Source organism: Taudactylus pleione, unplaced genomic scaffold (assembly GCF_031769625.1).
Source record: "Taudactylus pleione unplaced genomic scaffold, aTauple2 ptg000229l, whole genome shotgun sequence".
Lineage (NCBI taxonomy): Eukaryota > Metazoa > Chordata > Amphibia > Anura > Myobatrachidae > Taudactylus > Taudactylus pleione.
Window position 1 is genome coordinate 4,398,455 of NW_028284631.1, and position 144,179 is coordinate 4,542,633.

The following is a 144,179-nucleotide window of genomic DNA, read 5'->3' on the forward strand; positions in this document are numbered from 1 at the left end:
TCTGGTCTAAAGCATGGATATCCTTAAAACCTGGACTGTAATGGCAGAGTTTTGGAACCTATGCATTATAAGATTCTGTCCAATCTGGCTGGTTGTAAAGAAAATCTGGTAATATATGGGAGCAAATGACAATCTACAGTTTGCTCCTAAATGCTGGAAAGCAGACTAAAACTGTTGTCCAAGTATAAGCAGGAAATATGTACTCAGTGCTCACCTGGGGTGTTAGACCAAAGAATTGTGTAGGTGTTGGCCAGTACGGATAATTAATGAGTGGTAATTGTAAATAATATTTACTGCTCTGTCACAGGGCCGTAGGTAGGGTGGTGCGGTCGGTGCCACCGCACAGAGCAGAACAGCGCTGCGGGCGGAACCCCGGCCGCCCACCACCTCATCTATCTATTAGAGATAGAAGCCGCTGCTGCGTGGCCGCGGCGCCCAGCACTGCTTGTATACAGAGAGCCGCGCCTCCCCGCTCCTTTTGACAAGCGTGACTCAATCTGAGTCCCTGAACCTATTGGGACAGGAGAGACATCATTACGTGACGTCTCCCCGCCCAAGACTCACAGAGTTCGCAGAGGAGCTGCCGGCTGCTGTGCGCCGTGAGGGTCAGGCTGGCAGGGAGCGTGCGGTGCTGTGTGGGGAGTCGGACACTGGATGACAGGACTTGCCAGGGGAGGTCTGGTGCAGTGTTTTAGAGACGGGCGGGCGGTATCCAACAGCAGTGGTCAGAAGCCTGTCCCGCCCATTGTCACTCCTAGTCACTGTCTGTGAGTGACAGTGAAGGTTGGGTTCTGCTGATTATGTATTCAGATTAAAAAAAAAAAAAAAAAAAAATTACTTACATACATTTACATAGATAGATGTCTGTCTCTGTGTCTGTCTGTCTGTCTCTATATCTCTGTCTGTATATTTTTAATTAGTATTTGATAAGATTTCTATACATAGATTAACAGAACAATAATAAATAGATATCACATTATATGGAGCTGCAGCTGTCACCAATCTAATTAAGCTCAAATACGAGTACTATAAAAATCATACCCAGTTCATCCATAATATCGCTATGATTTTTATAGTGCCCGTAATAGAGCTTGATTAATCTGCTGACAACTGCAGCTCCATATTATGTGAGATGTATTTATTATTGTTGAACTGTTAATCTAGGTGTAGAATGCACGAGAGAGAGAGATCGAGAGAGAGATCGAGAGAGAGAGATCGAGAGAGAGAGAGAGAGAGAGAGAGAGAGAGACTTTTGAGGGATATAATTAACAAAAAGTCAAGAGCCCGGGCTGCTTTCTCGCACAAGGCACCAAAATGTCTAGCTACAGCTCTGCTCTGGCAGACACAATGCTCCAGTCTGTGTCGTCATTCGAGCTACTGCACCTTAGTTGCTTATAAGGAGACTTAATACTTAAACACTACGGATCCATCTAACTTCCCCAGCAAACATTCCCACTCCTTGGGATTTTACATAGTGATAGTTCATAGACTGGAGCATGGTGTCTGCCAGAGCACTAAATATTATTACATACAATTACCACTCATTTGTCATTATTAATTATCAGTACTGGCCAAAACCTACACACAATTCTTTGGTCAAATACCCCAGGTGAGCACTGAGTACATATTCCCTGCTTATACTTGTATATTTTGAAGACAGGACATATCCAGTACTTAGCTGCTCCCATACTTGGGATACCCCCTTTTGAGCGCTGATCACAATCGTCATTTATCTAAAACAGTTGTTCAGATAAACTTTTTGAAGAGATTCAATCGATTTGTCTGAACAACCCTTTTTGTCTGCTTTCCAGTGTTTAGGAACAAGTGGCTGATTGTCATTTGCTCCAATATATTACCAGATTTTTGTTCCTACCAGTCAGATTGGACAGATAATCTTCAGATCATCTAGCTATAGCATAGGTGTATTAATTGAATAAAATATACAGGTGGTGCTAATTATTCCTGAGGTTACCTTGAAAACACGCACTGTTCCGAGTTTGAGTAACACTGCCCTACAGGAATCACATTTTGACATTAGCAAATATGCTAGTTAAACACTGACAATGTTTACAGGTGATACAGTACAGTACTGGCCAGTAATACAATCTGGGTTCTCCATAAACTACTTAGTAAGAGTTAGAGCCCAAAGTATTCGCAAGGATCTATTGCTGGTCTCAGAATAGCCCCTGCAGGTCACACATTAGTACCTGTATGATCTCATGGAAGAGGTTAGCATCACAAGTAAAAAATCTTGGAAGATCACATCTCTGAACAGACTGTAAGGACATCATTTTATACTGTTTGATTAGAGCATACAATTAGGTAAATCTAAATGTGATCTTCCAGGTAATGAAGCTACCTTTTCACAGTTCACGCTCAGAATCTAAAAAGTATATCATGCCAAGATTGTTCCATCTAATTAAACGGTTTAAAAATCTGATCATTAATTAATAAACATTAAATTTGTGATCTGTTTTAGAAGCAAGTCATTGCGGTTATATACTAAAATTGAGATCAAACAATGGCAAATGGCATAAGATATTACAAAACAAAACCATAACTACTGTAAGAAATATTTGATTGTCAGAGATTATATAAATGCAGGATTGGCACAAGTTGCAAGTCGATACACTTGTCCTTCACTGGTAGCTATGGCAAAATGGTTTCAGCACAAATTAAACCACTGTACAGCGGTCAGCTTTACCACCGTCACAGTCTACTACAATGCAATCCCCCCATTTCAGCAACAGGGGATTCAGTATAACAGGCTATCATATTTAGCAATACATTCACCCTCTTACCATTAGGTTCTGTAATAACAGGGTGTTTAAGAACAAATAAGTGCAATTTCAGCTATAACAAGACAGCAGATTATTTTACATTGAATGACGTATCCCATTGACTAAAATCCAAAGGCACAGCTATGTATGAAATAATTATTCAAAAGCTTGTTATTGCCCCCACCCAATGAATTGAGTGCAAACAATCTGCCCATGTAATAAAGTGAAACCACAAGGTGAACTGAAAATAAACCCTTATAATAAAAATTAGATTGCTTATAAGCCACAGATAAAAAACAAATGTCCTAGATACAAAGGCAGCAGAGATATAAACTCAAATATGCTGGTCTGATCTCTGCAATTTACCGGTATCAATCCAGAAATTCACAGTTATAAGCTTTACAAACCATATTATTGTCCCTCTAGTACATTAAGACCACTAGCCAGGGAAGACCACCCAGATCTGCACATCTAACTGTTTGGATGTTGATAAAATGGGAAATACGGCCCCATCAGAATGAGTACATTTACTTCCATACCCACAATTAATGTTTTGTTTTCTGGTTGGATACTTCCATAACATTTTATTACAAATCTCAAACTATATATTATTACCCCTCAATATAACTTTGAAAAGACTGCCATTACTTCCATCATCAATGAAAGGTGCTATGAAACACCAATAGTATAGGTAGAGGCCATTCTCAAGTAACAGCCATAAATATAGAATAACTAGTTCTGTCCCTTGTTATCAGCTATAATTACTGGTAGGTGCTATGGTGTGTGATTAATTTGTGACTCTCACAATCCCGAGCATTGGAAAGCAATAACCGCTCTAGAGTAGTAGGCTGGATGTTATAATGTTGACGTCTTCATCTGTTATTAACAATGAATAAAAAAATCCCAATGAAATTTAGGTCCAGTCTTAATCCCTGTCTTCTCTGCATGTCATCAAGTCATGTGCATGCGTCACAGATCGGGAGAGAAAGTATGGGCTGCTTTTCCTTCATCTGCATATTAAATAGATCTCCTGGAGCCATCATAATCACTCTGTCCGACTCCCAATTTCCCCATTCCATTCACTGCTGTAACTGACGGGAAACGGTCTCAATCCTTCATCTGCCAACAGTCCAAGCAAAGAAAGAGGTTAATTTTGTCAGACCCTCCTGCACATCTAAATAGGTCTTATATGTTTAAAGAAAGCTAGATATACAAAGAGGCATGCCTTGTTTATTGAGTGCATACAGATTAGCATCTGGCTAAGTACAAAGAAATAAGTGGACACCCCCTTTTGAATTGTGCCCCACTACAGCTGTCATGGGACAAATATGTGTCTTCATCTCAGGAAAGATATAAATTGCGTTCCAAAACCATCTCTAGTCTTCCGCCGCACAAACTGTATAATCCTTTACACACTACTCAGTAATCATCCACTGCTCCTCATTATGCTGTGCATTATTTGTCTCACAGAACCCTACAGCTAATGGGGGATAAAGCAGTGGATCCTTCCTAGTATGAGCTGGTTCTCACCTTTCTGGCAGCTGGCAGGTGGGTACACCTCCTCCCATGTATAATCTGCAAGGTTTACAGGCTGTGTCACCCATAGGTCTCGGAGGAGCTCATCCAGAGTCATGCGCACATCTGGATCACGTTGGAGAAGACCAGAAATGAGAACCTGTAATTCTAGAATGCAAAAACGTCATAAATCTACAGAAAAATACACCATCTTAAAATGAAAACATACAAGAGCTTAAAACAGTTAAAATGAAGAAGCTCTATAACATGATCTGCATTAGTTGTCACTTTACTGTCTATACGGTACACACTAATAGGTTACGCAAAGAACACAGGAGCCCGTTCAATCCTAAATAAAGACAACACCTATGGGCAATTATACTAAATTTCATGAGGTTAGAACGGTAACTACTCGTTGAATGTATTAAAAGGAGAAATAATATGAGATATGGTAAGAACTTACCCTTGTTATCTCTATTTCTACGAAGTCCATAGGGTTCCACAGGATACCTTGGGGGTATAGGTGTGACGTCAGTCGCAGGGCACCAAAGAGTTAAGCTTTCAGCCTCCCAGGATGCACTAGGTCCCCCTCCTATACCCCGCCCCCGGGCCAAGGCACCTCAGTTAGTTACCAAGCCATAGGCCGGAGGAGGAGAAGGAAGAGAGAGAACAAAGATCTGGACACATACAAGAATCACATTCTCACCAGAGGGAGACGGAAAACCGGTGACCAGAGCAAAGCCCATCTGCAGCACAGGTGCGACAGGGCGGGAGTCCTGTGGAACCCTATGGACTTCGTAGAAATAGAGATAACAAGGGTAAGTTCTTACCATATCTCATTTTCTACTTCAGGGTCCATAGGGTATCCACAGGATACCTTGGGGATGTCCCAAAGCAGTATCCTTTAAGGGTGGGGACGCTCCTGTGCAGAAAGGAGAATCCGCCGCCCGAAGGAAGCATCCTGAGAGGCGAAGGTGTCAAACCTGTAATACCTCACGAAGGTATGGACAGAAGACCACGTAGCAGCCTTGCAGATCTGAACTGCCGAGGCACCACGTCGAGCTGCCCACGAAGGACCCACAGACCTAGTGGAATGAGCCTTCAGAGAAGGAGGGACCGGTAGGCCTTCATGAAGATAAGCTTCAGAAATAGCCATACGGATCCAGGCTGCCAAAGTTTGCTTTGAAGCAGGCCAACCCTTTTTACGGAAGCCATAGAGGACAAACAAAGCGTCCGACTTCCTAAACGAAGAAGTGCGGTCAACATAAGTCCTTAAGGCCCGCACAACATCCAAAGAGGCCTCACCCACGGAAAGACCCGGTGAGTTAAAGGTCGGAACAACTATTTCCTCGTTAACATGAAACTGGGAAACAACTTTGGGAAGAAACTCGGGCCGAGTGCGGAGCACTGCCCTGTTCCCATAAAAAACCAAGAAAGGGGGTCTACAAGAAAGAGCCCCTAACTCAGAAACACGTCTGGCCGAAGCAATGGCCAGAAGGAAAACAGTCTTAGCTGTTAGCCATTTAAGATCCACTGAGCCCAGTGGTTCAAACGGCGGTCCTTGGAGAGCCCTCAGGACCACAGCCAAATCCCAAGGCGCCACAGGTGGAACAAAGGGCGGCTGAATGCGGAGAACACCCTGCATAAAGGTGCGCACATCCGGGATTGTAGCAATCCTACGGTGAAACCAGACAGATAGGGCCGAAACCTGTACCTTCAAAGAAGCAAGGCGAAGCCCATGATCTAGTCCCGCTTGCAGGAAGGCGAGAATCCGAGACAGACGAAACTCCCGCGGTGCATAACCTCTCGGTCGACACCACTGGAAGAACGTATGCCACACGCGATGGTATATCCTCGCGGAAGACGGTTTCCGAGCTCGTAACATGGTACGCACCACAGAGCTGGAAAACCCCCGGGACCTCAGCATGGTCGTCTCAACAGCCACGCCGTCAAAGACAGCCAAGTCAGGTCCGGGTGAAGGCAAGGACCCTGAGACAGAAGGTCCGGTCGTAGCGGCAACCGCAGAGGACTGTCCACGGACAGACCCTGAAGGTCTGAGAACCAGTGCCGTCTGGGCCACGCGGGAGCTATCAACAGGAGCGTCCCTCCTTCCTGTTTGAATTTCCGGATTACCCGTGGAAGAAGGGAGACCGGAGGGAACAGGTATGCGAACCGGAACGTCCACCGGACGGACAGAGCATCCACCAGAGACGCCCCTTCGTCTCTTGTGCGAGACCCGTACACCGGCAACTTGTTGTTGTGCCGGGACGCCATGAGGTCGATTTCTGGAAGACCCCACCTGTCCACCAGTAGTTGAAAAACATCCGGGTGCAGGGACCATTCCCCCGGATGAACGTCCTGGCGACTTAGAAAGTCCGCCTCCCAATTTAGCACTCCCGGGATGAAGACCGCTGATATGGCCGGAAGATTGCGCTCCGCCCAAAAAAGGATCCGAGAGACCTCTACGAGAGCCGCCCGACTGCGAGTTCCTCCTTGCCTGTTTATGTAGGCCACGGTGGTAGCGTTGTCCGACTGGACCTGCACCGGGCGACCCTGGAGAAACCGCTGTGCCTGCTGGAGAGCATTGAAGACCGCACGGAGTTCCAAGATATTTATTGGAAGCTCCGCTTCGGTCGGCGTCCACCTGCCCTGGAACAAGTGTGGACCCGAAACTGCTCCCCAGCCCCGAAGACTGGCGTCCATTGTCAACAGGACCCAATTTGGAACCCAGAACGGACGTCCCTTGTTGAGGTGGGTCGTCTGTAACCACCACGCAAGGGACAGGCGAACCTCCTGGGTGAACACAATCGTCCGGGACTTCAGAGACTGAGTCAGCCCGTTCCACTTGGACAGGATCAGGTGCTGCAGAGGTCTGGAGTGAAACTGGGCGTATTCCACCATGTCGAACACCGACACCATGGAGCCCAGTAACCTCATCGCCGAGTGTAAGGACACCCGGCGGCTGTGCAGGCAACTGCGCACCCTTGACTGTAAAGCAGAGATCTTGTCCTCCGTCACGAAGATCCTTTGCTGTCCCGAGTCCAATAAGGCTCCAAGATGCAGAATCCTCCGAGACGGGATTAGAGTGGACTTCTGCCAGTTGATTAGCCAGCCGTGCCGTTGCAGCAGTGCAATGGTCAGGTCCAAGTGGCGTAACAGGAGCTCTGGAGATCCTGCCACCAATAACAGGTCGTCCAAATACGGCAACATGCGGACTCCCTGCAGCCGCAGAAAAGCCGCCATGACCGCCATCACCTTGGTGAAAACACGTGGTGCTGTTGCCAGGCCAAAAGGTAACGCCCGAAACTGGAAGTGGTCGCTGCGGATTGCAAACCTGAGGAACTGTTGATGGCGCAAAAGAATAGGGACATGCAGGTAAGCGTCCTGTATGTCCAATGACACCAAGTAGTCCCCAGGTTCCAGCGCCAGAATGATGGACCGTAGGGTCTCCATCCAAAACTTCGGGACCCGCAAAGACTTGTTGAGTGCTTTGAGGTTGAGAATCGAACGATATGACCTATTGGGTTTCTGTACCAAAAATAGATTTGAATAGAAACCCTGGCCCCTCTGGGAGAATGGAACAGCCACTATAACTCCAGCCTGGAGCATAGTGTGCAATACCTTCCGCAGCTCCGTAGCCTTGTTCCGGTCTGATGGGAGACCCGTGGTGAAGAAGCGAGCCGGGGGTCTGTGCCGGAAGGAGAGGGCGTATCCGTGGGAAACCACCTCCAGAACCCAAGTGTCTGTCGTAGTGGTCGACCAACACTGGGCGAACTGTAGCAGGCGGCCTCCCACCCTGGGATCCCCCAAAGGGAGGCCCGGACCGTCAGGCCGCAGGCTTGTCATCTGGCTTGGGGGCCGGACGTCTGGTACTCCATGCCTGCTTCCGGGGCTTGACCGATTTCTTAGGGCCAGCCTGTCGAGGAAACGACTGTGGTTTGGGCCTGTCCTGGGCCCTAGATGACCAAAAGGACGATGGTCCCGAACCAGAAGGAGCAGCGGCCGACGGGAGACAAGCAGATTTGGCTGCCGCCAGCGTGGCCACAATCTTATCCAGATCCGGACCGAAGAGAACTTCTCCGGTAAACGGCAACGCTTCCAGACCTTTCTTGGAATCTGCGTCCGCCTTCCAGGATCGCAGCCACAAGGTGCGACGAGCAGCTACCGCTGCTGAAGAAATTCTAGACACCAGAGTACTAATGTCTAGAGCCGCCTCGTTGATGTAGGTGGCCGAATCACGGAGATTGCCAATCAACTCCGCCTGTTCGGCCGGACAGTCGGATTCAAAAGAAGCCTCTAATGAATCCGCCCAGCGCTCCATCGCTCTGGCAACCCAGCAAATGGCCATAGCCGGCCGTGCTGCCCCCCCTGCAAGGGAATAAGCGGACTTCAGGCAGATTTCTACCTTGCGGTCCGTAGCATCCTTAAGGGAGGACATGGATGGCATCGGCAATGTGGCACTACGGACAAGACGGGTCACGTGAGAATCCACCTGTGGAGGGGATTCCCACTTAGCAAAATAATTATCTGCGAACGGATAAGCCACCGCCAGGCGTCTCTGCGGCTGGTATCTTTTGCCAGGTTGTTTCCACGCCTCCTCTAAATGGTCCACCAACTGACCCGAAAGAGGAAAGACTGTGGCATCGCCCTTCACATCTTTGAAAAAGGCATACTTAGATTTAGCCGCTGGGGGAACTTCGTCCTCAATCACCAAGGCTGTGCGGACCGCCCGAATAAGTCCAGGAATATATACTTTGGACTTAGCATCAGCGTCCTTAGTATGGAGAGGTTCCTGATCGTAAGGATCCAGAATCTCCCCATCATCAGACGTCCCTTCGTCATCCTCATAAGGAGCGGACAGAGACGCCACCGGCCTTTTATGAGGCCGCATCACAGACTCCCCTTGCAACACATCCGACAAGTGCTGTACAGAACTCGTCAGGGAGTTAACCCACGCTGGCTCCTGAGAACCCGGGAGCGGGGAAATAGGGAGACTGTGGGGTACCACCAATTGTCGTGGGAACCCCTGCATGGGTGACGACACCACAGACTGCTGGGACAAACCCATCGGAGTAAACGCGGGCTGCGGAGCTAACTGGCCCACTAAAGCTGTTAACGCCTGAGCGAAACAAGCCCAGGGCGGCTCCTGTACCGGTGCTGTAACCGTAATAGGCCGCGCCATGGACAAACACTGCCGGCAAAGGCCCTCCGCGCTACCCTCCCCCTCCGCTAACGGTACTTTGCATGTGGTACACTGTAGCCGGAGGGGAAAATCACTTTCAGACATGATGGCACCACGTATGTGACCTCTCTCACCAATTAAGTATTAAATAGGCGAGAGACCACCCTGCAGCACCGCACCGCAAGGGCTTTAGCAGAAGAACAGGGACAGTAATAAAGCTGACAGTTTAGAGAAGAAAAGTTACAGGCAGCGCTAGCACAGTCACATACAATGCAGAGAAATAACAATTCCTGCACTAACAGCGCTGATCACTCAACTACACAGACACAGGGCCTGGTAGGACACAGCGCTGCATACACAGACCTGAGCCACAGCGGAGGAGAGGTATGCGGGGGGACCCAGACCACGATGCTTCCGTCCAGCGCTTCCAGCAGCGTTCACCATGCGTTCTGGAGAAGATGGCCGCCGAGGAGCAGAGAGGAGGCTGGCCTGGGGGAGGAGCGCTGCCACAGGACCAGTCGGCAGCATGCAGAGAGGGCTGTGTGCAGCGGGGGAGGCGCCGGCTGTGAGACAGGGAAGGCGCGCTCCCCTGGCATGCATTTAACCCCTGGGACGCCGCAGCGCTACCGCTCTGCTGCGGTCCGCTGTCCCAGGGGGTAGTGGAAGCGCAGGTTGGTCGCCTGGCTCCACGCTGCAGCCAGTCCCCAGGGAGCCCCCTGCCTGGGGACTTAGGACCATGTGATCAGCGGGGACCCACCGCGGGACCCCGCTGCTTACCTCTGTCCCCCTTGAATCCGGCCATGGTCCGGAGCATCTGGGGTCACCGCTAGCTGTGACCCCAGACGCCCACCAGCATCCCCGGATCAGTACCGGCGTTCTGGTACCGGCGGGGTGTAGGGAAGACAGCATGGACGTCAGGACTGACTGTCCATGCTGTTCATCCAGATGTGCAGCCACAGCTGCATGAAGAAAAAGCTTCAGGGGCTCTTCTAGCCCCCACTCCAACAGGTGCACCCGACTCCGGCCGGGCACCAAACTAAACTGAGGTGCCTTGGCCCGGGGGCGGGGTATAGGAGGGGGACCTAGTGCATCCTGGGAGGCTGAAAGCTTAACTCTTTGGTGCCCTGCGACTGACGTCACACCTATACCCCCAAGGTATCCTGTGGATACCCTATGGACCCTGAAGTAGAAATACTGTAGTGTTATATTACACCATAATAAATCATTCATAAGATTTGTTTTATTGCCGATCTACATATAGGAGTCAGTATATTCAACTTCTACAAGCAATTACCTCTTTTCTACAACAAATGCGAAGAACTAGAAGATTCTCACCTTGGGATACAGAAAAGGGAGGATTCAATTCTGCCTCCAGGATCTCTTCCACCTCACAGAAGGGGTTCTCGCCAAATATCAGTGTGTACAGGGTCACCCCTAGAGACCACATTTCCAGCTCTGGACCTGGGTAACTGCAATCACAATTCACATAAAAGACATTTTATCCATGTATAATAGGGAATACATATATTATAAAAAAAATACTTTTAAAAGAATGCAAGTATGCTGGCATCAGGTCACATTACAGAAAAAAAATGAAAGCAGTTGTCTGACATGCACTGTGCACCTGGAAGTGTCACCAGGAGAGGCACTGACTCTTCTAGGCTGTCTCTAAGATCGGCCAAAGAGGAAGCAAAAACCACGGGGATTACAGAAAATGAACAAACTCACGGGTTTCCGAGTAGCACCTCTGGTGCACAGTATTCTGTGGTGCCACAAAATGTCAAGAACAGTTTTCCAGGATGTAAATGGGCCGCAGAACCAAAGTCAACCAGCTTTATTGTGAAGTCAGGAGCGATTATTATGTTTTCATCCTTAATGTCACGATGTAGAATATAGTGACTGTGTAGGTATCCCACTGCGGACACCAACTGGAATTATAGAATTAAATAAATAACAAAAACCCACACATACAAGTTTTCTACAAACCAAAATGTTAGTCTTGTCCAAATTAAAATCAAAGCAGTGTATATTACAATAGGGATCCTTATGCAGTAAAGGGGTGCAGAGGGCAATGGTTGATGTAGACCAACAATGGACCACTTTCATTATTTAATGCTTTTGCAAAATTATTTTTGTCTTTAAATAAGAAAATACAACAATTAGTATAATTTATGAAAATGTTTAACCAAACGGAATTTGCTGCGCTATATAAGAAACTGTTAATAAATAATAATAAAATAATAGATTTTAGGTAAGGATGCAGCCAAAAGCACTTATAAGCCCAACCTAAAAACATAGTATTGCCAAATTAATCTACAAAAACCCAAAAGGTAATTGATCTCACCTGTCGAAAGATATAACTGGCAAGTGGTTCATCCAAATTGGGCTGATTATCAATAAAGTCAAAAAGGTCAAGAGCATCGCCGTGGAGCTCCATCACTAGTTGGAAGAATGTGGAATTCTCAAAGACCCCCAGGACCTAGAATGTATGGTAGGAGTAATATGTGAAAGTAGAACAACAGATACATTAAATGAGGAAGTTATGTTCCCCAGATTGCCTCTTATGGAGTTCCAAAATAATCTGTGCTTCCATTTTAAGGACCACCACAACTAAGGAGAAGCAACTCAGACAGTGCAATGACACTTTTGTTCCCATGTTGACCACAGAAACAGCGCCCCACACCTTGCTGTGTTGGTTTGAAGCCCCCATGCTGGTGCTAAACAAGGAAGCAGCTTGGAGCAATGGTTGGGTTGTTTTCCCTCAAGTGGTGTGGTCCTGGCATGGATGCCCCACAGTTCTGCTAGTATGAGGGAGGGGCAAGGTCAACTATAAATACAATTTGGGGGAAATTATACTTTTATAACACATATAATCCGTGCTTCTAAATGAGTATTATGTGAATTAAAAAGATGCCTAAACCTGAACAGCAAAATAAACTTACCTTAGTAATATTGGGGTGCTGTAACCTGGACAAAATAGCAATTTCCTGAGTGACTCTCCCAAGTTCAGTGTCCTGCACCCAACAGTCATCTAGCACTCGATCCTTACGGATAAATTTCACTACAACCTATTGCGGGCAGAAAGGACCAAGCAAAAAAGAAAGACAGACACATCTGTCATGCATGACTGAAGTCCACTGACGGCAAAGTGACACTACAAGTACATTCATTCCCTCCTCTACAACCTTTACTTGTATACACTTAGGGGGAGATGTACTAAGCCTTGGAGATTGATAACTGTCAATATAGAGGCTGTGGGGTCTATTTACTAAGCCTTGGATGGAGATAAAGTACCAGCCAACCAGCTCCTGTCATTTTTTCAAACGCAGCCAAGGACATGACAGGAGCTGATTGGCTGGTACATCTAAACATCGGATGTTTATGTAAAGAGAGCATTTCATGGATTACACACATTAAAAAATAAATTTCTACTTCAGGGTCCATAGGGTATCCACAGGATACCTTGGGGTATAGGTGTGACGTCAGTCGCAGGGCACCAAAGAGTTAAGCTTTCAGCCTCCCAGGATGCACTAGGTCCCCCTCCTATACCCCGCCCCCGGGCCAAGGCACCTCAGTTTTAGTTTGGTGCCCGGCCGGAGTCGGGTGCACCTGTTGGAGTGGGGGCTAGAAGAGCCCCTGAAGCTTATTCTTCATGCAGCTGTGGCTGCACAACTGGATGAACAGCATGGACAGTCAGTCCTGACGTCCATGCTGTCTTCCCTACACCCCGCCGGTACCAGAACGCCGGTACTGATCCGGGGATGCTGGTGGGCGTCTGGGTTCACAGCTAGCGGTGACCCCAGATGCTCCGGACCATGGCCGGATTCAAGGGGGACAGAGGTAAGCAGCGGGGTCCCGCGGTGGGTCCCCGCTGATCACATGGTCCTAAGTCCCCAGGCAGGGGGCTCCCTGGGGACTGGCTGCAGCGTGGAGCCAGGCGACCAACCTGCGCTTCCACTACCCCCTGGGACAGCGGACCGCAGCAGAGCGGTAGCGCTGCGGCGTCCCAGGGGTTAAATGCATGCCAGGGGAGCGCGCCTTCCCTGTCTCACAGCCGGCGCCTCCCCCGCTGCACACAGCCCTCTCTGCATGCTGCCGACTGGTCCTGTGGCAGCGCTCCTCCCCCAGGCCAGCCTCCTCTCTGCTCCTCGGCGGCCATCTTCTCCAGAACGCATGGTGAACGCTGCTGGAAGCGCTGGACGGAAGCATCGTGGTCTGGGTCCCCCCGCATACCTCTCCTCCGCTGTGGCTCAGGTCTGTGTATGCAGCGCTGTGTCCTACCAGGCCCTGTGTCTGTGTAGTTGAGTGATCAGCGCTGTTAGTGCAGGAATTGTTATTTCTCTGCATTGTATGTGACTGTGCTAGCGCTGCTGCCTGTAATCTTTTCTTCTCTAAACTGTCAGCTTTATTACTGTCCCTGTTCTTTCTGCTAAAGCCCTTGCGGTGCTGCAGGGTGGTCTCTCGCCTATTTAATACTTAATTGGTGAGAGAGGTCACATACGTGGTGCCATCATGTCTGAAAGTGATTTTCCCCTCCGGCTACAGTGTACCACGTGCAAAGTACCGTTAGCGGAGGGGGAGGGTAGCGCGGAGGGCCTTTGCCGGCAGTGTTTGTCCATGGCGCGGCCTATTACGGTTACAGCACCGGTACAGGAGCCGCCCTGGGCTTGTTTCGCTCAGGCGTTAACAGCTTTAGTGGGCCAGTTAGCTCCGCAGCCCGCGTTTACTCCGATGGGTTTGTCCCAGCAGTCTGTGGTGTCGTCACCCATGCAGGGGTTCCCACGACAATTGGTGGTACCCCACAGTCTCCCTATTTCCCCGCTCCCGGGTTCTCAGGAGCCAGCGTGGGTTAACTCCCTGACGAGTTCTGTACAGCACTTGTCGGATGTGTTGCAAGGGGAGTCTGTGATGCGGTCTCATAAAAGGCCGGTGGCGTCTCTGTCCGCTCCTTATGAGGATGACGAAGGGACGTCTGATGATGGGGAGATTCTAGATCCTTACGATCAGGAACCTCTCCATACTAAGGACGCTGATGCTAAGTCCAAAGTATATATTCCTGGACTTATTCGGGCGGTCCGCACAGCCTTGGTGATTGAGGACGAAGTTCCCCCAGCGGCTAAATCTAAGTATGCCTTTTTCAAAGATGTGAAGGGCGATGCCACAGTCTTTCCTCTTTCGGGTCAGTTGGTGGACCATTTAGAGGAGGCGTGGAAACAACCTGGCAAAAGATACCAGCCGCAGAGACGCCTGGCGGTGGCTTATCCGTTCGCGGATAATTATTTTGCTAAGTGGGAATCCCCTCCACAGGTGGATTCTCACGTGACCCGTCTTGTCCGTAGTGCCACATTGCCGATGCCATCCATGTCCTCCCTTAAGGATGCTACGGACCGCAAGGTAGAAATCTGCCTGAAGTCCGCTTATTCCCTTGCAGGGGGGGCAGCACGGCCGGCTATGGCCATTTGCTGGGTTGCCAGAGCGATGGAGCGCTGGGCGGATTCATTAGAGGCTTCTTTTGAATCCGACTGTCCGGCCGATCAGGCGGAGTTGATTGGCAATCTCCGTGATTCGGCCACCTACATCAACGAGGCGGCTCTAGACATTAGTACTCTGGTGTCTAGAATTTCTTCAGCAGCGGTAGCTGCTCGTCGCACCTTGTGGCTGCGATCCTGGAAGGCGGACGCAGATTCCAAGAAAGGTCTGGAAGCGTTGCCGTTTACCGGAGAAGTTCTCTTCGGTCCGGATCTGGATAAGATTGTGGCCACGCTGGCGGCAGCCAAATCTGCCTGTCTCCCGTCGGCCGCTGCTCCTTCTGGTTCGGGACCATCGTCCTTTCGGTCATCTAGGGCCCAGGGCAGGCCCAAACCACAGTCGTTTCCTCGACAGGCTGGCCCTAAGAAATCGGTCAAGCCCCGGAAGCAGGCATGGAGTACCAGACGTCCGGCCCCCAAGCCAGATGACAAGCCTGCGGCCTGACGGTCCGGGCCTCCCTTTGGGGGATCCCAGGGTGGGAGGCCGCCTGCTACAGTTCGCCCAGTGTTGGTCGACCACTACGACAGACACTTGGGTTCTGGAGGTGGTTTCCCACGGATACGCCCTCTCCTTCCGGCACAGACCCCCGGCTCGCTTCTTCACCACGGGTCTCCCATCAGACCGGAACAAGGCTACGGAGCTGCGGAAGGTATTGCACACTATGCTCCAGGCTGGAGTTATAGTGGCGGTTCCATTCTCCCAGAGGGGCCAGGGTTTCTATTCAAATCTATTTTTGGTACAGAAACCCAATGGGTCATATCGTCCGATTCTCAACCTCAAAGCACTCAACAAGTCTTTGCGGGTCCCGAAGTTTCGGATGGAGACCCTACGGTCCATCATTCTGGCGCTGGAACCTGGGGACTACTTGGTGTCATTGGACATACAGGACGCTTACCTGCATGTCCCTATTCTTTGGCGCCATCAACAGTTCCTCAGGTTTGCAATCAGCAGCGACCACTTCCAGTTTCGGGCGTTACCTTTTGGCCTGGCAACAGCACCACGTGTTTTCACCAAGGTGATGGCGGTCATGGCGGCTTTTCTGCGGCTGCAGGGAGTCCGCATGTTGCCGTATTTGGACGACCTGTTATTGGTGGCAGGATCTCCAGAGCTCCTGTTACGCCACTTGGACCTGACCATTGCACTGCTGCAACGGCACGGCTGGCTAATCAACTGGCAGAAGTCCACTCTAATCCCGTCTCGGAGGATTCTGCATCTTGGAGCCTTATTGGACTCGGGACAGCAAAGGATCTTCGTGACGGAGGACAAGATCTCTGCTTTACAGTCAAGGGTGCGCAGTTGTCTGCACAGCCACCGGGTGTCCTTACACTCGGCGATGAGGTTACTGGGCTCCATGGTGTCGGTGTTCGACATGGTGGAATACGCCCAGTTTCACTCCAGACCTCTGCAGCACCTGATCCTGTCCAAGTGGAACGGGCTGACTCAGTCTCTGAAGTCCCAGACGATTGTGCTCACCCAGGAGGTTCGCCTGTCCCTTACGTGGTGGTTACAGACGACCCACCTCAACAAGGGACGTCCGTTCTGGGTTCCAAATTGGGTCCTGTTGACAACGGACGCCAGTCTTCGGGGCTGGGGAGCAGTTTCGGGTCCACACTTGTTCCAGGGCAGGTGGACGCCGACAGAAGCGGAGCTTCCAATAAATATCTTGGAACTCCGTGCGGTCTTCAATGCTCTCCAGCAGGCACAGCGGTTTCTCCAGGGTCGCCCGGTGCAGGTCCAGTCGGACAACGCTACCACCGTGGCCTACATAAACAGGCAAGGAGGAACTCGCAGTCGGGCGGCTCTCGTAGAGGTCTCTCGGATCCTGGTTTGGGCGGAGCGCAATCTTCCGGCCATATCAGCGGTCTTCATCCCGGGAGTGCTCAATTGGGAGGCGGACTTTCTAAGTCGCCAGGACGTTCATCCGGGGGAATGGTCCCTGCACCCGGACGTTTTTCAACTACTGGTGGACAGGTGGGGTCTTCCAGAAATCGACCTCATGGCGTCCCGGCACAACAACAAGTTGCCGGTGTACGGGTCTCGCACAAGAGACGAAGGGGCGTCTCTGGTGGATGCTCTGTCCGTCCGGTGGACGTTCCGGTTCGCATACCTGTTCCCTCCGGTCTCCCTTCTTCCACGGGTAATCCGGAAATTCAAACAGGAAGGAGGGACGCTCCTGTTGATAGCTCCCGCGTGGCCCAGACGGCACTGGTTCTCAGACCTTCAGGGTCTGTCCGTGGACATTCCTCTGCGGTTGCCGCTACGACCGGACCTTCTGTCTCAGGGTCCTTGCCTTCACCCGGACCTGACTCGGCTGTCTTTGACGGCGTGGCTGTTGAGACGGCCATGCTGATGTCCCGGGGGTTTTCCTGCTCTGTGGTGCGTACCATGTTGCGAGCTCGGAAACCGTCTTCCGCGAGGATATACCATCGCGTGTGGCATACGTTCTTCCAGTGGTGTCGACCGAGAGGTTATGCACCGCGGGAGTTTCGTCTGTCTCGGATTCTCGCCTTCCTGCAAGCGGGACTAGATCATGGGCTTCGCCTTGCTTCTTTGAAGGTACAGGTTTCGGCCCTATCTGTCTGGTTTCACCGTAGGATTGCTACAATCCCGGATGTGCGCACCTTTATGCAGGGTGTTCTCCGCATTCAGCCGCCCTTTGTTCCACCTGTGGCGCCTTGGGATTTGGCTGTGGTCCTGAGGGCTCTCCAAGGACCGCCGTTTGAACCACTGGGCTCAGTGGATCTTAAATGGCTAACAGCTAAGACTGTTTTCCTTCTGGCCATTGCTTCGGCCAGACGTGTTTCTGAGTTAGGGGCTCTTTCTTGTAGACCCCCTTTCTTGGTTTTTTATGGGAACAGGGCAGTGCTCCGCACTCGGCCCGAGTTTCTTCCCAAAGTTGTTTCCCAGTTTCATATTAACGAGGAAATAGTTGTTCCGGCCTTTAACTCACCGGGTCTTTCCGTGGGTGAGGCCTCTTTGGATGTTGTGCGGGCCTTAAGGACTTATGTTGACCGCACTTCTTCGTTTAGGAAGTCGGACGCTTTGTTTGTCCTCTTTGGCTTCCGTAAAAAGGGTTGGCCTGCTTCAAAGCAAACTTTGGCAGCCTGGATCCGTATGGCTATTTCTGAAGCTTATCTTCATGAAGGCCTACCGGTCCCTCCTTCTCTGAAGGCTCATTCCGCTAGGTCTGTGGGTCCTTCGTGGGCAGCTCGACGTGGTGCCTCGGCAGTTCAGATCTGCAAGGCTGCTACGTGGTCTTCTGTCCATACCTTCGTGAGGTATTACAGGTTTGACACCTTCGCCTCTCAGGATGCTTCCTTCGGGCGGCGGATTCTCCTTTCTGCACAGGAGCGTCCCCACCCTTAAAGGATACTGCTTTGGGACATCCCCAAGGTATCCTGTGGATACCCTATGGACCCTGAAGTAGAAAATATGAGATATGGTAAGAACTTACCCTTGTTATCTCTATTTCTACGAAGTCCATAGGGTTCCACAGGACTCCCGCCCTGTCGCACCTGTGCTGCAGATGGGCTTTGCTCTGGTCACCGGTTTTCCGTCTCCCTCTGGTGAGAATGTGATTCTTGTATGTGTCCAGATCTTTGTTCTCTCTCTTCCTTCTCCTCCTCCGGCCTATGGCTTGGTAACTAACTGAGGTGCCTTGGCCCGGGGGCGGGGTATAGGAGGGGGACCTAGTGCATCCTGGGAGGCTGAAAGCTTAACTCTTTTGTGCCCTGCGACTGACGTCACACCTATACCCCAAGGTATCCTGTGGAACCCTATGGACTTCGTAGAAATAGAGATAACAAGGGTAAGTTCTTACCATATCTCATATTATATACTTGTTGAATCATCAAAAACACTGTTACCATGGAGAACAATCTGATTCGAGACAAATCAAAGAATAGAAAAATCGGTGTATAAACACTCACCTCCTTCGCGTCTTCCCTGTCTTTTGCAGACCACACAAAGCCAAAGGCTCCTTTTCCAAGAGGAAAGAGGGTCTCATATTGTTGGTCATACGGGCCGTCACAGGCGCCCAACGCCTGGAGATCCTGTATCTCCGTGCACTGGCCGGCTTCAGCATTGCTGCGGATCAGCTGCAGGAAGCGTGCAAGAAAGATGTAGTGAAGACACCATTTAGAAAATTACAAAAATAAACCTGTTTATAATAGAGATATATTATTTATATTATTTGCAGTAATAGAAAAGAAAAGAACTTGGCAATGCGTAATGACAAAGGTACAGCAATTAGAATCGGATTTGTAGTTATAAACATAACATACATAACAAACATAACATACATAACATACATAACAAACATAACATACATAACATACATAACAAACATAGGGGTCTATGTACTAAACCGTGGCTAGATAAAAGGTCTACACTTACTATGCAGCGCTTTTCATAGAACAATCCCATGAGCAAAGCCTTAGAGACAGAAACACACCTAGTGACTGAGCTTAGCTCAGATCCCTGTGATATATATGAGTGGGGCAACCCTTATTAGATAAGAGAGAAACATACTATCTGATATTCTAGAAATTTGGATACGTATAATACTGGATACATGCAAATTCTTCACCGGTTCCTAATCTTAAACACAGTGTACATACGCCATTATACCCTTACCACTAAGTGTGAGCTGAACAGTAGTTGTAATACATAGGGCAATACTGCCCAAGGTAGATGTTGTTTGGTGTTTGGTAGTGATTGCACTCCATTTTCAATTCGAGGCGAAAAATCTGTTATCGGCGATAATTTAGCGCCGATGACGTCATTTTCGCCTGTTTCACTTATCCCCATATTCAATTTCAAAGACTTTTCACAGGTGCGAAAAGTCTTTGTTAAAAAACGGGGATAAGTTTTCACCATGTAATACATGGTGGAAAAAAAAAGTGCAGAATTGGGGTTTAGGGGTGCAGACAAAAAAAAAAAAAAAAGAGCCTGCACCCCTGGGAGTGCCCCCTAAAAGTATTCTGGTAAATACATTTTTTTAAAAAGTCCTCAGGACACCCCAAAAAATGTACTTTAATTTTGGGGGCAAAAAAAAATAAAATTGGGGAACAAAGTTTTAAACTAGCGAAATTGTTTCCCAGGTATGTGGCAGGTGTTTTCTTGTATGCGGCTGGTAGCGGCAGGTGCATTTTTGAAGAATTTTAAAAAATGACTTTAGGGACCTAATATGCTTGCACCCATTTTCATGTACCCCAAATTTGATGGGCATAGTTATTTACAAAAAAAAAAAAAGCTAAGAACTATTCTTCACAGGCGCAGTTATGCACCTGCTGCGGCTATTTAAAATCCCCAAATACCTTCAGCAGGCCAAATCAGGGGTACCCATAATGGAATCGGTATGATTTACCGCCAGACCCCTGGCCGGCGGTTGGAATGCTGACAGCGTCATCCCGGCAGAGGAGGAAATCCCGGTTGTCGAAGGTAAGTATTCACTAACCTATTTGTAACCCCCTAACCCTCCCTTAGGGGTGCCTAACCGTAACCACCCCAAGTGCCTAATCGTAATCCCCCTTTTAAATGCCTAAACCTAAGTCCCCCGGGGGGGGTGCCTAACCCCAAGTCCCCCCCAAGGGTGCTCAACCCTAACATACCCTCCCCCTAACATCCCGGGAGGGGGGGGTGCCTAACCCTAAGTCCCCCTCGGGAGCCCTAAATCTAACCCTCCCCCCCCGCGGCTGTCCACGCTCAGCAGTACATCAATCGTGATGACGGTCTCCCGGCGTTGGTAAAATGACAGGCGTCTAGATTTAAATGCCTGTTATTTAACCCTCGCCGGGATAAAGCAGTCGGGAAGCCGGTTGTCGGGATTAGGTCCGTCGGCTTCCCGACTGCATACCCCCATGTCAGACTATCTTTAGGGGTTGCCTGGATGATTTCCCCAAAATTGACAGAACTTTTCCATTCTTACCTTTCTGCCCGGTCCCATTTTCGCCGGTTCTAAATTGAATACGGGGATAAGCGGGCACGCGCCCGATACTTTATCCCTGCAGAAACCTCCGATGATGGTGAAAAGTCCAAGCTCGGACTTCTCGCCTCTAATTGAATATGGCCCTAAATATTTCATAGCTCATAGAAGCATGATTACTGGACTGTTAAACATAATTATTTAATATTTATATTTTCGCCTACAAGTATTTTCCTTTCCTTATTGTTTTTTTAAAGATGTAAGATAGTTATATTTTAAATATTATAATCATATCATATACATATAAAAGATTTCATATTAAGAGTGCCCCAAAAAATATTTTTTTTCTCTTTTTGTCTGTGCAAAATATTTTTTGTTAAGCATCTTGTCTGCTATAGTATTTCATTTGAGCAGACAGATTATATGAAATGAACAATCATAGTAATAATTATATATTATACAAAACACACACATACTGTAAATATATACCCATTGAAAGTCTCATTTGCAGGTGTTCATAAAACTGCCGGCAGCTAGGATATTTTTCTGTAATTTGATGAAAAGTACCTCACCGTTTCATATGTTGCATTTTTTAAATGCACACATACACTTTGTAGATACATCCAAAAATAAAAAAAAGTTATGGTAAAACCTACCTCGGTTAACTTTCTTTCTTTGAAGTCCATAGGGTCCACAGGGAGACATTGGGGTGTAGGTGGGACCTGGAGGACCGGACACCAACAGCAAAGCTTTTCAATCCCAGGTTACTCCGATCCTTCCCCCTATACCCTGCCCACAGCCTGAGGGCACTTCAGTTTTGTTAACAAGCCAGAGGCAGGAGCAGGATAGGAGAGAAGGAAGACTGGTACACTGAGGAATCGCACTCTTACACAGAGAAGGAAACAAGTGAACAGGAGAAGAAAACCCATAGAAGCTAGGAGCGTCAGGGCGGGTGCGAATTTTACTATAACTCTCCTTTTCTTCTTCAGGGTCCATAGGGCTCCACAGGGAGACATTGGGGATGCCCCAAAGCAGTTGTTCAAGGGTGGGAACGCTCCGATAGAACTTTACGCCCGAAGGAAGCATCCTGAGAGGCAAATGTATCAAAGAAATAAAACTTAAGAAAGGTGTGGACCGAAGACCAGGTGGCCGCCTTGCATAGCTGTTCAGCTGAGGAGCCGCACCAGGCTGCCCACAAGGGGCCCACAGAGAGAGTAGAATGAACAGAGACTAGTCGGCACAGGAAAGCACGTCTGCGTGTAAGCCTGTGAGCTAGTCATGCGAATCCATCTGGCCATCCCTTCTTGTGGAATCCATATAGGACAAAGAGGGAGTCAGATTTCCGGATGGAAGCAGTATGGCCCACGTAGATCTTTAGAGCACGAACCACATTCAAAGAAGCATCACCTGCCGAGAGGTCTAGTGAAGTAAAGGCCGGAAACCACAATTTCCTCATTCAAGTGGAAGCGAGAAACCACCTTGGGAATAAAGACTGGGCGTGTTCGAAGAACAGCCCTGTCCTGATGAAATATCAAGGAGGGGATGACATGAAAACGCCCCTAAATCGGATACCCTACGGGCAGATGCTATAGCCAGAAGAAACAAAGTCTTCGCAGTGAGCCACTTGACATCCACTGATTCCAGAGTTTTCGAATGCAGGTTCCTGAAGTGCTTGGAGCACCACTGACAAATCCCATGGAGCCACAGGAGGGACAAAGGGAGGTTGTATTTGTAGAACACCCTGCATGAAGGTGTGAACATCCCTTATAGGAGCAATTCTGCGCTGAAACCAGATAGACAAAGCAGAGGACCTGAACTTTCAGAGATGCTAGGTGGAGGTCTAGATCCAATCCAGCTTAAAGAAAGGCAAGAATTCTAGGACCTTAAAGTCATAGTTTCTTGGAGCAGACTATTGGAAATATGTATGCCATATTCTGTAGTAAATCCTGGCTGAGGCTGGTTTACGTGCTTTTAGCATTTTCTGGACCACAGAGCTGGAAAAACCCTTAGCCGTTAGGAGGGATGTCTCAAGAGCCAAGCTGTTAAAGACAGACAGGCTAAGTCCGGATGTAAACATGGACCCTGAGACAAGTTGAAGAGGAACGTGTATGGAGAGCCTTTGAAGATCGGAGTACCAGTGACATCTGTGCCAGACCGGAGCTATTAACATGATTGTACCTCCCTCATGTCTAAACTTTCGAAGTACTCAAGGAAGCAGAGATATTGGAGGGAAGAGATATGCTAAATGGAGGTTCCATTTCACCGACAATGCGTCTATGAAGGCCGTGTCAGGGTCCTTTGTTCTGGCTCTATAAATTGGAAGTTTGTTGTTATGTCTGGAGGCCATGAGATCCACTAGAAGCTAAAAGACTTCTGGATGTAGAGACCATTCTCCTGCATGCATGTCGTGACGGCTGTGGAAATCCACCTCCCAATTGAGAATCCCCGAGATGAACACTGCGAAGATGGCTGGGAGATTGCGTTCGTTCCAGGTTAGAATGTGGGACACTTCTGTCATTGCTGACCGACTTAGAGTGCCCCTTGGTGATTGAGGTAGGCCACAGGCTGTGTGGCGTTGTCGGACTGTACTTGTACTGGCCTGTTTTCCAGAATATTCCGAGCCAGAGTGAGAGCTCTGTAGATGGCTCGAAGTTCCAGGATGTTGATTGGCAACACTGCCTCAACTGGTGACCCTGGAAGGAGTGCTGGCCGGATACTGCGCCCCACCCTCTGAGGCTTACGTCAGTGGTGAGGAGAGCCCAGTTGTGGAAAATAGGGACAGGTATAAACTAACAGTATCGAAAATCGAGATTAGTGCTAGCAGAAGTCACATACAAACGCAGAAAAAACATAGTGCTAAAGTCAACTACACAGATCACAGTGGCTGGTAGGATATAGCGCTGTGGGAGAGGTATACAGGGAGACTGGACCATGCGTTTCCCAGAGACCTGCTTGCCTAAAATGGCTGCAACGCATCTATGAGGGGGCGGGGGGTGAGGGAGGAGCAGATCAGAAAATACCAAGACTGCAGTGGAATGGCGCCGAGCTGGGGGAGGGGCTGCAGGGAGAACGCCTTATCCCCTGGATGACGATAACTACCGGGTCCCTTAGCCTTTATAATATGCCTCTGCACCAGTATCGTTATGCCCCGATAGTCTAGTGGAGTAGTGGGCGAGCCAGTGTCCACATCAGCGCCTCCGGACCGTCTCCTGAGACCGGAGGCAAGACTGTACTATGACGTGGGTCCACGCGGACGGGGGTCCAGGGAGCCTGCTAGCTAGTCCTACTCGGAGCTCCGCCAGGAGTACCTAGCACAGGCTTGGTGTCACGGCGCCGGAGAGGGGTGATGGGGCGGCAGCACAGACGTCCGGAGGACAATCTGGTGCTGCTCGGCCATTTGGTAAAAAAGAAAAAGTAAATGAAATCATAAAATTAAAGCTTGTTGTAATGGTGGTCCAGCTGCTGCCGGACACTAACGAAACTGAAGTGCCCTCAAGCTGTGGGCGGGGTATAGGGAAGGGGGGGGGGGGGGGGGGGGAGGACTGGAGCATCCTGGGATTGAAAAGCTTTGCTATTGGTGTCTGGTCCTACACCCCAATGTCTCCCTGTGGAGCCCTATGGACCCTGAAGAAGAAATAGGAATAAGATAGTCAACACAAAATGTAACAAGGTGGAACAGCGGAACACAGAAGTATTTGCAGAGTGGAGAGCTTTTTATTGATAGCTTCAGCACAAACCTCTCCCAGACTGCGCTCGGATTGCTCGAGGAGTGACTGGGATGAACTCGCCAAACTGGAGAGTAGAAGACGGGTTCTGGCAATTGCTTCTCTCTGTCCCTGCATCAAATCTTTAGATATCCAAACATTGAATAAAGGAACGCCAGCGGGGTGTACTGCATGCACTTCAAACTGAATATCTGCCTCCAAAAAAAAAAAAAAAAAGTCAGCAAAATAACATTTTAAAGAAGTACCAAAAAAATGTTTTCTATTTAAAACAGAAGAATCAACATTTAAAAATACAAAACAAAAAATATATTTTCCTCCGTGTTTGTTTCTAATACTTTTAGACAGGTCAATATAAAATATGTATGTGTGTGGCCAGGATCCACTTTCTACTATCCTCTTGGAGCCATACTCAGCTTGGAGGGGGCACCAAACATTAGGGACCCAAGTCCCAACAGTAATGTGGGTTGCTATTCTACATGTTAAGTCTTACAGACCAGAGTTTTTGGAGCCAGGGGAGAGATTGGACTGATCCCTTCTCCTGGCAGTGCAAGGGGAGGGGTACCTCTCCAACCACCAAGTGCAATGTTATAAGTAAGAGGATGGTCCAGGCTGATTCACATGCAAGAGAACCTAAAATGGGTAAAGTGACAGTCAGATCACTACTGGGTAATGAAAGTAATAATGACGATTATAGGATGATGCAATATTCTCTTACACAGTCTGGAGCCATCCCGATGATAGCAGCTTCCAGTGAAAATCCCTTCTCGAATTTCACAGTTGATAGAAGGTGGTGCTAGGTCAAGGGCATGACCATGGTTTTCAGGCAGGACTAAAGAATGGGAAGATCCATCTTTAACAGGGGTGGATGTAACCTGGGAAAACTCCCCTTTTAAAAGTTGCTCTCCTTCATCCTGGCTTGAAGACATTTCTGGTGATCTGTTTGACGAATCACAGCCTAGTCCATCACCAGCTTGCTCCGGGTGTGGATCGGTGGAACAACATGCGTGCAATGGGATCAAACTTGTGTTACTAGAAAAAGGGTGCTTGGTTTCAGTGTTAATGAAAGTCACTTCATCAGAATTCCTGGTGCTTTGCTGAGGACATAGTACTGAAGGTGACAAGATATGTGGTGGGGGGGTTGTGTTTAAAGGGAATTTTCCTGGTGAAATAGATTCTGGTATACACATAACAGGGCTGCTGTGGAATAGTGGGGGAGGGCTTGAGATTACGGGTGAGTTATAATTACAGGGTGCAGTTTGCTCTGTATTAGTGCAGTTAGAAGATTGAGTAGCACCTGCTGTTAATATCGGAGTAACCTGGTGAGTGTGTGCATTAACAGCAGAATCAGTGCATATGGAAAGGCTTAGTGTGGTGCATACTGGAGAATTAGGTAGTGGTGCCACCTGAACTGTAACTGGTGAAGTATGGTCACTAGAAAAAGGAGGTTGAATTGTGTTCAGCTGTAAGGTACAGTGAAGAGACAGAGAGTAGTCATCATGCCCCGAGCCCGGGCAAGCACCAGGAGAATGGGAGGATTTCTTTACATAGGTTTTCTGTTGGCTATTGTTTCCAGTTAAGTTCATGCTTTTTAGGCAGTGGGTGAGAGGTGACAAGTCCAGCTCCATGCCCATCTCAGGCAGAAGATCATGTAGTGCACATTTTCCCGCTGCTTGGCCTCCCTCCCATGGCTCATCTTGTGTAGGGGTTCCAGGAGATCGGCAGAAGGCTGGCATGATCAAATTACAATGGTCTGCAAGGGCTGAGGAGGTCGCTTTATGCTGGCCATTACCTTCCCTGAGCATAGAGAGAGATGGAGTGTATTACATTACTTTGCTATACCACCCAAGAATGTCACAATCACAGAACTGGTTTTTAGTATTAATACACACTTAAAGAAGTCAGGAAACTTTTATTGAAGGCAAAAACATGCTAGGAACTCATGGATATAACATGCCAATATAAGGAAACTCTCACTGCATTATAATGAATGACACCCCTAGGTTGTTGTCAGACACTTCAACTATTACAATACTGTGGAAGAGCTGTCGTGAAGCTCCTCTGTACATTACACAGAAAACAGAAGTGGAGCAGTCATGGCAGACAACAGGGCTTATGGCTGCTGGTATTTCTATGCATATGCCAGAATAGTTTTGAAAAAGACATTAATCATTTAAAAACAGGTTTAGGTAATCCTGCACGCCTCAATCACATTGTAGGGGAGATGTACTATAGCTCTAGAAAGTGATAAATTGGAGAGTGATAAACTACCAGCCACTCAGCTGCTAACTGTTATCTTACAGGCTGTGTTTGAAAAATGACAGGAGCTGACTGGTTGGTAGTTTATCACTTTCCAATTTATCACTTTTGAGAGCTTAGTACATCTACTATTTTACTGCCAATTTTTCTCCACTAGTAGTGGTGATAAGTGTTAGGGTTGTGGGCAGAGGAAGGATTACATTGTAGTGTTACTGCTCTACAGAAACCAGACTGAAGTCCTTAACCCTAAAAGGGAGCGTACTACACAGAGTACACACAAACATTTACCTAAACCATTTATTCCCCCTATCCGCTAAAATGGTGGCGATCCCTCTCTTTAAGAGTGATCAATGGTGGCTGAGATACAAATTTGTGAGCTGCAACATGAAAAGTGCTTTCAGAACGTTAATTAGCAGACGTTACCTAAACATTTCTGTTATATTCTCTAGAACACTGATTTTCATCCTTTTTCAACTGGAGGCACACTACACAAGATTTTAAAATTGCCTAGGCACACTGTCCGGCGTGCGTGACCAATGAAAAAACATACACATTGGCTCCCACATAAAATAACACACACACATTGGTCTCCACAGGAATAAAACACACTACATTGGCCTCCTCAGGACAAAAACACCTTACAGTACAAGTGTGCTGAGCTGACCACCGCGGCACACTTGACAACCGCTCGCGGCAAACTGGTGTGCCACGGCACAGTAGTTGAAAAACGCTGCTCTAGAACATAAAGATAGTTAATATTAAATGCATATTATACAAATGGGTTTGTTGTCACCTACACATGCTATTGATTTACTGCATTTAAGTTCTATTATGTTTTCTTACATTTATTTCCATGTTAAAAGTTTAAAAATGACAGTAAGCACAAGAGGATACCTTGTGTGTTGAGGAGACGACGGACTCAGTACAATACAACAAGCATGATGGGGATATCCACCCCCAGAAGCCAGGGGATCCTCAGATTTACATTTCTGTACCCCCTTCTCCACATCTGGCAATAGGAGACACAACATAGTAAATATTATGTAATAACAGGAGGCAAATAGCATACATATGCTGTGACAGCATCCAGCCTTGTTAGGTCTACTATAAGTTAGACAGAGGAAAGTAAATAACTTATTGGCGGCCATAGGTTACACTATTTCCTAAGCCATGTTACTCTGCACGTCTTAACATCCTTCACTGGCTACAGTAAAGACAGAAGTATGAACGAGAGATCACGCACATCTGCATTAACCCGTCCCTTGCAGCATTAGGCTATATGTAACACAGGACTCTGCCGAGGAGGGAGACACCGCTGGATCTCGCTGGGCCGGTAAGTAAGGCTAAATGCTGGCTGTATAATAGTAATTGTAACCTTAAGATGCCACTAAACGCAATATACAGCCGTCAACTATTTTTAATAAATGGAGCCCAGGGCCTGTGTGGGTAGTTCTCTTACCAATGGCCCCATTGCAGAGAATGTCACATGACTTGCTCAGTACTTTCCTCTCCTCGGGTGGCACCAGCAGGGATGCTTCTTCCTCTGCCCTTCGCATGTAATGGTGAAATCCAGGAATCAGAAATGTAATGTTCTGTGAGAGAGCACACAGTTAGACTAACAGTGGTCAGGTGCCTCCCAGGTGACTTTACCGCAATGTAAATAGACCTTTTATATGTTACAAAAGTTTATTTAAAACAAACACAAAACATAAAAAAAGGATCTAAACTTATTACTAATTCAGTGTGCAAAATAAAACAATGTTTTCAAAATTGGTTTACAAAAGACAAGTGTAAAGACTGTGCTTCACTAATTAGTTAAGGTGCATATACACACAACGATTTTTTGAATGATTATCGTTAAACGATATCATTTAACGATAATAGTTTGTAAAAATCGTTCACTTTCTGAGTCAAACGATGAACGATTATTGTTCATGCACGTTCACGTTTGTAGTTCAGTCAGACTTGTCAACTTAACGATTTTTATTAAGTTAATATGCAAAAATCGTTTGTAGTTCATAAAAATCGTTCATTACATTTAAATGAACATAGTAAATGAACAACTTTAGTAAACGATTTTAGTTCATTTTTTCAAGGTAGAAAATAGTTTACTAAAATCGTTCATTAACTCAATCGTTGTGTGTGTGTTTATGCAGCTTTAGTATTTAAGTTCTTGAGAATTCAGGGATTCATATACTATAGGCCTAATAGGGCAAAGGGCCTTGAGAAATACTTTTTAAAGGACATGAATATATGAATATCATTACCTACGAAAACCAGTTGGTATCGAGCAGAACAAAATATTCCTTTAGGAAATGACACAAGTGGCAGAGAGCAAATTGTAAATATTATTAAATTACTAGTGGGAGGTGTGGTGTGATACTTCCAGTGGAAAACCATGGCTGATTTAGAGATTGGCACTCCCAAGGTCTAAATTAAGGGCATCCTGGCGGTCTGACTTGTGTTGACGAGTGGCTGTAACTGTGCAAGTGTTGAGCATGACCAGAAACAGTCAGTAGCCAGGACTGAGTGTCAGGAATTGTTATGTAGAGCGAAGGCATTTTGCAACTTTATCTGGTTGCTACGTGTGCTACTGTAAAACAAACCCAGGCAGGCCAAAGCCAAGGCAGAGGGAGCCCCAAAAGCTTCTAAAGACAACGGCATAGCTAAAAAATAAATAACAAAAACCCTATGTATACATCTCTAGATCACTCTCACACACAAACGTATGTGATCCCCTACCTTCCCCAACAGCTGTGACCTCTCATATCCAAAGAGAGAACGTGAGAAAGTTCCATTTAGCTCCTGAATGGATCCATCTGGAAGAAGAGTGATCAATCCGCTGATAGAGGACAGGACACTGAGGCTGGCATAGTATTCTTCCACCGCAGACACCCCCTCACCAAAGTCCTCTATCAAACTCAAGCAGAGAGGGAAAGTAGCCCCGTCACGTGTCACACCCACAACCATCTGCTGTTGGATGTTCTGAAACAAGACCAACAGTTAAACACTATATTATATGAGAAGACAATGTTATCTGATGTATGTATCATTGGGAGTTGATGCTGTAAACATCATTGTGGAGGAGTTGCCTTTTGTACTGTTGCAGCTCGGTTAATAACACTCAGCCTCATTGAGCATTCAGATTGTGTATTTTCTATTGGTCTATTACATTTTGCTTTTGTCACCTTCTAGTATTATTCACTAATATACGGCAGCCCTCAATGACTTTGCTTTGAAATTTTAATGTTCAAATCTGTATCTTTGCAAAAATAGGGACTAGTGTTTAACACACACACACACACACACACACACACACACACACACACACACACACATTTGTAAGTGATTTTATTTGTTACAATTCCATTATAATTCAGGGATAAATCCATGTTGATTCTACAATATAAGAAAATAAAAAAATAATGTGGTGGTTGGATTCTTTTTCTTTTTAACATGGAAAATTACTCAGAAAGATTGGGGGTCACCCGATTTATACCTCAGTGGATTGGAAAGTATATTGTCTTCACTTCCCATAATAATTAAAGTCTCTCTCAAAGCATAAAGCTCTGCAAGAACTAACACAGAAAATATCGGTTAACTTGAATTCATGAACTGATTAGGGCAAATTCAGTGCTATGGCTGTGATGTACTGTTCAGAATCACGGCCACTAGCCTCATTACCAGTACTATAGAGGTGCCCAGGAAAACGTGCCATGGTTAGGGCACCATGTATGGCAGACACACAGCCAAACACCGTGGTGATGTTCAGTGGCACAAGGTGTTGAGGTGAAATGTCAACATTAGTCTTTGGGATAATACTGGTTATTAAAACTATCTGGGACCATGTGAATGTTCGCTTTTGAGAAAGCTTTTTACTGAATATCAAGGTGTATGGTCTCCGATTTTTAAAAAATATAAATTCACACAATGTCAAAGAAGTTTCCTATGATGTCCGCTGTATTTGAATATTTCACCATAACTCAAGCCTGAGAACATTGTGTGAGGCAACAATCCAGATGAAGACAAATGCTGTGATGCCAAATCCAAGTAGCGACTAATATGCTGCTAGGAGAGCTTCCAATGGAAAAAGAGATTTACAGCACTTTCATCCATCAAAGTTTTATTGTTCAGAAATCTGAATCAAATACATTTATGTTCTATCAATATAAGTAGTCTGATGGGCTACCTGGTGCTGAAGAAAAACCTTGTGCTACCATTTTACTACAGTAAATTTGTTACTATAAAACAACTTTTGCCATAAAAGTTGTACAGTAGAACAATAGGAGTTAGAACCAGAGTAGGTTTCGTGTGCCGACACCACGGCCTGGTACAGACTATAGGCCAAAATCAAGGGTTGTATTTACCAAATTTGTACCCACTTAGTCATTTATCTGGACCTCATGACCTTGATTACGCCCCACAATGGTGTCATACCCTACCATAAACTATATCACACAACAATCGTGTCACTAAGCCAAGCATCCATGCTTTTACATAATCAGAGGATTACATAGACCTAAATATATCCATCCATCCATCCATCTCAATTACTGCACTACCACCTACAGCACTTTGTGGGAGTGGTACAGTGGCATCTGCTACTATACCTGTGACATTTCTTTTCTGTGGTGGGGAATATGAACTCCTGGCATCAAGACTGTTACGTGCTGCCCTAAAAGCTCTTCAGGATCCATATACCCATATAGCTGTGCACAGGTCGGATCACAGGACACGATCTTGCCCTAAAAGACAAATTGTGACATTTAATGAAAGATTGTTATAGAGCTGGACAAACCTTCCAAAGTCATATGTAAAGTTGCAACTACACCAAGCAAATTAGCAATTACAAAACTTGTGCCAGAATGCAAAAATGGGACTTTTTCAAAGTTAAATCCTATTTTCCATGTTCACTGGAATACACCAATTATTATGGGAGGTATAAAGCTGGCCACACACTAGACCAACTTTCATCCAACCAGCCAACTAGTTGATTGGTTGGAATGAAAATCTGGTAATGTATGGGAGTAAATGATGGTCAGCAATTTGCTCCTAAATGCCAGAAAACAGATGAAAATGGTCGTCAGACAAGTTTGTTAAATGTTTGATCTAAACAATTTGTTCAAACAAACAGTTTTTGTCCATTTTCCGGCGTTTGGGAGCAAATTGCTGATTGCAATTGATTTTCATCCCTTACCAGGTTTTCATTCCAACCAATCAACTAGCTGGATGTAAGTTGGTCTAGTGTGTGGCCAGCCTAAGGGTTTTTGGGTACTTTAAATTCTAACTCTAGAATCTCAAGCTCCTCCCTCTATACCCCAAGGACTGCTGGGTAGTTCTATGTTTTCCCTACAAAGTTTCAAAAACCAGAACCATGCATACGAACAAGAGAAAAATAATGGGTTTATGTATCAAGCAGTGAAAAGTGTGAAGAAGTGGACTAGTGGAAAAGTTGCCCATAGCAACCAATCAGCTTTGAGGAATACAGCATATAAAATCATTGGCAGATGCTGACTGGTTACTATGGGCAACGGCTTGAAAAATCAACCCTAATGTTCTAAAAAGAGAACCACAATCCTAACCAGGAAAACAGAGAAAGAAACAAAATAAAAAGGTGTAATGAGAGGGCGTCCAGTGTCACCCAATGGACAGATATAAAAGGATTTAATGTAAGCGCATAAATCCCAATTTGTCAAATATCCAACTAGTAGACATTAGAATTATGGCAATGTCCCAACGGCCACTATGGCTAAATGGCCACTATCCACCTGCGGCACACTTGAACAATAAGGCTAGGAGCCACTGAAAGCTAGCATTGCAGATGTGTCATTTCCTTGCTTAGATTACCTGCAGCCTAGCAGCTACCAGCATTATTTCAGCACTCAGGAGCTAAGCCTTTGCTAGGCCTCACATTGCTGCATAAGATCTAGCAGACCAAAACCAACTGCTCCATTCCCAGCCCTCCGCTTAATACAAGAGGTGCTCAGATGTAGATTTACTAAAGTTTCTGAAATAGAAAAGTGGTGGTGTTTCCCATAGCAACACAGAGAAATTATAGCTAAAAACTGGATTGGTTGCTATGGGAGCAACTCCACTTTTCATTTTTAGAACCATGAGACAAAAAAACAGTAGGGGCTAGATTTATTAAATGCCACAGTATCTTAGAGCTGACCATCCCCATTACATTTTTTGATGCACGCAGTACTTTATTAAAATAATAGTAAAATCACTTTAAAACAGAAGTTCACACCCCTTGTTGCACCATTAATATCTCATTACAAATGCAGTAAAAGGGTATGTTTTACTGTGACTTACACTACGCGCTATAATCCCTCTCCAGATCCATGCGGAGCAGTAAAAGTATGCTTAATAACTTTATGGAATAAGCCTCAGTTGATTTGCTGTCCCAAAACGATCTTCTAATTAAATGAAAAAGTTTATAATACTTCATTCATTTGAGGATATCTTATTAGCAGAACCATTATACCTCGCATGAATGGGACTGAAGGGTTTCTATAAATGGAGGCTTGGGATATTTTATGGATAGTCCCTGAGCATTATATGGAAATCTAGTAAGGTAATTCCTTTTATGGCAGGACTAAGGACCTGATTCAGACCTGCTCGCTAGCAAGCGATCGCTCATTGCTGGCGATGTTCGCTAATGTGCGCATGCGTATACTTCGCAGTGTGTGTGTGCAAACTAGTACGAGCGATCAGGATGCGCTCGCTCGCCCTGCAAAGACAGCCTAGTGGAATGAGTGACAGGAGAGGCCGTTTGTGGGTGGTTACAGGGGCAGGGCAGTAGTAACGGGGGAGTGGAGTTGCGGACGCAGGCGTGCCTGAGTATTTGAACGCCGTTTCAGAGGTGTGCATAATTAACAGGCAGCGTCATAGTACACGTCACCTGGTTGAACTTTACACTGAAGTGCTCGCAGTGCTTGCGGTAGGGTACAGTCAACTCCAAGCGCTGCGGTCAGATCCGATAAAAATCCGATGTACCGATGGTTGTATATACTTCCTGGAGATGACGTTCGCTAGTGGACGGCTAAAGACAGGCTGGTGGGCATCTGTAAAACACAAAGTGATCGCTCGCCAAGACATAGGGGGCGTGCTTATGCCTTGGTGTGCGAGCGCCTGCCTTGACGTCACTTAGATGAATTTCCATACGCTGGGAGTGAGTGGGTCTGAATCTTGCCCTAAGTGTTCCGATCAAGCTTTCATTATGGTAAGGGTTTGCAGAGATACATTTTGGTTGATTATACACTAGTTATTATTTGTGATACTAAACTGACCCTTACGTCCAAACCACTATAATAATCCTGCTAGGCTGTTTCAGCAGGGCGCTGCACCCTGTCCGATTTGGAGTAACTAAAATGCGCCCTGTCCTTTTGGCAGCATCCCACTGAAACAGGGCCAGGGGTGGGGGGGTGAGTTGCTGTTCTGGTGACTCAATCACCGGCAAGTGAATAGATTAATACAATCTATTCACACTGCAGGGAGACCTTGGGGGCAGCCCAGCATCTGAGAGCTGGACACGCCCCCATCTCAAGGACATGCCCCCTTATCTAGTAACCACACCCCTTTTTTAGGGGTTTGCATGCAGTGCCCTACTTTGATAAGCACCCTGCACCCTCCACATCCTAGAAGTAACGCTACACTATACTGCTAATGTGCAACCTAGAATCTCAGAGAGAAGGGAAGTCACAGAAAGGAAAATGGAATTTCCCACAAGCTAGAGCTTTGCTCAAGTGCTTCAGAACAAAACTGAAGAGTAGAAGTAGTTGACATCCCAATGGGAGAACGTCTCCAACCTTTACATGTAGAACCCGCACCCATGAGCACAACTCCTGGAGCACAGTAAAACACCATGTAATAAATGAAGGAGCAGTTAGGAAGGCCAGCATCTCCCAAGTATGCAGCCAAACCTGTACCTGTCCGAAAATTCAGAACCAAACAGAAGGGATTGCTCTGTATGGGCAATTCCAGCTAACAAGTCACGTCCAAGGTACAGGCAGGCGTTAACAGTAATCTATTACCAAATCAGCAATGAATATCCTCAGGCGCTTATCATTAAATTGTAGAACAATGTATCCCAAACTAATCTCTGTGCCAGACAGAGCATATGTAGTATATAAATGTCCTCAAAAAGTGACAGTTGCTGCACACCTATGGAGAGATTTTCCAATCCTCTCACAGCATACATAAAAAAGTGCAAAAAAAAAAGAAAAAAGGGGGGTGTGGTCTGGCAGCAGACTGGAGAGAACGTGGCTTGCTGGAGCTCCGTTTTGGGCGACACTATACAGGTTGAATCTCCCATATCCAAAATGCTTGGGACAAGGGGTATTTTGGATATTGGAATATTCCGTATTTTGGAATATTTGCATAAAATAATGAAATATCTTGGGAATGGGACCCAAATCTAAACACAGAATGCATTTATGTTTTATATACACCTTATACACATAGCCTAAATGTCATTTTATACTATATTTTTAATAATTTTGTGCATCAGAAAAAGTTGGTGTACATACATGAAATTCATTTATGTTTCATACACACCTTATACACAGAGCCTGAAGGTTATTTTATACTATATTTTGAATAATATGTGCTTTAAACAGTTTGTGTACATTGAACCATTAGAAAGAAATGGTTTCACTTTCTCAGTCATGCTAAAAATATTCCGCATTTCGGAATATTTGGATATGGGAGACTCAACCTGTATATACCTTTTTAAGGTTACAGAGGAGCTCTCCTTTGCTCCCCCACCTTCTGTGTGCCAGTCCACGGCAGGGTGTCAGGTCTGCGGAGTCGGGAGGGGTGTTTCCTACATTCTTGCAGGTTGCAGCTTACTACACCCACAGAAGCCAGGGCCTTGATTTTGACCACGATCCTTCTGGATCACTACATCGCGGCTGGGGTTCGGAGCCGCCTTTCCTCCCCCTCCACTGCCTACCTGTTGCCCGCTGACCTGGTCTGCCTCCCTGGTGACTGTGGGGCCTGTGAAAAGTGCCGCTCGCTGAACTTGGTGACCATCTGGGGAGTCTCTTCTCGCGACAGGCGTCCGGCGGTGCTGTGCCTGCGGATCCCTCCTCCTGCTGGAACACTGCATTACAGACGTGCGGCTTTTCCTTATACTGACCTCCTCGTGCCTCTCCTGATGCCTCTGTCTGGGATCAGGAGAGGCTGTGTATATTCCCCAGTGTACCGGTGGGGAGTTCCTGGAGCCTGATAGTGTTCCTTTATAATATAAACCAGGGGTGGGTAACCTTCTTTCTGCCAAGGGCCATTATATATAAATAAAACTCATTAGCGGTCCTGGTGCAGGCCACGCCCCCTCCACATGATATCACACGGGGGAAGGGCCACCATCGCCAGTGATTACAGCAATGCCCAGAACACCCCTGGATGCTCCGGGGAGCTGTTAGGGCAGCAATGTTAGCATCTGAAGCGCCCTAATGATGCTCCAGGCGGCACTACTGCATAGATTCTGGCTACAGTGTGCCGTTCTAGGCACCCTGTTAGCCAGATGAGGTTAGCATAAAAAAGCTCAGAGGGCCAGACCAAATTATTCTGAGGGCCTTATACGGCCCCCGGCAGGTGGTTCCCCATCCCTGATATAAACGGACAATGCTGACCATGCTTACTCCCCTCATACAAACCAATTAAATCATACTGCTAGGTTGATATTCTAATATATGCCCCAATTGTTTCCAATACAGTCCAATCACAGTGACCAGTCCACTTATTATAATTTTTTATCTATACATTAATATTTCCTCTGTGTGGGGGCTTAGGATTCACAAACCCTGCAGGCTCGTTTCTAGGGTTATAGCCCCCACTTGTGATCAGCCTTGGCAATTACAACTACTCCGAATTTAGCTCTGTTCGAGTAGTATACTCATACAGTATGTAACTGCATCTCCACTTGCGGATTACTGTAGCCATGGTCTCTTGAGCGGGTGGGATATTAGAGATTGCCCCAAGATGCTGTTTACACCTATGCTCTAACATCATCTGGGATTAAGGCTGCCTAGGCCAATTTTTCTGGGTAATGTGACCGGTGGAGGTGCATGTATTCCTGACTATTTCAACAGTCTACATTTCAAAACGATTGCTCAATTTTCTCTCCACGTTGTTGGCCTTTGTATTGTCACTGTTTTCCATAGGCAAAAACAAGACAGGCTCCTCAAAGGTGGACACTCCCAAACCACAGAGATCCTCTCTTCACACTGATTTGCATAATTTTCTGCATTCTCCTGTGGCATCCTCAGCTGCTATGGAGGCCATGTCTCAACCTTCCTCGCCAGATATGCCTCCTTCGTAGGGTCCTTCCCACACAAAAGAACTCTGCAAGCTCTGTTTTCCCAGAGACCCCCAACCTCTCCGCCATAATGCAACTCCTTAAATCCTTACCAACCAAACAAGAACTTCCATCTAAAAAGGGATTTTGAGTTGCTTGAAGTTAAACTCCAAGAAACAGTTTGCAAAGAACTGGTGGTTCTCCAAGCAGATATCTCTCAATTTACAACTAGGTTGGTGACTCTGGAAGAGGGCAGGGAAGTCCAAATTTACGGGATACTGTCCATGCTCAAGCCAAAGGTTTACTCCTCCTGCAACACAGAGTACCCGATCTAGATAACAGAGTATGTCACAACAACCTTTGGGTTCGGGGTATCCCTGAAGAAATTCCAACGCAGGGATTAAATAGACGTCTTGACCAAGAATTTCAATTAAATACTGGGCAACGATCCTAATGCGCTCATTTTTGATAGGGCGCCTAGAGCCTTAAAGCCATGTGGTGCTTACAATGACAAACCAAGGGATGTTTTCTGTCGGCTACACTACTATACCCAGAAAGAGGAGATCCTGAGGAAAATGCGTAATGTGGAAGGAGTGGCCTTAAATGGATCTTTCTTGGCACACTCTCCAACAACGGCGTCTACTACGGCCGCTCACTGAAGCCTTGCGTTCAAATAGAAAATATAAATGGCTTTTCCCTTTTGGTCTTCAATCATCGCATAACGGCAAGTCTGCTGTGTTCCGGGACACATCGGATCTTGAAACCTTCTGCTCTAGACTCAACAGCTCCTGTGCTGCCTGATTGGGCCAAAACCTTCCTCGTCCCTCAGCCCCCGAAGGACTCTTCTTGGGATGGGGATTTCCAACAGGTGAAGAGTTCCAGACAACACAGGCATCAGCACTCAGTATCTATACTCAGATGCTGACCCCATGCTTTCTGATATATATTTTTCTTGCATGTATGGTCCATGAATAGTTTAGTCACTTACAGGCCATCCATATATTGTTTTCCTTACATTGTGTGTACTTGCTATTTTGTCAGCCCTTCTAAGAAAGGTTCTAGACTAATTTTCATTGAAATGTCCTGTTGAATATTTTACATCGATAATTTGATAACTACTGTTCTATCTATCATCAGACTGTTTCGGTGATGCAATATTTTGCACTGCTACTTAATTTTTGTGATGAGCAATGTTTTCTAATGATTGCATGTTGCTGTCACTGGTACGGTTTTCCCCAGTGCCCCTATACCACCGATGTTTTTCCTAATACTGGGAAGACTTTCTTTCCATTCTTATTAGGAATGGTATTCAATTTGTCGATTCTCTACTAATTTTATTTGCTAATTTTTGTATTGTATGTTGTATTTTCCTTTTTTTTTTAAATGTATTTATTTTTTTCCCCTCGATCTTTCTCTCGGTTATTGTTTTTTCCCTTCCCATCCCTCCACCGGGACAGAATAGAATAAATCTGACCAAATTTTCAGCGTTATTGTTTCTGTTTTTTTTTACTGTTGAGATTTTTGTGAAAACTCTCCTCTCTGTCTGCCCTGATAACTCTTAAACTTAAATCTAGTTTCCATAAACACTAAGGGATTGAATATTCCTGAGAAGAGGTCCAGACTTCTTAGAGAGCTCCGGGCGGATAGAGCGCATTTGGCCTCTATTCAGGAGACTGACTTTAAAGAAGGTAAGGCTCCAATGCTTTACGGTCGAGAGTATCCCCACTCCTATTTTAGTAATAATAGCTTGGGTAAGACGTTAGGGGTGGCAATTCTTTTTGCTCGTCATCCTCCACTCTTTGACATTGACTACATGTTCTTAACGAAGGGAGGGGTCTACTGATTAACTGCAAGATTCGCACTCAGGCTTTTACATTTGTAAATATCTATGCTCCGAACATGCATCACCTGCCTTTTTGGAACGGTTGTTTGATCTGGTACATACTCTTAAAACGGGGAAGACCTTAATTGGACACTCCACCCTTTAATAGATTCGTCCTCTAACTCCTCCAACCGTCCTGACTCACAGCGCCGTAAGGTACAACGTCTACTCCATGAACACCAATTAGTTGACACGTGGAGGTTACGTCATCCAGCAGACCATGACTACATATTTTATTCCCACCCGCATAATATCTATTCTCGAATAGATTATTTGTTTCTAGAGCACAAAATTTGCATATACTCCGTGATGCAAGGACTGGTTCCCTAACATGGTCAGTTTCCCTCACAGTTTCGATTTGCCACTTTCCCCCTCTGTCTGTTCATTGATACTGAATGAGCTTCTTCTACAAGACTCCTATTGTAGGGACCAGCTGAAGCATTGTATTGAGGACTATATATCTACTAATTATAGCCCAGATATCTCCAAAATCTCCCTTTGAGAGGCGCATGTTTAATTAGAGGTTAACTTATTCAGCTTGGTTCATTACATGAAAAAGCAGAGGGAGGCCCAGAAAGTAAATTTGCTAAAACAGAGCAGAGAGCTGGAGATGGCCCATAAGTTCTCCTTATCTGGGGATGCCCTGGCGCAGCTTTCAGATAAACGTAAAGTTGGATTACCGTAAATGTAGAAGCAGTTTTTTTAAATGGGAAATAAAACTAGTAGAATGTTGGCCAGGGCCCTACGGGCGCAGAGAGTCTCCATGCATATCCAGTCTATAGTAGATACCTCGGGTGGAGATTGCCGGCTTACATCAGATTGCAGAAGCGTTCCACTCATTGTTCTGGGCTTTATAATTTGGCTGTAGATTCCTCACAGACCGTTAGTAGGGAGAGGGCTGAAAGATACAGGCCTATCTTTCCAACACTGACTTCCCCACCCTATCTGTAGATGATGCTAATGCTCTAGATAGCCCTTTTACATTAGGAGAACTTAGTGAGGCAATAGAGTCATCCCCATCTGGGAAAGATCCTGGCCCGGATTGGTTCCAGATATAATATTTTAAAACGTTCTGTGATATCCTAATGCCTATGATGTTCCAAGCATTTAACACGATTTCTGAGGAACATAATTTTTCGACGCAATCCTTAGAAGCGCATATCACTGTTATTCCCAAAGAGGGGAAGGATGCTTCCCGTTGCCCTAGTTATAGGCCTATTTCACTCGTAAATGTGGATTTGAAAGCTATGCAAAGCTTATCGCGAACAGATCAAAATTGTTCTTGCCCTCAGTGATTCATACGGATCAGGCGGTCTTGGGTCAAGAGGCCTGAGACAACACAACTAAAATGGGTCATTCCGTCTCAAATCAACACACCGATTTTACCTCACCAGCTCAGATTTTGTTCAAATTTGGTATATGGAGAGTAAATATGTAGTCTAAGAAAAATACAACATTTTATTTAAATATCTCATGCCGTTTCCAAAATATGTAAAGTTTTCAAAAAATCTGTCAAAAACACACAACCAGCATATTTTCAAATCCCCATAGCAGTTCTCATAATTAATCAAACTGAAATTTTTGATCATGATTATCTCAAAAAGTGCGTCTATAAAGTTAAAAAAAAATTCTGGAAATAGTCTATACTAATGTTAAATGTTTGTCAAAATGTAAAAGTGGGAGGATAATGGGTTCATAGTTAAAAATAATTTTAAAACAAGATAGTTTATGCAAACAAATCTGGGTGTATTACAAGTAGTTCAGCTAATTGGTAATAATAGATTTGATGGCTTCATTAGTTTAATTAAATAAATCAAGTAGAAAATAAATACTTGACATTGTATTAGTCAGTCAATGTCAGCTTAAGATAGTTTGACAATGTTTCAGTGGTTTTTAAAGTGTCATCAGGAGACATGACAAATTCTTCCAGTTGGAGTTATAGGGGCGACTTTGCATAAGACATCTATTATCCATAGTACATCAGGCTTCCTTGGATAGAAGAATGATAGTGAAGGTCCATCTGGATGAAGGAAGGTCACTTTTAATTCATCTTCATTCTTGGCCATCACATAAGCAAGCCACCATTTCTTGTTATGGATGGTACCAATCTCGTTGATACCGCTGTCCGTCAGTCTTCTCCAAAATGTACCATGGGGTATCGGCGAGTTGTTGGAGATGTGGCAAAGACTAGGGGTAATCCCCTTCTTATTTGGTGGTCATGTCCAGTTCTGAGGCCTTTCTGGGATGGGGTGGTCTTTGTTGCACGGGAAATTGTGGGCTTGGATGTCCCAGGTGGGCCAGAATTCTGGCTCCTGAATCTCATTTCCATACCTTTATCTGCATATAAAAAAAAATCCCTTTTGAAATATCTTAATAGTGTTGCCAAGGCTGTTATACATGTGCGATGGAAGTCCACCTCAGCCCCAACTCTGGTTTCATAGGGTCGAATTATATCGTTGCATTGATGATATTATACTGTCTCCTGCTGACCAGTCCAAGTATTACCTGAAGGTATGGTTTTATTAGCTGAAATTTTGCGAATCTGCATGATATAAATTATAAATCCCTGATGGATGTCTCATAACTTTGATTTCCACATGACCCGGTTAACATTTGTTTTTTTTTGGGGGGGGGGGCTTTCGGTCCTCAGGTTCCCGATGGATACTCTCTCTCTTCCCTCCACCCGTGTCTTGTTCTCAGTCTTTTTCTCACTTTTTTTTTTCTTTTTATCTTGTTACTTTGTTTTTGTGCAAATTAGCAACAATATTTAAAGCTTACTAATAACAAGGGTTTTTAGTAGATAAGCAAACAATAAAAACAAAAAATAAATTGCAGCATAATCACTGAAGGTACTGGTGCATAGAGAGTAAATACTGGTAGGCAGTTTGTAACCTGTATTGAGCAGAAACGTCTCTCACCATTAAGTGATATCACTCTCGGGGTGCAATATATGGAAGCAGAGGGGGAACGGATAGTGGATGTTTTTCACAGTATCCAAAAAGTGCAGCCGTACAATAGTTCAATATGATACTGTCGCTATAGTAAGGGTGGGACACTGATCGTGCGACTTTTGGCAGGTGGAGATTTGTCCACTCCATAGTACACACACTGCCCACTAATCATTAAATGCAGACATCTAATTTAAACTGTGTAATTTAAGAAAAAAAAATATGAATGAACCAAAACACTAAAATAGACAGCACAAGTCCCCAATCTAATATTAATGCAGTAATCACAATGCGATATCAAGACCTCCCGCAGAAGACTCAAGGCCATGTCAGGGAGTACAAGAAAGAATGTCAACTCAAACCCCAAAAAGGGGAGAAAAAGCTTCCCAATCTAAAGTTCAGACATGACAAACCAGATCGTTCCTTTCTCCAGGTCTAGGGAATCCTAAGCACCCAAACAACAGTCCTAAGCAACAGAACAACAGTCCTGTCAGGTTGGAAAAATAATTACTGTCTTTGGCAGCATCCAAATGGATGAAGATATGGCCCAACAGGTGGGCCAAGGACAGAGTTTGTGCCAAAGAGACCAGAATGGTAACCCTCAGGTAATAGAACAGGGGTAGGTGCAGTATTCCTGTACCCTCCAGCCACTGCTCATCCCAACGTAAATAGAAACAACACACCTTTAATGTTTTGAACCGCTTCCTTACTTCTTATAAATAATAGGAAGTGAACAATATAGGTGATAGGGTAGCGCTATGTGTTTAACGTGAACGTATAATAGTATGTCGCAAAATGGTTGAAAAAATTATTGAAAGAATGCATATATGTGGTATATCTCATGCGTGTAAAAAGATGTGAGAGAAATTGGGTAATCAGTGAAATGGCAGTCATCAACAAATACAAGACGGAAAAAAAAAAAAAAAAAAAAAAAATATATTTATAAAACAAGTTAAAAAACCAGTAAATTGATTCCTAGGAAATGTGCCATAGGCATATAATGTTATAGCTCTTTTTGAGGGGTTGAGAGATTCCTGCTGCTGTATAGTACAATGCCTCAGGAGACTATCCCTACCTTACCCTAATAGATGCCTTCTCACCTCCGTTAGTAGTATAGCTGGTACTTCTGCAACTGCTTTGGGTTCTCTCCCTGGCGATTGTGTCTTAAATAGACAAACTGCTGTGCAGTGTGCGCTCCGTCTTCGGCGCGATGAATGAGGTGGCATACAAAGATTGTTTGCACTGCTTAGGCGATCTATTTAGCACTTAGCACTGTGTTTTTCAGACCTGGCGGTGGCTTGGTGCTTGTGAACAGATGCAGGCTCCAACTAGTTTTGTCCCTGTATGAACTTTTTCAAAGTGCCTGTTAGAAATGCTACCCAGCACTTCGATGGTAGTCTGAGGAAAGAGAAGGCTGAGGAGTGCAGCCAGAAAAGGGGGGGGCCGCCACAGCTGTAGCGATATAGAGCCCAGCACCCAGGTACTGTCTCTTCCATCCTCAAAGTATGGTAGCAGTTAAGGAACAACACAGGGGCCCCAGAGCGACCGTAGTTGCCTGTGGACCTTGTACATTTAAAAAACAACCTTAGCCACTCAGCGCTACCGTAGTAGGCTGTGGCATCTGTATAGATATATAGCCACAGCAACTGGGTAGCAGCGCTGCCAGTCATGGAAGGGCGGCAGTTTAAAGGGGGAACATGATTTAAATTGGCCTCTTGACCCTCTTCGTGACACTTCCAATAAAACAACTCATAGGCCAGGGAAGGAGTTTAGGCGGATGAGACGCGCCCTTCACGACCATCAGCTAGCTGATTCCTGGCGGATAGCTCATCCAGCTGTATCTGACTTCACCTTCTTCTCTCGCCCCCACCACACCTACTCGAGAATCGATTATCTTTTCTTGAGCCACAGACATTTACATCTCATTTCAAACACCTCAATAGGATCTATCACGTGGTCTGACCATGCTCCAGTTTTCCTTACCCTTTCCCTTCCACAACACTCGCTCAATCCTTGGTCTTGGCATTTTAACGATATCCTTCTACAAGATGCCTATTGCAAATCCCAAATTGAGTCCTCCATAGACTCTTATATTGAACAAAATGACCAAGGGGATATTTCCAAGGTAACGGTGTGGGAGGCACACAAATGTGTTCTCCGGGGCACTTGCATTCAAATAGGCTATTTAAAAAAACAGAAAACGAAGCAAAGGGATGCCCTTTTGGCTGAGATCAAATCCTTGGAAACTTCCCACAAAGCTTCCTTATCCCCACACTAATATTCTAAATTGGAAGAAGCTAGAGCTGCACTTCATAAACTTTCCATGGATAAAATTAAACTGTCCTACCGTAAATGCCGTAGTCGTTTCTATCAATGGGGAAATAGACCGGGTAAGATGTTGGCTAGGGCGTTGCGTGAACAGAGTGCTATCACATTTATTCAAGCTATAAAAGACGAACATGGCCAGACCCATAATGAAACGAAACGAACGCTGAGTCCTTCCGGTCTTACTATGATAAACTCTATAACCTTAAGAATCTGGGTCAGGACTCGGACATTATCACCAATCGAGAGGCGATTTCATCTTATTTAAGTCGCTTAACTATCCTCAGCTCTCTCCAGAAGAGGTTGATTCTCTTGAAACACCTTTCTCCATTGAAGAGGTGGATCGGGCAATCTCCTCCTCTCCAGCTGGTAAAAGTCCTGGTCCAGATGGATTTTCTACAGCCTATTATAAGGGTTTCAAAGATAGACTGGCACCCCTTATGACTCGTGCCTTTAATTCAATCTCAGATAGTATGAGTTTTTCCAATCACTGGAGGCACACATTACTGTCTTACCTAAGGAGGGTAAAGACCCTACCTTATGCCCTAGTTATAGGCCTATTTCACTCCTAAACATTGACTTGAAGATTTTTGCCAGGTTCCTAGCCGACCGGTTGAAAACATTCCTACCTAAATTGATCCACGATGACCAGGTTGGTTTTGTCTTGGGTCGCGAGGCCAGAGACAATACCACAAAAGTTATTAATTTAATACACCAAGCCTCTCTCTCTTCTTCCCAGACTATTATTTTATCAACTGACGCAGAGAAGGCTTTCGACAGGGTCGACTGGGAGTTTATGTCAGGTCTTTTACGTCATTTGGGATTAGGGCCTTCATGTCTGCAGAGAATTTTGGCATTATATGATGTCCCCACAGCTAGAATTAGGATAAACGGATCCCTCCCTGACTCATTCTCTATTTCAAATTGGACGAGGCAGGGGTGCCCACTCTCTCCTCTTTTATTTGTGCTATGTATGCAAGTTCTGGCTAGGGCTATACGTAGTAATGTGAACATTTCTGGTATTCATATAGTCAATCAGGAATATAAGCTAGCACTCTTTGCAGATGACCTTCTTGCAGTGCTCTCTAACCCAGCTACTTCTCTCCCGAACCTTGTTTTAGAATTTAAAAAATTTGGCATGTTTTCAAATTTTAAAATTAATTATTCCAAGTCCGTGGCTATGAGTCTGACTGCTCCTCCATCTCTGGTAAATTCTTTGAAACAATCCTTCCCCTTTGTTTGGCATCCTACTAGACTTAAATATCTCTGAGTCTTCCTGACTAAAGACTTATCCCAACTGTTGGGATCGGCAGGATTAACGTGATCAAAATTAATTCCTTGCCCAAAATTTTGTATTTAATTCCAAACCCTTCCAATTCATATACCTCCAGCATGGTTTAAGGAGATGGAGCGCATTATTCGTAGATTTGTCTGGAACACTTCTACACCACGCTTTAAACATGCTATCCTTTATCGCCGCAAACAAGATGGAGGTCTGCAACTTCCCCACATTACTAGCTATTATCATGCCATAATACTTAATCGCGTTCTTGAGTGGACCCGGGCGAGTGGTTTCAAACAGTGGATAATGTTGGAGGAAAGCAGTCTGGCTCAACCCATAGAAATAGCTCCATGGCTTCCCAAAATACCAACTGTTAGACACCCCTCTATATCACCTGCACTACGCGCTTGGCAGAAATTGCGACGCCTCCCCTATATTTCATCTATTGTTTCCCCTCTTACTTCCTTTCTTGGGAATTTGGACTTTTCCCCTGGGCTCTCCACACTGTCCTTCAAAAATTGGAGGAGCGGTGGCCACTTTCGATTGGGTCAGATGGTTTGTTCGTCAGGGGTGCGTTCGTTCACAGAACTCCAGGAATCCGAATTTTGGAAATACCTCCAGATACGGCATTTTATCACTACCTCTTGCAAACTTCCTGACCTCACCAGGACATTTACCTTGTTTGAATCCTTATGTTCTTCCTCTCAGACTCCATCCCATACTATTTCTACATTATACTCACTAATTACTAGAAAATTATATGAACTGCCTCCTACATTTACTGCAGTGTGAGAGAAAGAACTTCAAGATAAAGTTCAGGATATTGATTGGGAGATTGTTTTTAATAACACCTTTGCCAGTTCTTCTTGTATAGCTACTCTTGAAACTCTCTACAAAGTCTTATCACGTTGGTATAGATATCCAGTACTTTTAAATAAAATGTTTCCGCAGGTCCCAAAGGTTTGTTGGAGATGTAACTCTGCACCAGGCAGCCTTCTTCACATATGGTGGGATTGTCCTTCCCTGGTTACTTTTTGGTCAAATGTATTTGAATGTTCCAAGATAATCCTTGGGGGGAGAGGTCCCTAGAGATCCTGGTTTTTGGCTCTTAAACATGACCTCTTCTTCAATGGCTTCATACAAGAATTCCTTACTGCGACACTTGAACAATGCAGCTAAAGCGGTAATCCCTGTTTTATGGAAGTCCACCTCCCCTCCCTCCATTAAAGATTGGTTTAAGAGGATCGACTATTATATGGATATGGAGGAAATCATATCCTTTTCTAAAGGTAGTCCTACCGACTTTACTGTTATGTGGTCCCCTTGGCTGTTGTTCAAGGGCTCTACACAATACGCCATGTTTAATGGCTCCAATTCTGTACCCGTATCTGTCTCCTCTTGATTCTAATATCTATTTGAGACTATGATAATTTGCCCCATAGATCACCCCCTTATCTATCTCCTGCTTAGTTTCCTCCGATTTACCTTCCCCCGAACCTTCCCCTATAATTTTTATTTACTGTTTATTTAATTTTATTATTGTATATTTTTTGTGTGATTTATCTATATTACATTAGAATCTCGATTGTATTATTCAAAATGGAATCACCAAGTGTTAACTGTCTATATCTATAACTTTTTTCCATTTTATTCCATCTAAAATGTTTGATTCTTTTTACATAAAAACAGTTTGTGTAAAGGGGGAACATGCCCTTCCGAAGCAAAGAGCGGGCTGCAGCAGGGAGACAGACGCCGGCAAAGTCATAGTGCCCGCTCCTGTACAAAGCCTGATCCCAGATGGGGATTCAAGTACCTGTAGTCAAAAAAAACAAATTACAAATAAAATAAAACATGCCCTATTAAAATCCTTGTGGCTCTCAGGTCAAGCACTAAATAAAAATGGACTTGCTGGAGGAGGTGGGAGGGTGGTGGGGAAGCTTCAGCTCCGATAGAATAACTATTTAGTGCCTACTCCTCAGCCTCCCCTCTAAACCCACAGTCAGCAGTGTCCTCCAGATAGGATGAAAAGAAAAGCGACCCTGCAAGACAACTAAATCTGTGGGAACTAACAAATCTGAAAACCTACCCAAACACCATGTACCTCACTGCTGACAGGGTCCAGAAGGCGACTGGAGACACTGCTAAAATAGTTGCAGCTTCTGGTGCACAGCGTATAAAAGCCCGCAAGGAAGGATTTGCAAGGGTTGGAAGAAATCACTCCTGAATATAGCCCTCCCACAGTCCAACTCAAGCTGCCCATACACAGTGAGATACAGCAGCCAATCCGACGGGTTGCTACGATATTGCTGCTATATCGTACTGTGTGTGGGTAGGATATCGGTCAATGCGCTCTCCCGGGATCGTACATCACACCTCCACATCTTTACTGCATGTTCACTTGATCTGGGGATGCGATGTACGATCCCATGCAGCGCTATGCGTATGGGGTGCCGGCATATCGGGCGGTTGGACACCCGATCACACCGTATGTGGGGACCACCCGATGTGTTGGCCGCCAGATTGGACGCCGCAGCGCAAGATGCCTATCGCACAGTGCATGGGAAGCTAGTCCCTAGCCTACAGTAAGATCCACCTGACCGGGGCTTAAACCACTAATGGATAAAGACCCCTGGCTGTTGAGTGCAACGGCGGTTTTGCATAGAATGACCTCACCGAGAATACTGTAAAAGCTTTACCTATTCATTTTTTTTATTTAACCGGTACATGGTGATGCAACTGCAGTGACCATTCCCCCAGACAAATTCACTTGTAGTGAACGGGGGCTTGGTCTTAGAGGTATCGCTTTGGCCACCTTCATCCTCAGTTCCTTGGTTGCCATGTACAAATCTTCTGCCTGCTACCGCAAAAAAAAAACCCACACAAAAAACCACCACAAAAACCTGTGCTGCTCGACAGTGATTATAAATTCAATCCTAACCCAAAGTCTCCCGGGGGTGGTGCCTAACCCTAACCTCACCCCGGGGGTACCTAACATCCCCCCCCCCTTCACCTAGCCTAACTGTAACCCTCCCGAGGGGGGGGGGGGCATAAACCTAAGTCCCCCTCGGGAGCAACTAACCTAACCCTCCCTGCAGCTGTCTGCACCTGGCACACCTTCGATCGGCATGCCGGATGTCGGGCTCCAGGCGTAGGTCTAATGACAGGCGTCAAGATTTCAACGGCTGTCATTAGTACCTTGCTGGGATTAGACAGTCGGGAAGCCGGAGGACAGGATTTTGTCTGTAGGCTTCCCGACTGCTTCCCCTTACAAATCCACTGCCATGTCGGAGCACTAAACTAAGGCTCCTGCAAGAGAGAGTTATTATTATTATTATTATGGAGGAGATATAGACTTGTCCCCGAAGAAAAAAAAAATGATGGGACAACGGCTCTGCAGCAACAGGGCCGGCCTAAACATTCCTTACACTGCTCTTTCCCGCAGGATGCGACATAAAGCAGGATTAAGCAAGTGAAACTAGGAGGTTTGTCTTTTACATAGATTATGTGGCTGATTTTGTGTTACATGTAACCTAGTCACTGCAGACGGAATGTAACAAATGGTTCATGTGCAGGGCAGCAAGGATTGGGCGCTGGGAAGATGCAAATCAGCAAAGGAAGGTATGAGGAAGGCCGGAGGCAACACAAAATATGACGTATGAGCAGACCTGTTGGCTAGGAAGGGCAGAGTTCTAAAAATGACCATGGTATACTCACATCTAGTAATTGCAACTAAATAGATTAAAAGTGTATCACAGGCAATTGCATACCATGACTTAAAACCACTGAAGGAGAGTAGCGAGATAGTACATTACTGTCCTGGTAATTCAGAAATACTCACATCCTGCTGGAATGATAAAACAGTGGTAATTGTTTGTAGAGTCTCCAGTAGTAGCAGACATTGGTCTTGTACTCGCCGTATCCACAAACATAACACAATCACATCTCCCCCATTCCGCACTGCTTCAACCTGAGGGCAAAACCACAATTATTGTAGTCTTTTATACCTTACACATTAAGTAAGAAAGCACAGTTCTAGATGCTTCAACAATTGTAGAAATATGCCACAAAGAAAATAACCCAAACCCCTTTACTTATGATAATACTAGATCTAGGATAAATGAGGTTAAACTGATTGGTAAACAGAGAAGTTACACTAAATGGAGGGAGTGGTCCTAAAGTGGTAGTGGGAGTCTACAGATGTGTCCTCATACATCTAGCCTGAATACGCCACGTGGCACGAGATGCCTGGCACGAGCGAGCAGCCAGGTCCTTGTACAACTCTGCTAACGCCCGGCACAGCGCTCGCGACCGGGTCTGAATCAGGCCCAGAGGTCTATTAAAGATCCTATGGATAAAAAGACGGATAAATATTTTAAAAAGGTTAATTACTGTTTCGACGGAAACATATGTAAATGGCTTCAGTCTCCAGACCGGTCATCATTTGGACAGGATATCTGTATGCTCAAACTAAAGAGAAAAAAAATGTAGACCAAAGATATTAAAACATATGGAGGTTCTATAACAGTGGATTTCCTTTGCCAAGCCTCAATGGATCATCATCTACAGGGCTGGCTAGCAGAACCATATGGATAGATCAGAAGTCTAACTAAACTTCTCTTTAAAAGAGGTCTATTTGGAAAAATAAAAGGAAAGGATGAATCAAAGAGACTGAAAATAGATCACATCCGTTACCTATTGCCGCTTCTTCTTCAAGGCAACAGTTCAAGGAAGCCAGAATGTCAGGAAGTTCCCGGGTAATTTCTGCAGGCAAACTTTTAGTTCCTTTCATGAAAAAGGAGCAAGACAACCAAGGAATCCACAATGACTATAGACAAACACCTTCCAACAAGCATGGTGGTTTTTCAGGATTTCCAGGTATGTGGAGCCTTGGATGCTTTCTACACAGGACCTTTTGATTCCAGGACATTGTGGGAAAAAAAGAAAATAATAATGGATACAAAATAAAATTCCAAATAATGCTAAACAAAGCTTTGTTTGTAAAGCCATGAACCGCATGTAGCATACAGACACGGTTAGAGAAATAAGGGATTTCCAGAGAACTTGCTTCTGAAGGTGGATACACAGACGATATTTCTATTGTCAAAATCGGCTCATGTGTACCCACTATATTGCCCATTGTGCGGTCCCAATTGGTCGTCAGGTCAGCCCTACATGCAGCTCAATCTGACAATGCAACAGACGACCCTCTGCAGTGGGAAGCGTCTGGTTTCCGACATATAGGGCGGTCAGGCATCGGATTGTCTAATGTATACCGGCCGCCCAATATGGCGGCCCGTTGCCCGTCCATCGCATCGCTGGGTACACACATTGTTTAGTGTGTACCCAGCTTAAGAGGAGGTTAGGCTCCTATTCCAAACTCTTACTGGTGGCGATCCACACATTGTTACATCTCAGAAGACTTTGAAAGGAGCTTGTAAAGATAAATAGTTTTTATATGGAGACTTTAAATTCCATTCTCAGGGCTATAGAAAAATGTCTTCATTAGTAACTCCATCACACCACCATCACTTCATCAGGTTCTGCAGTCTGTGACACAATTTACAGTTTACATGACTGGAAGTAATCAAATCATGGGATTGCAATCCTGGATCATCCTCTATGACAAGTACAACACACTAGAAAGTCTGGACTGGAGGCAGGATCACATTAGTAGAATTGGAATACGCCTCTCTTATGGTGCCCATACATCTGTAACAGATGGCCGCAATTTCCTGATCCCCCGACACCTGGATTGGGGAATTACAACATGTTGAATGTCCCAGATTTGCCGATCCCAACCAAAATATGATTGGGATAGGAGTCCGGGAATTTTAACCTGCAGAATTGCCCCGATTACCCGACAGATCGTCATCAATGGCCACAATTTTTAACACTGTTCATAGTCAGAGGATCGGGAAATTGCTGCTCTGATGTATGGCCAGCATAAATCATAACAGTCTTAACATAATAACATAATAGTTAAATAGTCTGAACCGGTTCAACCTCCAATGTGTATAGAGTGGAAAGCAAAAGAGACTGCCTGCAAACATCAGGGAGGAAAGCGCAATGAGGAGAGTAGTACAGCAGCTCACACCTCAACTACAGCAAAATCATTTCAAGATCTATTCAGACAGCCAGAAGTGGTGGCCTCCATAACAGACAAGGAATATAAAAATTACCAACACTCGTGTTATTGGCAGAGAGCAATCCAAGATCCCTTACTATGCTTCATGGGAAAGTACAAATTCGCTGGTTACCTCAGTCAATATCAGATCATCTTAGGAGAATGGGAGCTGAACGAGAAAGTGTTTCACTCAATAATCCAGATGTTTGCAATGACTCAGGTAGTTCTGATGGCCACAAGTCTACAATCCTAACTGGCAAAAATCTATACAACAAAGAAAGAGTGTGAACGTGCTAACAAACATATAATCTGAACCGCAGTTGTTATTCCAGCATTAACGAATAAAAAAAAAAAAAAATTATATATATATATATATATATATATATATATATACACACACACACACACACACTTATTAAAAAGACACATAGCAGCACATAAAAAACCCTATTTCAATCGTCTCTTAATAGCATATGCCGTGTATATATTCTTATACAATAAAGTACAATGGATACATTTGTGTTAAACAGATACATGATCAACATAAAAATAGCAACTTAAAAATAATAATGTATCATATTGCATATGCCTTGCTGAACAGCTAAAATGCTGTCAGTTCTCAACAGAAAAAAAGAAGATGGCTTGAATGAAAAGAATTTGTATACTGATCAATGCTTCAATCCGTTATATCGACATAAATTTGTAAAAAAGCATCACATTAGGAAGTGAAATTGTCCCATTCATAAAAGCAACACACTGACTCGTTTTAATATACCCTCTTTGCTGGCCGTCTACAGCCCGGCAAATAGCAGCCGTAGGTTGACAGGTAGCCACAATGTAAGGATCTGGGGTGGCCGGTAACTTGTACTCACAGTCTCTTTTACAAATTACTTGATTGTATAAGAATATATACCGGTATAGGCTATTAAGAGACAATTGAAATAGTTTTCTTATGTGCTGGTAAGTGTGTCTTTTTTTAGATATATATTTTATAAATATACTAGCATTAATGCATATTATTTATCAACTGCGGTTCAGATTATATGTTCATTAGCGCATTCACACTCTTTGATATATAGGATTTTTTGAAAATTGTCCTTTTTAGTGAAGTGCAGCACGTGGAACTTTTTTCCTTATCGACTAATTGATTCACGAGCGCTGAGGTCATTCACGACTTTTGGCAAAAATCTATGCAGAGTACAGAAACTCAAAGACAGAAGCAATAGATGCCCCAACCAGACACATGAAGATTCATCTGGGATATGGGTTCCCTCCTGTCCCACTAATTGCAAGAATCCTGAAGGTGGCAAAAGAGGAGAAGGCAGCAGTGATAGCAGTGCTTTCATTATGGCTTTGCAGGTCATGGTGCGCAGTAGAAAAAGGAACGGTTAGACTGGGTTGCATAAAAATCTGATTTTTTTTTTTTTTAAAACAATCAAAAAGATCGGAATTTTATTTAAATCAATTTTTTGGGATTTAAATAGGATTTTATAAAATTTTTTTTTTTTTTTAAAGTAAACGGTTTAATTACAGATGTTTACACATTGTTTTAGTAATACATGAACAATTTTTGAAATGAGAACTGTAACAAAATGAACACAGTAATAGAATAAATACACACTAAAACAGTTGCATCAAGAAGTACAATTAGGCTCTGATTTTCACTCAGCTGTTTGAGTCTGAGCCAAACATGTACATGTCTTTGTCCACGTCCTCACGTTTGTCCTCACCAGAAAAGGCTCTGTAGAATGCAACCAGCTTAGCAGCTTTTTCATTTCCCAATCTGTTGCGTGTTTTGGATTGTACAAATCTGTACGTTGAAAAAATCCTTTCAATGCCTGCACTTGATGAAGTCTGCCATAGTATTCCAGCATACGTCACTTGGTAGTATAAGCCTTTTCCCAACTGCTTTTTTGTATTTAGCTGCTGAAAAATGGACATTTCTGAAGTGCAAAAAAAAAAAAAAAAAGAAGGGGACTGTACCCCACCTAAGGAGTCCGTATGATTTACCGCCGGACACATGGCCGGCGGTTCAAATCCTGACGTCAGCCTGGCAGGGGTGAAAATCCTGATCGTCGAAAGGTAAGTATTCACTAACCTAATTCTACCTCCTAACTCTAACCCTCCCTTAGGGGTGCCTAACACTAACCTCCCTCCCAAGTGCATAACCTCCCTCCCAAGTGCCTAACCCTAACCCCCCCTTCCCCTAGCCTAAACCTAACTTCCCGGATGGGGGAAGGGGGTGCCTAACCATAAGCCCCCCCCCGGGAGCCCCTAACCCTCCCCCCGCGCGGCTGTCCACGCCCGGCTTATCTTCGATTGGTAGGCTGGGTGTCGGGCTCCCAGAGTAGGTCTAATGACAGGCGTTGGGATTTTGACGCCTGTCATCAGTGCCTTGCCGGGATTAGACAGTCAGGAAGCCGGCAGTCGGGATTACGTCCGTCGGCTTCCCCCACCTACACGTCTATCTCTTTCGAAGCAAAAGTTGTCGTTTTTAACGTTTTGATTTAAATCATAATTTAATCATTGATTTAGACTGTTTGATTAAATCATTTGATTTCACAACCCTGCTGTTAATAGATCAATCGTGGCCTCTACATTTACAGCAGGACCTTTTACATCAGGGCCCAGTCTTGCACCCAAAGCCAGTGAAGCTCTCTTTGAAGGTGTGGAGATTCAGTACTCATTATTGTAGAATAAAGACACTTCAAATAAGTTTATTGAAGTATTCATTCTTCAAAAGGTATGCTATAAAAGTATGGAAAACATATTGGTACAAATCCAAACTGATAAATGTACCATATGCCAGCAAACCTCAAATACTGGACTGTCTTCAAGTAGATTTAGACAGATATTGTCGTTAGTACTGTACATTGAATGTACAAGTTCTGGCACAGAGTACTATTAGATACAATAGTATTTACAGAATAATTAATCTAGAGTAAAAACAATTTGCCCTTGCATAAAATCTGTTGTGGCACTGTGGGATCTCTGTGTTATGTTGGAGGTGCTAACACTGGAACCACATGAATCTTTAGATAGAAGAATCACACAAGTGGCGCATAGTAAGTAATATTTTTGGTAGAAATATCATCTGCCCTCAGAGTGGGACATTGGCAAGCTTTATGGTACCAGGAACCATTTCTGATCATCTTCTCAGATAAAGTGCTGCTGCAAACAAATCCTGCATTCTTGCCTAGTTTTCTATAAATTTTACGTCAATCGAGAAATTATACTTCTGACTTTTTGTCCACAACAAATTAATAAGAAAAATTACATATAATGCATTTGGTTAGAGCAAGTGCAATACATCTTATTAGAACAAAGAAAGCCAGATCATTCCTTGTTCTTCCTGAATGTCCGTGTCATGGGCAAGCTCCTTCCAAAACCACGCTTGCAGAATGGAGCAGAGACAGAACCTCACAGGCATATAAGAGAAAAGGACATGAGGTGCCAGAAATCCTGACAATAGCAGTGTGTAATCCCTGGGCTCACAGGGATCAGACGGTCTGTCAGGTTTACAATTTACACTGAAAATATTCACAGCTTCAGCAAGGTAAGGAATCCAAAGTATAACCTGCTGAAATTGGTTCAGCAAGAAATAAAATAACATCTGTAATATTAATTTAGAAGAGGCCACATCCAAACTTTCACAGCAAAATAAATAAATGGACTTCCTTCTTAAATTATCGTAATCACAATTCACCCAGCTCAAACAGGCCAATATATAGGTAACATGAATGTCATTTAATTTTTATTATAAAAACTATTTTGTCATACAATAAAAATATTTTCAAGTGGAATTGAGTGTAAAACATGTGATCTGTCTCAGCATGCAGCTCAGTAATGCCCTCTGTAAGACTGGTTCCACAAAAACCATGGCACACTCATTGCATGGTCCAGCTTCAGCTAGGAGTCTCACTCACCACTTCTCCAGGTACCCGAGAAATCCCATCAGCCTTTGCAAGCTCCTCTTCTAGAGCCTCAGAGATTCTGTGGCTGGAAGCAGGGATCAGTATGGACAGACTCATGCCAATCAACTCAAGACTACTGTACCCAAACAATCTGCAGGCTTTATCATTGGCCATCAAAATCTGAAATGAAATAAAAAAAAATCATATATATTATACGCACACACACGTATCTATATACAATATACAAGCAAAAGTACATTGCAACATAGCAAATATATAAATGATTTTGTTTATAGACCATTGTAATGTAGGTTTCAATTTATCAGGTGTGTGTCTGTATTATTGTGTTTTTGTGATGTGTGGCCAGGGCCACACTAACCAGAAAAGAGGGCTGACCCAGAGTCAAAATAAAGTGGATTGCCATTCTCTGCGTTAGCCATGTTAACAAAATATGTCTGACCATCATAAGAAAATTAAAGAGTTATGGTAGACTTACCATTGATAACTCTTTGAGGTCCATAATGATACCATGAAGGAGATATTGTGGTTGGAGTGATCCAGGCACCTAACAATTAAAGCTTTCAGCTCCCAGGTTGCCTCTGGTCCTCCACAACATATACCCCGCCCCTGGTCACAGGCATTTAGGTTTTGTAAACAAGCCAAAGGAAGGAGAAGGAAAGAGGAGAAGGAATAACAATCGTACACCAGAAAACACTCTCATACAAGATGAGGGAATCAGTGACTGAAAGAAAAATTATCCAATGCAACCAGGTGCGGCAGGGTGTGTGCCCTGTGGACCTTGAAGAAAAAGTTATCAATAAGTCTGCCATAACTCTAATTTTCTTCTTCAGGTTCCATAGGGATCCACAGGGATACCATGGGGATGTCCTAAAGCAGTTCCCCTAAGGGTGGGGACGCTCCTGAGCAGAAAGGAGCACTTGTCACCCAAAGGAACCATCCTGTGAGAGGCAAAAATATCAAAGGCATAGAACCTGAGAAATAAGTGTGAACAGAAGACCACATGGCTGCTTTGCACAATTGCTCCACGACTAAACGCCCAAGATGGCCCTACAGACCGAGTAGAATGTGCTATCACCATTTTTGGAACAGAGAGATCACCCTGTGTCTATACCTGAGAGATAGTCATACGTAACCATCTAGCCAGAGTCTTGGTTTGTTATATGGTTTTCACAAACATGGATGGCCAGCTAACACAAAAAGAGCATCTGATTTTCTAAAAGTTTGTACGCTCCACATAGATATGGAGAGCACGAACTACATCCAGGGAGGCTTCCCCTACAGAAAAATCTTAAGCCTGAAAATCTGGAACCACAATTTCTTAATTCATATGAAAACGGGACACTACCTTAGGAAGGTAACCCTCCCTTGTACAAAGAACAGCTCTATCCTGACGAAAATTAAAAAAAATGTGGAGCGACAAAATACAGCTGCCAAGTCAGAGGCTCTGCGTGCAGAAGAAATTGCTAGAAGAAAAAGGTGTTTTCGCTGTCAACCATTTCAAGTCTACAGAGTCCAGAGGTTCAAATGGGGGAGCTTGTAGCCCTTTGAGAACCAAAGAAATCCCACAGTGCTACTGGTGGGACAAAGGGTGGCTGAACTCGGAGAACCCCCCGAAAAAAAAATTCTAACATCTGGTAAAGAAGTAATCTTCTTCTGGAATCAGACTGACAGTGCAGAAACCTCCACTCAAAGTGGCCAGGCAGAGACCAAGTTCTAATCCAGCCTGGAGAAAAGCCAAAACCCGGAAACCCTAAACATTTTCGGATCAGATTTTCTGTGGGAACACCATCGACAAAAGAATGCCAAACCCTGTAATAGATGCGGCCAGAAGAAGGCTTTCGTGTCCTAAGCATTGTTTGAATCACAGAACTGGAGAAACCTTTATCTCTTAAGATGGAAGATTCAAGAGCCATGCAGTCAAAGATAGACGAGGTAAGTCCGGATGCAGGCAGGGACCCTGTGCTAACAGATCCGGCCATAGAGGAAGAGGATACGGACAGTGTATGGATAGATGTCGGTGGACCAATGATATCTGGGCCAAGCAGGAGCCACTAGTATTACTGTTCCGCCTTCCTGCTTGAATTTCCTGAGGACCCTTGGAAGAAGGGACATCGGAGGAAAGAGATATGCCATCTTGAAGTACCATCTTACTGCCAGTGCATCCATGAAGACTGCTGATGGGTCTCTGGACCTGGAACCGTACCTGGGGACCTTGTGGTCTATGTCTGGTAGTCCCCATTTGTTCACCAAAAGTTGATGAACTCCCGGATGGAGAGACCACTCTCCAGAGTGTATGTCCTGACGACTTAGGAAGTCAGCTTCCCAAATGAAAACCCCCGGAATGAATATAGCCGAGATAGCCGGAAGATGACGTTCTGCCCAAATCAGAACTCGTCACTTCCCTCATGACCCGCTGAGATCACCAGAGATGTTACTGGTGTTGCGGCCCGGCGGAGGTAGACTGAGTCACAGTGCATGAGTCTTAATTAATACGCTCAGCACTGCTAACTCAAAACATAGAAAATAAAATGAAACATAAAATAAAAGATTGGGATTGCCTGAGCAGTCCCGTTACAAAGGTGCGTCTGAATCCCGACGCACCAAACGAACAACTGAATGCCTGTGGCCAGGGGCGGGGTATATGTGGAGGAAAGCTTTAACGGTTTGGTGCCTGGATCACTCCAACCACATTATCCCCCGTGATATCCCTGTGGATCCCTATTGAACCTGGAGAAGAAATAAGGATTCACAGGTTGTCGGCCAATATTTAATTTCATTATCATAAGACCAGTATCAAAAAAAAAAATTATGATGATGATGGATGGTGATGGGGATGATGATGATTGGCATTTGATTAAACCAATCTGACTGAAGGCCTGTGTTCCAGTGTTTGAGAGCAATGGTTGATTGAAATTTGCACTCATACATTACCAGGTTTTTGTTCCAATCATGAATAGATAATCTGTAGGTGTATGGGCAGTTTAAAAGGATTATAACAACAAGTACAGCAACTAAGGACACTATTATTTATTACATATATTTTGTTGATATGCCACATCCAATCTTCCAACTAGACTGGACATAGGTTTCTGTCTGTAAATGCATGTGGGCTATATAGTACACTAGGGGCAAATGTGTATAACTACATGGAGGGAACATGTGCTAATCACTGTGTGTTCAGTCCTCGTAACGTAAGCAAAGCATCACACATTTTGACTAAATACCATTTTCCCACTTTCGCTAAACCCCAGAAGTCTTGCTGTAAGGCTGTAGAGTAGCAGCCACCATATAGTCATACCATGTGTCCCGTCGGACTTCAATATCAATCCACAGTTTTAGCTTCTGCTTTGATACCAACCACAGCAAACCCTATTCCTCCGTTACAAAGTTTTTAAATCCCCTAGTATCCCACCTCTCCTTAAATAAAAATATTGTTGGACTTGGTGATTTTGTACACAAAATCAGGGGCTGAGAGAGTTTGTAAAATTAGTTTACCCAATTACTTGAGCAGCCTAGGGATCAGGGACAATTATGTACGTCTGAATGTGACAGGTGTGGGTACATGTCACATCCTCATATCCTGATGGCATTATTAAAGGTTTTGCCTAATGGATAAGGGTGGGTACACACTACAACGATATCTGCAAGATTTGTGGTTTCCAGGCAAATTGGAACAATAAATCATGCCGTGTGTATGCACAATTACGCGCTCCAGCAGGCCGCACGCAATATCTTTCAGTTGGCAGTGCTGCACGCCCAGGTGCAGTTTCATGAAGGACGATACGAGACATTGTTCTGTTGTTCATTAAATTGCACAGGGTGTACAGGCAATTACGGATGGTCAGGGACGAAGGGAATTTGTCCCGGCCATCATTCCGATAGCCCCTCGTTGTAGTGTGCACCTGGCCTAAGAGGCAGACCATGTGGGCTTGACCCTTATTACATGCAATAGGATCTCAATTTCTCCATTGCTTGTTAGGAATAACGATTCATTGCAATTTATCTCCTAGGTGACTCTCGTGGAAGACAGGCGTTGTAGATAGGATGCAAGCAGCACAAGGGGAAACAAAGGGATCTTGTTGTGTACGTTACACAATGTGTCAGTCATGGTGTGAGCTGGCATATGGATTGGTACAGGCTTTCAGCAAAACAATAAAGAAGCACATCCCAATATTTGTAAAATATTAATTCTCCTGTGTGACATGGAGAATAAAAAAAAAGGTGCCTTATTTTCTGATATGGAGCATACACACGGTTAGATTTGTCAGATGAACGATTTTTGACTGCATTAAAATGAATGGAATCGTCCAAGTCTGACTGCAAACACATCAGATGTCAGATATCGTTATCTGACCATCGGGAACGCGCATCGTTCATCTGACAGATCTGTCAGAATTGTCAGATTTTCCTTCAGATATGAACGATTTTTTAAATCGTTATCGTTCAGATCTGAAGGAAAATCTGACCGTGTGTATGCACCATAACAGTTTATCTTTCTTTGCATCAAATATAAAACAAGCATACATAAAGCAATTAGAACTGTAAACAAATATTTTTATGTAAAGAATATTAATTTGTTTCAGAATGTAGAACAATCTTAAAACATTAAAAAAAAAAATCAAGGCATAACAATTATTTGAAAATACCTACACACCAAACAATCAGAAATCTTTTGTGCAAAAATCATTGAGCCTTACATGATATCATGTGAGATCAGATATAAATTCTATTGTATTATGAGGATGTTTTGTTTTTTCCTAGATGCAAACACGAATTTTATAAAAAAAAAATAATAAAAATAAATATATATATATATATATATATATATATATACACACACATACATACACACACACACACACACACACACCCTTCCCCCCATGAAAATGTGGACAGTACTGCATTTATTATCCATAATAGGAGACACATTTTTATACCTGTGTGCTTTTAGTGTTCACAGTAAGCACGGCTCGGTTTGAACTGCGCACATATGATGGCAGACAGTGGATGGTATCATCTGGGGTAGGTATACCACTGGCAGATTCCAGGGGTGACCGTAACAGTATGTTGCTGCCCGCTGAAGAAAGACTGTATGAGCTCCAGTCCTCCCCTAAGAAAAAGAATCTATTACAAATATAATATGAAAATAGCAACTATGCTGCAATTCGTAGCACCCATTCAGACTTTTCACCTCATTGAGAAGATCAAAGAAGATCCATTTAAAGAAAAATCAGAGGAAAGGCCATTGAAAGGTGCCAATCAAGGAAATAATTTAAAAAGAGTTTAAAGAGACTTTTAAGCTCCCCAGATCATTGCCAAGTCATAGCAGCTATTTTTTCTGCAACCCTAATGCTGAAATTCACCAAAAACATTATCGCTAACGTGACATATGGCATTAAAACAAAATTGTAAAGAAGCTCTTTTGCTTTAGGGAAAGGAAAACTTGCCAGAGGGTTAAGTGGTTGGAGAAAGAGATAGACAAGTCTTGAGAGAAGATTTATAATCCAGTAGGACAGTGACCCAAAAAGTCACATGAAAAATAAATAGAGAAAAATAAAAAGAAGAGTTTTGCAGTGGCCAAGTTAAGCCCAAGTGGTTTAGTTATTAAGCTTGTTGACAGTGCAAATTAAATGGGCAATAATTATTAAATGCAAAACACTTCTGGTATCGCATTTAATATTATTGCTGCAGCCAGAAAAACTGCTGCCTACTAAATATATTCCTAAAGCCACGTTTCCACTAGCCGATAAAATTAACGATTGAACAATAACGATATCGTTATTGTTCATTATATCGGCCAGTGGATATGCCGTCAACGATCAGCAATACGCGCTCCCACAGATCATTGACGATGTCGCTCATCACCCGTACTTGCAGGGCAACCTGACGATATTGTCAGGTTCTGCAAGTTACAGGGATGAGGGAGGGTGATGTCACTGAACGATATATCGTTCAGCGTGTGTGCTCAATGTCGTTAATGACATTGAGCACACCACTGCCGGGTACACACTACACGACATCGCTCATGGAGGGGTCAAACCAATTACCTGCGAAGGGGATGGGTTGCCATGTACAAACGCCAGCAACAACACCCGAACTCGCACCCCCTTCTAGTGCCAGACAATTTAACAAACTCACACCTAATTGGATAGACCCCCAAGAGGTAAGAAAATAAAATATGAAAAATGCCAGAGGGTTAATTACATTTTTATGATGTTAGAGGAACTACTATTTTAAGTTCTGGAAAGTTTTTGGAGTCTTCTTGTGATTATTTTTGCATTATTTAGAATATGCTGTAAAAATTAAACAATACAATAATTCAGTATTTTTGGCTCTTTGATTTCTACCGTTCAAGCCACTCATACCCCTTGTTATTATCCATGCCATATGTAAAAGGGTTTGGAATAGTGATTAAGTTTACCGGTCAGGCTGGTGGTATTCCAATGGCTCCTAGCACGCCCGCCATGTCTTCTTCTTCGCGGGCTGGGGAGCTGTGGAAAGGATTTGCTCAGCAGAGAAACGCTCTGCAGTGGGGAATTGGGGGATTGCAGTACGACTGAAGCTTCCATTTTTAAAACAATATATTTCCTAGATATAAAAAGAAAGGGGGCATCGTAACATTCAATCACTACATTCAACTCTTGCTCCAGCAACACAAATATAAATTTATCCTGCCACCAAATGCAGCACAATCTCAGGCAAGATGTCCTCACATTATGAATATTATTATTATTAGCACTGTGTTATTGCTTTAACCCCAGCATGTGTCTTCCTACACAACCAATGTGAAGAGCTAAAGGTGCCTACACACTTGGGGATGTGCTCGCGATCCGACATTGTGTCAGATTTCCCCTTGAACTCTCCCCGGCAATCGTGGGCAAGATTTGATGTTAAAAACTGTCCAATGTGACACACGATCTATCGTGCCTCCTAACTATTCCAGTGCATCGTGACTGAGATGGTCAGATCTGCCCTATAGCATGGCAGATCTGACGATGCGATGTACGACCTGCGGGGACGAACATCGGCATCGTGAGTGGACACAAGATTTGAGCATATTTTACACTATCTGTCGTCACGATGCATCAGAATCAGGCAAATCGTGTAATATATCGCTAAGTGTGTAGGCACCTTAAGTGTGATGGAGGATTGAAATGCAGAGCGCCTCGGTGACATATGCACAGCTGTCTTGGAATGATGGACTAGGCTGCTACTAATGATATATATTGGCATACAGTAGTGGCAGTGCCTCAGGCAGGTCTGGTGCAGTAATAGACCATGGACAAGCAATGTGCATCATCACACAAAGCACTGGGCTGTCACTATTTGCCAGTGTGACAAAACAACATGCATCGCTCTCCATACTACACCAGCCAGCGCCTGCTGAGGCTGCCCCGTACACACAGGTGCTACTGTCCTCCTCCACCTCCCCCTACCTCAGCAGCAGCAGCGCCCCGCACACAGCAGCACATTACTCACACACGGTCCTCGTTATTATGTCATCCTCCTCCCCACACAGAGACACATTCAGCGGAAAAGGCGGGACTCATCCATTTGAACGTGCCGCCCAATCAGAGCCCCAAGCCCGCTGACTGTTATGTGTATCTCCCAATCAGCGAGCTTAAAATGTTGCCGAGGGAGGGTCACGCCTTCATTGTGCCAGAAAAGAGCGGGCCAGCGGTTGCTAGGGACGCGAGCAGCAGATTTGTTTATCTCATCTCAGTCCAACAGCGCTGCTGTATCATACAGTATATAGCTGCTCAGGGGGCGTGTGTGGCGGGCTGGCTGGCGTACAGCAGTGCTGCTGTATTATATAGCTGCACAGAGCACAGGGGGCATGTGTGGCGGGTTGGCTGGCTTACAGCAGTGCTGCTGCTTTGTACTATATGTTTTTTATTGCTGTGTATTACATGTTTAAAAAAAAAAATAATAATTCAAAAACAGTGGAAGATATACATTAATAATATGTACATTGTACACATGCTTCATAAGATTTTCCTCCAGACCCTGGTGACGTCAGATTGTCTCATCCTTCAGTTCTTAAGGTGCCCGTACATCTGCGACGGATCGGCGCGATGCAGGGATACGATCGGAAATTTCCAATCGGCCATCGGAAACTTCCGATCACCCACCATCGATGTTCTGCGATCCGTTGCCGGATCGCAGACATTTGTCATGTTAAATGTCAGCGATTTGACGATTGCGATTGTCAAAATCCAACATGATGGATTTCTGCAATCCCACGATGCTGGGTTGCAGCATCAAGGGATCGCGGCAATCCGTCACTGATGGATGGGCCCCATTAGTCAATAACATATTTAGGGGTCTATTTACGTGTTAGGAGACAGAGTAAAAAGAGATAAAGGTGCCAGCCAATCAGCTCCCAACTGTCATCTCACAGGCTGTGTTTGAAAAATGATAGTTGGGAGCAGGGCCGTCTCTTTTGTTGGGCAGCTGCCCAAGGGCCCGAAGCTTCAAGGGGCCTGCCAGCAGGGCCGGCCCTTTTTTCCTCTTTGAGCTGCTCCGGTGCGGCAATCCGAGGCAGCCAGCAGGAGAGATCAGGCGGCAGCAGAGCACTCACACAGGCAGGAAGTGTTTTTAGTTTCACTTTGCCTGTGAGGCTGACACGAGCTACTGCAGAGTGCAGAGGAGAAGCCAGGCAACATCCGCTGAGCTGCTGACAGACCACACAGGATAAAGGTAAGAGCTGGAACAGGGGAGGCAGATACATTTGGGGGTGGGGGCTGATGGCACTACTATGGGAGGGGGAGACAAAGACATGGGGAGTAGGGGCTCAGGGAGTTGATGATACTGCTATGGGGGAGGGGGAGGCAGATACATATGGGAAGTGGGGGCTGACGGCACTGCTATGGGAGGGTGAGACAAATACATGGGGAGTAGGGACTCAGGGAGCTGATGATATTGCTATGGGGGGGGGGAGGAGGCAGATATATGTGGGGGCTGATGACCTGTTTGACCCTCCAACATGACCCGTTCCATTAGGTACAAAATGCTCTGCTCCTGGACTTCCCTCTTAATTTATGATTGCAGACACCTGTGCTGAAACAACTGTCTCATCAATTACCTAGCTCAACACAGGTGTCTGCATTCATTAATCAAGTGAGAAGTCCAGCAGCAGAGCAATTTGTACCTAATGGAACAGGTCATGTTGGAGTGTAGGCTGTTATGGGGGGCAGGCAGAGACAAGGGTGTGTGGGAGCTCAGGGCTGAGGACACTGCTATTGGAGGGAGGGCAGAAGGCATAAACACATGGGGAGTGGGGGCTCGGGGTGTTTATGACACTGCTTTGGGGGTAAGGGGGAGAGATATTGGGAGTGGGGCCCAGGGGAATAGGACACTGCTCAGGTGGACTCCATTATCCACATTGATAATAAGGGACCCAGCAGCGACGGTCTACCGGCGTCGGTCATTCATACTGATTCCCAATACGGGCAGCAGGCTCTCTTGTGTATTATATGGTGGCTGTGTCATATCATTGTTCTGGGCAGCATATATGACGATTTATATTTTTTCCCCGTGAATGGGTGGGTAGGGGCCCCAGTGCATTGCTTTGCCCAGGGCCCACACTGCTGTTAAGACAGCCCTGGTTGGGAGCTGATTGGCTGGCACCTTATAGGTGTGTACACACTGGGCGATAAAGTGGACGACTGAACGATATCGTTATCGTTCAGTCGTCCACTTTATCGTCCATTTTTAACCCCAAAAAGATGAACGACTTTCTGCATCAAGCTATCCTTATTCATGAATTATTAGTCCGGGTTAACTATTAATAACAAGGCATTTCATATTGATTTTTATCTATGCTTCTAATATACTTTGCTTGTGAAAGGCCTTGTTATTGAAGGATTCATTTACCAACTTTTTATCCTTGAATTAACTTGAGACCTTTTTGTACATATTATTATAGGACGAGACCATTTTATTATGTATTACCGTCAAAGCAACCATGGTCATGGTTCAATAGTACTTAATCTATGATAGGTTACTCACCTCTTTGACTATCTACTCTATTAACTGATGACAATCTCATTTAGAGTAACTCATTAAGGGTCCAATGCAATATGTAAGACCCTTAACAGCAGAAGCGAAATAGTGAGTAACGTTGCGGTTACACTGTTGTTTCTAAGGGTAATAATACCACCAGTTGATCTCTCACCCCGCATTGATGGCCTCTGCTAAGTGAGGGGAAGTAGAATTATAGGTGGATTAATCTCCACCCTGCCCGTCCTATTACTTCATTCTTATTAGGTAGCATGTTATATGGACTGGTGTGATTTCTAAAGGACCATTGAGGTATTATGTGTTTATTATGCTGCTTTAGATGTTCGCCGCTTGTTCGATGAACAAATATCTTCAAAATATGTGAATATGTTTTCTATTTACCACCCATTGTATTAAATGTCGATTTAAGGGGTATATTATGAGATAGGATGCTTTACTAAATTAGCATATACCTTCAGACCACCTTACTGACTAATTTTTGGGTGTATTTATGTTCTATGTTTTTTGTCTAGTCTTTTGTCTTTTGCCATAGATTTATTAGCTAGTATTATTAAAGGTTATGTTTTAATTATTTTCATTTTTCATAAAGAGTGCTCACAAAATAGTTTCTTTTTTTCTTCTTCTTCTTTATACCTTTTAAAGCTTGCAGTATCAGCTAATATAACCAGAACTCTATATTCTCACTCAGCAAAAATAGCCAGAAAGGACTAGCAGAATATTCTCATCTGATGGCAGATTAGAGTTGTGCAGGGAGAGAACAGCCAAGGCATCTCAGCAGGCGTCACTCGACCCGGCGATCCAACCCTCTCCCCTTTTACACCAGGGAGCTGCCCAGGTTAAACCTGCAATAACCCGGGACAAAATTACCCGATTCAGCGTGAATCGCGTCACCCCCCCAAGCTGCAGGGGTTTCTCAGGTTAACGCTGGGGGCGTTGGAGGGGTCGGCGGAGGCTTGCCTGCGTTGGAGGGGGGTCGAAATATGTCAAAATCTTTAATGTATTTTCAGAGTAAATAACCTTTAGAATGTAAATGAATTATTTACAAGTGTATCTCATTGTGCATCCCCAGGTGTACTACCGGCTGATATTCAGCGTGACCCTCAACTCCTGATTCTTGGGGGCCTATGTATTACTAATCACAGAACTGCAGCGATTATTAAGTATCCTTATCACGGCAAATATTTTCATTTTTAATGAAATATTTATGTTATGTACTAAGGGAAACTCACAGGAGTTTCCCATAGTACATAGCAGGAATATTTCATTAAAAATGAAAATATCCGCCATGATACAGATATATAATAATCGCTGCAGTTCCGCAATTATTAATGCATAGGTCCTATAAACACACAAGAATCGTTTGCTTTTACTTAGCAAATAAACCCCTCAGCATCATCTATAATCATGAAACTAATCAATACAAACTCTTAATTTCCTTTTACAGATATTACTAAAGAAGGCCAGTTCATTAAAAAAAAATCTGTCTAATGACAGTTTCAATATACTGTATTTTTTATATATATTTTTTTTAACAGAAAAATTCAGGAAGAAGCCCAATTTCATACATCAACAGTTATTCCAGTAATTTGTCACATGTAGCATAGTGAGATAACATTGTTTTTGAGCGAAGTAATCCATGATTAAAACAATGATGGGATAATCCGATTTAACTTGATTGAATGCTGCTATCAAAACCACTGCTCTATCATACATTTATGTGTGATTTGCCTATATGCACACATAAACTGCAAATATCCTGTTTGCCCTTTACACGTTTTCCTGTAGGTCAGTATCACTAAAATAATAATGAACTAATTTAAAACAAAAATAAAAGACACTGATCTGATGAGCCTCATATGCTGTGGAATCACTGGTGGATGTGCGACTACAATTCCCAGGAGCCCATGCGCAACAAGCCCTCCCCCAAGTCTCTTTTCATTGGCCTCTTGTTATTCTGTCGCAGCAGCCGATTGGCGGAGGCAGACACTTCCGGAAACCTGGGAAAAGAGTATATGATGGCGCACGGCGGGGAAGAGGTGCAAGACATGGAAGGTAGGGTGGGAAATCCGGTTACTTTACTCTTGCATCTCGTTTGGATGCAGAAAGCAACACACATTTGTGCAAGACAGGATCTTTGATCTGTGTAACTCCAAGACCCGGCATGCTTTCACATGGCTTGCTGGGCAGGTATTCTCCTTATAATATAAACACAATGAAGGGTGGATTGACAGGTTGATTTATTAGTGATGCTTATATATGCACTTTGTATCTTCAGATATCTTTTGTTAATTGCAAGGTAGCCTCAGGGTTATTACCTGAAAGGTTACAAAGGAAAACCTCTTGTTAACCATTCTCTGCTAGAAAGGAAGCATTCAGGATGGGAATCTGTCGCTGATGTCAAATGGGAGGTCTTTGATCCTTCGAACATTTTAAAAGGCTGTTTTTCCAATTTATGGAAATAGGATAATGTAGGATTACTATTTTTCTGTTACTATAATACGCTGCTCACGCCGCCTTGGTACCTTACTGCTGAAATTGCATAGCTGTGTTGTACTCTGTATAATTTTAATATTTTGTTTAATTTGAGTTGATAAAAGGAGAGAATCTGACGAGTCTGCTGACGATGAAGTTAAGGAGAAGCGAGTTGTCCTTGATGGTGGTGTTCAGAATGGTGAAGAGCCTGCAGGTACCTATCTTACTGCTTCATTATTGATTTCAGGGTTATGTGGCAAGTGAAGGCTTAACCCTGACTCAAGTGGTGTGCCCAGGGACAGGCACAGGATTGTATCTGTCTTATCTACGCTGATGACGCTCTGATACATCTCTCGCCATCCGTTCTCTCTCGTGTCTCTTCCTGCCTCGCTGCCGTTTCATCCTGGATATTGCAGTGTTTATTCTTACTAAACATGACCACACCTAAGCTCATTGTTTTCTCCCATTCCATCCCTCCCCTCTTTCTTTAAATGACCTCTTTCTCTATGCGATCCAGCATATCTGCCGCCTGGGTGTTCTCCTCAACTAATAAAGTTCTCTCGCTCCTGCTGTTTCCACGTCCGCAACATCTAAGGGATTAGGGACCTTATTCAGAGTCGGTCGCGAGCGCCGATGCTCTCGTAACCGACTCGATGATTAGGCCTGCACAAGCCCCGGAGCGACAAAGAAACTCTGTCGCTCCAGAGCTCGCTACCAAAGGGGCGGCGCAGCTGCCCCGTTTGGTAGGTGGGCACAGGGGGTGGTTTCCAAAAAGGAGGCATTCCTTTACGAACGCCTACCGTTTTGTGGGCGGCCGCCCAGACATCATCAGTGATGTCAGTGGGGAGCTTCCTGCTCCATCAGAGCAGAAAGCTCCCTGGGGCTTACGAGTGCACAGACCTAACCTTAGGGTCTGGTCGTAAGCCGCGATGGTGATCACCATCGTGACCATCAACCTGGTTGGTCGTTAAGCTGTGGGTGGTAACCCACAACTTAACTATCGACAAGGAGGCGGCCATTCAGGATGCAAGCGGCCGCTCTGATTCAGAGCGACCGCTTGCAACTAACGACCGCCTCTGAATGAGGTCCTAGGTCTTTTCTCACCCTTAATGCCACCTGCTATAACCACCTCCTCTCTGTCCCCTGTTCTCGCCTTTCCCTTCTTCAATCTACTGTGAACTCTGCTACTCATCTAATTTGTCTTCATCATCCCTCAGCGTTGGCATTTACACTCTGCACCCTGCTTCACTAGCTCCCTATACCCCTAAGAGTCTGTTTGACTACTCACCCTCTCCTGAAAAGCTATTAATTACTTCTCCTCCTACATGTCCAACCTCATATCTGCCCATGCCGCCTCCACTCTTCCACAGTTCTGCCCTTTTAAGTACAAATAAATAGACCATTCCTCCACACCATCCTCCTCTTATCAGCATTTATTACTGGTAGTAAGTACTGACATACTGGTTAGGGAAATATGCAGAGGATCAACTCTCCAACTGCAGAGTTTCCATCGCACATCTCTCTTCACTGGGCTGAACCAGGAGTGAAACTAGGCTACATGTCATCTGGAGCAAAGGCTCAGTGTCCCCAGTGATTAGTCACCCTTAGCTTGCTTTGATACAATCGTTAAGGGCATGGTAGTGGCCGCCGTATAAGGCAGCAGGCATGGCAGGGACTACCATATAATACAGATCATATTAATATGACCCCATACACATACAACAGTAATACACCACCCCATCCACACAATATTTATACAAACGCCCCCTCCCTGTAACGTGAATACATCACCCGGCTAGATAACATTAAAACCTCCCACACCTCCGCTGACACTTACCTGGAGGATCTTTCTTGGTCTCTGCAGAGCTCTAGAGGGAGGACAAGAATAGAGAGACAGGCTATAGAGGAGAGGAAGTGGAGGGGGCATCGTCTCGGAGAGGGAGGGCTTTCAGGGGAAGGAGTGGCCGGGTCTTAGGCAGGGATGGGAGGGATAACTTTGGCCATCCACACAGGGTGCAGTCACTGGCAGCTGCTCTCGGAGACGGAACCAGCCATTACTAATCAAATCCCACTGGCGCTCCCAAACCTTATTATCCAGGGCTTGTGCCCCATCGGCACCTCCTTATAGTCTGTGCCTCTGGACCTAACAACGAAAGCTGTGTCTGAATCATTGCTTTTGGATCATGTTTTTTTTTGTGCTAATTTAAGTGGTTTGAGCTGGTGTGCGTGCAACACCTCATTGTACACACACCAGCAATGAGGTGTTGCACATTGCTCTTGGAACTTAAGGGTTGCCCAGTCTCTTATGCACCAATACTATAGGGGTGCTCCCTGCAGGTTTCTACACTGGAGTGACAAAAGTCACGGGATAGATGCCTAGTATCGTGTCAGATCCCCCCTTAGCCCGGCGAGGTGTAACAACTCGACGTGGCATCCATTCCACAAGTGATAGAAGACCTCTGGAGAGATTTTGACCCGTGCCCTCTGGATAGCTTCTCACAGCTCCCTGATGTTTGTAGGTGCCTGATCTTGGGTGTTAATGGACCTTTCCACCACGTCCCATAAATGCCCATTTGGGTTCATGTTGGGCAAACGTGGTGGCCACACCATTCGTTGGAACTTTCCAGGATGCAACTCAAATTAGTTCTGGACAACTTGGTACTGATGACATGGTGAATTATCCTGCTGGAATATTCCATTGTCGTGGGGGTACAGGAAGTCCATGAAGGACTGCAAATTGTCATCAAGCAATGTAATATTGCTGTTACCAGTCAATGGCGTGTTCAGGTAGACCAGTGGACCCAACCCATGCCACGTTAACACTCCCCAAACCATTATAGAACCAACACCAGCCTGCATGGTGCATTGTTGACAACTGGGGTCCATGGCCTCATGGAGTCTGCGCCACACTCGAATCCTACCATCAGAACTAAACAAATTAAACCTTGACTCATCGGGCCACACCACAGATTGCCAGTCTTCCAGGGGCCTAATTAGCTATGTCACGAGCCCAGGTGATAACAGGGTCACTCTGGTGGATCTACTGCTCCCATATCCTAAGCTGAAGAATGCTGCACTGACCTGCTGGATATGCGTCTGCTACCTCCTGCATTGAATATGGATATAATTTGAGCCAGTGTCACTTGTCTGTTACCACGGATAATTCTGGCCAGACGCCACTGGTCGCAATCATTAAGCATCCGTGGTCGGCCACTTCCTGCCCACAGTGGGTGGTAATGCCTTCCATGAGGTATTCCCGGGACACATTTGAAACCATAGATCGAGGAATGTTGAACGTCCTCACAATTTCCGAACTGGAATGTCCCATCCATGGGGCACCCACTATCATGCCCCGTTAGAACTCTGATAACTGGTGTTCAAACTGACTCACAAGATGTCCTATTATAACTTATACAGGTCTGGGCATTTCCAAGACGTCACAGCAGGGTGACGCCAGCTACCATTCCCTTTACATACTGCTACGCCATGACTTTTGGCACTTCGGTGTATGACTAGTCTATCAGTCTAGCATATCGCAGCCTGTTCCACCAAACACAACTGTTTTTTATATTCTGAAGAGTTACAGCAGCAGGTGTCGTTGCAAATCTTTGTGGCAAATTTATTGTGTGTCATTCATGTTTTGTGATATTTTGTATGAAGTGGAGTAGCTCAGAGTTCCTGTTATTACCCTGTTTGGGGCATGTAGTAAAATGTATGTATCTGTATTGCACGGCATCATACTTACAGTAATGTGCTTATGTTCAGAAGACACTGAGACACCAGTGAACTTGGAGACGATCATCCTGGACCCTGAAGCTGAGGTAATAAAGAACTGCCTGCATTGCTTTTTATTTTCCCACCTGTTTTGTGTAGGAGTGGGGTCCCTGTAAGCTGCTTGAGGTCTCAATTCTAGCCTGTTTGTACTTGGTGGTGCAAGTTTGTCCTGTAGACTAAGGTGCTGATGCAGAGTTACCGGCAATATACATATAACAATAAGAGTAGTCCACAAGCGCTGCTAGATTCAATACAGATGTCTCGATTACACGACCGGTATACTTTTAACAAAATAAAGAGCAACAAGGACATTGTGTTATCCAGTAGTATGTTTCGTTTCTTTACTGTGGTGGAAGAAACCTCCGGACTCACCTCAACTAAGTGAGATACATTCACATAAAGGTTTCATCAAACAAAACATACTACTGGATAAGACGATTCCCTTGTTGATTTTTATTTTGTTCAAAGTATACAGGTCTTATAATCGAGACATCTGTATTGAATCTAGCAGCGCTTATTGTTATATGTATATGCTGTACAAGAATTGGTGCTCTTGTGAGTTGGGACTGAGCTGCAGCTAGAGGACGCAAGTTATTCCATCTATTTTATTGTCGTATTGAGTGTTACAGGCAAGTCCGTTGAGTTGCAGGTAAATCTGTTTCACAGAGGAATATTGCAGGTTATTAGCACTGCGCATGTTCTGCAGCTGAGCATACGTATCTGTGAGCGATTCTGAGTTGCAACTCCACTTGCGGCTACAGAAGTGTAACGGGACATTGCAACGTAGGGTAAATCTATTGAGGGCGTAGTGTCTGCTTTGTGGGCTGTGCTGCGTTGTGTGTAGTTCTCACACCAGGCATAGGGCAAGTGCATACTAATAGTAATGACAGCTATTTGAGCAAGCATATGGATAGGGGCAGTGCTGTCATATAGATGCAAATATCTGCATTTAGATCAGTGCAGACGAAGCGTGTGTAATTTCCCTTAAGTGAACTTGGGGAAATGTTCCCCCGTTATTGCACAATACTTGGAACACAAGACTTGGTATGCCTGGAAAGATGGTCGTGCTGTCAATCAAAAATGTACAGGGCCAGCAAAAGAAATGTTTGGGCCCGACAGTCATATTTTGCGGGCCCCCTATTCACTCCCAGTAAGTACATGCAGGTCGGCCAGTGGCTCATCACCAACTGTGTCTTTCAACCTTATCTACAACCCCCGTCTTTGGAGCCTCATCCTCGGCCATGTTGCACCAGCCTCGACCCTCGTCTATCCAACACCATCCATGTGTCTCTAGCCTCTTCTTCCTTATGTCTCTCCATCTACAGTCATCCACTCCTCTCCTCTGTGTCTCTCAGCATCATTATCTCTGCATCCTTGTCTCTCGGCTTCATTCCACACCCATATTTCAGCTTCATTCCACCACCCTGTGTCTCTCAGCTTCACCCCCCACCCTGTGTCTCACAGCCCCAGCCCATGTCTGCCCAGTCTTCATCTCCATACCTCCTGCCACTTCATATCCAGCACCCCCAACTACCGTATGAACCGTGTCTCTCCATTCCAGCCAACACTAACCTACTGCCTGCTGTTCCTCTTCCCTGGAAATGGGCTCCTCGGGGGCCCGGCACAAGTGTCCCCTTTGTACCCCCGTCACCGGGCCTTAAGATGTAGGCTCTAAAGTGAACCAATGTAGATATTAAAGTACTATAATATGAATGCTTCAGTAGATTCCAAGGTATGTAAAATGTATGCGTAGTGGTTTCCTGCGGCTTGAGTGCAGCTCGGGGCCGATGATCATTTTAGTCCAACATGGAACTTGTACCTATATTTTCTTTATTGCTCTGTGCTTTACTGAAATGTTCCTTCAGTAACTTGTAGACAACACTTTTGGGTATTTGTAGTTAATTTTTGTTATAAACTTGTATCTCTATTTACAGGATGTTGACTTAAACCACATGCGGATAGGAATAATTCAAGGTTTTGAGGTGCTCAAAAAAGTTAAGGTAGGTTTTTCACTGCCAATGCAAAATCCCTATTTTAGTTTGTGCATGTTCATTTTATTTTCTTTCTATTCATATGCATGTACCACTGAAACAGCACCTGCTTCACTTTGTCCACCATCTTTGGTATACAATGTGATGCTATACCAAATCTTTCCTGCAAATATCTCATTGCCATGTGATTGTCCTTTCAGTGTATTTCTCACTTTCTGTCCCTTTGACTTGTCTCCTCTTCAGCCCCTTACTGTGGTCAGTCACAGCCTCTCCTGTAACCTGCCCTCTCATTGACTCTACCCCTGTAGACCCTGTGCCTGCGTCAAAACCTAATAAAGGTGATTGAGAACTTGGAGCAGTTGGTGACATTGAATGAATTGGACCTGTATGACAATCAAATCCGTATTATCCAGAACCTGGAGAACCTGAGTCAACTCCAGTGAGTCTTTACAGATAGGGTAGTTTCCTCCTTTCCTCCAGCTCCCTTTCCCTAGAATAAGCCACAATCTCCTCCTAAGCACAAACAATTGCCATTCAGGATTCCCATAGCAATGACATAAGTTCCATCCACATAATAGTCAGTTGAAATCAAGTATGTGTCACTATGATCTAGATCAGTGGTCTTCAACATGTGGCCCTCTGGCTGCTGTTGAACTACACATCCCAGCATGCCCAGCAACAGTTTTGCTATTAGGGCATGCTAAAACTGTGGCAGGGCATGCTGGGATGTGTAGTACCACAGCAGCTCGAGAGCCGCATATTGAATATCCCTGATCTAGATGCTGCTTACAACCACTGAAGAGACACTCTTACCATTAAATAAGGGAATTTTTGTACTTATATTTAATATGTATTTTCTATATTATACAACATTTATGGTAATATTTATTTGATCCATTTTTTTTTTTTTTTTAATAATGTGATTATGGGGTTTATTTACTAAGCAGTGTTAGGAGAAGTGAAAAGTGATAAGGTGCCAGCCAATCAGCTCCCAACTGTCATTTTTCAAACAGCCTGTGAGATGGCAGTTAGGAGCTGATTGGCTGGCACCTTATCACTTTTCACTTCTCCTAACACTGCTTAGTAAATAGACTTCTATATGTTTTACTAAGTTTGTATTGAAGTATAGTAAAGTGCCAGATGGGGGCTACGCGCTCTTCAAAGTCCTGATACTGAATCTCTTTAGTCCATATGTTGTGTTCTGTCTATTATCTTAAAGTAATAGAATAACCTCCTCCTATAGCAAAGAGACTGAAAGTGGAATTAACCATTTATTTACTGGGCTTGGCAGAGAATCTAGAGAAATGCACAGAAAATCAGATTCTATCTATTCTAAAAAGTTACTGGATTCCAGTAAAACCACCTCTTAAGCATATATGTAAAAATAACTGTCTAAAGTGATTGATGATGACATTTATAGTTAAGGGAACAAAACCCAATTGAATATATACTGAGTTGCAGTCTGAACAAGGTTCATTAATCCCAACACAATGTACTGAGAAGCTGAGGAAATTTCTGTGTTTAAGGAAAGATTCCTTATTTTGTATAAACTAAAGACATACACAATGAGTTTATCAGGTAATGAATATCTCTGGATACAGCAAAAATGTATAAAATGCAATAGTTCTAACACCTATGGTTTTGTGAATAAGTAGACATGGGAACCACACGAGCAGTTAAATTCCTTTTTGAAGTTACTTCATAATGTCGCACCAAAACCTCCAACATTGCCGATTTTTAGAGGTGCACTAGAAAATCGGTGATGTTGGGCTACGCTAACATAGTTGTTTTTTTTTTCAAAATGTTTTTTTATTTGAGTCTACAATATAATGAATACAACAAATTGTATAGTCATACAGAATAATTATATCAAAATGGGAGGTAGCAATAATGACATTACTGACATCATATAACATACAGTTATGTGCACACACATCTGCACATCGCAATCCATCATGATGGGGAATTGATTTGTCCCCTTGGAGTAATATTACTGTACAGTATAATAATGATTTCATGTAGAAAATATAACTAAGGGACCCATTTGTATATTTGCAGCTTAATCCCCCAAAACACCCGTAGAGTGGATGTAGAGTGGCATTTACATCCCTAAACTTCTGTTGGCTGTTTTCGCATCTATAGCGTGTAATTGGGGGAAAATCGGGACATTATGGCTGTGTTATAAAGATCAGTAGTTTACCCTGGCCTGTACAAGTCAGAAATTGTGCTATGAGATTGCAACATGAGACAAGTTATGGTGATTTAGCCTAGCCAATATGTGGTGGGACTGTTCCTCACACAGTAATGGAGGTCACGGCACCAGCTCCATATGTTTCTTGAAACCAGGCCTTCAGGAATGCTCAGGGATTCTGCTGCTCTGCCTCATAAGGCAAGCCAACCAACTGGTCATTCCGTTTTGTCTCCAATTTAGTTTGCCAGTCATCCTGCTCTCAAAGGTTGTCATTCTCCTATACACACAGAAGATACATAATCATCCAGGTTCGAGACCCTAGTCTCAATCTCAAGGTTTGCACATCTACCCTAAAGTCTGATTGCAATGCATCTCTCTTCTCAGCCAGAGCAGAGTGGCATTCTGGGACCGTCCTCAAAACATCCAGTATTATTGTTAGCGCTTGGTCAGGAGAAGAGGTTTTTTCTTTCAGAAAGGAAACCTTAGTCTGTGACATTTTCCAATTTTATATTTTTTCCTCTCACCAGATTTTCTGGTAGTTTTTGCAGTTTTAATTTCTTCTTTAGGTATCTGCATTACTTGAAGGCCTGGGGCATCAAATTCTCTGGCTGGATATTGCTACACTTATTTTTAGTCGAAAGAAAAAAATATATATATTTTTTTTCATAATGTATGATTGCACAGACCTTGAAGTAGAAGTTTTGCAGGCCTAAGCGTTCAAGTAGAGCCCTTCTGTGACAATTCGTAACCAACAGTTTCCCAGCAATGCAGGGAAAGCGTATTCCTCTTCCATCCGATCTGAGGGACACTGCGGTATTGACTTGTGGGTAGAGGGCTGGCACAGAAGTATAGAGGTCTATGTACGAAGCCTTGGAGTGAGATAAAGTACAAACCAATCGGCTCCTAACTGTCACTTTACAGACTGTGTTTGAAGAATGACAGGAGCTGGTTGTTACTTTCTCTTTCCAAGTCTTAGTATATAGAACCCATAGCACTAATAGGCTAAGTGAAAAGCTCCGCACCTCTATAATGTATTCCACCTCCACCGGACCGCAGTTTTTTTTTCTTTTTTTTAGTGCCTTGGAGTAAGGCACATTTTTAGTTAGCTATGTTTTGATTTGATTTTCTGGTTTTCTCAGTGTCATGGCTCAGAGCGCCAGTCAGAGCGGGGCTTAGTTAAGAGAGCTGGGTGTGAGCTCTCCTGAGGGAGTCACAGTTTCACTTTAACCGTGTCCGGGACCCTGCCTAAATCGGAAACATCACACACCAGATGAAGGGGTTTCTGAGTTACGGTAAGACAGTCACTGCCTACCGCTGGTAGTGCTGAGCTGTGACTAACACAGCCTGGTACACGGCATCTTTCAGGGTGATTCTAGTGAGCCGGTGACACAACCGCGTTGTATTTGTGATACGCTGCAGGAACGGAGCCACAGGTAGAAGTTCTGAGGCAAATTGGCACCATTGCGTCCTCTCTCCCAGTGCTGCACTTTGAGTACCTCTTCTCCCAACTTCTGCAGAACGGAACACTGAGGACCCATCTTCCAGAGAGGGGCACACAGGAGGCTGCAAGTATCGGCAGCGGTCTGGGGGATGATTTCTATGGCTCATTATAGCCTGCAATTACATAGCTTCTCTCTGCTTATTGGGTTATGTGGGGATTATAAACCAGGATATTGTTCTCCCAGCTTTTCCAGGGGGCACCCACGTCCTGTAGCGCTACAAATTTGGGCCTTTTCAGATAGCATTTTTTATTGACCATTTGTCTACCATTCGGCTTACGGACACCCTTGTAGTCCTTGTCCATGCCCCAAAGCTAGATGTATTACCACTACCATCCACCAGGGGTACCTGTCTACCGACAAACCAGTCTACTCGTGCAGTCGGGGCTTCTTGGGCAGTTCGCCACGGCACCTCGGGGGAATAGATGTGCAGAGTGCAACCTGGTTCTCTGTGCATACTTTTTACCAAATTTTACCAATTAGTTTTGGGTGTAAAGTGCCACATACAGCTTTGACAGACGGCGCCCCCATTGGGCTTGATTTGTGAAGTACCAGAGTCAGTATTTTAGTGTCCCTCAAATCGGATGCATGAGGAAAATTAAATTTTTGGACTCGCTATAAAATTCCTTCCTTGTAATCCATCTCCGGGACACTGCGCTCCCTCCCTGTCTTGTTGCTTTATTTATTCTTTATTTCTGGTTGTTTTCCTTGTGTTATAGTTATGGTGGTTCTTCCTCTGTGCTGCTTTGTTATGCAAAAAGTGAGGTCCGGTGGGAGGGATTATAGGGCCGGAACTCTTCACTTTTTAGTGCCTATACTCCTGTGCCAGCCCTCTACCCACAGTCAATACCGTAGTGTCCCCCAGGTGGGTTACAAGGAAGGCAATTTACAGTGAGTACAAAAATCCAATTATTTGTAGGCCGCTGGTTATCGAAAAACTATTTATAAGTCAACCCAGAACAAAGTTATAGCAAGTTGGAGATGAGACCATTAGCATGTCGGTGCACTAGCAGCTGCACAGACAGGAAACAGAGTATATTACACTCAGTCCCTACCACTAATTCAGGGGTCTATTTACTAAGCCTTGAATGGAAATAAAGTCCCAAAAAATTAGCTCCTAACTGCCATGTCACAGGCTGTGTTCGAAAAATGACAGGAGCTAATTGATTGGGACTTTATCTCCGTTCACTTTATCCCCATCCAAGGTTTAGTAAATAGGCCCCTAAATCCACCAAATACACAGAGAAAATCTTCCATGTGCTTCTGTAAAAGTATAAAAAGCACATATATGTTGTAATAGTGAATGCTGTATAATGTTGACATTTGGTAGCTTACCAACTCTATTACTGATCCTCCTCCAGCAATGCAGGAACTGCAGTGTCCCTATATAAGGCACAGCCAAACTGTACAGTCTCAGCCACAATATTCAGTTGGCATTGGGTGGCAGGGGGTAGTTGCCATTACATGGGGCAACCTCTGCACTCATATCTGTGACACAGGGATCCAGAGAGTGCACCGGAAGTTTTTGGGGACTCCTATTTGAATACATTCTTCACAGCACAGTTTAGTTCAAGTTCTCTAATTTATATCCTGTCTACATTGTCATCTAATGCATTATATACGCACAATGGATTCCTCTCCGAGGGTATCATCCATTAGGCTCTAAAGTTTGTACATTGACCTTCATGGTGATATTGTGTATTCTGTGAGCTTTTCTGCTTTCGCATATTTAGTGCACATATCTCGGTAAGCATGCCGTGTTTATGTATTTGTAATGCTTTTGTAAAATATTAAGACTTATGGATGAGACTAAAATTCAAATATACTCTTTATGTGCTATAAGTCAATTGTTGGTATTGTTACAGTTCTAAAACAAAGTGAAACTTTTCAGTAATAACCCATGTGACGTTTGTGTAGTAAAATCTATTCTGTGTGGATATAACCAGCGCTTTTGGGCCACACACCAAGTTTTATGCTTACTTTGTAGTCCCCATAAGTCATAGCACAAGTATGACAAAGCCCTGTCCTTGCAGAATCCTGGATCTGTCATTCAATCTCCTGAAACGCATTGGAGGACTAGACTCTCTGACTCGGCTACACCGCCTGTATCTGGTGAATAACAAGATTGGCAGGATCGAGAATCTCAGCTCATTAACACAGCTACGTTTACTGGAGCTAGGCTCAAACCGTATCCGGGTGAGTGAAATGCATGAGAGCATAAACTGTAGACTGGCATTGTTAATGATGGAAGCTACATACTTGTACAATATATCAGTCACGGAAGCTAAAGACTGGTGACCTAGGTTTAGTTACTTTCTTAAATTGAGTATTTTTTTATTGAATTTAAAAGAGTATAAACATATAAAACAAAAAATACTCAATAAATGTGGTAGACCAGGAATAAAATGATTGTGGCATTGACATTGTCAAATAGCATATTGAAGGGTATAAGTGAGCAAACAGGATATAGTTACACCCACATCTAGAACCAGTAATAAAAGATATTGAGAATAACTACACACTATAATAAAAAAAGATACAAAAATATAAAAAATGAACCTCATCCACCAAAATAAACCATATACCCAAAACAAACCACCCAATACCCCCACCCTGTATGACCTAACCCCAACCCAAGCACACGGATTCCCAAAACATCCCCCCTCCCTATCTATACGATCTAAGAAACGAACCCCCCCTAATCAAGGATAATATAACAATGGAAATAACCAGGGCTATAGACTAAGGACCTTATATTAGACCAAACTCTGCTCTCCCACTATAAAAAAAAATAAATAAAAATTAAATATAGAACTCCCCCCATTTGCCGTCAAAGGGCCATATTCAATTAGCCGCGATAAGTTCGAATCTGCAAAAAAAAGTGTGGCCGATTGCGACTTTTTGCCAGTGTGACAGTTTCCTCTGTATTCAATTCCAAAGCGTTTTCGCCGGCGCAAAAACGCAATGTAATTGGCGAAATAGATTAGCCTATGAATAGGTGTCTAAAAAAAGTGCAGAATTGTGGTTTTGGGGTGCAAAGGTGGGGAAACCACGCTGCACCGTTGGGACAGCCCCCCAAAGGTTAACTGCGTCAAAAACATGTGAAAAAATAAATAAATGAGGGACACCCCAAAAACTTACTTTGAAAAAGCAGGCAAAAAAGTTCAACGTTAGGGTGCAACTTAAAAAGTAGCAAAATAAGCTTTTGGGGGGGTCTGCAAGTATGGGGGAGGTGTTTTTTTTTTTTTTATTGCAGCTGTTTGCTGAAGGTGCGTTTTTTAAAACTTCAGTTTAGCGATTTTTGACCATGCTTGCACCCATTTTCATGTACCCCAAATTTGATGGGACTAGTTATTTTCTTAAAAAACAAAACAAAAAAAAAACCGGCTAAATGTTATTCTTCACCACTTGTGCAAAGACACTATATAGAGGCAATTGAAAGCACTCAAGTACCCCAAATAGCTCCAGGGGGGGCTAAGCGGGGACATCTATAGTGATCCCCAATGTTGGTGCGTCTTTTGGGGCATGTCAGACTGATTTCTCCAAAACTGACAGCACTTTTCGCATGTTTGAGTTTCGTGGGGACACGTTTTCGCTTCCTTTGGAATTGAATACGGCGAAAACTTATCGCGGCTAAGGAATCGGTATGTAATACCGACAGACGGGCTCCAGGCGGTGAGAATCCCGACAGGGTTAACATACCGGCACTTGGTGGTCGGTATGCTAACCCTACCCCTCTCCCTAACCCTCCCTCCCTGGTGCCTTAAAAAACTAACCCCCTCCCCCTAGTGCCTATGCCTAACCTTCCCCCCAACCCAGTTACTTACCTTCGGCATCCCGGCGACGGGATTCTGACCGGTGTCTGTATTCTGGCTCCGGTAAGGTAAGCGTCGGCATTCAGACCGCTGGGATGCCGAAAGCATACCCTAACTGTATATGCCAAAATTAATGTATTAGGCAAATTTATTAATACTAGAGTAATTATTATTGTTTATTATCCCGGTCTTCATTTTATTGTTAAATATAATAAAGATTTTTGTTGTAAATATTATAATTTTTTTTATTCTTATGTATTTCCAGGAGATAGAGAATCTGGATACATTGAGAGATCTCGACAGTCTGTTTCTTGGGAAAAATAAAATCACCAAACTACAGAACATGGAAGCATTAACTAATCTCACTGTACTGAGCGTGCAGGTAACTCTACTGGGATTAACACCAGCCGTAATACACATGGCAGTCACTTGCTATGGTTTACTGAAAGGCATCCAGTTGAGCATTACTAACTGCCAGATTATAGCTAAATTTTATATTTTCATACATGAGTGCTGTCTATACTTGTGTATATACAACTTAACAACACTAACCACTAAAGAGGATAGATTTTATCACTTTGCTTTGTTATTGGTAATGTCACAGATTGACAGAAACAAAATTCTATTTATCTTTCTCCCAAATGGCTACCACTGGAACTACCTTGGTGTGTTTCTGTATTGTGGTGCAGGAGCTTGTGCACTTTCAAATGTACTTCCAAAATGCTCTAGCGGCTCCCCCTTTATACCCGTGAAGGACTTCCAGATCTTCAGTTTTTCAAAGTGACCGCTGGAGATTGTAATTTGTAATTTATTGTTATAGCGCTTTTTTCTGAAAGGACTCCAGACACTTTATACTCTGAGTATGTTCTTAAATAGAAAAGAGTCCACCCCGACTCCTTTCCTTTAGATTATCTTCCAGGTTGTGTTCTACATCAGTATGCTATGGGTGTTCGTATTATAAACCCCTCTCTACAAGGACCTTGCTCGTCCCTGTTGTCACACAGATTTGACTCTATTACAACCTTTGTTGGAAGGTCTATAGGGTTATCACCTTCATGTCTGCCCTACTTGTTAAGTTTCATTGAAGAGTTTTCAAGACCAAGATTATTTTGAAATAGAACATGTCTGGCCAGCTCTTGACAAGCCAAGCTTTTGGACTGTCTTCAAAGAGATGCCTTTTGCTCCAAGTTCAACATATTGGCATACTACTCTTCCATTCCATCCTCCTTCACCTAATAATTCTACTCAGTTTGCATAACATTGCCTATTATTATTGCTATTATTATTATTGTATGTCAACTCTGTTATTAACTTGTTTTACATGTACTTCTACCTGCAATTCACTGCTTTATATTCCAATTAGTAGTCTGTAGCTCCCTCATTACGTGTTGTCTCTTGCAGGGATTGCCTTTTCCACCCAGTGTAACCTATGTAGTGCTTCTAAAATGGATGCCTCAACTAGTATTCTCATGGGTTGGATGAACAATCCTTACAACTAATGATCCAAAATGATTGTCTTGCCTCTGTATTATGTTCCTGGTTTCTGCAAATCTAAACCTCTGTTATTTTTATAGGTTCTGTATTTTCTTCAAATGTAAAGCACCTTGAGTCCTGCAAATGTAGAGCTGCTTCAAAGCTTGTAAAGCTCTTCAATTCAAGGATGAGAAATCTGAAGGTGTTTTTGGTGGACACTATTTCACTCGACTCTTTAATTACACTCATTCTTGCCCTCCTTGAGGCTGCCTTGAGTGGACTGGAGGGTTCAAATTGGAAGTTGAGGTTACTATGGTAACGTCAGCCTGCCTTTGAAAATTAGGCTCTGCAGACATTCTAATTTGACACTTTTTTTGGAGCCTGCTTCCAGTACCGCCCCTTTGCACCCAAGTTTATGTTGGCTGACTGTTGAGGTGCGACTGTGAGGCTTTGCTCATCACAGCAAGAATTTTAAGCAGGGTGGTATAAGCATTGCCAGGGCTGGGAAGTATGTTTACTGTTGGTAAGGAAGAAAATTTTAATTCCTAGGATTAGGTCTGGACCTGTTGGTTTTTGTTCTGAGTGGACTAGCTCTTTTCTTGTCATGCAGACCTGCTTTTGTGTGACACATCTACAGTCTTCATGCATCACCCCAATGGTCCCTTGGCTTATCAACCTAGTGCTGACAGTCTTGCAACACCCTCCTTTTCCAACTATGGCATTTTGGGGTATTTAGTTCAGCTTTGGTTTGTGGGTCTCCATTTTTTTTGTCTTTCATGTCTGTAGAGCTTCTCTCGGGGCAAGTTCTTTCTTTAAATCCACAGTGGTCTTTAAGTTCCTAATTGCTCAGTACGTTACCATCCATTTTTTTTTTTTCTTCGGGATTGGTTCATCCATGGCTTCATTCATTCTGCAAATGTTTGACAGTGCAAAAAAAAAAAAAAGATTGGAAGGATACTGAACGGAATTTATTAAGTGCAGCTATTTTACATAAACCTATGTTAACGATTCTCTCTTTCCCTCCTAGAGTAATCGTCTGACGAAGATTGAGGGACTCCAAAGTCTAGGAAACCTGCGTGAGTTATACTTAAGTGACAATGGCATTCAAGTCCTGGAGGGATTGGAGAACAATGTGAGCTACTGAAATTGTTTATTGGTTGAGGAGAGCATGATCCAAACCCAGTTACTCAATGTCCTGTGTTCTTGCTGTGTTTCAGACTAAACTCGCAACATTGGACATTGCCTCTAATAGGATAAAGAAAATTGAAAATATCAGACACTTAACAGAACTCCAGGAATTCTGGGTACAATCTTCATTACATGTTATTAACATATATTTATTAACAATACTTATATGGCTCCAGCTTTACAATTTCAAGAATCAAACTTGCTTACTATTGTTTTTGATATGTTAACTATTTGATCTTCACAGAAGCCGAGGGAACAAACATTTCCCACCTACATATGCCATGGTAGTGTTTTAGTACACAGACTAAAGATTATTCAACATTTGTTTTAAGAGACGTGGGAAATGTGTCAAACATTCTTTAGCCGACGGATGGAGAAGTTGCTAATGACAACAAATAAACTTATAGCTGTCATTTTATAGAATGTAGTTGATAAATGATAGCTTGAAGCTAATTTGTTTCTATGGCCAATTTTTCCACTTGTCCTATTTATAAAATTTGATACATCTCCTCCATGGTCTGTCCTGGCCCTGATTACCAAGTGACCACGGATGTGGCAGGTTTGCCCACACTCATAAGGGAAAATATCCCACAAATGGTTCATCATTGTGATGGGATAAAAATAAAAGAAGTTCATGAAAATGCTGTTATTTTTCGTGTATGCATCAGAAAATCAAAGCAAACCTCTAGTTGGGATGAATTAAAGCAGAGTTTCCCGAACTTGGTCCTCAAGACATACTAACAGTACAGGTTTTAAAGAGGTTGGGTACGGGATGCCGGCGTTCAGAATCCCGACTAGGAGCCGTATTCAATTTGAGCGGACCCGCAATACTTTTCTGCCTCCCAAACTTTTCGCCCACATTGCGTGTTTTGTAGTATTGCGCGCGTGCCCGAGTATCCCCATATTTAATTTGAAAGTAGGTGAAAACAGGACCTGGCGAAACTTAAAACAAGCGGAAAGTACTGTCAGATTTGGGGAAATCAGCCTGACAAGCCCGATTTGGCTTGCTGAAGGTATTTGGTGTTTTTAAACGGGCTCAATAGCGTTTTTGTAGAAGTGCTGAAGAATAGTATTCAGGAGGTTTTTTTTCAGAAAATAAAATCCCAGCAAATTTGGGGTACTTGAAAATGGGGGCCAGCATATTTAAAGTTGCTAAAGTTAAGTTTAAAAAAAATCGTGAAAAATCCACCTGCCGCAAGCCCCTACAATGAAAAAAACAATTGGGGCATACTTGGGGACCCCCCCAGAGTAAAGTTCGCTAGTTTTTAACTTTGTCCCCCAACTTTTTTTTTTCGCCCCCAAACGCAAAGTGATTTTTTGGGGTGTTAAGTGTTATTTTTTAAAATTTTTGATGCAGTTTACCTTTGAGGGACTGTCTGAAGGCTGCACAGGGATTCCCTCAACGTTGCACCCCAAAACCCCAATTCTGCATTTTTCTCCGCCTGCTATTCATAGGCGAAACTGTTTCGCCTATTACATTGCATTGACTTTGTGCCTTATGACATTGTTGGTGAAAAGTTTCTGCCAAAAACACTGAAACGGCTTTTCGCCTCAAATTGAATACTGGCCTAGGTGAGAATGCCAACACCTGCAGGTAACACCGACCGTCCCCTCCTGCAGCCTAAACCTAAGTCTCCGCCCCCCCTTTCCTCAGCAGCCTAACTTTCTTCCTAGTGCCTAACCCTCCCCCTAACCTTAATACAGTTGGGATGCTGGCGCCGGATTCTGACTGGTGATTGACCGCCGGGATGCCAACTAATTCCCTTTTTAAAAATATCCATGCTTATGCAGATAGTATAATTAAATTGACTGAGGTACTAATTAAGGGCCTCATTCAGACCCACTCGCAAGCGGCTGTCCGCTCGCAAGTGGGTCGATGGTGTGCACTGCACATGCGCACGACGGAGGGAGCTCCGTCGTGCGCATGCGCCAGACGCGACGAGCGAAGGACTTTCCTTCGCTCGTTGTGTCTGATCAAAGGGGGTGTGCTGTCGATGTTGATTGACAGCACGCCCCCTTTGGTGGGCGTGCCTCCCAGACGGAGGCGTTCCCAAGGGAACGCCTACCTTCAGAAGCCGGCCCCACTGACATCACTAGTGATGTCAGTGGGAGTGATTTTGGCTCTGATAGAGCCAAAATCACTCCAAGGCTTGTGGTCGAAAACCCCGACCACAGGCTTCTGGTCGCACTGGCGATGGTCAAGACCATCGCGACCATCATCCTGCACGCTCGTATGAGCTGTGGGTGGTGACCCACAGCTATACGAGCGTCCAGGAGGACGCTCCATTTTTATGGAGGACGGCCCTCATTCAGAGCGAGCGCTCTGCTCAGAGCGTCCGGCTCTGAATGAGGGCCTAAGTCTCCTGTGCTTAAGTATGGATATCCTTACAACCTGGATTGTTAAGGTGCCTTGAGGACCGATTTTGGGTACTACTGAATTGAAGTATATTTGTTCTTTGCACTAGTTGATTTGAATATCCTCCATATTTTGCACAATTGGTCCTTTGACAGTTCGGCTAAATGACACAGACTAGTGATGCATCTTCTTTTAGTTGGCCAGTGCCTGCATACATGTACCAGTGTGCATCATTGGTCAATTGGGGTTTCCATCCGGTGTGATCCATTTGATTTATATGCTACAATAAATACATCAGCTCTCTGGTTCATGTCAAAGGGTTTGCAACAGGATGGTGGGGCTGTTCTTGGGGAATGTTAGATTGAGAAGGGCTAGTTTCAGAGCAGATTATCCCTTTATAATGTGTATAGACGATAGCCATAGTTGGTGAATTACAGCAAGCACATCTGTAGCACTTTATAGCAGCCAGAAAGATGTCCGACTAGTGGATGTTTTTGCGGTTATACAAATTTGGATGTTGCTCCAGTATTTGGTCAGTTTTTTTGTGTTTTTATAGCACGTTGCTTGCTTGGCACTGGTGCTATTCAATATATCATGTGTCTGTTTATTCTTTATCACAGATGAATGACAATTTGGTGGAGAACTGGGCTGATTTGGAAGAGCTTAGCGGTGCCAAGAATTTGCAAACTGTGTATTTGGAAAGGAACCCGCTACAGAAGGATAACCAATACAGGCGCAAAATTATGCTGGCTTTGCCCTCTGTCCATCAGATCGATGCAACGTTTGTCAGATTTTGAGTTGATTTATGGAATTATGTCTGTCTCCCTCCTAATATAGCAGCACAGTACAACACCAACCTTTCTCATAAGGCATCCATCTTTTCTGGTATTCACATTGTATCATCGTCTCATCACACTTTTTTTATTTTTACTGTTTTGCATGATCTTTTCATATCAACCCAAATGCCCATTACCTCACAAATCTGTACTACCTGCTTCACACTGGACTGTCTTCCTAAATGGGCATCGGTAACTAATATTACCCCATCTATTCGGGGTGTCAGTATTTATTTCTGGACATTAGTCCTCTGGTTAATAAAGTTTTTAACCTCATCACCTGCCCATCCTGTAATTATATATTGTATCCACTCCATCACTTTACACGTCCTAGCACAACATTGATTCAGTAATACTTCCCATAGCAACCGCCTGTTGGAATACACATGTGCTTATATATATATATATATATATATATATATATATATGTATATGTATATATGTATATATATATATATATATATATGTGTGTATATATATATATATAAATTTAAAAAAATTGGTTTCCTCTCTGTAGCAGTAGCTGTTGAGGGTTTGTCTGCTGGAGAATGACAGCTGTGGTTCTGCATTATAAAGCTTGTCAGTGCTCTGCAATACTATAACAGTTTATGTAAACTTTCTCTTTTAATAAGTTGGTTTTTCTTTTCACCTTGGTTATAGTCTTCATTCTATTGTGTGTCCCCCTGTCCTACGGTATTAGAAATCTAGATATAGAGGGGTGACGTTATGCTAAAATGGATGTGTGGTCTCTGACTCAGTGGGTTCCCCTGAAGGCTCCTACATCACAGCACTGCTGTCCTTTGTTACACCGTGCCTTTCGTGTTTGAACCACACATCAGTGTTGTCGATAACTCATTCTCCGGGCCTCTCAGTCACATGAAGGAGCAGGTATAGCAGAGGGTGGAAGCACTAAACCTTGGGAACCACTGAATTGGAATTCTGCACCCCAGGTGAGTACTATTTACCCATATTTCTGTTTCATCCACTATGAAGGACTCTGCTGACCTTGTGGTATAGAGAGACTGGTCCAGGAGTGAGGCACTTAGATTAAATCAGCACAGGCTGTAAATGCGCCTTGCCTTATATCCCCTCTCATTCCTTTCTGCACATAACTACCTATGACAACCACTTTATATTGGTTTTGTTTATTGCCACTGCCATAGCAGCATTCAGTGTTCTTCTAGGTGCTAGAGTTGTATTATCAGCAGTGCACCAGTGGGGGTGAAGAAGGCTGGGGTACCGCTAACCTTGTAATAGTACTGGGTTGGTTTGGTGGGGTCTCTTACTGATAGGCAAACCCACTAGGGACATTTGGCAGCAGGGTAGGGGCAGCGATGCAGCTTCACCGGCCCCGGCAGTGTGAAATACACGGCCATGCTGAGAAACCTGAGGATTATTTAGATTGTTGATGCTCATGCAAGTGATCCGATGGCTGCATCCTCAGAGGCGGCAGCAGATCACAGGAGACGACCATTTACACAAAACACCTCCTGTGGCATTAGCAAAATTTAGCATTACTGCTGCGTGCAAAGGTGCAACTGCGATGTGAATAGCCTAAAACTCTGAATCAGGACCATAATCAGCAAGTGCTGTTACTCAACATTTTGCAAAGAAGCCTGCAGGCTATAAATATCCTGTTGGACTGTTACAGTACCGGGTACCTCAGGCCTAGTTAGCGTTACCTGCATTGGAGGGTGTAGCGTGGACAACTCCTGAACTGAATCCACAAAACCAGTACTGTTCACTTGGGTAATTTATTAACGGCAAATATCCAACTAAAGTAAGTATTTATGAAGTCACTGGAATTGCTAGGACACTTCTATGAAGGTTTAGCATTTACATTTATACTATGGCACAAAAGACAAGGGTAAACATAAGGGAACATATCATAGATAATAAAATATACCGCCTGTGTATTGTGTTGTTTACAGGCCACATTCTTAAGCTGCCAGTGGTCTCCTACTGCTAGAAAGGCAGGAATCTAACCCACGTTTCTCCCTTCTTTCCTGGGTAAATCTCCATCCAAAACCAGATGATACCTGGGGGGTAAATTTACTAAAGCCTCTAAAACAGAAAAGTGATGGTGTTGTCCATAGCAACCAATCAGTTTCTAGCTAACATTTCTATATTGCATTCTATAAAATGATACACAGAATGTGATTGGTTGCTATGGGCAACATCTCCACGTGTCTGCAAATATGCCCCCTGCTATACAAGATGAGGTCAGTTCAGGCATCCACAATTTTTATTGAAAGTTTTGAGTGAGAAATAAACCAATACACAAAAAACAACCTGCCCCATAACCCTCAACTCAGGTATACCTGGATCCCCATATTACCCCATCCTAACTACACTACATATTGCTTAACGAACAACCCCCTCCCCTCACACTGGATACAAAGGATAAATATATTCTATAAATGACCGAGGCAACTACAAAATGGCCATAAACTACATTGAGTAGGTTACTCCCGTGAAATAGTAAGTTATATGCAATTTTAAATAAAATAAGTGAAAACAAACATACTATAAATATAGTTGACAGAGACACTAAATAAGTGGCCATAGGCAAGATATAGCAAACTTCTCCCATAATAAAATAAAAGAATTATCTGCAAATATTTAGAGAAAATGAGCTTACAAAATGACATAATATAAATATAGATAACGGGCACTAAAAAAAAATGTCCATAAACTGAATAGAACTTACTTCTCACCTCCAGTAAAACCAATGATTTGTATTAAAATTTTAAACCAAATGAGCTAGAGAACGAAAAGAATAGCAAAACTATAATAATAAAAGTTATATAAACTATAGAAATCACGCAGTAGCTAAAGAGAACCAGTAATTCTAGAAAAATCGCAGAACACATTCAGGGTCTCGGCAACCAGTGGAGCGAGCCAGTGATTGCTTTTATTGCTCATTTATACATTTGTGGGTTCTGGGTTTCAGGGTCTGGTCAGTTAATTCTGCTGTCCCAATTGGTAACCATCGGGAGGCCTGTGCAGACTGAAAGCATTGGCTGCTTGCGCCCTACAGCGACAGTATCCACCACGGAATCAGGCCCAGACTCTCTAGCAAATATGTTAACAGCAGTACAGCTCCATGGGGAATGAACACAAACTCCCCTCAGCCAGTCTTTGCACCCAGCATCAGTCTAATAAGGATCTGCACCTCTGTTGTCAATTAGTAGACAAATCCAGAAAACAGCATAACTTATTCCCTTATAAGCAAGTAACCATTTGTTCATATGTAGCACCTCAGCACTAATTTCTCCTTCATCCATCTGGGGGACACCTCTTCACCATGGGGTTTAGTGAGGGTTGAGGAGCCAGGACTTAATAGGTTAACTTTTTAGGGTATATAAGCTCTTCCCCTACAACCCCTTACTTTGTTTTTATTTAAGTGCTGAAAGAGTAGGTCAGCACTAGGTTAGCTATCCAAGGCAAAGGCTGACCATTTGTAATATATACTGTATCTATATCTCCGTTATATTCGGTAGCATAGCTGCTCAAAGTAGAAGCAGATTTGGATTAAGTCCACAGTAGCTATACATTCTTTAGTAAACATCTTGGAATGTGATTGCCAAGATACAGTAATGCCAGAAATGTGCCTCTTGAAGGGAATTGCCCCAGAACTACCACCGGAGGAAAAGTTTTGTTCCCTGTGCAAAAATCCTAAGGGTTCGGTCCCTTTGTCCACCTTTTAGGTGAAGGGACCAGGGAAGTTAGACTACAACGCCTCTCTCCCACAGTGCATCACATGATCTGGGTCAGGGTTGCATGCACCCTAGCTGCAATCTATTGATATGCCTAGAGCACTGACGGGAGCACTGACGGAAGTGGGTACACCTAAAAGTATTTGGGGTCGGAGTCTGTATTCTGTCATTCATAGGCTAGTTACCTTACAACAGACAAGTGTCTGGCCACAGATCTAGCTGCTACTGCGCTTCTGATTCAGGAGTTATTGTCCAGGGCCAGAAAGATAGAGAGGAATGGGATGTCACTCCAGTCTGTGTATTCCATTAACAAGGGAAGGACACATTTAAATATTAAGGACCTTAATACAGGGCTGCAGGTACAGAGATTCAGGTTGGAATCTGTAAGAACAGTTCTAATGGCAGGGAGGTGTATAGACATCAAGAATGACCTTCAAGTTCCCATTTGGGAAGCCCATCAATGTGAGATTGAGTAGACTCTTTTTGAGTCTACACAGCCCCTTGAATTACAAAAGTCATGACAGACCTCCTACTATCTTTGGGAATAAGATTATTCCCTATTTATACGATTTGTTCTCAAAGCAGATGCTCTTTAGGCTGTCCTGCTAAGGGCAACGGATGTCCGATAGTCCCATGGTAGGATTATCAATTTGGCAATAGTGCACTCTACGATAATTTCCCATTCAGTTTATGAGATTTAGAGCATTCAAAATCCTTGGTGTTCCAATATACAGTCTTCGAGTGCATACACACCTAAAGACTTTCTGTCCAACCGTTAAACTAGTTGATTGGTTGGAATGAAAATCTGGTAACGTATGGGAGTAAATGATGATCAGCAATTTGCTCCTAAATGCCAGAAAACAGATGAAAATGATCCATCAGACAAGTTTGAACAAATTGTTTAGATCAAACATTTAACAAACAAGTTTTTGTCCATTTTCTGGCGTTTTGGAGCAAATTGCTGATTGTCATTTGCTTTCATACCTTACCAGATTTTCATTCCAACCAATCAACTAGTTGGATGGTTGGACAGAAAATCTTTAGGTGTGTACCCAGCCTAAAGCTGGGCATCCACTATACAATTTTCTATCAGATATCTGTCCAATCTGGCTGGTTGGTATGAATACCTGAGGAGGGTTAGGTTAGGGGCTCCCGGGGGGGATTTAGGGTTAGGTACCCCCCAGGAGGGTTAGACTAGGGGAAGGGATGGTTAGGGTTAGGGCACCTCCCCCCAAGGGTTGGGTTTAGGCTGCGAGAAGGATGGGTTAGGTTTAGGCAGTTACGGGGGGAGGTTAGGGGGGGGGGGGGGAGAGGGTTAGGGATAGTTAGAAACTTACCTTAGTCGGGATCCTGCTGTTCTGCTTTCCTGCGTCGGTATAACATTCGCCGGGCTAACATCTGGCAGTATTTCACACCGATTCCAAACATAGGATCAGACTTAATATCCCCGTTAGATATTGTAACATAATTACGTATCTGGAGTGGTCAACCAGTATATTACAAAATAGTTACTATTATGACACTAATGAAGAATTTGCCAGATGGACTACAGACAGATGGATTAGGGTCTTAATTCGTATAATGGTGCTGAACGATTTATCCCAGTTAGGATCTCATCTCATTTATTTGCTTGGTGGTGCTTAGTGGGCACCACGGCATAGTTATGCCATGAATGTATATACCCATACATTCACTGGGTATATACATTCAAGATTATATGTCCAGGGATATACCTTGGACGGAAATATTGTGTTCAGCTAAATTTCTGATCACCCACAAGGCGCATGCGTTACACAGAGTGTATTCATAAAGGTGATGGTGTAACGATTCAGACGGAATCAGAAAGCTGGTAGAGAAGTAACAGGCATTCCTGGGCAGTGACTGGGAGGTGGTTAGTAGTGCATGCAAACATGGTCTGCTCAGTGGTCATGTTATGGTAGTGTTGCTGGCGTGTCCATGCAAGTGGCTACATTCACAGCCACAAGTATAGGAGGGCATGGTCAGATGGCAAGATGCACCTGTCATAGGGCTGGCTCAAGTTTCAATAGTGCGACCGATGGTGACGTCTAAGGACGTATTCAGAGTCAGTCTGAAATTTAATTTTTATATTGCGATTTTCTTTCAAAATTGCATCTCTGCAGCCTACTCACAGTCAGACGCACCTGCAAAACATGAGCTGCGACTCCCTATGTCCTATTTGGTTGAGATGAGACTGGATTGCAACTGGAGGCATGACCCATACAGGAAATCTAAAAATCACAGAACACAATAGAAATATATTGAAGTTCATGGCTGAACAGTGCACCTAATAAGTACCCAAGTGACTTGGTGCCAGAGGGGCCGAGAGGAGTTTGGAAGCAGGTACTAATTACTCGGGCTTGTTAAAGGGGTCCAGCGGGGGCCCAGGTCAGCTGCTAAGGGGGATATTGTTCCCCTTTGCGGCTGCTGGTGCTCCCTGTACAGCGGCCAGGTGGTGAGGATGGGGGCAGGTTGTGAGCACTCAGGAGGATGTTTCTTCCGATAGGTGTTGGCTGCTGTAGGCGGGGCTATGTGATCTGCAGGAGGCAGAGCGTCTCCTGCAGATCACATAGCAGCTGCCGATGGGGACAGCCGGCGCCCCCCCCTATACAGCTCGCATGGGTGTGTTTATCACAGTTCCAATCGTTAGGGACTGAGCTGCCGCAAGCTGAGACCCCTTTATGAGTAATTGTTTGCAACTTTATGACGCCCATATTTGTCTAAACTTGAGACTACACACCCAGTCACATTGACTCCCACTTACTGCTAGTCCATGTTTAATCCAGACATGTTTTCAACCTACTACTCAAGCAAAAGTCTCGACTTGTGTTTCTAAGTAAGGCCTGCACTGAGGAACCTACTCAATGACATAAAAAAAACTATGATGGACAAAGGATTTCAAGGGGTTTATTTACTAGGCGGCGGCTGGTTTTGCACTTAGTAGTATTGGCATTTTAAATTCGGCTGGCAAAAACATTGGCACCCAGCAGCTTTCAAAAGCCACCATTTAAAAATAAACCCCTACATTTTAGTTCATAGGCCCATAAAAACTGGAAACATGGGGGTGTTCTAAAACTTTTGGTAGTGTATACTGTATGTACTGTTTTTAACCAAAACAGATGTAGACCCCATCCCCTTCCCTTTTTTCCTTCTGTTCTCTATTTTTCTTTTTGGTTATACAAAATTGAATACACCCTACTGATGTTATAAATGTAAGTGTAAGACTTTTGTGAGTCAGATAATGCAAAGATGCTGCAATTCTTTGTGTAAAATTAAGATAAATACGTCTGTGTTACAAAAATATATATAGTTTTTTATTGAAAAACAATATAAGTTACAGAATTTTTCCACATATTTGAACGCTTTTCTCAGATCTACCTTCTCATGCTGTCATCTACAGCCACAGTCCTCCACAATCATATCCTCGTGGTTTTTTAGAACAATTTTATCCCCCTCATACATTAACATGGACATTGGCCTCATCTTCACAGGGACACAGTGAGGACAATCCACTCTCTCAGGGTCTTTCATTTTCATCAAACTCTGAAAAAGAATGATCAAAACGTTAGTTAATATAATAAACACCAAGAGCAAAAAAAATGACATATCTATAAATTGTGATATATTTATTCACTGAACACTGGGGAGAATAGGTAGGTAAATGATGAGATGAATTAATGGGAAAATTAGATTTATCAGGACAATTTACAATCATGATTTGCACATCTATAAAATAAAATTGACAGCTGATAAAAAAAATAACGTTGGAATGTAATGACAGTTGGTCTGTCCTCTCCCACCAGAGTCAGAAATGCACAGGGGAGAGTGAGGGAATGGTGACCAAGAGACACGGTGGAGGGAGGGAGAAGGAGAGGTGAGGAAAAAGTGTTAGGGTGGCCAATTAAATAGAGAGCAGTGAGAAATAGTTAATAAATTGTATACATTACCTTGATGTAGGCATGATTTGACGGCTTGAATGCTTCATTTAAAGGTATAGGGCAGGCTCCCTCACATCTGTAGGCATTATATTTTTTGGGATAGATTATCTGGTTTCCCCACTCGATTTGTTCAAAATCCACGAACATATCCACTCTCCGACACAGGGGTTTACCATTTTCTGCTATTATTGGGGGAATTCTGTCCCGAATTATGCTGTTTTTCGCATTCCAACTCCTACGTTGTCTGCTAGTCTCAGATTTCCTTCTGGTTTCATTTCCAGCCCTGACATACTTAGATGTTTCCACTGTCTGAATTAGACTGAGATGGCCATTGTGGTTAAGAACTTGCTTGTCTTTGGAAAACACCACCAGCATGACCATCTGATTTGTCCCTCTAGCACAACTTCTCCACCTTAATTTATCAGGCTTTTCCGGACTCTTTACACTTTCTCTGTCGGATGACTTGTTTTCCTGGTAAATAAAGTCCTGAGTCATATTTGTCAGATCAAGCACCCTAGAGATGGGGCCATTTGTGGAAGAGAAGTCAGCTCTCAATGTTCCAACAAATGTCTTCTCCTGAGCTTCCTTGGCATGGTAGATGTCTATCATCACACTGTTGTGTATATGTAATGTAGCACTCTGAATTCTTAACTCCACCAGCCTCAGTTCATTGTTGCTGGAGATGGAGGTCATATCGAACGAAAATGCCCAGTGATGGCCCATGTCACTACAACCTGGGAAGACAAAATAAGATTTTTTTAATTTATTTTTTATTTTCATTGAGTCTAAAAGTGGAATAAACAGAATAACACAGCCCATTTTCATGTTACTTTCTACTGTCACAGTGAATCGGGCGTTTGAAAACTGAAACCTTCCATTTACCCTGACTGTATGTGATATATTCAATCTTATATTATAAATCAACTGAATAAGAAGCATTTAAATGTGACATAAGCAAAGAGTATCAACATTATATGACACTCCTCAAAATGTTATGTTGCATTAGTAAAACAATAAACTAGCATTCTGATCTAACTAGCAATTAATAACTGCAAAAGCAGAAAACTGCCCATGAAATCATTACATTTATATTAATATTAGGTACAATAATTAAACAATAAATACAACTTGTTGAAAGCGACTCTACTATAATAAATACCCAGACATTTAGAAGAAAGCAGATGAAGATGTATACAGCTCTTATTCTATATTTGCACAGAGAGCACAATTAAGGGTATATGAAAAAATCAACTAATTTTAACTACTTACTCTTTGCAGAAAGACTCAGGACTGAATCAGATTCCCAGAGAACAGGGTGTTCCAGGACCGATGGATCAGTATCATTCCCCATAATGAGGGTCTGATACAACTGCATCATGTAGAGAGGAATCTTCAGACCACGGGAATGACCCTTTCCATGATGAGATGAAGCTGACAGTCCCATACTAGATCCTGGAAGAGAAGTCCTGGTCTGCACTGCCTCTGGATGAGTGGGCCTTCCCAAGACCAGGGAGGTGACTGCAATGCTCAGGATAGCAGTCAGCCAGGCCATGCTTGGTCTCTTCATGCTCAGAGATGTTGTTTACTCTGAAGCAACCCAAGACTGATCTGAATCCCAGAGAACCTTCCACTTTATATAGCTAAGGAGCCAGGACTTCAATGGTTCTTCACACGTGGTCCTTTCATCTTTGTGTTACAATAGCTTCCCAAAGTCATTGTCATCTCTCTTGTCCCCTGCTGTGAGGACACAGTACTCCAACATTCAGACAGGAGGCACAATTAGGAGTAATTGATTATAAATACTAAATCCACAAAAAAATACGTTAAGGATTATATGTGTGTGTTTTGTTATATATTTTTTAACTGGTTCAGTTGGTGGAATATACATAGAATGTACATGGTTACATCTGTGCAATTGATATGTATTGGAATATAAGGTTGACAGAGGGGTTATTAATGCGTCTGTCAATAACGCCATCTGTGTATATTACACCTGTATGTGGGCATACAATCATTCACTGAGTTAAGCTGGGTACACATCTTGGCGATCTTGCGACAAATCGATATTACGTAACAATATATATCATGTCCGCATACACACTGCGCGATCCGCCCTATGATGGCACTAAATATATATCATTACAGTATTAATGTTAGCGAACTGCATCGTACATCGCATCATCCCATCTGATGTGACTGCACAATTCATCAAACAATGAATTGGGTGTACACACTATACAATGGTCATAGCAATATATATCGTATACGGCCCGATTCAGAGACGGACGCAAATCCAACGCGACTACGTCTTTGTACGCAACAACTGTGCTAAATTCTGCAAATATCGCAGCCATCAAGATTTGGATTGAGACGCTCACCGCCATCTAAGCAAATCCAAGCTATTGCGTACAAAGACTTCCCATCGGAAAGGTCTGTAATGGGTATAGAAGGGGTATAGGTTGCAGCTTTAAAATGTAGATATGATTAGATAGTCAAGAACATTTATGCAGCGTCTTCAAACTTAAATGCAGTTGGATAAGATAAAAATCTATTCATTATATCACCATGACTATTAACACATAAAAATGGAATCGATATTAAATACCGGCGGCTCAATAGCCGCCGATTCAAATACCGACAGCGACATCCCGATAACTGAAGATCCCGACAGGGGTGGGAAGTATACTATCCCTCTCCCCTCCCTAACCCCTCCCTTAGTAGTTCCTAACCTACCCCCGGTGATGCCTAACCCTATGTCCCCCACAGGGGTGCCTAAACCTAACGCGCGGCTATCATCTAACCGGTCCCCGCTTACCTTCGTTTGGGATGCCGCCCACTGGTAATCTGGCTACATCCCAAATTCAGTATATCATGTGACAACCTAGTGCAGTTTTCAATTAATGTAGCAATGTCAGTAACATTTTAGATGGAGAAAATGTTTAGGTCGGTATCCTGTGGCGTACTAAAGTGAGAATACAGCCTGACAGCGACATGAGTGAGAATCTGTCACACCATAGCAAGCCCACTGCTAAATCGCTTATTGGGGACTTTTGACAGTGAATCTCTATGGTGTGATAGAAACACCTTGCAGTTATCTAACCAAAAAATAAGAAATTCTAAAATGCCCGTCTGACAATGCGTTATACGTAATTATATTATTAATCATTAAATAATTCTAATATCAACTAGAATACTGAGCTCTATATTATAGTAAGTGATTAACAGGGGAAGCTAACATTCTTAATTTAAATTTCATGTAAATGGGTCTCTATAAATATTATTATTTATTTATTTTTTCCTAAATAATATTTTGAGCATTTTCTAATCTGGTTCCACATTGTCAACCATGACGGATTCTCCAGATAATCACCATTAATGGTACTGACCCATTTAAAGGTCCAGTACTCTGTGTATTTCCTGTGAAATGACATAATACATTGAGCTGACATTGGGATGGAGTGTGATGAAATGCAGCTAAAAGGATTATGATGCTTCCTGTTAGAAGTACAGGACGGAACCGACCTCTGCCAGCTCAAAGCTGGTGCACAGATCAATTCCTCCACTCTGCAAGGAACGCGGCTGAAACTGCGCATACTCCATCACTTTCTCTCATTTGAATAATATTGCGCCATAAGGAATACTCTGGATCCGCTCAACTCCAGTGCTGCCCCCCCCCCAAGCACCTCCATGCAAATTAAGGATGAGTGATAAGAGGGTCTGGATCAATCTTTTGGATCGATATGGGATCCGTAACTTTAAATCAATGCAGCACAATATTCGTTAGGTGGAAAACTATCTAATTATAGTCATACCACTGATTGGAACACACATCTAACAAGGCAATTATGCACTTGGACCATACATACCAACTCTCCCTGATTGCCAGGGAGACTTCCTGAAATAGTAGCAATCTCCCTCTCTCCCTGAAGAGTCTAGCAATCTCCCTGATTACATATCCCCATGACTAAGCTGTTATATATATATATATATATATATATATATATATTTATATATAAAACATATACATTCAAATGGGATCATTAGTATAATTTCCCTGCATTGGTTATAACTTATAAGGCACAATGATCCCTATGGCTACATGCATTTCTGAAATGTATCACTGTGTTTCCATCAACAAGCAGATCAGATGTAGCAGTACACGTCCACTTTACCGCCGCACTCATAGGTGCTGCTTTCACAATCTCCCTGAAATGCTCTTTCAAAAGTAGGCAAGTATGACCTGGACAATTAATCCTGTATCGTCTGGAAAATAGGAATAATATCAGACCCTAAATATCGGAATTACAAATATATTAATTCACCTGCTAATTTGCACTTGATAAATGAGGCCTCTGCACTCTCCATGTAGTGACAGATGAAGACTGTCCTCCCTCTGCTCTTCCCTAGTTTGTCCTGATTTTCCCATCCGCTGTCTCCATTGTCTAGTTGTTATTTATTTTTTTCCTAACTACTTCTATTAATGTCATCAACAGATTGACATGACTATGAGATACTCCACCCAGTGGTCCTGATTCAGACGTAGACGCAGAGTCAATGGCAGATGCAAGCGTACATCTTTTATTCAGTCTGCGTATGCGTCCGAGTCTCACTGCGCGCGCTTGCTGATAGCTGCCGAAAGCCGCCGAGCTAATTTGGACGCAGAAAGAGGCAATTTTAGTGGGCGTTCCTGGGTAGTTGTAAGGGTGCGGCTAGACAGACGCAGGCGTTTTGCGGTCAGCATCTGTGGGTTTTTCTGCACTTGCAGTGATATCAGGTTCAGACGGACATTCTGCGCCTCCATAGGGCTGGCGTAATGTTCTATGGTGCGGCCGATGGTTCGTATTAATACGCATAGCGGCGGGTTAGCCATGCAGCCGGTGGGCATCTCTGTGCAAATCCCATCGGATGCAGCATTAGCAAAAAGACACAGTCGTGCTGCGGACAGATACACCGTCGCGTGTATTAGTGTCCGCCTCTGAATTCAGGCCCAGTATATCTGCTGCTTTATGATAGAACTTTCAGAAGTACCATAGGTGTTGTCAGAGCCGTAACTAGACTTTTTGGTGTCCTGTGCCAGAGAGAGCATTGGTGCCCCCCCACCCCTCCACATTTTTTAAAATAGGGACATAAGATAGAGAACCTGAAAAAGGGCCATGGCCTCATGGGGAAGGGCCAGGGAAGAGATAGGGGAGGCCAGGAGATGCTGGGGATAAAAGAAGAGGAAGCTACAAGTGAGAATGATTGACAGGCCCAAACAGCACCCCTTGCCCTGCAGTGTCCTGTGCCATGGCACAGGTCACACCACCCTAGTTACAGCCCTGAGTGTTGTTACATGTTTTGTGTATTCCAGTACAATGCAGTTGTCAAATATCAGACAGTCTGAGGATCTTAGAGGCCAAAACACATTCTTCCAAGTATGTCTCTTTCATGTACAAATCACACAGACAGCTCAGTTCACACATAATAGATGGGATTATAAGGTGTGAAGTGTGTGCTCTGTTCCTTACAATAACACAGGGCTGATCAAGTGCTTAGAATACTTATTTGAAACATCACAATATAAATGTTCTTTAATAAGGGTTCCCAGACGCTCTTATGCTGAAGGCAGAACTGTAAATAGTATTGATGTCACTAACTGCCTTAGGGTCTTGTAAGCTGTAAAGTATTATAAGTTGATGTTGTGACAATGAATTGGAAGGTTAAAGTGGCCATGAATAGTGAATTGCAATAAAGAAAGATAGAGATTAGTCCAGGGCAACCTCTGCAAGTGATGTAGCTGGATGTGAGGTAAATATATAATACATTTACAGTACATTATAATGAAGATAGGACTAGAGGTCTGTAATGTAACATGTAAAAAGTAAATGTCATCAATGGGTATATTTATTAAAATCCACATTTTGCCCTGATAATCATAATTTCTTTGCACCACATATCGGGCCTGATTAGCTTTCGTATGCAAACCTGATGGTTGGGGATCTGCGCAGACGCAGGACACGGTGTGCTTGGGTCCTGTGTGATCGCTCACAGCCCCCCCCTTAGCCTTAGTGCAATTGGCAATACTGCGACATTGGGGGGGGGGTTCAGAGACGGGGCCATTCAAGAAAACAGGGGGCGTCACCCTCATTTTGTTGGCGTGCCGAGTCCAGGGTCTGCATTGTTGGAACTTGAACTTCCCGACGGCCACTCTAAAGTAAACTTTGGCGCTGGTGATCCGATACTGCGTCTTTGGACCGTTGATCATAGATCCATGCAGGAGACTTTTTCTTACAGACGCCTCCTGCCGCATTTGCATTTTAGTTGTGCGGTTTTGCACAGCCGCTTCCCTGCACCTGTGCAATACTGTACAAATCAGAATCAGGTCTGTCATGGCAATTAGAAATGATGTGTCAGGACAATATATATATATAAAAAACAACACCTGCAGGAACAGGGGCTCTGATAGGAGGCTGCCACTCAGCATTAGTGATCACATTACATTACTACACGTGTGTACAAGCGGCCATTACCAGAGAGGATGCCCCTCCTGAAAACTTGCCATAAATGTAGCCCATAGGCTATAATGGCTAACGCCACCATTAGCAATCGGGGACAGCAGCCAGCTGTGCTTTCACTGACAAGGTCCCATCCCATGAAACCATGCAGTCCGTGTCCGTCCCCCGGCTGTAAAAGGGAAAGTCTGTTTTACACAAGTGGGTGGATACCTATGGGGGATCAAAATGACAAATTGTTAAAATTGTTATGTATGTACGCACTATGTCGCGCAATGCGTGCTACTGTGGGTTCGTCAGCCGCATCGTCAGATCAGCCCTACATGCAGCTCAACCTGACGATGCGGCTGACGACCCCATGCAGCAGGGTGCGGGAGGGGCTGACATATCGGGCTGTCTGGCATCGGACTGTCTAGTAGGCTGGGAAGGGTCGTCGCATCGCTGGGTACGCACATCGTTTACTATGTACCCAGCTTAAGTCCTCTCAAAGTAGATGTCAGTGTAATGTGCATTGTCAACAAAAAACCGGGTTGGGTATGGATTGCCGGCGGTCAGGATGCTGCCGGTCAGAATACCCACAGCAGCATACAAACAGTCAGAATTCCGACACCCATAGGTAAGTATGCTAGCACTAACCCTAACCCCTACCCTAACCTCTCCCCGGTGCCTAAACATAACCTTGCCCCAGGGGCATATCTATAATGGGTGCAGGGTGTGCAGGGAACATGGGCCCCTGGTTCCAGGGGGGCACCGCACCGCACACCCTGCACCCATAATATTACTTACCTCTCCGAAGTCCCACATCACTACGGGGGTCCGGCGCTGTTAAATGACTTTAAAATGGCCGCGGTGGCCATTTCCCGTTGTTTGCGCATGCGCAATACAGGGAAAATGGCCACCACGGCCATTTTCAAGGTGACCTGTGCATACACTATAGACTATGGGCACACTCTAGTGCCCAGAGTCTATAACTCCGGCGCTGGCCGCGCACAGCTCAGTGCGCTGCCGGCCGCCGGGCGGAGAGGAGGGGGCCCATGTCGGAGACTGCACACAGGCCCCCTCCTCTCTAGAAACGCCCCTGCCTTCCCCCCAGTGCCTAAACCTAACCTCCCCATCCCCGCACCCTAAACCTAACCCTCCCTCACCAGTGCCTAACTCTAACCTCCCCCTAGTGCCTAACCCTAACCCCGCACCCTAACCCTCCCCTAACTGCCGATACCTACCTTCGGGATTCCGGCGGTCGGGATACTTGTGCCAGGATCCCGGTACTGTTGGGATATCGGCGCCGTTATTTGGACCGTCGGCATCCCGGGATGCTGACTACATCCCCAGAAAACCATGATAAGGAAAATGCTGTTAATGTCTATTTTTAGGTATGACGTAAACAACTAATGAGTTTATTATTAATAATTTATGGCACTGCATAATATCTGTAACTATAGTCACATGTAATGTAAGGTCACTAAACGTTTGAATTTAGTCACACTTTTGGAATGTTTATCCGTAACACAAGCCAGGGCTGTGATCTGGTGTCTCCGGTTACATATAATCTGCCTATTACTAAATAATACACAACCTTTCATCTGAACAATCAGGTCTTTATGAACAGATTCACCCATCATTATATCTGTAGGTCTCACAAGATGGGATTATAAAGTGTGAAGTGTCCCCTTTTGTTCAAGGTGTGAAATATTGGAGATCACACAGATATCTAGACACACTTTGATCTGAAGAATATAAATAGGAGGTGATAGCAGTACATCTTTCATCAATGTTCTGCTGTTAGTAAAAATAATTATTCTTTGAAACTAGTGTGTGGAAATGTATCATGTGGTGAATAACAGGTTATAACATCCCTTCATACTGCTGAAGCGAAACAACATTATAGTTTAAAGGCGGCTTTTCCCTTTTTCATTGTTATGTTGTAATAACAAAGGAACTCGCCAGGAATGTTACCTTCCCCAGTCATTACTAGGTGTTGATGGGTATACTAATTAGGGAATTAAAGATAACAAAACTATATCTAAAGTGGTGATTGCTAATGTTCTCCATGAAACTTCAACTGTATAACACATCTTTATCATTTTTGACAATATATGCGTGTTTCTGGGTAATTGAGAATAATACAATGGGGGCTGTAATTTACTAAACAAGTAACTAAATGTTAAAAAGTCACCGCTTTTCAGTCGTCTTGACACTGAAAATGTTGCCAGGCATGTATTGCATTTAATATTATTTCTGTTTGAAATACTGCTGCAAGCCGCAGGCTAGTAAATATACCCCAAAGTCTCAGGGTCAATGCCTGATATTAACTTTGTACTTTATTAGTGCAAATGGAAAAAAAAAAAAAATTGGGGAAATAATAATAATGATGATGATAATAGTTTTCTTTAAATAGCGCATTTCAGTAAAAGGGCTCAATGTGCTTTACAGATTCTATTCACATAATTAGGATTTTATAAAATACAGAGGGCCTGATTCAGACCCGTGGGTCGATGGCCGGGCAGTGCGCACTGCGCGTGTGCGAGCCCCGGATCAAGTGAGAACTTCACTCGCTCGGGGCTCGCAGCAAAATGATGTTGATCATGTGGGGGGTGGCTAGCCAAACTGAGGCATTCCCGGAGGAACGCCTGCCATTTGGGGCGGCCCTACTGACATCACACGTGATGTTAGTAGTGAACTTCCTACTCTATTAGAGCAGGGAGTTAACTGGGGCTTGCGGTGGATGAGACCCTACCACAAGGGTCTTGTTGCAAGCCTGATGGTTGCGATGGTCACCCACAGCTTAGCGAGCAACCTGGAGGCGGGGGGGGGGGGGGGGGTTAAAAAAAAAAACACGTCCTGACTCAGAGCGAGCGCTCACAAACAGCGTCCGGCTCTGAATCAGGGCCAGAATCCATGAATACAATACAAAGGTCCATCAGTAATTGACTTAATCGGTTCCAGAGGTTTAGGGGGTCATTCAGACCCGGTCGTTAGCGCCAATGCGCTCGGACCGGGTCGATGGCCCCCCACAGAGCATGCGCACGATGGCCCCGGCACCGTCGTGCGCATGCGTGAGACCCGCTACGACCGACAGCGCCGGACGTAGTGGGTCTCGATCCAAAGGGGGCGAGCTGTTGATGTTGATGGACAGCTCGCCCCGTTTGGAAGGCGGGCCGGGGGGTGGCAGCCCAAATGGGAACGCCTACCGTTTGGGGGCGGCCCCACTGACATCACTAGTGATGTCAGTGGAGCGCTTCCGGCTCAGACAGAGCCGAAAGCTCTCCGGGGCTTACGACAAGGGAGACCCTACCCTAGGGTCTCGTCGTAAGCCCCGATGGTCGCGATGGTCTTGACCATCGCGACCATCACCTTAGGCGGTCGTAAGTCTGTGGGTGTTAACCCACAGCCTTACCACCGCAAAGGAGGACATCTTGAAAATTCAAGACGTCCTCCCCTCATTCAGACCGACCGCACGCTCTGTGCGACCAGCTCTGAATGAGGTCCTTAGCTTTGTATAAAATACAGTATCCATGAATATAATACAAAGGTTCAGCAGCTATTTTACTTCCTCAGTTCCTGTGCCCAGAAATTGCTGGGCCCTGGGTTAGCTGCTATGGGGGGAAATTGTTCATACTATGTGGTGCCACACAAAAAAGTTAGACTCAATAGAGCTGCCATAGCCCGGTGACATCATTGGAGCTGAGATGCCGCAGAGAGGGGCTGCCAGCACTGAGCACAGTAGCGGAGAGGGGCTGCCAGCACTGAGCACAGAAGTGGAGACGGGCTGCCAGCACTGAGCACAGTAGCGGAGAGGGGCTGCCAGCACTGAGCACAGTAGCGGAGAGGGGCTGCCAGCACTGAGCACAGTAGCGGAGAGGGGCTGCCAGCACTGAGCACAGTAGCGGAGAGGGGCTGCCAGCACTGAGCACAGTAGCGGAGAGGGGCTGCCAGCACTGAGCACAGCAGCTGAGAGGGGCTGCCAGCACTGAGCACAGTAGCTGAGAGGGGCTGCCAGCACTGAGCACAGTAGCGGAGAGGGGCTGCCAGCACTGAGCACAGTAGCTGAGAGGGGCTGCCAGCACTGAGCACAGTAGCGGAGAGGGGCTGCCAGCACTGAGCACAGTAGCGGAGAGGGGCTGCCAGCACTGAGCACAGTAGCGGAGAGGGGCTGCCAGCACTGAGCACAGTAGCGGAGAGGGGCTGCCAGCACTGAGCACAGTAGCGGAGAGGGGCTGCCAGCACTGAGCACAGTAGCGGAGAGGGGCTGCCAGCACTGAGCACAGTAGCGGAGAGGGGCTGCCAGCACTGAGCACAGTAGCAGAGAGGGGCTGCCAGCACTGAGCACAGTAGCGGAGAGGGGCTGCCAGCACTGAGCACAGTAGCGGAGAGGGGCTGCCAGCACTGAGCACAGTAGCGGAGAGGGGCTGCCAGCACTGAGCACAGCAGCTGAGAGGGGCTGCCAGCACTGAGCACAGTAGCTGAGAGGGGCTGCCAGCACTGAGCACAGTAGCGGAGAGGGGCTGCCAGCACTGAGCACAGTAGCTGAGAGGGGCTGCCAGCACTGAGCACAGTAGCGGAGAGGGGCTGCCAGCACTGAGCACAGTAGCGGAGAGGGGCTGCCAGCACTGAGCACAGTAGCGGAGAGGGGCTGCCAGCACTGAGCACAGTAGCGGAGAGGGGCTGCCAGCACTGAGCACAGTAGCGGAGAGGGGCTGCCAGCACTGAGCACAGTAGCGGAGAGGGGCTGCCAGCACTGAGCACAGTAGCGGAGAGGGGCTGCCAGCACTGAGCACAGTAGCGGAGAGGGGCTGCCAGCACTGAGCACAGTAGCAGAGAGGGACTGCCAGCACTGAGCACAGTAGCAGAGAGGGGCTGCCAGCACTGAGCACAGTAGCAGAGAGGGGCTGCCAGCACTGAGCACAGTAGCAGAGAGGGGCTGCCAGCACTGAGCACAGTAGCAGAGAAGGGGAAGGGAAAATAATATATATTGTCATTTCTCTTCTGTTAGCAAAAAGAGATTATGGATTTGATTCCAACCAGGGCTCTATTGGTGTGAGGTTTGTATGTGCTCTCCATGTTTCTGTATGTTTCCTCTAGGTGCTCTGGTTTGCTCCCATAGTCCAAAAATATACTGATAGGCTAATTGGTGGAAAGTAGATTTCAATATACATGCTGTCGGCAGTCAATGTGTCGACAGCATGACATTGACGGGAAAATGTCAACACTGTTGTAAAGTTATTTAAAGCATTTTAAAGGTGTTGGCATAATAACTTTAAATGTGATGAGAAAGCATCATGTTTAAAGTTCTAATGCTGATGAGATTACAATGCTTTAAATACCATTACAACAGTGTCGACATGGATCTGTCGATATCATACTGTCAACTTATTGAGTGCTGACAGCAAAATGTAACTGGGACAAAATGTAACGGCTGCTAACAATCATTTGGCAATTGTGTCCAAAAAATACATGCTGTAAAAATGCCACATTTACATGTTTATATCGAGTAATATATGCAACACAATATAGTACATTAAACTTGGCTGCATGAAATCATGTTTATAGCGCATTATAATTTGCTTTAAGTGGATGCTGATGCTGGGTTGTACTCCAGTCTCCATTTCACTTGATGAAGATGACTGGCATTTTAAAGCATATTAAAAAAATAATGTAATAAATAAAACCTGTTTATGGTGAAAAACATGTATATAAAGGGCCTAATTCAAGGTAAGGTGCAAATAAAAAAGGAGCAAATTGCTCCTGCAACAAACCATGTTGCTATGTAACAAATGTAACTATGGGTGCAAATGCAGTTATTTTTGCATGCAGGGATAATACTGGCTGCTTTTGCATGTAGCCAACAAATACTGGACAGTTTTATGTTTTCATTAAAGTTTAGAATTAAGCTAGAACCAGTGGCGTCACAAGGGGGGTGCGGTCAGCACCCATGTGTCACCACCCGTAAGGTGCAGACTCCCCCTCACTGACAGGAGCTGGGTGCTGCACTGTAGCATTAAGTGCATCACTCGGGCCTCCTGCACCCCCCTTCCCCCTAAGTATTAGGCAGGGGGGTTCAGGATGCATGACCATGCCCCTTCCTGCGTGACAACGCCCCCTTCTGCATGGCCACACCCCCTTCTTGTTGCACCTTGTCAAAACCATGTAGAAGTGCAAGTGGGGCGGATGTAAAATGTGCGGAAAGATTTAGAAATGGGAAGGGGCGTGTCCTAGCCAGTGGCGTCCCTCCCCACGGTGTCACCCTGGCAAAGTAATGGACCGGTGCCCCCCTCCACCCCATATTTTCTGAATAATTACACTCTGTACTTATAACGTATCCACAGCTATCCTTATCTGTCTCCCCAGCCATCCCTCATGTTTCATCAGCCAGCATCTTCTTCTGTTTCATCAGGCAGCCTCCCCTTTTGTCTCCCCAGCATCCCCCTCCTGTCTCCCCACCCACTCCCTCCTGTCTCCCCAGCCCCACCATCCCTCTTCTGTCTCCCCCACCCACTCCCCTTCTGTCTCCCCAGCCACCCCCCTCCTGTCTCCAGGCCCATCCCCCTTCTGTCTGTCCATGGTCAATATTAACATTTTCAACAATGTTGATGTCATAATGGTCGACATTGTGGTGTCGATATTATGAGTACATCCAAACAGAAGTAGGTCACAACCCTTTATTAGGGCAGGCTGAAAGCTAAGGCTTGTCAGTTTCATGTCATTATGGCAATATACTCCCTGATGTTACAGACAGATGTTACAGCCACTACTATACTTTTTGTTAAAGTACTGTCCCCCTTTTTGATATTACATACAGCAAAAAATGGAAAAAAGGGTAGTATCTAGGTGCACTATTCGAGTGATATGTAGTAAATTACTAAAAATTTACTTTTATTAGCATATATTAAAATGATTGTGTAGTCCCTCAAAAGATTCGTGGCCGGCAAAGTATTTAAAAATAAAGATTAAAGAAGGAAGCATAAGAATTAAAATAATATGCCAAGGGTCGTGTCACTTAGTTGGGCAGATCCTCGTCTTGGCAGATCAATAATTATATCTGCAGATGAAGTTTGTATGTTTATATTATTCGGAGTGCATAATCTCAATAAATCTTCATGTGGCTCATATGGATAATAAAGATAATATTGTCCAAACCCTTAGTTGTCTCATTTATTTCCTGTCTAATGGACAACCAGGATCGTGGTAGTTTATTTAATAACAGTGAATATAATGTGCAGTGCCTAGCACATGTCTGCTAGGTAAGTGGCAACAAAGTTGCTGGTGTTAATTGTAACAAATCATGTTGCCACCTGATTCTAACAAACTGGCAATAAATGTGTCAATTTATACACACTATACTTTAGGTAATAATAGAAATAGATGAATATATTTTTTCTACTATCTGTCTGCTACTGTTGTTTAAACAAAAATTACAATCTAACACAAATGCTGTCAAGTATCATTTCTCCTTCAGGGAGTATAATCCGATGTGAAATATTCCATGTGTGACTTAGGCCCTCATTCAGAGCCGTACGCTCTGAGCAGAGCGCACGCTCTGAATGAGGGCCGGGCTCCATTTTCATGGAGCGTCCTCCTGGACGCTCGTATAGCTGTGGGTCACCACCCACAGGCTATACGAGCGTGCATTGTGATGGTCGCGATGGTCGAGACCATCGCGACCATCGAATTTGCGAGCCGGAGCCTGCGGTTGAGGTTTTCAACCGCAAGCTCCGGAGTGATTTTGGCTCTATCAGAGCCAAAATCACTCCCACTGACATCACTAGTGATGTCAGTGGGCCGGCTTTTGACGGGAGGCGTTCCCGTGGGAACGCCCCCGTCAGGGAGGCACGCCCCCGGCACGCCCACCAAAGGGGGCGTGCTGTCAATCAACATTGACAGCACGCCCCCTTTGATCGGACACAACGAGCGAAGGACTTTCCTTCGCTCGTCGCGTCTGGCGCATGCGCACGACGGAGCTCCCTCCGTCGTGTGCATGCTCAGTCCATAACATCGACCCACTTGCGAGCGGACAGCCGCTCGCGAGTGGGTCTGAATCAGGCCCTTAGATCCTTATTCACACAACAAATAAGTTGGTGTATAGGAATATGATATCCATAGGTAATTAATACACTTTTATACACTAACCACATCCATTGACTTAGACATGCTGTGTGTCTATAAGGTATATTGCATCAACATACACAAATTTAATATTGCAGTATCAATTTATTTCTGCTGTGTTATGGCCAAGAGATGTAGGTTGGCACAAATTATGATGAGCATCACCTGATTATTCAGACATTATATACAGATATATAATATTACATGTGTAGTGTTTGCCAGTATTAGCACAGTAATTAATTCACTGTTATAACACTGATAAGATTTTGATTACATATCACTGATTCACCATCTATGAATTCAGAGCACTAATCATATTTATTAGCTCTTGCTCCAGCATGTAGTATATATACAGTATGTTATGCTCCAGCATGTAGTATATATACAGTATGTTATGCTCCAGCATGTAGTATATATACAGTATGTTATGCTCCAGCATGTAGTATATATACAGTATGTTATGCTCCAGCATGTAGTATATATACAGTATGTTATGCTCCAGCATGTAGTATATATACAGTATGTTATGCTCCAGCATGTAGTATATATACAGTATGTTATGCTCCAGCATGTAGTATATATACAGTATGTTATGCTCCAGCATGTAGTATATATACAGTATGTTATGCTCCAGCATGTAGTATATATACAGTATGTTATGCTCCAGCATGTAGTATATATACAGTATGTTATGCTCCAGCATGTAGTATATATACAGTATGTTGGAGCATATTACCACAATGCACCTGAGTTCTGTGATTATATAAGAGGATTTATCCAGTCAATTATTAATATTGACATACATTAGCCTGAAAATGGCATGGAAATAAATGCAGGGCTAATAGGCCAATTAGGTATATTTATTAATAAGTGGTGTGCTGTTCTTAGAAGCATACAGTGCACTAATCACGTTAGTTAGTTGTGAGACAATATATCTATTTTTTCTTATGGAGAATGTGATATCATGCTCCTAAATGCCACAATCAGTGTTTGTGATTGTGTAACACAATCACAAACACTGTGTGGTGTCCATGAGCACTGATGTAATGTGCTCTGGCAACATATGTATTTTGTTTGTATGTTAATGTATGTATTTAATAACCAACTGTGAGAGAAAAATCTTTTCTCATACACTGTGGCATTTAGGAGCATGATATCACATTCTCCATAAGAAAAAGTAGATATATTGTCTCACAACTAACTAACGTGATTAGTGCACTGTATGCTTCTAAGAATAGCACACCACTTATTAATAAATATACCTAATTGGCCTATTAGCCCTGCATTTATTTCCATGCCATTTTCAGGCTAATGTATGTCAATATTAATAATTGACTGGATAAATCCTCTTATATAATCACAGAACTCAGGTGCATTGTGGTAATATGCTCCAACATACTGTATATATACTACATGCTGGAGCATAACATACTGTATATATACTACATGCTGGAGCATAACATACTGTATATATACTACATGCTGGAGCATAACATACTGTATATATACTACATGCTGGAGCATAACATACTGTATATATACTACATGCTGGAGCATAACATACTGTATATATACTACATGCTGGAGCATAACATACTGTATATATACTACATGCTGGAGCATAACATACTGTATATATACTACATGCTGGAGCATAACATACTGTATATATACTACATGCTGGAGCATAACATACTGTATATATACTACATGCTGGAGCATAACATACTGTATATATACTACATGCTGGAGCAAGAGCTAATAAATATGATTAGTGCTCTGAATTCATAGATGGTGAATCAGTGATATGTAATCAAAATCTTATCAGTGTTATAACAGTGAATTAATTACTGTGCTAATACTGGCAAACACTACACATGTAATATTATATATCTGTATATAATGTCTGAATAATCAGGTGATGCTCATCATAATTTGTGCCAACCTACATCTCTTGGCCATAACACAGCAGAAATAAATTGATACTGCAATATTAAATTTGTGTATGTTGATGCAATATACCTTATAGACACACAGCATGTCTAAGTCAATGGATGTGGTTAGTGTATAAAAGTGTATTAATTTCCTATGGATATCATATTCCTATACACCAACTTATTTGTTGTGTGAATAAGGATCTAAGTCACACATGGAATATTTCACATCGGATTATACTCCCTGAAGGAGAAATGATACTTGACAGCATTTGTGTTAGCCTGTAATTTTTGTTTAAACAACAGTAGCAGACAGATAATAGAAATAGATGAATATATTTTTTCTACTATTATCTAAAGTATAGTGTGTATAAATTGACACATTTATTGCCAGTTTGTTAGAATCAGGTGGCAACATGATTTGTTACAATTAACACCAGCAACTTTGTTGCCACTTACCTAGCAGACATGTGCTAGGCACTGCACATTATATTCACTGCTATTAAATAAACTACCACGATCCTGGTTGTCCATTAGACAGGAAATAAATGAGACAACTAAGGGTTTGGACAATATTATCTTTATTATCCATATGAGCCACATGAAGGTTTAATGAGATTATGCACTCCGAATAATATAAACATACAAACTTCATCTGCAGATATAATTATTGATCTGCCAAGACGAGGATCTGCCCAACTAAGTGACAAGACCCTTGGCATATAATTTTAATTCTTATGTTTCTTTCTTTAATCTTTATTTTTAAATACTTCGCCGTCCATGAATCTTTTGAGAGACTACACAATCATTTTAATATATGCTAATAAAAGAAAAATTGTAGTAATTTACTACATATCACTCGAATAGTGCACCTAGATACTACCCTTTTTTCCATTTTTTGCTGTATGTACTATCAATGGTAGTAGGTAGCACACCTCCTTTATACATATTATATGGAGATAGAATACCTATTTAATTTGTACTTCTAAAGTGGTTATCGAGTAGAGTCTGTGCGTTGTTTTACTTTTTCAAACATACCCCTTTTTGATATTGTAATAAATGAATTTGGCCTATCTGTAATGCGTGGCCCCCCTGTATCCAGCCCACGGCTCCAGTCCCTGGCCCCCCGCAGCCCAAAAATACTTCCTACCTTCAGCCTGCGGTTGTGGGCGGCTCGGCAGCTCCTCAGTGCAGCAGCAGCAGCAGCGATGAGGCACACGTGACATCATGATGTCATGCGCGCCTTGTCTCAAAAAACCCCCCAAAAAGGCAAACTTTAATCATTCTATCTGGCAAGCGCTGTCGGTTGCCCGGACCTTGACATCTAGGAACCAGGGGCGTACCCAGGACTGCAGTCCTCACAGCCCCGTCGTGATTCTACCCCCATGTTGCTGGTGGCACCGCCGGCCGGCGCTCCCCCTCAACTGACATCCCTGGCGAGTGCCATCCTGACCAAGGGGTAGATACGCCCCTGGTGTAAAGTTACTGCTTTTTAAATTTTATTTGCTCCTAACTCTGAATCAGCCCAATGTGGCCAACACTATTGAATAAGATGAATAGTCTGGTAAACTCACTAAGTATGGGTACACACCTATACAATCATCGGGCCGTTCTTTTGATATCAAGAGAACGCCCAGTGAATTGTATAGGTATGAATGCTGTCCCGATGCAGGAGCGTTAGCCGATAAACATCTTTTAACGCTACTGCATCGGTCAGGATAAGGAGGTCGTAGCTTATGTTCTGTTTAATATTTGTCGGCTCCACCTCCCAATCCCATAGAAGCCCGTACACACTGTGCAGCTGACAAGGTGACACGCTGCATGCCTGATCGGGAGAGTTTTACCCGATCAGGCTGTGATCGAAAAGGTGTGTACCCAGCTTAAGTGCTCCTGTCTGATATACACTCATGAGTATACACAGAGATATTTTTGTGGACTGATAGTCACCTTTCATTTTGTGGTTATCTCAATGTTATAAATCCATCTAAAATGACTATGGAAACAGTGAGTTAACTGTGTGCTAATTACAAGCTATACACTTGTTTATAGTGAAAACAAGAAAACAAAGAAAACAATCTGCTGTGTGATTAAAAAAACAGTTGTACCAAGCACTGTACACTGAAAGCAACAGTGTTATTTGCTCACTGTACGATCTCAATGAATAAATTATACCTTTAGATCATTTTTGAAGACTTTTTTTTTGATTCCCTGCTAACCTAATCTAATTTACAGTCCCTCAAAGTGTGTATTGCAGGACTAACAATCACACCTCTTTCTTTAGTAAACAGACTTTCCAGACATAACTGGCTGGTCCCATATACCCACCTCTGGCATCACGTCTAATTCATAATTAAGGTTGTCAGTGGTAACATCAAGACCTTAAATTACATTCTTGTGGGCACTGATGTTCCAATGTCTGTTTCCTTCTTCAGGAGACCTTTGTGGAAGCAAAAAACTTTCCTTAAGTCTTCCTGAGCAAAATCTTTAATATATTTTGATTGTGCTTAAGGTTAATCAATATTGATTAGTAAAAAACAGGGATTATTGGTAAATTACCAGCAGCTGACACATGATATCTGCACTCCGCCCCTGGGGGAGGAGACATTTCCCCGTTCCTTCCATGGGAAGGAACAAGTTGAATGTCTGTCTTTCGGCCACAGTTAGGCATACACTGCTCGATGCGGCTGACATTTTACCTTGCAGATTTTGCATCAAACAGGCATGCTGGACGTTCCGGCATGCCCGACCAATCAATATTTAACCCTCGGTCAGCCACACACACTACAATTATCGGGGATCGGCCCGGTAATTGTAGAGTGTATGCCCAACATTAAATAGAACTGCAGTTCCTGTAAAGCATTAAATGCAAAACTTGCTATTTAGCATAATTATAACATTGTTTCAATACACTTGTAGACATGAAATATAAAATTAAATGGCATGTTTTTTCTACAGTTCTGCTGCAGGTACGGAAACTGGGGTTCTATCTCCTTCATAGTTTGAATACCGAATGGCTCATTCCGGCAGCTTTTGTCTCTTCGTGCCTTCAGCACCAGAGGGTGGGTAGTTCAGTTTGCATGAACTCCCTCCGATCAGGTATCCACAGCGCGGAGGCCAAGACCTCTTCGCTAGACGTCTGGACATCTTTAGGTTCCATTTTGGGCAGGTGGGTAATCGACTCTCTTCCGTCTATTCCTGGCTTTGCCATTTGGTGGAGCCCTGGGTCCATGTGTTTACAACAATATGGTCGGTGCTGCCTCACACCGGCGGAGTTGGTATCCCCGAAACATTGATAAACACAACTTTGTTCATCGTTATTGGAAGTCTCCAGAGTGCTGCGTTCTATTGTTGCTATATATATATGCTGCTTTCACAGACTCAAAGTGCCGCCTCTTTGTTTTTCTACATATTGAGCGTGCTGACCCTCTAGCATGGCACCTGAGCAAAGTATTGCATCATTGGCATGGAGTGCCGGAGCCTGGTATTGGTATATACTATATATATATACACATACAGTCAGGTACATAAATATTGGGACATTGACAGAGTTTTCATATTTTGGCCTCTATTCACCACCACACTGGCTTTGAAATGAAACAAACAAGATGTGCTTTAACTACAGACTTTCAGATTTAATTTGAGGGTAATTACATCCAAATCAGGTGAACGGTGTAGGAATTACAGCGGTTTCTATATGTGCCTCCCACTTTTTAAGGGGCCAAAAGTAATGGGACTATCAACTCAAAAGCTATTTCATGGACAGGTGTGGGTTATTCCCTCTTTATTTCATTCTCAATTAAGCAGGTAAAAGGTCTGGAGTTGATTCTAGGTGTGACATTTGCATTTGGAATCAGTTGCTGTCGACTCTCAATATGAGATCCAAAGAGCTGTCACTATCAGTGAAGCAAACCATCATTAGGCTGAAATATCAAAACAAACCCTTCAGAGAGATAGCAAAAACATTAGGTGTGGCCAAATCAACTGTTTGGAAAATTCTTAAAAAGAAAGAATGCACCGGAGAGCTCAGCAACACCAAAAGACCTGGAAGACCACGGAAAACAACTGGTGGATGACAGAAGAATTATTTCCCTGGTGAAGAAAAACCCCTTCACAACAGTTGGCCAAATCAAGAACACTCTCCAGGAGGTAGGTGTATATGTGTCAAAGTCAACAATCAAGAGAAGACTTCACAAGAGTGAATATAGAGGGTTCACCACAAGATGTAAACCATTGGTGAGCCACAAAAACAGTAAGACCAGATTACAGTTTGCCAAACAACATCTAAAAAAGCCATTACAGTTCTGGAACAACATCCTATGTACAGATGAGACAAAGATCAACTTGTACCAGAGTGATGGGAAGAGAAGAGTATGGAGAAGGAAAGGAACTGCTCATGATCCAAAACATACCACCTCATCAGTGAAGCATGGTGGTAGTGTCATGGCATGGGCATGTATGGCTGCCAATGGTTCTCTTGTATTTATTGATGATGTGACTGCTGACAAAAGCAGCAGAATGCATTCTGAAGTGTTTTGGGCAATATTATATGCTCATATTCAGTCAAATGCTTCAGAACTCATTGGACGGCGCTTCACAGTGCAGATGGACAATGACCCGAAGCATACTGCAAAAGCAACCAAAGAGTTTTTTAAGGCTAAAAAGTGGAATGTTATGCAATGGCCAAGTCAATCCCCTGACCTGAGTCTGATTGAGCATGCATTTCACTTGATGAAGACAAAACTGAAGGGAAAATGCCCCAAGAACAAGCAGGAACTGAAGACATTTGCAGTAGAGGCCTGGCAGAACATCACCAGGGATGAAACCCAGCGTCTGAAGATGTCTATGCGTTCCAGACTTCAGGCTGTAATTGCCTGCAAAGGATTTGCAAAAAAAGTATTAAAAAGTGAAAGTTAGATTTAGGATTGTTTAGTTTGTCCCATTACTTTTGGCCCCTTAAAAAGTGGGAGGCACATATAGAGACCATTGTAATTCCTACACCGTTCACCTGATTTGGATGTAATTACCCTCAAATTAAATCTGAAAGTCTGCAGTTAAAGCACATCTTGTTTGTTTCATTTCAAAGTCACTGTGGTGGTAAATAGATGTCACGGCCAGGGTATTTCAGCATGGCGCTAGGCGAGTGTTACCTGTGAGGTCATTATGGCGCGGGCTGTCTGGTGGCGGAGCTTGTGTCTGGCGGGGGGCTTTGGCTGCGCGCGTTATTGTGCGGGCCTGTTGTCACTCTGCGCTGGTAAGGCCTGGCGGCGTCTCCATTCCGTTTGGCATGGGCGCCGCCATCTTGCCTTCTGGCCATGTGATGCGGCTGGCCAATCCTGGTGAGTCACATGTTCCCTCCGGCCAGTAACAGCACGGCATGGGGTATTTAGGATGGGTCAGTGCCTTCCTTCTTTGCCAGTGCAACGTGTATCTCAGCCTAGCTGAGAGGGAGTTCTCTGTGCTTACCTGTTCCTGTGAATTCGCTGTCTGCCAGTCTGCCTGTCAGCTCCTAGCTCCCACTGGACTACCCCGCTTCCTCCATCACCCTTGCCCATACCTGAGTGCCTGAGCCTGCTGACATCCTGCGCTTCAGTTCACTACTTGTATACCTGGCTTGTTTATTTTCAGCTCACTACAAACCTGGCTTGATTATTTTCAGTTTCACTACCTGCACACCTGGACAGCTTTAATTGTATCTACTTGGACATTAACCCTTTTACTCCCACCACAGAACTCTTGTGCACATTATATATTCCTGGACTTTTATTTATTGCCATTATCTGTCTACTCAAGCACTTATTAAAAATTCTAGTTTTATTTTTAAATCTGCTTCTGTGATCACTCCTGCTACCACCCCGGGTCCACAAACAACCCAGAACATCACAGTTTGCACTGGCCCCATGGAGCCGGCCACGGATCAGGAGTCAGGAGTGGATTTGTTCAGGTGCATTTCTGGTCGTTTAGAAAATCTGGAAAACATGCAGCATCAGATGGCTCAATTTCTGCAAGAGATGTCCAAGCGACAGGATAGTTTGCAAACTTCCTTTTCTACCCCTGGAGTACCAGCATCTACATCTGCTTTAGCGTCTGGGAATACAGGAGGCAGATCATCTCCCCGCTTACATCTTCCTTTACCAAGTAAATTTGATGGCATCCCTAAACTCTGCCGAGGATTCCTAAATCAGTGTGACATACATTTTACTCTGCAGCCTGACAACTTTCTAACTGCAAGAACTAAAGTGGCTTATATAGTCTCTCTGTTATCCGGCCAGGCCTTGGAATGGGCTTCCCCACTCTGGGAGCGCTCAGATCCGCTGCTGGATAATTACGCAGGCTTTGTGTCATCCTTCAGGAGGATTTTCGATGAACCTGGGCGTACTGTATCAGCATCATCAAACATCATGACACTGAGACAAGGGGTCCGTCCTGTCAGTCAATATGCCGTGCAATTCCAAATTTTAGCATCAGAGCTCAAATGGAATGAGGAAGCCCTCACCTCGACCTTCTGGCATGGGTTGTCAGACCGACTAAAGGATGATCTAGTCACTCGAGAGCTTCCTACTAATCTGAACGACATGATTTCGTTGTGTATTAAAGTTGACCTAAGCTTCAGGGAACGTCAGGCTGAAAAAAACAGAACTGACTGGCAAAGGTCATTTACCCCCTCCATTTCTACCTGTCCCATTCCTTCCCCTACTGAAGAGGAGCCTATGCAGGTGAATCATACACACCTCTCTAAAGAAGAACGTCAGAGAAGAATGCAAAAGAACCTCTGTCTGTACTGCGGAGAGTCCGGTCACCTGCTGATCTCCTGCCCCCGTAAACCGGGAAATGCCAAATCCTAACTGACCCTGGAGACATCAAGTTAGGAGTTATGAACCCGTCTCCAAAAATTAAAGATTTCACGATTACCCTAGCCTTGGATCTTAAACCCAAACCTGTCTTTGCTACTGCTCTAATCGACTCAGGAGCAGCCGGAAATTTCATAACGTCTAGTTTCATTGATAAATTTCAGATACCTTGTTTGTCTCTCAACCATGCTATCTCTCTGACCTCGATAGACGGACGCCCTCTGACTAACGGGATAGTCACCAAAGAGACTCAACCTGTATTGGTCCGAATTGGGGCACTTCATTCTGAGTCCTTAAAATTCCTGGTGATATCAGAGGCCTCTCAAGAAATTGTTCTTGGTCTACCCTGGTTACGTAAACATAATCCCAGGATTGATTGGAGTTCTATGCAGATTCTGTCATGGGGTATGGACTGTCAGAAATCCTGTCTTCCAAAAATTCGACCTGTGAGAAAGACAGTTTCATTAGTTTCTTCTGCCATTCCCAAGGAATATCAGATGTTTGCCGACGTTTTCTCTGAACAACAAGCAAATATCTTACCCCCTCATAGGGAATGGGACTGTCCAATTGAATTGATACCTGATAAAATGCCACCTCGTGGTCGTACCTATCCGCTGTCCTTGCCTGAGACTCAAGCCATGACCGAGTACATCCGGGACAACCTGGCAAAGGGGTTCATCCGCCCCTCTACTTCACCTGCCGGAGCTGGGTTTTTCTTCGTTGGCAAGAAGGACGGTGGTCTAAGACCATGTATCGATTATCGAGGCCTTAATGACATTACTGTAAAAAATCGATACCCTCTTCCCCTGATTACTGAGTTGTTTGATAGGGTCAAGGGCTCTGTCATTTTTTCTAAGTTAGATCTAAGAGGGGCTTACAACCTCATTCGTATCCGAGCTGGTGATGAATGGAAGACCGCTTTTAATACCAGAGATGGACATTTCGAGTATTTAGTAATGCCTTTTGGATTGTGTAACGCCCCTGCTGTCTTTCAAAGTTTCGTTAATGAGATTTTCCGGGATCTGTTATATGTTTCGGTTGTTGTCTATCTGGATGACATACTGATTTTTTCACCCTCTGTGGCTAAACATCAAGAACATGTTAAGGTAGTCCTGACCCGTTTGAGAGAAAACCACCTTTACTGCAAACTGGAGAAGTGCGTCTTTGGAGTGCCCAGTGTACCTTTTCTCGGCTATGTAATATCTGGCTCCAGTTTAGAAATGGACCCCAAGAAGGTACAAGCAATTCTGGATTGGACCCGACCTCAGACACTGAAGGCCATCCAGAGATTGTTGGGCTTCGCCAATTATTATAGACGCTTCATTAAGGGATTTTCTACACTGCTGGCTCCCATTACAGCCTTGACCCGCAAAGGTGCTAATCCTGCCCAATGGTCACCTGAGGCAGAGTCTGCCTTTCATCTTCTAAAACAGGCCTTCATCTCAGCACCAGTTCTTCGACAACCAGATCTGGACAGGCCTTTTTTGTTGGAAGTAGATGCATCATCTGAAGCTGTGGGGGCAGTCTTGTCTCAACGTTATGAGGACAACCGAGTCCATCCGTGTGGGTTCTTTTCTAAAAAATTCTCACCTGCCGAAAGGAACTACGCCATAGGTGAGCAAGAACTACTAGCTGTAAAGTTGGCGTTGAAAGAATGGAGATATTTGCTAGAAGGCGCCAAGTTTCCATTTACTGTATGTACGGACCATAGAAATCTCCTATTTCTCAAAAATCTCCAATGTGTGAGTCCTCGTTTGGCCCGCTGGGCAATATTCTTTGCCAGGTTTCAGTTCACCCTGACCTTTCGGTCTGGAGCACTTAATCAGAAGGCTGATGCCCTATCGAGATCTCTCCTCTGTGATGATCAATCTGAAAATCAAAGCAATACCCCTGTCTTGGAATCAAGAGTTTTCGCCGCATTACAACTTCAGCCTCCTACGGGAAAATCATTTGTGGCCCCGGAATTAAGGAAGCAGCTTCTCACTTGGGCACACTCCTCTCGCTTCGCAGGGCACTCAGGCACTTGGAAGACCTTGGAGTTCCTGAAAAGACACTATTGGTGGCCTTCTATGAAGGCAGACATAATGGAGTGTATCTCTTCCTGCTCCTCCTGTGCCCAGCATAAATCATCACGACAAGCTCCAGCTGGGGAATTGCTTCCATTACCTACTCCATCACGTCCATGGACGCATCTCTCCATGGATTTCGTCACAGACCTGCCAGTCTCTCAAGGTTTCAACACTATCTGGGTTGTAATAGACCGATTTTCTAAGATGGTCCACTATATACCGTTGAAGAAGTTACCTTCTGCCCCTGACCTGGCACAGTTGTTTGTCCAACACATATTTCGTCTACACGGCCTTCCTGCTGAAATTGTCTCTGACCGTGGTGTGCAGTTTACTGCAAAATTCTGGAGGGCTTTGTGTTCTGTTCTTCAAGTGAAGTTAAACTTTTCCACGGCCTACCATCCGCAAAGCAACGGCTCCACCGAGAGAGTTAATCAAGATCTAGAGACTTTCTTAAGAATTTTTATGTCATCTTCCCAGGACAATTGGGCTGCCTTGCTGCCGTGGGCTGAGTTTGCACATAATGCTTCCTACCACTCGTCAACTAACCAAATGCCATTTCAGGTTGTATATGGCCTTCATCCTCGTGTTCCCGAATTCCGAAGCCTGCCTGTTTTCGATGTTCCGGCCGTGGAGGACACGGTGCGGAATTTTGCTGCCATCTGGACTCAAGTACGGTCTGATTTGTTGAAGGCATCCTCTCGCTATAAGACCCAGGCCGATAAGAAACGTAGAATAGTTCCACGCATGCAAGTTGGAAGCCAGGTCTGGTTATCCACCCGGAATCTTCGTCTGAGGGTTCCTTCTATGAAATTTGCACCACGCTTCATCGGTCCCTTCTCCATAACAGAAGTCATTAATCCAGTGGCCTATCGTCTACAGTGTCCCCCATACCTAAAAATCCCTAATTCCTTCCATATTTCCTTATTGAAGCCCCTTGTCCTGAATAAATTCCATAGTGCTCTACCTGCTTCTCCTCGAGTCCAGACGGAGAGAGGAGTTGAGTTTGAGGTCGCCCAGATCTTGGACTCTCGTCTATGCAGAGGTCATCTACAGTATTTGCTGGACTGGAAAGGTTACGGTCCAGAGGAACGTTGCTGGACCGATGCTCGTGATGTCCACGCTCCCACGCTCATCAGGAGATTCCATTCTGCCCATCCGGAGAAGCCTGGTGAGTGTCCTGAGGCCACCCCAAAAGGGGGGGGTACTGTCACGGCCAGGGTATTTCAGCATGGCGCTAGGCGAGTGTTACCTGTATGGTCATTGTGGCGCGGGCTGTCTGGTGGCGGAGCTGGTGTCTGGCGGGGGGCTTTGGCTGCGCGCGTTGTTGTGCGGGCCTGTTGTCACTCTGCGCTGGTAAGGCCTGGCGGCGTCTCCATTCCGTTTGGCATGGGCGCCGCCATCTTGCCTTCTGGCCATGTGATGCGGCTGGCCAATCCTGGTGAGTCACATGTTCCCTCCGGCCAGTAACAGCACGGCATGGGGTATTTAGGATGGGTCAGTGCCTTCCTTCTTTGCCAGTGCAACGTGTATCTCAGCCTAGCTGAGAGGGAGTTCTCTGTGCTTACCTGTTCCTGTGAATTCGCTGTCTGCCAGTCTGCCTGTCAGCTCCTAGCTCCCACTGGACTACCTCCAGTCCTCCATCACCCTTGCCCATACCTGAGTGCCTGAGCCTGCTGACATCCTGCGCTTCAGTTCACTACTTGTATACCTGGCTTGTTTATTTTCAGCTCACTACAAACCTGGCTTGATTATTTTCAGTTTCACTACCTGCACACCTGGACAGCTTTAATTGTATCTACTTGGACATTAACCCTTTTACTCCCACCACAGAACTCTTGTGCACATTATATATTCCTGGACTTTTATTTATTGCCATTATCTGTCTACTCAAGCACTTATTAAAAATTCTAGTTTTATTTTTAAATCTGCTTCTGTGATCACTCCTGCTACCACCCCGGGTCCACAAACAACCCAGAACATCACAATAGAGGCCAAAATATGAAAATTCTGTCAATGTCGCAATATTTATGTACCTGACTGTATATACATATTATTTATTTATTAACAGTTTCTTATATAGCGCAGCATATTCCATTGCACTTTCCAATTGGAAACATTTATAGAACAAAACAGGGTAATAACAGACAGATATATAGGTAGGAAGGCCCTGCTCGCAAGCTTACAATCTATATTGGCCGGCCACGCCCCCTGCCCGCCTCCCAAACGGGGCAAGCTGTCACTCACCATCGACAGCTCGCCCCCTTTGGTGCGAGACCCATAGCGACGGAGCGACCGTCGCTAGCCGTGTCTCGCGCATGAGCACGTCGGAGCTGGCACCGACGTGCACATGCCCAGTGGGAAAACATCGACCCAGTTGCGAGCGCTCAGCGCTTGCGACCGGGTCTGAATGACCCCCAATGTGTGAGGTTATATGTGGACTGTGATAGGGGATGTAATAAGACATGGAAGCTGTGAAGGTTATGTGGTCGGTTCTGGAATCTGATAAGCTTGTCTGAAGAGGTGAGTTTTCAGGGAATGCTTAAAGGATTGAAGACTAGAGGTAAGTCTTATTGTGCGTGGTAAGGCATTCCATAGAGTGGGTGCAGCCCGAAGAAAGTCCTGTAACCGTGAATGGGAGCAAGTAATGCATGGGGATGATAATATAATTATTTATTATATAAGTATGTTTGTGTGCAGACCACACCTCCACAGCACTGATCACATCCCCACATCAGTAGTCACATCCCGTTCTACTGGTCACGCTTCCTGCAGCAGCGCACAATAGGCCCTTCATAAATTTCAGATCCAGGTTCATGAGGGTCTTAATCTGGTACTGGTATTAAGCATTTGGGGGAGGTAACTGGGGTGTTTAGAAGACTGCAGGCATGACTGACGCTGTTTTGTGGGCGTGCATATAGTATCCATTGTGTTCTCCTTCACAGAATGAGAGCTGATGTGCCTCGATGGTACAGATGTTTACTCTGTTGCACGTCATCATACGGATATGAGAAGGCAGCAGAGTGCGTCCCTATGCTCGGCTGTGCTTTGGAAGACATCAGCATAGTTTAGCAACTGCGATCCGTGAGAGAAAGCAACTGCGATTGCATTAGCGTAAATCTCTGCATCAGGCCCAGGGTCTGTAACAAGTCACCTGTGGAAAAATATCTCATACACATGCACCAGGTGCTAACCTATATAAACTGTTCGATTACATAAATTATACAGTGAAATCAGAGTTGTGTTTAGAACGTTGGGATGCTGATGCTTACATTACCGGCGCCAGAATACCGACGCCGGTCAGAATCCCGGTGTTGGCATCCCGACCGTAGCAGGGTGGGGGGAAGGGTTAGGTATTAGAGTTTGGCACTAGGGGGAGGGTTAGGGATAGGCACTAAGGGGGGAGGGTTAGGGTTAGGCACTAAGGGGGGAGGGTTAGGGATAAGCACTAAGGGGGGTTAGGGTTTGGCACTAGGGGGAGGGTTAGGGTTATTCACTAAGGGGGAGGATGTTAGGTCCAGTCACTTGGGGGGGGGGGGGGGGAGAGTTAGCATACCGACCAACAAGTATCGGTATGTTAACCCTGTCGGAACCCAAGCATTGTGATTCTGACCGCCAGGATCCCGACTGTCATTATTTTATACCGATTCTGTTTAGAACACATGCAGTACATGAAAAACATGTTATAACCTTATTTTAAGATTTACAGCATTGCTATCTGCTGGACTGTGCTGCCATCTAGTGGACCAATGCACCAACCACAGGTACATAGCAAGGCTGAAAAAGTCCATTAAGCTCATCTATTTCTAAAAAGTATCTACAGGCAAAATTAGACATTTGGTAATGGGTGGTCCCAATTCCAACCCATTTCCAGAACTTTTGTTACCATTGAAATTTTGTGACCATTAGTTAGGCAGCAAAGATTTCTATCCTCATCCCTATTATCAGGTCATCCGTTCTGACTCCTGGTTGAGGTGAATTGTATGATGCAGGCGCAGTAGGCGATTACATTCTATAGCGGATGCGCAGTTTGCAGATACCTGTGAGAACCATCTGCATATGGACTTGTGTCTGAGAGAAACAGGTACAATTATGTGCAGGGAACTCCCTGCTCTGATCTGAGGACTTGCATGTAAATTCAGGTAATCTTAATGCATTGTTTTCAATAATACAAACACCAATCATTTCTGCACTCATTTATGGCCTTTCAAATGTAACAATTCTCTACCAATAAAAATATGTGTGATGGGTGCTTATAAGGGATCGGACGACATATCGTCCACATCGGTCAGTGTGTACTGGCTATGTCGCTGATGATGCTCGCTCCCACGCATCATCAGCTACATCGTCCATCGAACCAGCATGCCGAATGCAGCATGGCCCCCACTGTCACTCCCGGCATCGGCTATTGTGTATGCATTGGCGGATGTCGGGAGCCCCGCTGGGTCCCGTCATTAGCGAGATCGTGCTGGGTACACATCTTTTAGTGTGTACCTAGCATTACTTTGCTGCTGTAAAGTGAAGAATAGTGTTTGTATTATATTTGCTAGGATTTCACTTAGTTTCCAGGTCCAATAGCAGCTCTGCATATAGACTGCAGCAAGACAGAACCTGTCAGTTAAGAGACCAAATAATTCACCACGCAAGGATGGATTGGTAATATAAAGTGGTCCTCGAAAACTTTCCTAAAAGTGGCCCCATGTAGGCAAATCCAAATCAACTGTATGCGGGGCCCAACATAAATGTTGATGTGGTTAGTAAACAGTTACCCTAGCAACAAAACAGTACTTCGAGCATCCAGTGACTGCCATACAGTACATTGAGCATCCCAGTTACTGGCATTTGATACATAGAGCATCCCAGCAAATGGTATTCAATACACAGAGCCAGGGCCATAACTAGGATAGTGCGACCTGTGCCATGGCACAAGGCACCGCAGGGCAGGGGGCGCTGTTTGGGACTGTCAATTTTCCTATACTGTATATTATCATTTTCACTTGTAGCTTCCTCTTCTTTATCCCCAGCATCTCCTGGCTTCCCCTATCTCTTCCCTGGCCCTTCCCCATGAGGCCATGGCCCTTTTTCAGGAGGGGGGGGGGTGGGCGTCAATGCTCTCTCTGGCTCAGGGCACCGAAAAGTCTAGTTACGGCTCTGCACAGAACATCCCAATAACTGGCATATAGTCAGCTTGCTGGGCCAGGGAGGAGCAGGACAGGGTTGGCAGTAGTCTCAGCTTACTGGGCCAGGAAGGAGCAGGACGGGGGTGGAAGTAGTCTCAGCTTACTGGGCCGGGATGGAGCACGACAAGGGCAGCAGTAACCTCAGCTTGCTGGGCCAGGAAGGAGCAGGACGATGGCAGCCATAACCTCAGCTTGCTGGGCCAGGGAGGAGCAGGACAGGGGTGGCAGTAACCTCAGCTTGCTGGGCCAGGGAGGAGCAGGATGGGGGTGGCAGTAGTCTCAGCTTACTGGGCCAGGGAGGAGCAGGACAAGGGCAGCAGTGACCTCAGCTTGCTGGGCCAGGAAGGAGCAGGAAGATGGCAGCCGTAACCTCAGCTTGCTGGGCCAGGGAGGAGCAGGACAATGGCAGCCGTAACCTCAGCTTTCTGGGCCAGGAAGAAGCAGGACGAGGGCAGCCATAACCTCAGCTTGCTGGGCCAGGAAGGAGCAGGATGAGGGCTGCAGTAGTCTCAGCTTGCTGGGCCAGGAAGGAGCAGGACGAGGGCAGCAGTAACCTCAGCTTGCTGGGCCAGGGAGGAGCAGGACAAGAGCAGCAATAACCTCAGCTTGCTGGGCCAGGGAGGAGCAGGACAAGGGCAGCAATAACCTCAGCTTGCTGGGCCAGGGAGGAGCAGGACGAGGGCAGCAGTAACCTCAGCTTGCTGGGCCAGGGAGGAGCAGGACGAGGGCAGCAGTAACCTCAGCTTGCTGGTCCAGGAGCCGCTGCAACCAGTGATATGATCATGGAGTCTGTGGCTGAGCAGGAGAAGAGAGGATACGATTTTGTGCAATAGATGGTTTATGTGCATGATAGATCTTAAGTCAGATTGGACACTTTTTAGCACCATATTGTGTCCTGTAGTGCCGGGGAGCGTTCAAGGGAAATAGCTCACGATATCGCACCGTGAGCACATCGTCTAGTGTGTAGGCACCTTGAGTTTATATAACACACACATATATATAAGCATACAGAGGTGCAGCACTCCCGATATATAATGCAGATGACACAGCTGTGTATAATCAACGTTTCAGTACTTTATGAGTACTATCTTCAGGATTATCCATAATTGTATACATCTTACCTTAAATACACATATCACCCCCTATGGAGACCGAGCCGAAGGCAGGACCGTGTACCCAGCTGGCGTCAGTAAATGACGTCATCGCGCTAGCGTGGTTGTCATATCAAAGTGCCCATCACCAAGGAAACAAATATAGCCAGGATACAAATATGATTCATACACAAATTAGTTGTATTTGTATGTAGATTTATATGGAAGAATATACATATCTGGTAAATGTATTCTGAGGAGCTGCCTTCTCATGATAGTTTGTGGGTTTTTTTTTTTTTAGATATATGCTGTCCTTATTTGCATTCTGGCTATAAGGATAGCACACAAATTAGTGTACATACAGTATATATAGTCAAGAAGTGTAAGCCCTTATATGGGTTCTTTATATTATGAATACTCAGAACACAATTGAACGTATTTATCCCACTGTGTGATACAAACCTATGTCTCCTACAAACTATGGGCCTGACTCAGACTCACTTGCTAGATGCGTTCGCTCGCTCCCTGCATATGCAAATCCAGTGCACGCCCAGCAAGGCAGGCGATCGCACGCCAAGGCATTAGTACATCCACTATGTCTTGGAGTGCGATCACTTTGTGTATTCAGGCGCCCACCAGCCATTCTTAAGATGCCCACATCATCTCTAGGAAGTGCTTCTAAACATTGGTACATCAAACGCCATCGGATGCGATCGCAGCGCTTAAGGTTGCCTATAGCCTGCTGCAAGCACAGTGATCACTTCAGAGTGAAATCCCACCAAGTGACGTGTACTATGATGCTGCCTTTTAATTATGCACGCCTCTGAAATGGCGTTGAGACACTCAGGCATGCCTGCGTTCACACCGCCATTCCCCCATTTCCGGTGGTCAGCCCCTGTCACCACCCACAAACGGCCTCTCCTGTCACTCACTCTACTGGGCTGTCTATACGCAGCGAGCGAACGCATCCTGATCTCTGGCATTGGTACGCGCATTGCAATGTGTACGCATGCGCAGATAGCAACTATCGGCCAGCTACGAGCATTCAGGTGGGGTGGTGTAGGTGCGCTACTCAAGAGTGGGGGTGCGAGATGGAGTGGGCTGATGTTGCGGCTTAAGACACTGGTGGTATCCCCAATATCACCATGTGGAGTGTAGTCAATTAGGTATGATGTTGTGTCTTATTAATAGCGCAACAAGGTATATGTATGTAAAATTGTACAATTTATTCTTAATTAAAACATGGATCAAAAAAATGGCATGAATAAATGTATGAAAATAAAATGCAAATAAAATTGGATTACAAATATGATAAAAAATGACGTATGAAAAAACAATACAGTATAATTAAAATGGTACTACAATGTAACCAATAGTGGATACAGCTGATTCTAGTACAGACAATGTATGTGCAAATAGAGACAATTGTAACAATTCTTTTGGGAATTTCTTGTCTGGTAGAGCAAAGTCCTGATGCAATGCTGCATAGGGTGCTATAATTGTTGTTTAAAGTTGGTTGCGGTGGCTACTAGACGTGCATAGGGTGCTATAATTGTTGTTTAAAGTTGGTTGCGGTGGCTACTAGACGCTGCATATGGTGCAGTATTGCAGGGTCTGTACGTGGGTGTATGCACCCCCTACCTCATCCTGTAGTGCCGTTTGGTAGTTTGCTGCTGGTGTGGCACAAACATGTGCCGTGATATGAAGGAGGTCTCCTTGTATGGTCTGTGTGCCGGGTCCATGTCCGTGGTGCTGCCGCTGCCTGGAACGAGTGGCGGCGGCTGCTGCTTGCGGCGCTCCGATGGTGAGTGTGCACTGTACCTCACCGCCGGTATGGTGGTTACTGGTGTCCATCCGGCAGTTCCAGATTGTAGAAGGGGGCGTGGCCAATGCGTTTCACCTGCTGAAATTAGTGCAGGCTTCATCAGGGCTGTGTAGGTGTGGAGCTTGTGAGCTTTCTTTTATTGGAGGCTTGATTGATTCCTTAATTGCTTAATGGAAGCCAGCCTGAGGTTGATTGCAGTAATTGGTGTCTTTTGCAATTCCTTTTCTTTGGGTAATGGCGTTTCCATCCATAATTGTATACAATTAATGGTATTGATATAGTTGATATATTGTATTGCAAATGCACATATGATAATCATTCTGTCAATCTATATACAAATGGTTACATGACAGAGTTTGGTTACTTGTCTACATGACCTGGAATAAATGGGGGTCATTCAGAGTCGGTCGCAAGCGCTGAGCGCTCGCAACCGGGTCGATGGTGGCCCAGAGCCAGAAACCGTTGTAATTCCTACACCGTTCACCTGATTTGGATGTAATTACCCTCAAATTAAGTCTGAAAGTCTGCAGTTAAAGCACATCTTGTTTGTTTAATTTCAAAGCCATTGTGGTGGTGAATAGAGGCCAAAATATGAAAATTCTGTCAATGTCCCAATATTTATAACCTGTCTGTATATTATATATTTTTTAATAAATAAAATTTTATACCTATATGTATTTGGGAATAATTATCACCACTATAGCGCTGCTTATACAGACAAGCCTACAGCTGGGTGCACACTAAGCGATGTGTACCCAGCGCCGATGTCGCGGGCGGGGGGACCGGGCTGGGTGCCATCATTGGCATGTGCATGCACACTTGCCGATGCCAGGAGTGACAGAGCGACACTGGGGATCATTCTGCATTTGGTAGTATGGCCCCCGCTGACGATATCGCCCTTGGGTGGTGAATTATTTCCGTCACTAGGGGTCTCGCAGCAGATGGGGCGAGCTGTCGATGGTGAGTGACAGCTCGCCCCATTTGGGAGGCGGGCAGGGGGTGTGCCTGCCCAAACGGATGCGTTCCCGCCAGAATGCTTGCCGTTTGGGGGCGGCCCCACTGATATCATTGCTGATGTCAGTTGAGAACTTCCTGCTCGATCAGAGCAGGAAGCTCCCTGGGGCTTACGAGTGCCCAGACCCAACCTTAGGGTCTGGCCGTAAGCCCCGATGGTCTTGATCATCGCGACCATCACCCATGTCGGTCGCTAGAGCTGTGGGTGTTAACCCACAGCTTAGCGATTGACAAGGAGGCGGTCATTCAGGATACAAGCTGCCGCCCTGATTCAGTGCGACCACTTGCAACTAACGACCTCCTCTGAATGAGGTTCTCTGGACCTCATTCAGAGCCGGACGCAAGCAGCCGTTCGCTTTCTATTTTTTTAAACCACGCATGCATCCGGTTACCATTGCACATGTGCGGCAGTATCTTTGCGGTCATTTTTCTTTCGCTCGTATACACAGCGAACAGGAAGTGACTTATGTCATTTGATTGACAGAATGTTCTGTTTATGGGTGGTAACGGGGGTGGAGATGTGAAAATGCAGGCGTGTCAAGCCGTTTTTTGGGCGTACATGTATTATCTTGAACGAATGTCCAATTTGGACGGTCTTTTGGATACGTCACTGTGTGATCCAGTTTCCATTATGACTGCTCGTTCAGCTTGTGGTAGGGTATTGGATCTCACAAAGACGATGGTCTCTTCGTAGCTCCCTTAGCGAATCGGTGTTTTGCTATTCTCCTTTACAAGGCACAAGACCAATCACCTAATAATTGGTTCACTTGCGAGAAGGTGATTTGCAATGGCCATGATTTATTAGCCAAATTTGGAACGCATATTGTGTTCCGATTTGTTTGTGTTTTGAAATCACAGCAATCACAAAATAAATGTTTCAATAAAGTTAAAAATGTTTGATTTTTTTACGCATGTTGTCAGATTTATTGAGTTTTTTAAAAGCCCAACACCTATCTTTTTTTTTTTTTTCCTTCCCTTTTGGTTTCAATACAGAAAGACAATCAGCTACTAATTGCTTTGCTTGTGTTATTGTTTACTTACCTGTTACCTTATTGTTTTTTTTTTAATAATATTTTTTTTAAGTATATGACCTTTGTTATGTATTTAAGTATGTTTGTTCCAGTCCCATTTAGCCATTTGCTAATGAATTTGACACAATTTTTTTTGTTTTTGGTTTTTTATTTTTCAAATATTAAATGTAAACATTTAATAAATTTGGCTTTTTGTTTCAGCCAAAATTTTTTTTTTTAAGCAAAAATATAAAGTAATGTAAAAAAAAAAATTCACAAGAAAGGAGAGGGAGGTTTTGTGGTGCAAAAATATGGGGCAAACACAGATGGAATTTGGGGGAATTAGCCAGTGCTGTCAACGCCTTTTCCCCTGCTTAGCTTGATGTTGTAGGGAGCATGACTTTGTCCGTCTGGTCATGCGCGTTGCCTGGCCAGAGGTAGCTGGTGTTTCCTCTGGCCTAGGCATAGGGCTAGGCACATTTGGAGGGATGGCTGATGTTGCGCCAGAGGTGGAGGGCCCTGATGTTCCGGCAGGAAGGGAGGCCGGCTCCAACATGCACAGGCGGACGAGCTGCTCCAGGGCATTAGCTATTCTGACATTGGCTGCAGCGTTTTCCTCCAGGGCATCCGCCACCCATAGCAGATTGGCGTCCATCCTCATCAGAATCTCGGTGTTCTTATCAGTTTTCTCATTGAGATCTGAGAGAAGGGCCACTGCCTGCGAGGGGGAAGGCCCTGGACTGTCCCCCACAGGGTCCCCAGCCGGAAATACTGCTTCCTCCCCTGCGGAGGCAGCAGATATACTGCGGCCAAAACTCAGTTCTGGAGCAGACTCCTCATCTTCTGTGCCTGTGTGAAAAAGATAGATAATATAAATATTAGTAAATTTTTAATTTTTCAAAACAATCCTTTTTGAACAGTTTTAACTAAATTACCTGCGGGAACATGTGGAGCCACAAAGTCTGGCATGTCTGTGTCCATGTTGGACACGCCAAACACCTCCTCTTCCTGCACACACCCCTGTGCCAGCTCCTCCAAATCAGTCAGCTCCAGTGACACAGGGGTTAGCCCACCACCTGTCCCCCCTGTATGCCTAGCCCTATCAGCCAACTTTTGCTTTAGGCGATATTTAAAGTCACTCCATCTGTTGGTAAAAAAAAGTAGTTTTAGATTTTAAATGTTCCTCCAAATTTAGGGAACTAGGTTAGAGCATTTACGTACTGCCGTTTGACCTCTTTGGTTGAACGGACAAAGTCATCCCAAAGAAACCAGAATATCCCGCACAGGAACAACAACCAGTGTTATATTTCACATCTATAAGTAAAACCAGCAATAGGTACCATATATATCATATCTTATATCATAATTTTATCATAGGATAAATTTTATATGCTGGAGGTGCTCCCTGGAATCGAGTAACTAGAACTCAAAAAGTATCAATAATTGGAAAAACCAATCATCAGTATAGTGATTCCTTCGTGGGGCACTCTTTTGTACATAAATGATTTGTTAGTATAATTAAAAATTAGCTTTTAATATATCTCCAATAAAAGAATAGGGATTTGTTGTGCTCATTTATAAAATATCTAATTGAGCTCCCTTAGCAATTAATCTCATGAATTTATAAAAATAGATCTATTAAAAGAATTAGTTGGTGACTATGCTTGTTTGAATTCATATGCTCATATAGCTCCTGATGGGTACATAATATATTATAATAGCAGGGTCAGGTACAGTTCGTATGACAAAAATTGGAAATAATAATTAGAAATAACTCAAATTAGAACTGTATGTAATAACTGCTCGGTCATTTGAGATAAATCTATACATTGAGTGTGATAATAGCGTGTCTGCTGAGTATCATCCTAAATTCATATACCATGTATGGCCAAACACAAACACATATGTAAATGATCCCCGGCTTGCAACAAATTATTTAATCCTATTGCCGGGTTGGATACTACCTCAGTGTAACCAAAAATATATAAATATACACATGAAATGCTAGCAGAGTACTCTGAAAAAAGGGGAGAGCAAAGACCACCCTGTAGGCGTAAATATCCCAGATGACCTGATACTGATTTAAATCAGGATAACAATCCCGGATGACATACTTAAATATTGTGAACTACTATAGGCAGATAATATGTTGTGTCACATAACCCCATAGAAATTATAATAGTAAGTACGTAGTACAAGTACCTGGTCCCCTCTGCTGTCCAGGGTCTTCTATGAGCGGACACCTGGATGAGAGAGGGATCAGGAATAACTCCGATAGAAAATAAGGGAGAGGTGGGGGACACCGATCCGTATGTGGTGTTAGGCAGTGTCTGTTGCTGAAAGCATTGCAGAAATCTGAATGCGCCACCGGACCAGGTCACGACCAGTGGCGTCAGAAGGGGGTGCGGGGGGTGCGGGCCGCACCCGGGTGTCACCCGCCGAGGGGTGACACCAAGGTGCAGGCTCCCCCTCGGTGACAGGAGGCGGGTGCTGCACTGTAACATCATGTGCAGCACTCGGCCCCTGTCACAGAGAGGGAGCCTGCACTGCCCGCACCTCCGGCACTCCCCATTGATAACTAAGTACTGGCGGTCTCGGGACGCGAAGCCATGCCCCCGTTCCCAAGGCCACGCCTCCTCCATCGAGGCCACGCTTCTTTTCGGCAGAGTGCGCGGCTCCGCCGCACTCAAGGCATCCCTCCCCGCACCGGGTGTCACCGCGGGGAGGGACGCCACTGGTCACGACCCACCCGAAGAAGAGTATCTGAGTTAAAATGACCAAAGGATTGTGCCTGACACCCTGCTGCTCCCTCCTGCAGTGGGGAGTGCGTGACTGACTGGACACGTGTTTCACCACAACTGGCTTGTTCACCATACAGCCTGACTCTGCATATCCAGGTCTGTCTTAAATAGGCTTCTAATGTCGGATTATTCACAGCATGTGAGAATGGTCTGGATAATTAACCAGCAGTTACATAAATTATAATGAAAACAATAGAACAAAAATGTTCTTATATCATCATATACAGCAAGTGTGGAAAACTATTTGCTGTGTTCAGAATGGTATAATAGAAATGTAACATTCATCTTGTAAGCTTGCTCAAATGTTTAAAACAAAATAAATTGGCAATCAAATAATCACTTAAATAATCATGTGATAAAAATTTGTTAGGTAGAGAGAGAGAAAAGGGTTTTGCATTGGTATCCTGTTCTTGGACATATTATATAATTTGCATCTAATGCAATCTTACTTTCTGTGATAGGTCACAAGGGAAAAAACAAACAAACAAACAAACTAATTGATATTGTGAAAGAAACAAATATCTTTTAACTGCCAAATATAAACAAAGTACATGCAGAATCTACCCTATAATGGAGAGAACACACCAATTATACAGCAGCTGGTAAATAAAAATAAATATAAAATTAAAAATTTAAAATAAATATAAAAATAAATAAATAAGAATAACAGTAATAATGATAATCAGTTTGAATCCCATTGAAACCAGAATCATACATGAACGTCAGATCATTGATATATAAACATAAATTTAAATTTCACATGTTTGATATACCATGTTTGGTAAGATGAAACAATGTTCCATATATAAAGTATTAATCCTATAAATGACTAAACAATATACTAGAAAAAATGTAAATATAAGAATATGAATAATAATAAGAAATAATAAAATATATATATAATAAAATATATAACTTTTATATTAAATTGATAGGTATAATTGGCATAGAGTTTAATTCTACTTATCTCAAATTGCTGAGTTCTAATGATAAAAATAATTCAATATTTATCAATGTAAAAATTAATCAAAAATATTCGTATATATAGTAAAAAGAATAATAATAAAAAAAATAATAAAAAAAAATATTTTTTTTTTGTGAAAGGGTGACTATATGTAAATATATATAACCTATGACAAGTACAATGCATATTATGTATATACATGCCAACATGCATAACACATATAATGTGAAATCACAAATACCAAGTGCTATAGTGTGAATCGCCTATTAAAGGGTATGTTGATTATAGACATAGGTAAATAAATCCATATGTCTAAATAGTGTAAGGTGTCGAATTATGAAGAGGTTGTTGTTATAATGTGGAAAACTATGTGAATAGTGATATAAATGGTGAAAAATAAGACATGAAACCAAACACTAAAAAAAAAAAAACTATATAACCACAAAAGTAAATGAATAATACTGAAAAAGCAAAAAATTAAAAAAGTGATTTTTTTTTTCAAGGAGTTACTGATTAATAGAGAGGTGTTATATAGGTGGAGGGTGGGTGTGTGGGCGGTCTCAAGTGGGTGCATAGCCTATTCTGGCTGGAGGTGCTAATCTGAATAGGATACAGGTGGGAAGGAGGGGGCGGTGTTGTTATCTGAGTGATTGACACGTGTAGCGGCCAACCAGTGTGCGTGTGTGACAGCTGTGAGAGGGGGTGTGCGGGCATGATTATGGCCGGACTGTGCAGGAATGTGCGTTGCCGTGGGAAGGCTTGTCACATTCCTGCACAGCCCGGCCACAACCACCTGGCGCTAACTCCACGCCCGCACACCCCCCTCTCACAGCTGAGTCACACATGACATTGTCATTTTTTGATGTTAGTACTGTGCATTTGGCTGCCTTGATAAAAGAGCGCAGCTCCGAAACGTCGGCAAGAGTATTGCCAAATACAAATCTTTTTACAGCAACAATTTTGGAGTGCCCCAGTGCTGTTTCTTGGTATATATATATATATATATATATATATATATATATACACATATATATATATAAATTATATATATATATATATATATATAAAACAGTACAGTATATATATATATATATATTTCTATGTGCTATATATTTTATATGTATCATCATCATGTCATGGCTGCCACTGTCATGCACATCTTAGCTTACAATATAGGATAATCTTATATTGTAAGCTAAAATGTGCATGACAGTGGCAGCCATGACATGATGATGATACATATAAAATATATAGCACATAGAAATATAAGTTCCCCGCGACCCTACAATATTTAACTGTAAGGTGGCCCAATTCATAAAGAGCAATCAGAAATACATACTTTGTTGTGACGCAGTATCTGAGCCAGCTGCAGCCACTCGAGGGGCGTAGGCTGCAACTGCCCCTCCCGGCTCCTACACTTGTGACCACTGGAGGCGGAGCCGTGAGCTGCCTGTCACTCATGAGCTCTACAATGGCTGATGGGAGGAGCTTCCGTGGCCATTTTATATTCGTCTTCTCCTGGATGACGAATATAAATGACGTCTTCTCATTACCATTGCCCGATCGGAGCTGAGCTCCGATCGCGGCAGCAGCCCTCACAGAGCCACCTGTCAGTGTTAAGTGGCATAGTGGAGAGGAGAGGGGACTGGCCAAGTGGGAAATCTCTGCTTTCCCGGGGGCCCAATCCGCCCCTCGTACCCCCAATGTGCAATGCCCCCAGTAGTGGTCACTCTTATGCAGGCCTCCAATAGTGCCCCTTATACAGTGTCCACAGTATGCAATGTCCCCAGTAATGGTCCCTCTTATGCAGCCCCCAGTAGTGCCCCTTATACAGTGCCCCCAGTAGTGGTCCCCCTTAGGCAGCCCCCCATTAGTTCCCCTTATACAGTGCCCAGAGTAGTGGTCCACCTTATGCAGGCCCCCAGTAGTGGTCCCCCTTATGCATGACCCCAGTAGTGATCCCCCTTATGCAGTGCCCCATGTAGTTGTCCCCTCTATGCAGTACCCCCAGTAGTGCCCCTTATACAGTGCCCCCAGTAGTGTTCCCCCTTATGCAGGCCCCCAGTAGTGATCCCCCCTATCCAGTGCCCCTTATACAGTGCCCCCAGTAGTGGTCCCCCTTTATGCAGGGCCCCAGTAGTGGTCCCCCTTATACATGCCCCCAGTAGTGATACCCCGAGTAGGACCCCTTATGCAGTGCCCCCAATAGTCGTCCCCCTTTATGCAGGGCCCCAGTAGTGGTCCCCCTTATACATGCCCCCAGTAGTGATACCCCGAGTAGGGCCCCTTATGCAGTGCCCCCAGTAGTGGTCCCCTTTATGCAGGCCCCAGTAGTGATCCCCCCTATCCAGTGCCTCTTATACTGTGCCCCCAGTAGTGGTCCTCCCAGTGCAATGTCCCTTGTGCCCCCAGTAGTGAGTCCCTTATATAGTGCCCCCAGTAGTAGACCCCCTATGCAGTGCCCCAGTAGTAGTCCCCCCCATGCAGTTCCCTTTATATAGTGGCCCCCAGTAGTAGCCCCCCCTATGCAGTGCCCACAGTGGTGGTCCCCCCCAGTAGTGCTCCCAGTAGATGTCCCCCACAGTAGTGGTCCCCCCCGATGCAGTTCCCCCCAGTAGAGGTCCCCCCCAGTAGAGGTCCCCTCCTGTAGTGCCTCCAGTAGTAGTCCACCCCCCCGATGCAGTGCCCGCAGTAGTAGTCCCCCCCAGTAGTGCTCCCAGTAGAGGTCCACCCCAGTGGTGCCCCCAGTAGAGGTCCCCCACAGTAGTAGTCCACCTCTCCCCCCCCGACAAATACACACAAGTAAATAAAAGAAAAAAAATACACTTACCTAAATCCACGCTCTGGCTACAGCCACTGCACGTCAGTCCTCCCAGGCTGGGGTGCTCTGCATTATGGGAGAGACATCATGATGTCTCTCCCATTACCCACTGCAGGAGCTGGAAGGTGGAGCTCATGAGTGAGCTCCAGCCTGGCTCTTGCAGTGGGCGCAGCAGCAGCAGCCGCCAATGAGAGTCTGTCTGACTCTCATTGGCTGCTGATTAACACACACATCGCCGCTGTGCTGGCAGCGATGTGTGTGTAAATGCAGTAGCCTGGGCCCGCCTCTCACTCTCCGCCTGGTGCTATTGGGTAAGCGCTCAGGGGGAGGGAAGGGGCTCGGCTGTGCAGCACAGAATGGCGCTGGGTGCAGGGAAGCCTAGCGCCGGTCCTGAGTAAATGTGTAGTGCTGACCGCACTCGCCGCGGTTGGCACTACACTGGCTAACTAGGACGGGCCGGTACTATGGCCGGTGGCGCCCCCTGTGATGCCGGTCCCACGGCGCCCAGGGCACGTGGCCCGGCTGCCCTGCCCTAGTTACGCCACTGCTCTGCAGGCAGGGACCAGACAAATCCTACCTCTGGACAGGCAAGTGCCTGTGGTGGTGTGAAATTATTTGAATGTTATCTAGGGGTGATAAACTTATGCTTCGGGGAGCGGTGTATTTGTTTTTTTCTTGGGGGATATTAATGTGTGTGTGGGGAGGGTATTATTATTTTGTGTGTGTGTGGGGTGGGGTATTATTGTTTGTGTGTGTGTGTATTATTGTGTGTTGGGGGGAGGGTATGTGTGTTTGGGGGGGTTATTCATATTATCTGTTATATGTGGATCACTGATGATCTCTGCATTATCTTGCATTCACTGAAACTCTGCATTATTTGGTGGACACTGCTTATCTGTATTATATGGTGGTTACTAACTTGTTCTCTGTATTATATGGCGGTCATAGTGATGCTCTTTGTATTATATTGCGCCTACTGCTGTGTTCTCTGTATTTTATGGCTGTCACTGTGATGTTCTCCGTATTATATGGCACTCACTGCAATGCTATCTGTGTTACGTGTCTGCCACTGCGATGTTCTCCGTATTATATGGCACTCACTGCAGTACTCTTTGTAATGTGTCGGTTACTGCGATGCTTAAAAGGGATGACCGTCACTGTGTGCTGCACAGTAATCCGACAATTACTGGGGGATAAAGGTCTTGCTGCACACTGTATCAATGCCAGGATCAGTGTGACAGTACATGTGTGGGGGGCTGATACTGCTCCCTCACCTGGTGCCTTGATGCTCAGCTCTCCTCCAGCTCTCCTGCCTGTATGATGTATATAGTCATTCCAGCTGCTCCTGAGGGGGCGCCAAAATGAAATGATAACTTGCCCTCCCAACCTAAAAGCATTGTGTCACCCCTGCTTATATATTATGTGCTGACATCCTACACAGCGCTGTACACTGATGGGATCATGATATACAGTGCCATGAACGAAAGTAAATCTGGCTCTGCCCATTGAGCTTACAATTTAGAGGTTTGGGGAACACCTGATACATAAAGTAGGGAATTAGTATTATTTCCACTTATTTATAACAGTGATAATAGTAGCAGATGGAGGTGACAATGTGTTATTACATGCCAGCAGCTTTATCCATGGTGAATGTCCTATCTGTGCAGCTACCGATGGGGTCACACAAAAATAGACTGATGCTATATGAACGTGGCAGGTAGGGCACAGAGCTGATCTAAGCTGTAGCCATCTCTAGCTGCTGCCTGCATGCATTAAGGGTGGGATTAAGTTTTTGGGGCCCATGGCAGCTAATTTGTGAAGGGGGCCTACCAATAAAATTGTTAAAATGATATACTGGCGATGTTATTAAAAAGGGTAATGTATCGGGGGGCGTGGCTTGGGAGCCGAGGAAGAAGGACACCGCGCCATCGAGCTCCTGCACGAGAGCTCATCACATCACCTCCTGCCGCCACACCTTGGCTCTGCACCGGCCACCAATACTAACCATCGCCCCCGGAGCGCTTTGATACAATCGGAGACTGTAGCCCGCACCTCCGGTCCTGTCTCTCCATCGCGTGCCGCCGGCTCTCATTACTGCGGCCTGCTCCTCCCTGCTGTTGTCCTCAGCTGCGACCTCCTCACCCATCTGGGAGTGCGGGTTCACTGCCCGGCGGGGGGCTGATTGGGGGACAGGACGCCTGAAAGCGGTCCATTGAAGAACCGGAGTTGCAAGGCCCCTTCTATTATACTTGCAGGCTGGGGGAGGCTATAGAGGATATCGGACGATGCCATTTTGTCTGTCTCATTATCATCAAAGGAGACACACAGCGTTTATAACAATTACAACATGCTCCAATATTCCATTACTGTGAGTCAGAGCCGTAACTAGACTTTTTGGTGCCCTGTGCCAGAAAGAGCATTGGCGCCCCCCTCATTTTTCAAAGGGACTTAATGCACCCAAAAAAGGGCCATGGCTTCATGGGGAAGGACCAGGGAAGAGATAGGAGAGGCCAGGAGATGCTGGGGATGAAATAAGAGGAAGCTACAAGCAAGAATGATAATAAACAGAAATTTGATAGGGCCAAACGGTGCCACCTGACCTGTGGTGTCCTGTGGGATGGCACCGGCCGCACTACCCCAGCTACGGCCCTGCTGTGAGTAACCACTCCAACTCGGTTATTTATGCAATTTTTTTCTCTCTTTTTTCTATTGGTTGGATTTTTGGGAAGCTCTCTAAATATTTCTCATCATCAATGCCTGCTATTTTGAGGTGATTATGCCTAGGAAGGATCCCTATGTCTTGGCCATAACTCATATTTCTCAGTGATACCAGCTACATTAATGTGATTCATATATTGGCTGTATGGGCTTATCTGTATGATTATAATCTCAGGAACTGTCTTTTTTCTCCAATAATTGGACAATTCTATTATATATGTTCAGGCCCGGCGACAGGGGGGGACTAGGGGCACAGCCATACCAGGCCCTGAGATTCTAGGGGCCCCAGTGCAGCCCAGAATAAACCCAGCTATAACAGCTGCCTGCTCTGCTACAGTCATGTATAGTCCATCACCGGCTCAGTGGCATCATGTACCTTGGGCCTGTGGTAATAAGGGGGTCTGCAGCAGTATTGACAGCATTACTGTACACTGCCACAGGCCGTAACCTCCCCTCCCATCTCCTCCACAAAACTGCTGTTGCCAGGGGCCTGGCGTCACAGTGTAGTGACCGGCCAAGGCGCAAAGGGTATGCCTGGTGTCCTCTGCCACTGCATCGGCCAGGGGAAGATGCTCTACATAGGAGTGAAAGGTAAGGTTAAGTCAGATCTCTCTCTCTCTCCTCCTACAGAGCCCTCACTTACCCCCTACCCTTCACCCACTGTTACCCTGTCACCCGCTGTTTCTCCCTATTACCCTCTGTTGTCACCCTTTTCCTCTACCTGTTACCCTCTCCCTGTCACCTTCTGCTTCACCTGGGGATGGGGGAGGCCTAAAAAAATGTGTGTACCGGGCCCCGTGATTTCAGTTGCCGGCCCTGTATATGTTAGATAACTCTGAGACCTACTGCTGTTCTGTAGACCATTTCCTATATACCACTGCCATCTAGTGGTTATGGAAAGAATCACTAAATCCTCCTCACCTGCTCAAACCCCACGTACACGTGCAGGGAAAAAAGTGGATATTTCTTTAACAACTGACTCTCCTGATCTGAACCCGTCACTAGCTGACTCTCAATCTACACGTAACGCTGACATGGATTCTACTAAACCACTTACGTATGACGACGTAGTCCGAGTTATAAAGGACACCATTACTCCTATAATGGAGTCTCAAGCGACCAAATTTGCTGAAGCACTTAAGGATTTAAAGGAACATTTAGATTCCACGGACTTACAAGAATACTCAACATTTATTAAATGAGGTAGACGATCTAGAAAATCGCTCACGACGAAATAACCTCAGAGTTGTTGGCCTTCCGGAACAGCTTAAGGTTTCCGACCTCTATTCATTTCTACATAAGAACTTGTTACAGATTTTGCATTTATCTACTGAATCACCTGATTTTGCAATAGAAAGAGCGCACAAAGAGCGCACAGTTTGGGCCCCTTCCGTGATGCCAAGCGCCCACGTACAGTCATCTTCCGATGTCTCAATTTCGCTCATAAATCTGCGATATGGACGGCAGTGCATAAAAAAGGCACCATTGAATGGCAGAGTCATCGTTTACTGATGTTTCAAGACTACTCGGCTGAGTCTCTCGCGCCCGCAAGGAAATGACGCCTGTGTGTTCTAAGTTAATAAAGGCGCAAAAGAAATTTGCTTTGTTGTTTCCAGCAAGGCTTCGCCTCTTTCAGGACTCAGGTTACAAGGACTTCACATCCGCAGCAGATGCTTTGGCATTTTTGGAGGAAGAGGAGATTGAGTCTTCAGCTTTGTCTACCTGATCATCATCCATAATTATTATACTATGCTGTTCCTCCAATCTGTGTATTCAGCTTACTATATGAAGCCTCCGGGCTGATCGTATGGATACCAATGGTTGTTTAATCATATTTTCATGCTTGATGTTTTTCACGTCATTTTGTTGGTTTATACTTTCCGTAAGATTTACTATTTACGAGACCGTGTTTTTCTAATAATATACACAGATTTAATACTTTTTTCTATATATCCATACAGTGTCTCGAGCTGTTTAATCGATGCAGGGCCGTAGCTAGGGTGGTGCGGTCGGTGCCATCGCACAGGGCACCACAGGTCAGGGGGCGCTGTTTGGACCTATCAAATTTCTGTTTATTATCATTCTCACTTGTATCTTCCTCTTATTTCATCCCCAGCATCTCCTGGCCTCTCCTATCTCTTCCCTGGCCCTTACCCATAGGGCCATTCCCCTTTTTTGGGTGCATTATGTCCCTTTGAAAAATGGGGGGGCGCCAATGCTCTTTCTGGCACAGGGCACCAAAAGTCTAGTTGCGGCTCTGAATTGATGTATCACTGTATTATCTACATAGGGATCACTTCTTCAGTGTTTACTAATGTTGACCAATTTGATTGGTTTTGTGCTTTTATTCGGAGGGCTTGATAGAGATCCCTCTATTATTTCCCCCTATTTTTCCTTTTCATGGTTGCTGTCTCTGGAAATTTTTTATTTGTATATGTTTTTCAGATATCAATTATCAGAACAGTATAGTTTGCCGATGCAATATGTCTTGCTGAAATTTTGTCTAGATATTCAATCTGATCTGGGTCTGACTCTGATGATGTTTTCTACATATTTTTTATACTATGCATGATTTAAAAATTTGTCCCTGGAATGTCCAGGGCATTAATACTCCGGCTAAACGCCGCAAAATGATCTCATATCTAAATGTGCAAAAGGCTGATATTTCCTTTTTACAGGAAACGCATTTAACAGCCTCGGAACATGAAAAACTCTCCATGCTGGGTCAAAAAGTAATTGCTTACGCATCCTATAACTTTAAGTCACGAGGCGTAGCCATTCTAGTAAAGAGAAATCTACCTTTTTCCATCCTTCACCAACAGTCAGACCCGGAGGGTCGTTATGTGCTCCTGGTGGTCAAAATATTTGAAATATCTTATACACTCTGCAATGTTTATGCTCCGCAATATATGACAAACTATTTTTTATTTCTCTCACTAATTTATTTTACTCATATTTGGATTCCACGGTAATTTTGTGTGGAGATTTAAATATTGTGGCTTCCCATTGTTACGGACTGGATTTTTTGTGGACCCGGGGTGGAAACATAAGTAAAAGCAGGAACAGATTTAAATTGGAAAGTCGGTTGTTTTATATGGTAAGTCCAAATGTGAATAAACTTAGAACTGGGGTATGTGGATGATATGTCACTGTAGTGGGAGAGAACAAAGTCAATGTCCAGAAAAGTGGCAGAGATGTCTAAAGCGGAATCCAGAAATGATGAAATATTGGCTGAATGAGATATCCTTGATGAATGGCTGCACGAGGGGTTAACAACAGGTTCAAAACACAGGAGTGAGTACCCAGTGGAGGACCGAGCAGTCACCCCCGGACTGGATGTATGTGGGCACATCTGTAGGTGTGCAGCCATTACCGCTATTTGAGGACTGATTTTTTTTATTGTATTCCATATACACACCTGGTGCCTGGACCTTATTGCTATATACTGTGGGGCTGGGGCTGATTCAGGAACTGGTTTGTGGCGCCACTCTTCACAGACCAACTCACTATCAGTGCCGTCTATCACATTGACATCCTGCTCTCAGACTGTTACCTCAGACTCTCCTTGACCAACTCCTGCTTGCTTCCCCCGTCACGTCTGACCACCTGACACTGCTCATGTGACCTGCTCCTAACCTCTTCAGCAGCTGCAGAGGCAACTGGAAATTGTGGCTTATGCCATCCGCATGCGCTGTAATGCGATGCATAGTGTCAGACGTAATACCTCGCATAGCAGCGCCATAGCCTGAAACCCTGCAGTACCACAGTCCCAGTTGCTCCTGCCATCAACTATTCACCCTGTGTTTAGCCGCTTCATGCATTGAGACCCAGTCGCGCCTGAGACCGTCACCACTTACCACTGCTAGTGTACCTTTTCCATCGTCCCTGTGCAAGCTACATTCTGCCTGCAGCCTCACTCCAGCTAGTTCTTGCAGGGGAAGGACTGCCACTGCTCAGCATGACTCTGGCAATAGTCATTACTTGTTTTAATAAATGTGTATCTGTGATTAAGATAAATCATTTTATGGGGACCAATCAAGCACATTCATTACATATTATTATTAGCAGTAGCGCGGTTTTTCTAGCATATAAAAATAAAATATAACACTAGATATAATAACATTGTATGAACATTCCACCATAGATTTTCTGGTCATGGGTCCTGGGTCTAAATATGCAAGATCCCTTTTCCTTATCAAGGGATGAAAGGGCATTTCCCAACACCCAGCCCCACTTACCTGTTGTTGATCTGATTTTCTTCACTGTGCTATTGCTACTGTGGAGGAAGCAAGACCAATGGTGTGGGGG

The 144,179-nt window shown here is 44.4% G+C and overlaps 3 protein-coding genes across 6 annotated transcripts; 1 reads left to right on the forward strand and 2 right to left on the reverse strand.

The window, feature by feature from the left end:
* Positions 1-1,122: 1,122 nt before the first annotated feature.
* On the reverse strand, positions 1,123-63,287 carry PASK (PAS domain containing serine/threonine kinase). 2 transcript variants are annotated; one of them, XM_088479244.1, is made up of 19 exons: positions 63,192-63,287; positions 62,134-62,300; positions 60,650-60,822; positions 55,704-55,871; positions 49,492-49,620; positions 31,524-31,658; positions 29,656-29,898; positions 28,373-28,505; positions 27,808-27,922; positions 25,373-26,451; positions 24,670-24,848; positions 21,589-21,654; positions 18,936-19,103; positions 12,420-12,545; positions 11,822-11,956; positions 11,206-11,405; positions 10,813-10,946; positions 4,311-4,463; positions 1,123-3,899 (listed from the first exon to the last, which is right to left on the reverse strand). In XM_088479244.1, exons 2-19 carry the CDS (start codon positions 62,279-62,281, stop codon positions 3,826-3,828), a joined length of 3,558 nt encoding a protein of 1,185 aa, XP_088335370.1. In that variant the 5' UTR covers positions 62,282-62,300; positions 63,192-63,287; the 3' UTR covers positions 1,123-3,825. The 2 variants fall into 2 exon arrangements, with proteins under 2 accessions (XP_088335370.1, XP_088335371.1); XM_088479245.1 differs by lacking the exon at positions 21,589-21,654.
* A 4,411-nt stretch (positions 63,288-67,698) lies between these two features.
* Positions 67,699-87,606, forward strand: PPP1R7 (protein phosphatase 1 regulatory subunit 7). 3 transcript variants are annotated; one of them, XM_088479246.1, is made up of 10 exons: positions 67,699-67,787; positions 68,323-68,421; positions 71,973-72,028; positions 73,916-73,981; positions 74,281-74,411; positions 79,696-79,858; positions 81,743-81,859; positions 83,978-84,082; positions 84,168-84,254; positions 87,115-87,606. In XM_088479246.1, exons 1-10 carry the CDS (start codon positions 67,748-67,750, stop codon positions 87,289-87,291), a joined length of 1,041 nt encoding a protein of 346 aa, XP_088335372.1. In that variant the 5' UTR covers positions 67,699-67,747; the 3' UTR covers positions 87,292-87,606. The 3 variants fall into 3 exon arrangements, with proteins under 3 accessions (XP_088335372.1, XP_088335373.1, XP_088335374.1); XM_088479247.1 differs by having other exon boundaries at positions 71,976-72,028; XM_088479248.1 differs by lacking the exon at positions 67,699-67,787 and adding an exon at positions 67,798-67,922.
* A 5,636-nt stretch (positions 87,607-93,242) lies between these two features.
* Positions 93,243-96,383, reverse strand: LOC148517051 (nodal homolog 2-A-like). Its single transcript, XM_088479269.1, has 4 exons — positions 96,275-96,383; positions 95,015-95,739; positions 94,466-94,610; positions 93,243-93,298 (listed from the first exon to the last, which is right to left on the reverse strand). The coding sequence occupies exons 1-4, from the start codon at positions 96,381-96,383 to the stop codon at positions 93,243-93,245; spliced, it is 1,035 nt and encodes a 344-aa protein (XP_088335395.1).
* Positions 96,384-144,179: the final 47,796 nt, after the last annotated feature.

What these genes read in the sequence shown, in the direction of transcription:
- PASK (XM_088479244.1), bottom strand. Translation starts at nt 62,281, where the DNA reads ATGGAAGCTTCAGTCGTACTGCAATCCCCCAATTCCCCACTGCAGAGC. An exon ending in ACAGAAAAGAAATGTCACAG is followed by an intron (nt 29,899 to 31,523) that starts GTATAGTAGCAG and finishes GTCTTGTTTCAG; the next exon opens with AACATCCAACAGCAGATGGT. An exon ending in GAGGTGCTACTCGGAAACCC is followed by an intron (nt 10,947 to 11,205) that starts GTGAGTTTGTTC and finishes TTGTGATTGCAG; the next exon opens with TTACCCAGGTCCAGAGCTGG.
- PPP1R7 (XM_088479246.1), top strand. Translation starts at nt 67,748, where the DNA reads ATGATGGCGCACGGCGGGGAAGAGGTGCAAGACATGGAAG. An exon ending in TCCTGGACCCTGAAGCTGAG is followed by an intron (nt 72,029 to 73,915) that starts GTAATAAAGAAC and finishes CTCTATTTACAG; the next exon opens with GATGTTGACTTAAACCACAT. An exon ending in CAGAACTCCAGGAATTCTGG is followed by an intron (nt 84,255 to 87,114) that starts GTACAATCTTCA and finishes TCTTTATCACAG; the next exon opens with ATGAATGACAATTTGGTGGA.
- LOC148517051 (XM_088479269.1), bottom strand. Translation starts at nt 96,383, where the DNA reads ATGATGCAGTTGTATCAGACCCTCATTATGGGGAATGATACTGATCCA. An exon ending in CCTGAGTCTTTCTGCAAAGA is followed by an intron (nt 95,740 to 96,274) that starts GTAAGTAGTTAA and finishes TTGTCTTCCCAG; the next exon opens with GTTGTAGTGACATGGGCCAT. An exon ending in GATTGTGGAGGACTGTGGCT is followed by an intron (nt 93,299 to 94,465) that starts GTAGATGACAGC and finishes TGTGATTTTTAG; the next exon opens with ATTTCCTGTATGGGTCATGC.